At 44.0% G+C, this 102,324-nt stretch overlaps 3 protein-coding genes, 1 long non-coding RNA gene and 1 other non-coding gene across 5 annotated transcripts; 1 reads left to right on the top strand and 4 right to left on the bottom strand.

The window, feature by feature from the left end:
• Positions 1-10,345: 10,345 nt before the first annotated feature.
• IFT80 (intraflagellar transport 80) lies at positions 10,346-39,659 on the bottom strand. Its single transcript, XM_066556757.1, has 20 exons — positions 39,468-39,659; positions 38,267-38,341; positions 37,471-37,694; positions 34,862-34,972; positions 32,811-32,879; positions 29,382-29,491; positions 28,973-29,062; positions 26,616-26,753; positions 23,209-23,388; positions 21,062-21,180; positions 20,377-20,451; positions 19,665-19,828; positions 19,051-19,115; positions 18,496-18,631; positions 17,970-18,117; positions 17,385-17,556; positions 15,104-15,193; positions 14,826-14,998; positions 13,668-13,791; positions 10,346-11,401 (listed from the first exon to the last, which is right to left on the bottom strand). The coding sequence occupies exons 2-20, from the start codon at positions 38,299-38,301 to the stop codon at positions 11,288-11,290; spliced, it is 2,337 nt and encodes a 778-aa protein (XP_066412854.1). The 5' UTR covers positions 38,302-38,341; positions 39,468-39,659; the 3' UTR covers positions 10,346-11,287.
• Positions 39,660-41,876: 2,217 nt separating this feature from the next.
• On the top strand, positions 41,877-69,887 carry SMC4 (structural maintenance of chromosomes 4). The gene is made up of 24 exons (XM_066556633.1): positions 41,877-41,956; positions 42,555-42,750; positions 43,830-44,008; positions 44,539-44,730; positions 46,285-46,461; positions 56,398-56,562; positions 58,585-58,712; positions 58,929-59,069; positions 59,827-59,977; positions 60,932-61,096; positions 61,806-62,039; positions 62,604-62,789; positions 63,244-63,405; positions 63,542-63,767; positions 63,865-63,944; positions 64,517-64,669; positions 64,766-64,892; positions 65,514-65,703; positions 66,212-66,356; positions 66,947-67,120; positions 67,570-67,752; positions 68,250-68,482; positions 68,879-69,062; positions 69,586-69,887. Exons 2-24 carry the CDS (start codon positions 42,594-42,596, stop codon positions 69,772-69,774), a joined length of 3,921 nt encoding a protein of 1,306 aa, XP_066412730.1. The 5' UTR covers positions 41,877-41,956; positions 42,555-42,593; the 3' UTR covers positions 69,775-69,887.
• A 128-nt stretch (positions 69,888-70,015) lies between these two features.
• LOC136560809 (uncharacterized) lies at positions 70,016-71,383 on the bottom strand. Its single transcript, XR_010784204.1, has 2 exons — positions 71,331-71,383; positions 70,016-71,048 (listed from the first exon to the last, which is right to left on the bottom strand). It is a non-coding gene; the product is annotated as an uncharacterized lncRNA (long non-coding RNA).
• Positions 71,384-74,810: 3,427 nt separating this feature from the next.
• Positions 74,811-96,266, bottom strand: KPNA4 (karyopherin subunit alpha 4). The gene is made up of 17 exons (XM_066556383.1): positions 96,109-96,266; positions 88,209-88,253; positions 87,498-87,587; positions 87,381-87,410; positions 87,249-87,301; positions 86,419-86,514; positions 86,232-86,317; positions 84,482-84,568; positions 83,156-83,325; positions 83,027-83,071; positions 82,019-82,150; positions 81,704-81,832; positions 80,260-80,364; positions 79,219-79,290; positions 78,499-78,661; positions 77,691-77,785; positions 74,811-76,723 (listed from the first exon to the last, which is right to left on the bottom strand). The coding sequence occupies exons 1-17, from the start codon at positions 96,175-96,177 to the stop codon at positions 76,625-76,627; spliced, it is 1,566 nt and encodes a 521-aa protein (XP_066412480.1). The 5' UTR covers positions 96,178-96,266; the 3' UTR covers positions 74,811-76,624.
• Positions 81,121-81,386, bottom strand: LOC136560966 (small Cajal body-specific RNA 7). The gene has a single exon (XR_010784244.1). It is a non-coding gene; the product is annotated as a small Cajal body-specific RNA 7 (non-coding RNA).
• Positions 96,267-102,324: the final 6,058 nt, after the last annotated feature.

The following is a 102,324-nucleotide window of genomic DNA, read 5'->3' as shown; positions in this document are numbered from 1 at the left end:
CAACGTCTCCTTTGGGCTGAAAGAGCCAAAATTGTGTCCCTGCAGCTCCTGCTGCACAGAAATGGGGGCACAGCCTGGCTCTGGTGATCGTGCCAGGTGGCTTTGCTGGATATTCACTGATTTTACCCCATTCTGCTCCAGGTTGTGCCAGCCTGGAGCCCCAAACGGTGACAGGAATTGCAGGAGCCACCAAATGTTTTGTTGGAACTCCTGGAGCGGCACAGGGAGGGAGAAGGACGCTCGGGAGGATCAGAGCTCAGGGTGCTGGGCTCAGTCACTGCACAGTATTTATTATTTGCTATTTTTGGGGCTCAGTCACTGCAGAGTATTTATTGTTTACTATTTTTGGGGCTCAGTCACTGCAGAGTATTTATCATTTGCTGCTTTTTGGGCTCAGTCACTGTAGAGTATTTATCATTTGCTGCTTTTTGGGCTCAGTCACTGCAGAGTGTTCAGCATTTGCTGGTTTTGGGGCTCAGTCGTTGCACAGTATTTATTATTTACTATTTTTGGGGCTCAGTTGTTGCACAGTATTTATCATTTGCTGGTTTTGGGGCTCAGTCGCTGCAGAGTGTTCACCATTTGCTGGTTTTGGGGCTCAGTCACTGCAGAGTGTTCATCATTTGCTGGTTTTGGGGCTCAGTCACTGCAGAGTATTTATCATTTGCTGGTTTTGGGGCTCAGTCACTCAGAGTGTTCATCATTTGCTGGTTTTGGGGCTCAGTCACTCAGAGTGTTCACCATTTGCTGGTTTTGGGGCTCAGTCACTCAGAGTGTTCACCATTTGCTGGTTTTGGTGGATTTGTGTGGAGCAGGAGGCTCTGAGGCCATCACCCACCCCCAGCCCCTTCTCCCCCTGTGCCTCAGCATCCCCCCAGCCTGGGGAGCTCCAGAGCCACCCCTGAGTGTCCCCAGCAGCATTTCCCCGATTTCCACCCCAATTTTCAGGGTTTAAACGTCACTGAGTGAACAAACCGACCCAGCCGAGCAGGAAGCCGGGGCTGGACACGGCCAATCTGCTCCTGGGGCTCTCAGGAGCCACCCACCCCATTTTCCAGCAGGGAACATTTCCCTTCTCCAGCCATCCCACCCGTGTGTGCTGCCCAGGAGGGACCCAGCACCCCCAGGGCCTGGGCTGGATCCAGGAGGGGCCATTCCAGAGCTTTTCCCTGTTTTCCACGCCGCCCCCGGGGCTGACACGGTTGTTTGAGGAGAGTAAAAATAGCGGGGTCAAAGCTCTGCTGCCCCCTCAGCATCCTCATCCTCCCTCCTGGCATCTGCATCTTTCCCTGAGGATCTTCCCTGTGGAGCACACAGCAGCCCTGGCCTGCCTCACTCCTGGAAAAACAGCTGGAAGGCTTTTCTCAAATTTTATTTTCCTCCATTTTCTCCCTTTTTTCCCCCATTTTTTAGCAGCCTCCTGCCTGGGAGATGCCCTGGGCAGCCTCAGCTGGGGGTGTTGGATTTTCCCCCCTGGGAAAAGTCTCTGGCTGCACAGGGAATCCAGGGAATTCAGGCTGCCCTGGACAAACTGGGGTGGGAAACGCTGAGTTTGGTAAAAATGAAATCTCCCCAGAAGGAAGAGGGGAGCGAGAGGGAAATGGGAAAAGGTTTGGTGCTCACTCCTTGCCCTGGGACCCCAAAAAACCGGGATCCCTGGAATTCCTGGGATGTGCAGGACAGCAGGGAGCAGCTAGGGTGACATCCATAAAAACTGGGATTTCCTGGAGGAATGGCAGGGAAGCAGCTGGGATGCAGCCAAGAAAACTGGGATCACCTGGAATTCCTGGGATGTGTGGCACAGCAGGGAAGCAGCTGGGATTCACCCAGGGGTCATCTGAAATTCCATTCTGGTGGAATGGAAAGCAATTGGGATGCAGCCAGGGCGACCTCCAGGAAAACTGGGAGCACCTGGAATTCCCGGTGGACTGGCAGGGAAGCAGCCAGGGTTACCTCTAGGAAAATGTGGATCACCTGGAATTGCCAGAGGAGTGGCTGGGAAGCAGCTGGGATCACCAGGAATTCCTGGGATCACCTGGAATTGCCGGCATCACCGGGAATTCCCGGAGAAGTGGCCGGGAAGCAGCTGGGATGCAGCCAGGCAAACTGGGATCACCTGGAATTGCCAGGACGACCTGGAATTGCCGGCATCACCGGGAATTCCCGGAGGAAGGGCCGGGAAGCAGGTGGGATGCAGGCAGGCAAACTGGGATCACCTGGAATTTGCTGGAGGAGTGGCCGTGAAGCAGCCGGGATCAACTGGAATTTCCGGGATCACTTGGAATTGCCGGGATCACTTGGAATTCCCGGGCCGGGAATCACCAGCCGGGATCACCTGGCATTGCCGGGATCACCGGGAATTCCCAGAGGAGTGGCCGGGAAGCAGGCGGGACGCAGCCAGGTAAACTGGGATCACCTGGAATTGCCGGGACCACCTGGAATTGCCGGGATCACCTGGAATTGCCGGGATCACCTGGAATTGCCGGAGGAAGGGCCGGGAAGCAGGCGGGATGCAGGCAGGCAAACTGGGATCACCTGGAATTGCCGGGACCACCTGGAATTGCCGGGATCACCTGGAATTTGCCGGGATCACCTGGCATTCCCGGAGGGATTCCCGGAGAACCATCGGGGCTGCATCCCCCGAGCGCTGATGCGGCCGGGCTGTGTCGCCCCGGGCCTTTCCCCTCCCGCAGCTCGGGATGCTCCAGGGCGGGCGGGGCGGGCTCGTCCCGCCGGGAATTGCTGCTCCTGACTCATGGGAGCCGCGTGGGAGCGCGGCAGGGCTGGGAAAGGACCCGCTGCTAAATTTAACCGCGGGGAGAGGCACGAGGCCGAGCTCCGGGGCCCGGCTGGGAATCAGAGCGAGGTGAAATCACGGCAGCCTCTGCAGAACCAGAAACTAACGGGGAAAATGCTGCTCCTGGAAAACACAGAGGATTTCGGCATGGAAAAAGGTTTTGGTGATTCCAGACCGACCCGGGGATGCTTCCATCTGAATCGCCTTTAGCGCCTTTTAGGGTATTTCAGTGGTTCTGGGTCCAGCCCTGTGTGAACACTCAGGGGTTCCTTATGGATGGTGCGGGATCAAGGCTTCATCCTGGAATCACTTTTAGGGGTTAAGATCATTTGGTTCCAAGGGAAAACAGCAAATCATCCCTTATAGGGAGAGATGCTCTTTATTTGTAACTCTAAAAGCCACAGCCAAAGTCATTGCATGAGTGGGAGCCTTCCCATGGAGTCAAGGGATTAAAATCCCAATTATGAGGAATTATTGCAAAGGGAAAACCAGTCTAAGCCAACCTTTCTAATGCTTCTCTGCAGCAGGAGGAGGACAGAAGAATATTTGAAGTGTCACACATGAGCTGGAAGCCTAAAAACTCACTGATATCAATATCATTGCTCTAATATTTCCATCTTTTATTTATTAGAGAAAATTGTGTTAAATAAATGAATATTTCATACATAAAATACAGAAATCAGTACAGAATAGATAGCAATGAATGAATTTTATTTATGTCTTCGATCTGACTGATTTATTACAGAAAACACATTCCATTTCTGGAGGGCACCCAAACTTATTAACAGCCTGGGAAGGAATCAGGGCTGTCCGGGAGGGTTTCAGCCTCTCTCTCTCACTTTCCCTGGGTTTTAAACAGTCCAACAGCAAATATTTGCTGGCAGAGGAGATTTCTGAGCTGTGAGGTAATGGCTGGTGGAGTTTTTTACATTTGCAGAGTCATCTCCTCGGTTTTGGGCCTTATTGCAGTTACAGATGTGCCTGAGAAGGGGAAGGCACTGGAGCTCAGCTCTGGGGTTTGGTTCCAGCAGCTCAGAGCTGCCCCTGAGCCCTGCTCCCATTCCTGCTGCTGGATGGGCTTCCTTGGGAGCTGCCCTGGGAGCTTTGACAGGAATATGAAGAATGTTTTGTTCTATTCAGAAGGATTTAAGGATTATTTTGGCCTTGGAGGAGGTTCCCATCAGGCTGTGTTTGATTTTCATGGGATCCTGGAATGGTTTGGGTGGGAAGGGGCCTTGAAGCTCATCCCATTCCACCCTGCCATGGGCAGGGACAGCTCCCACCATCCCAGGGTGTTCCAAGCTGGCCTTGGACACTTCCAGGGATGTGGCAGCCACGGGTTTCCTGTCCAGCCTCCAGTGCAGCAGCCATTTGCTCCATAATGCCTGTAAAAGCCTCAATCATCCCAAGGTTTGTGTCTCTCAGATACTGAAATATCATGGAAGCTGAGAGTGCTGGACTTGTTCCTACTAGCGCCCAAAACTGTGCTTCCCTCCACCAATCCACGGGATTTTTCCAGCTACCAAACACAAACCTCAGGTCATCCTGGCGTTTTCCCCTGAGCAGTTTTCCCATATTTGAGGGAAAAACACACCAAGGGAAATTCAGATGTGAAGCATCTCCGTGCAAAGGGCATTTCATGGAGCAGCTTCCCACGGGGGAGAGTCTGGAGCTCCCAGGGACAATGACACCATCCATTGGCCATTGTGCTGTGTCAGCACTTTGGCACCACCCGAGAGGTCTGCAAGTCGAGCCTTAATGATCTGCTGCTCCAAAGGGATCGATGGATTCCTGCAGGGGTCATTTGCAGGATCAATAGTTGTCCATCCCCTGCAAATCTGGAGAAAATCAGCTTGAGAGCTCCTTCCCAGAAACAGCGCGGCAGCTCCGGGTCCTGCCTGGCTCCAGGGAGCCTCAGAGTGGGTTTCCTGCAGGTTTTGGGATGGGGGAGGCAGGATGTGGCCACCCCTGAGGAGTTCATTCCTGCCCACAGCTCCTGCTCCTGCCCTGTGCTCTGCTGTGCTTGGGGACAGAGAAATTCCAGCTTGGATGGAGCTGGGAGCGACCTGCTCTAGTGGAGGGTGTCCCTGCCCATGGAATCCTGGTGGAATCAAAGATCCCTGCCTGCCACCACTCTCCCACTCTCCACAGATTCCCAAAATGAGGCGGCTGCTCCTGCCCAAATCCCCCAAAGCCACAGAGGGTGCAGCCCCTCCATCCACAGCCACCCCAGGACGAATCCTCTGGGCCTGGTTCCTCCTGGGCCTGTATTCCTGCATTTTCCTGAGGCACCTGGGGCTGCTGCAGAGCACAGCTGCACGCCAGGGCTGGAATTTTTATCCTTTCTTGTGCCCTGCTCACTCCATCCACAGTTTTCCCTGTGTGGCGGCACAGGGAGCTGCTCCGAGCCCCTGCTGCAGGCTGAGCAGCAAAGCCCAGCTCACAGCACACAGGCCCAGCCCAAACGCTGCCTTTAACGAGCTATCAACGAGCTATCAACAGGCTTTAATATTTCATGGGGCTCGGGGGGAGCCCCAGCAGAGCAGAGACGCTGTTAAAAGGCTGAGCTCTATTAACAGCCAGGCAGGTTGCACCAGGCGCCTGCTGTTTATTCCCAATTTGCCTCCCAAACACCCCCTCAGTTCTTGCCAGCTCTGCAGGGAATGTGGCCCCTGGAGCTGCTGCTGGAGCTCCTCAGAGCATCCCAGATCCTGGCAGGGATGAGCCCCCAGAGCAAAGCCACCCCTGTGTGAGGCAGCAGCTCCCAAAGCTGTGGGGCTGCACCCACTGCTGGCACCTCCTGCCCTCCCCTCCCAGCCCCTGCCCCTTCTGCAGGGAGAAATGTCCCCAAAATGAGGACACGGATGCGGAATGAACCCCTGAAATTCAGAAAGAAACAGCGATTTCTCCTGCTTTGCCAGAAGCCCAGCACCACCAGCTCCTCCTTCCTCCAACTCCGTATCACAGCTGAGAATTTTTGCCCTCATTTTTTCCCCTGAGCCCCCCAAAATGTGTCACAAACACAATCATCCAAAAGTGGGGGTGACAGCAGGGGATGGCCTGCAGCTATCAGCGGTGACATCACCGCCAGGAGGGTAAACAGGACAAAGGAAACAAATTCACCCCACGTGAGGCTCACGTAGGTGGGTCAGCAGCTGCCCATCAGATCTGGCAGGGTCACCCCAGAGGAAGCCGAGCAGAAAAGGTCTGGTCAGTTCTTGCCATGTTACTCACTTCGATGTTAGTCAGTTTTTCCATGATGAGAGCTCCCTGGCCTCTCCCTTTTGCTGGAGTTTTGCAATTAGGATGAAGGTAATCAGCAAAGCACAGAGAGGAGGGGCTGTGCTCATTGGGGTGGGTTGGGACACCACTGGGTGACACAGGGACCTGTGAAAGTTTAGTGGCAGGAAGAGAACCCGACAAAAATGAAGAAAGAAGGGCTCACTGTGCCTGCCCAGGTACCAGGGCCCCGGTCTGTCAGTGCCTGCTCTGACCCTGCTGCTGCCTCCCTTCTTGAGCTGCAAAATCCATGCTGGGCCCTGCACCCTGGGTTGCTCCTGGCTCAGGTGTCCCTTACCCTGATGTCCTTGGGTTCTGCTCATCCCTGCGCCCTTGGGTTTATCCCACAAGCTCAGGCACTGCTCATCCCCGTATCCTGAGGTGCCCCACGTCCCTGCATCCTTGGCTCATCCCTGCGTGCTCAGCTCCACCCTCCCATCCTTGGGCACCGCTCATCCCCACATCCTCGGGTTCCCGTGTCCCCCTGTCCCGGTGTCCTCATGCACAGCCTGTCCCTGTCCCCCGGGCTCGGCTCAGCCGTGACTCTGGCGGGGCCATCCCGCCGCTGCCCCGGGGCTGATCCGCGCCTGGCGTTGTGCCCCGGCCCCATTAGGCGGAGCAGGGCGGCCAAATGGCCCCATCAATATTTGATGCGGCCCGAGCCCATGGCGGGGCGCGGATAAAGCGCGGCGCTGCGGGCGCGGGGCGCGCAGCGGGGATGGCGGGCGGCCGCTGCGGCCGGGGCGGCTGTGCCGGGCCGGGGGCGGCTCCGGGGCCGGCGGCGGGGCCGCCGTGGGTGCCGCGGGCGCGGAGGCTGGCGCGGAGGCTGGCGGCGCTGCTGGTGCTGCTGGCGCTGCTGGCCGCGGGCTGCGCGCTCCGCCGCCGCGCCTGCCCCGCGCCCCGCCGGCCGCGCCCCGCAACGCGCCGGGAGCCGCCGGGAGCCGCCCCGGCCTCCGCGGGCACCGCCGCCAGCCCGGGACCCCACACGGGCCTGGAGCTGCCGCACCTGCCCAGCTACGAGGAGGTGAAGCACCTGCCCAGCTACGAGGAGGCGCAGCGCTGCCCGCCCGAGGAACGGGGCGCGGCCGCGGGGATGCGGGGCTGAGCGGCCCGGGGGACCTGCGGGGTGGATCATCCTCATCCTCATCCTCATCCTCATCCTCATCCTCATCCTCATCCTCATCCTCATCCTCATCCTCATCCTCATCCTCATCCTCATCCTCCGGACCCGCGGAGGGACAGCGGACAGCCCCAGGTGCCGCAGGAGGGATGCCCGGGTAGGATCCAGCAGCGTTCTCTGGTGGGACGGGGAGGAGCACCGGGAATGCTCCACAGCGCAGGGTGACCTCTGGACACCTGGATCTGCCAAGGGACCGGCCAGGGACCTCGGGGGTTCCCGGGAATGCTCCACACCTGCTGGACACCTGGATCTGCAAAGGGACACTGGGGGTTCCCGGGAATGTTCTGCACCTCCTGGACACCTGGATCTGCCAAGGGACACTGGGGGTTCCCGGGAATGCTCCACACTGCTGACACCTGGATCTGCCAAGGGACACTGGGGGTTCCCGGGAATGCTCCGCACCTGCTGGCACCCGGCTCTGCCAAGGGACCTGCGGGATTCCTGAGGACACGGAGGAGCGGGACACGCTGCCCGGAGCCGCTGGGACAGCCCGCAGGACACCAGGGCGCCTCACAGGGACACGGCACAGCGGGAAGGGAGGAAGGTGACTTGGGGACATCAGCTCCATCGCAAGGACACGGAGCGATGGGAAGCCCTGGCTGCGGTTTCGTTCAGCATTCCCCGCTGCCCTCAGCCCGGCTCGCGTTCCCTGGGAATTTTGGGATGGCTCGGCTGTGGGATTTTGCTCTGTGGACACGACTGGGTGACGCTGACCCCCACGGGTGCCAGAGGGAGCTTTTGGGACAGCAGGACCAGGCTGTGCCCCTGGCCGGGGCAGCAGGGGAAGGAGGGAACCCCTCCAGAACCTGCAAATGAAATATCAGCACCTCCTGCTCACTGCGGGGAGCTGGGAGCCCTCGTGCCCCAAGGGAAATGAGTGCCACAGCTCCCAGGGAATTCAATGTCACAGCTCCCAGGGCAATGAGTGCCACAGCTCCCAGGGCAATGAGTGCCACAGCTCCCAGGGAATTCAATGTCACAGCTCCCAGGGAAATGATGGTCACAGCTCCCAGGGCAATGAGTGCCACAGCTGCTGCCACAGCTGGCAGCTCCTCCATGACCCTGAATGCTTCCTGCAGCACCAGCCCAGCTCAGCCCGGCTCTCTGACAGGAACTGCTCAGTGCCCAAAGCTTGCATTAAATACTTTTTATTTTCCTGTCCTAGCCTGACTTTATCACTCAGAGCTGGGGATGTGCTCAGTGCAGGAGCAGCAGCCACGAGCGCCTTTCCCCTTTCCTTTCCCTTTCCCCTTTCCTTTCCCTTTCCCCTTTTCCCTTTCCCCTTTCTTTTCCCTTTCCCCTTCCCTTCCCTTCCCTTCCCTTCCCTTTTTTTTCCAGGTGTCTCTAATGGCAAAGCAAACCTGCATAAATAAACCCATTTATTTAAAATACAGATTAGATTTTCAGAACTGCAGGGCTCCAACTAGCACAGTCATTTATTCTCATAAAGTAAAATAATTCTGGCAGACCCTTCATAAAAACCCCAGAAATGATGGAATATTTTATTGTTTTGTACAACCAAGCTCTGTGCAGACTCGTCCCTCTCTTTCCCTGAAGGTACCAGCCCATCCTGCTTCCCCAAACTTTTACAGGAGGGCAAAAGCATCTGAACTAAAATGAAAAAGGTTAAATTCCAGTATTGGAAATTTTATAGCACAAAGCAAGCCCTGATTGGTTTGGAGCAATAAAAATAAACATTGGAAATCGAGATTCTCACATGGGATCAATTCATAAAAACCTTTTTTCTCCCTGGCTCTTCCCCATCCCCTGCAGAGTAAAATCTCTGTCAATCTTATCTCTGTTATTACCAAAATAAAGAAATGGAGGTCTTAAAATGTTTAATTAAAAACATGTAAAAACCACTATAAAAACCATATATATAATACAAAAATAGTAAATTGCTTTTCTCCAACCTCCCCCCCAGCTGTAGGTGACACAAGCTTTATATTTCTAGAAATACCTATTCATATTTCAGAATTAAATTTTAGAAAGCTTCAAGCTTTTCCATAGCTGTTCATTTATAATTTATAATTGTGACTACTCTGAAGTGAATCAGGCAACAATCACCAGTTTTTCTGCAGGAAATAGTTCCACATAATCTGTAAAATCAAATTTTCATGTCAGATGATTCAAACCTTCCTCCTGCTCCAGTCCCAAAGGGTAAAATCCCACAGCCAAATCCAGATCACAAAGTTTTATTGTCTTAAAAACCAGACAACAAAAGCTATTTTTAATTTTCCCTCTGAAATATTCCAAATATGGAGTAGGTTTTTAAACACCCACCTGAGCTTTTACTTTTGCTTCACTTGAGGGATTTATTTTTCACCTAAAGAGGCATTTTTCAACCTCCCCTTTTATAATCAGAGAGGTTTTACTGTGCCCAAGGATAAATGAAGTGAATGAACTCAATCCATCACAGCAGCACCTAAACCACTCAATTTTAATCATGCTAATTATTCTCTGTTTCTTAGATTGGTTTATGATGGTTTAAATCAAGCTGTGAGCAATTAAATTTGAGGTATTTATTTTTAAAAGATGTTTTTAAAATAATTTCTTGTTCTGGGCAATGATGTAACCAAAATGTACCTGAAACATCTGGATCCTTCGGCTCTTTATTTTTGCTTGATACTGAAATAACTGAAAACAGGTAAAAATACAACGCAAGACTTTGGAAACCTCAGAAAATTCAGCTCCAAATTGCCCTGGCAGGGATGGATGGCGTTTCCCTTGGAATTACAATCTCTGAAATCCCTGCCACAACCCCAGAAAAGCCACAGAGGAACATTTGCTCCTGAGAATATCCTGAAATTCAGGTTCCACACCCAGCTCATAACTGCATTTAGAACCTGGGAATAAAAGTGCTTTTCCCAAATATTTTGCTTTGCTTTCTAGTTAACACCAGGACGCTCAGGACTGGATGTGTGTGATAAAAAATGGAATTAAACACTTCTCCCATCCCCTCCAAATGGAATTAGAACACCCCAAATATTCTTTCTTTAGCACTCAGTTGAGATCCCCACACGCAGCAGCTCTCAGGTACATTAAAAATGATACCTTAAAATTGATACCTTAAAAATACCTGAAAAATCTCCACTTTGATTTGGTTTTATTAAGAAATCGATGAACTGTGCAAGAAAGGGGTGACACAATGATTTACAAATTTGCTGTATGTACAGATATTTTACATTTTGCTGGTAACATTTGAAAGATACATAATAAACCTTGTCAGTGATGAATAAACTGGTGATGTATTTATAACATGAAGAGAATGCAGCCAGCTTTGGGTGTGGAACAAAAGTGTATCTTGATGAAATAGCATAAATTCAAAAAATATTTACAAATCAAGTGCTTTGGGCAGAAAAAATACAGGAAATAGTAACTTATTTTAAATATTCTTGTCAATTTTACACATCAGATGCTACAAATGCCGTTTGTTACTTCCAACAACCCTGAAAGCACATTCCAAAGTATTCTAAACAAAAAAAAATTCCTTTTACTGCTACAATTACTTTTACTGTTTTGCTCAGTGACAAACCTGAGTTGCTGAAATGATCTGAAATCATCTATTAAATAACTCACTAACAAATATGTATTCCCACAACTGTGAGGGAAATATTTGTACTCAAGCTCCTTTTTTTTTTGCATTTTCAGCACTTCCAGTTTGCTCAATTTGTTTTGGGGCAATTGAAACAAGTCTGGAGAGGTCCCTGAGGTTGCAAACTTGGGGCTTAAATTGGGATTTCAGTAGAGGCAACCCAGGTTAAAGAATATGAATGGCAATAAAAGTTTGAAAACACTAAGAGAGGAACTGTAAATTCCCTTTTTTTCTCATTTATGTAGCCAGCACTGGCACCAGAATACAAACCCAGCTCAAAATGAAAGGAAATAATTAATCCTGTGTGTCACCCAAGGATTCAAACCCACAGAAATTCCCACTCCTGTGTCCCACAAAATGTTTGCTGTGGTTTTTTTTTCCCAACAAAGCAGCAGCAAAGGTTGAAGCAGCACTTTGAAGGTGCCCAAACTGTGAATTATTGCTGCACAGTCACACTGCTCCTGCCTGCAGCGCTGGCTGCTGCTCGTTCTCTCTCTTTAGCAATTTCCATCTCGATTTTGGCTTTGATTTTATTCCAATCCACTTCCAGCTGCAAGAAGAGAAAAATGAAACACAAAGGGCTCAACATCAGAGAGAGCAAGGTCAGTTATTCCATTTAAAAATGCAATTTTCAGGTGTTGGGTACCCGAACTCACGGAAGCTCTGAAGGCACAGCTGAGTTCCAACTGAGCTTCACCTTTAAAACAAACACAGCCTGAGCTATTTTAATAAATCTCATTGTGCCTGGAAATGAAACCAATAAAACAAAAATAACCTGCTTCTAATTCAGTATCATGACAGCAGTGTCCTGCTACTGAAAACTCAGCCCTGCATCCTTAATTGAGAGTGCTGTCTCCTCCAAGGGCTGATAGGATATTAAAGCAGTTATCTGCTCCAGCAGCCACCAGGTTCCTGCCTGCAACTGCCCCTCTGCATCAAGAAATGGCTCAGTTCCAACCCTGGCGTTTCTCCAGCTGCAGAGAACTGGCATTTTCTGCCTGTGTTTGAGTCAGTGAAACCCCAGGCAATACACAAAGTGCGATACCCCAGCAGAAATGGGGGTAGAGAACTTGTTTCTAATGAAAAATGAAAAATGCATCATGGTGCGTTTGATGGCCATAAAAACACATCCAAAAATGTCACTGTGCAGCTCAGTTTATTGCTGGAGAATCAACACTGGCAAAGGTGGGATGGGAGAAGAATTTCAAGGGCTGCACAGGGAATTTTCCTCTGGAATTAAGCAATGGAATAACAGGAGAGATTCTCCAAGAGGGAAGGTGAAATTAAACAATTTCACAGCCACATTCTCAGGTGAAAATAGAATAATAACACCTCAGTTCTGGAGGCATTGACTGGGCCCAGGACCCTCAGGGTATGTGTGAGTTACTGAGAACCTGATATGTAAAATAAGCACAATTTTAGATCCTGCCTGCCTGCAGAAAAGAGAGGGGGAAAACTCCTTATTTAAGCCTGAAGAGGTTTTAGGTTGTGAGAGGGAAAGTGAGACCCTTTTTTATCCCTGAGAAGGAACAGCAGCACAAAATCTTGCTTTTCTTTTCAATTTCTTTCTGATTTTGCTTTATGAGTCTGACAGCAAAATTTAATTACAGCTTAAAATTCACATTATGTGGATCCCTCCTATTCACAGATCCAGCAAAGACCTCCAGCACCTGGATGTGGAAAAGGACTTTTTCCATCCAGAAATCTCCTGAGTGACAAATTCAAATTTCAAGAAAACCTCCAAATTTCCAAATACAATTTTAGAAAGGTTCAAAATCTCCAATTTTCAAGACCGAGTAAGCTGAAGAATCACCCTGCTTACACCTTGTCACTGCCAAGGTGGAGTTCCTCAGGATTCCTGATGGAATCTACAGCCTCCTCCAGGAGTTTTAGAAAATCAGGATTATCTCCAATGTCCATCAGAAGCATCAGGGAATTTCTGGGGTTTTTGCTCTGTAAGGGGTTTTACAGAGCACACAGAGCTGGGAAAGATGCAGGATAAAAATGCCTGGAATCTGTGCTTTATTTTCCAGGTAAATTACTGTGGAATGGTTCATTAGGGGATGATTTAGTTTAGGAAATGAGACTCCCTAAAGTGCTAAAAGCTAATGCCTTCCATTAGAAATCCAGCTTTATTCCAAGTGCCCATGGAAGGACCCCAGCCCAGGGGTCCCCTGACCCTTCAGCTGCAGGGGAGAAAAGGACTCCACACAAAGGAAAGGTTTTTTGGGATCATTTCTCCCTCAGAATGCTGAGGAATCAGGAGGGGAAAAGCAGGAAGGACAGGAGGGAATTGTGCCTCTCCTGTGTGGAAATATTCCAGCAGAATCCAAGATGCAGCTGCTGAATTTCAGGAGGTGCCCTCGGCCCTCAGGATGTGTGAATTACTAATAAATGGATTTCCTCGTGATGCAAAGGGTTTCCAATAAATGTATATTGAATTGTTGATGGTATTTGAAATCAGAATGGTTTGCAGTTCATAAATATGCAGATTCCTTCAAAGCTTGTTACTGCTTCTATCCATAAAATGCCACAAAAAACGTTGGAAATATTTGAGACACTCATTGAGCCGTGGTGAAGTTTAACTCCCTGTTTATAGAAAACAACTGTGCCTTCACTTGTGTGATCCCTACCAGATATTGCATGTATATTGTGAATCTTCAAATGAAACCCATGCCCAGCTACTCCTGGCCAATGTTAGGCCAAAACCTGTAAAAATTCCACATTTATGGAATTCCACATTTGAGCCACAGAAGGAAAAGTGAGGTGCAAACCCACCCCACCCTGAAGCAGGGACAACCCTGAGGGACACTCACCCCTTCTGCATATTGCAGAAACCTTTGGTTGGTTTCTTTTTTCCCAAAATCCTCCAAGAATTTCTGTCTGTAAGCCAGGACCGTGTCCACGTGCGTCCTGTGCTTCACTGCCAGCTCCAGGGCTCTGCAAAAGAGCAGCAAAGGGCTGGGGCAATGCTCTGGCACCACCACAATCACCCAGAAGCTCTGAGGGTGAGGGCAGAAATGCCAAATCCAACCCCACAGCAGCATCAGGAGGTTCAAAGTAGCCAGTGATGGAAAATCCCAAAAATTATTCCCACTGACAGCCTCATCACATCATTAACTTGAGCCCAGGAGGCTTTTTATTTCAGGGAAATGCAGAATATTTCAGAGTTTAGCATGAAAATAATAATGTTTAATAACTTTTTTCTAGTCAGAAATAGGTTGTGAACACTCATAATACACATTCATGATACATTCTATATAATATTTATAAATATTGTATAGGTGGCAAAGGTCAGACACTGGATTAATTTGATTACTCACACTTGGTTTCTTCTCAATGGCTTAAGAACCCTGAGATTTGGCCTACAGAGAGTTTTTAGATGATAGAATAAAGGAATATTCTTTTCCTAATATCCAGCTCAAACCTCCCCTGACACAGCTTCATAACAAAACAAAATCACAGATTTGTGAGGGAAAATCAACCTTTTGCCTGAATATATCAATATAACAGCAGAGAAATTAGGAGTAAACAACTCAGAGGATTCTGTCAGAAAACGTGGGGGTTTTGTTTAAATGAGAAATTCCTCCTTTGTTTTCTCAGTCTTAATTCATATTTTCTCCACCTCCACAATGCTGGGAGTCTGGGTAGCCACAATTTTATTTTTAGCAGCAAGACATTTCCAAGCAGCCCAAATTCCACAGCCAGTCTGGGGCATCACTGAGGGCTCCTCTGTGCTAGCGGGGATGACAAAGCAAAATGTTATTTCAAAATGTTTCCAGGAACATTTTGGGCTTTTATCACCAAATATTTGTATTTTCCAAATACAAAAATGCTGGGGGTTTTTTTTGGCTATGATTTAATTAGCTTTGTTTTGAAGTCGTGGGCGATTAAAAGATAAGAAATGAGTCAGCAATAAAACAACTGATGGAAACAATTAGGAAAACGTTATTTTGATGGCAAACAACTCCTACCTTTCCCAGTTGTAAAGGTTGATGTTGATTTGGATGGCTTGGTAAACCAGGCCAGCCTGCAGCAGCAGGGTCTCAGCCTCCTGGCAGCTGCCACTGAAGAGCAGCAGGTGAGCCAGCCTGGACTCCTTGGAGGGCAGCTCCTTGATGGAATTGATGTACTGCACCTTGTCAATCTGCCACCAGGGGACACAAGGACGTTCCTTCATTCATTTATTCATTTATTCACTCACCAGCCTGGCTCTGCAGGGATTTCACTGGGATCTGATTCCTTTTCTTACCTCGCCGATGGCTGCGTAGGCGATTTCAGCCGTGCTCATGTCCTTGTGGGCCACTGCCATGGCAGCCAAACAAGCCCACAGGGTCTGGTCCTGAAATTCGAAATAAAAACAACTTGGAAACCTTCAAATGTTCATTATCCTGCTGCAAACGACTCCTCAAAGCACCTACACAAGGCTTAAAAATTATGTGTAATATTCCATTTCTCTGTGTGTCATTTATGGCACTGTGCTCTAAAGTCTCTCATTAGGAAATTATTATTTCTCAGAACCAGGAATTAGAAAAACTTCATGGCAATAATAATATTACTCTTTTTTATTATTATTTTATTTATAACTTTAAATTATATATTTATAGTTTATTTATTTATTTATACATTTATAAACAAAATTCATATGTTTTATCTATTTTATTTCTTTTCTACATTTATAATTATATACATTGCTTTTTTTACTCTTTTATTATTGTTATTATTATTATTATTATTATTATTATTATTATTATTATTATTATTATTATTATTATTATTATTATTATTATTATAGTATATTTATTGTTTCTGTGAGGGTTTTTGGGGCATTTTACACAACCTTGAGGAAATCCCATGAGCTCAGAATTTAGGAAGACCCCAAATGACATTTTGATGGATTTTCAAGTGACAACATGATGACAAAGACACCGTAATAAACCACATTTTAATACAGCTTAAGCTACAACATCTAAAACTCTATTCAGACAGGAAGAATGTAACTTTGGACTGGCTGGTCCAGGAATTAAGGAGAATTTTGTTGAGTGTGTTCAGTAACAAATCTGGAAATAAAGACTTTGCACTGCGAAGGTTTTAGAAGGATCACTCTTGATTGAAATCAGAATGAGCAGCTGCACTGAGGGTGTTCTAAACACATTCCCATATTTCCCAAGTGACTTTTCCATCAGGAAAAACCCTCATGCAGTAAGCCCAGAATCTGGGAAAATTAAGATTGTTCAGAGAATCAAATGCTCCTAAAATCTTTGTCACATTCTTTTCTCATTTCCCTTTTATTTAGAAAATCAGGTGATAAAATGCTGAAAGCTCAGCCTGAAATTATCTAGGAGATAAAATTAACTTTTAGATGGTTCCAGGTTGTTTCTTGCTGCTTTTTCTCCCCTCAAAAAAAATATCTATTTCGTTATTCCTGATTGGAAATACTTTCTTCTCTCTACCTGGACTGCCAGAATCAAAATATCCTGACTTGGATGCTTAAATCAGGTGATGTGGACACTGCAAATAAAGGTTCTGTTACAATTTATTCTACTTATGCAACCCAAAATATCTGGATGTGCATTTATTTAATAATTGGTAACACAAATATCTGAAATACACATTTAAGGTACTAAGCTTTTCTAGAAATAAATGGGAAGGAAGGTTTGAAGGGATTTTGTTGTTTTATAAACTACCACACTCACCTCATCTGTTGCTGTTGTCTAAATAAATACAAAAGAAAGCAATGGAAAAGGAAAAAAATAAAAAGAAGTGAAACAGAATACGGAAATTAACAGGTAATTGTGGAAATGTCACTTTTCATTGGTTATATTAGGGCTCAGACCTTAAAGTTTAAGATCTTATAGGTCTAAGGTTATATTAAGGCTCAGACTTTAAAGTTAAAGGTTGGTTGCATTAAGGCCCAGACCTTAAGTTTAAAAACTTTGAAAAAATTTAAGTTTAGAACCGAATTCTGTGAGCACCTGTGTTCAATCCAGCTGGATTCTGGTGTGGCTAAAAATAAGAATGATTATTTATCATGGAACTTATGGAATGATGATGTCCTGGAATTAAGGAAACCACCTCATTTTCCACGAGTGACAAAAACGAGCGACAAAACAGGCTGGAAACGAGCTGTACCATTTGACATGGAGAGATCACTATTGAAGAACACCCAAAACCATGAAAATGGTGGGGAATATTGCCAAAAAATCAGGTTTGTGCTGTACCTTGACAAACCTGCAGAGCCGGAGCCCGTCCTGCCAGCGGGAGGAGCGGGCTGGAGATAAGCTGTACCATTTGACATGGAGAGATCACTACTGAAGAACATCCAAAAGCATGAAAATGGCTGTGAATATTGCCAAAAAATCGGGTTTGTGCTGTACCTTGACAAACCTGCAGAGCCGGAGCCCGTCCTGCCAGCGGGAGGAGCGGGCTGGAGATAAGCTGTACCATTTGATATGGAGAGATCACTATTGAAGAACATCCAAAAGCATGAAAATGGTGGGGAATATTGCCAAAAAATCAGGTTTGTGTTGTACCTTGACAAACCTGCAGAGCCGGAGCCCGTCCTGCCAGCGGGAGGAGCTGACGTGGCCGTGGAGGATGGCGGGGTACGGGGAGATGTGCAGGTGCACCAGGGACCCGTCCGCCCTCCTGATGGTCACCTGGTTCCCCACAAAACTCACGATCTGAGGGCTCTTGCTGAACTCACTGCACTCAGAAAGGAAAATAAGTCAGTGTTTTGTTGTTTTTACAAGAAAAGGATTTAAGATCCATTCTTTGTGATGTGGTGTTTTGCTATTTTTAATTGCCGGCGTCATCGGAACAAATCTTTTCTGGGTTTTTTTTTTTTTTACAAAACCTGAGGTAAAATTTTATGAGAAAAAACTCAAATTTTGCTTTTACCTCAAGACGCTGCTCTGCTTTCCAACCCTGCATCATCATTTCAACCCCAAACTTTATAATTTTCCTCATAAACCCCTTTTCCCTCATTTCCCAAGCAAGAAACAGGAGAATTTTACAAGCTGCAAGGCCAGCTTTTACTTCTCCCGAGCACAGTTCATTAAGAAACGAGGGGAATAGTTAAAATAAAGAATGTATTTGGGTGAAAAAGGGTTTCTTACCTGGCATCTTTTTCGTAGAGGGTTTTTGGGAGAAGGTCTTTATCCACGTAGACGGCGTTGGGGTAATACCAGACGGTGAACCTGGAATCCTGAATCCCACAGAGGATGTTGCAGCCGTCGTTCCAGGCCAAGCTCTGCGCCATTGTCCCTTCATTTACAGACCACAAATAATGATAATAAACGAATAAACAGACAAAGGAAGAAATAAGGTATTTCCAGGAGAAACTTCAAAATAAAGGGAATTGTAACAGGGTGGTTATTCAGCATTTTTGGTTGCTTTTCTAAGGTTTTAACCTCCAAATTTGTGGCATTTTAAAAGTCGCTTTTTAGGGAAATGATAGAAAAATCAACAGAATTTAGATAAAATTTACTGAAATTGTTTCTACCTCTATCATATAAAAGCCAAAGCTTTTTTTTTCCAAGTTCAATTTCGCTATTAATTAAGAAAAATATTGTCTCTTGTATTAAAATATAAATTTATTTCCCTCCCAGCATCTTCCCAAAGACCAATTTGAATTTTTCTCACCTATTTTGACAATCTTCTGCTCTTTCCCAAACCTTTTCACTGAGGTGATGAAAAGATCTCTGTTCTTATCAATAAAAGCTATTTTTCTCTCACTTGTCAGTCCTTTCTGGTCCAATGCAATCTCCACAATCTCTGTCTGGAAAGATAAAAGAGAATCTCTGATTTTTATTTTGGAGATTTTATATTTGGACATTCAAATTGATTTTTTTTTCCCTAAAAACAAGGCAAAAAATTCTTGGATGAACTGGGTAGGAAAAACATTTTGTGTGTGATTTCTCTGTGGAATAAATCATTCCATGGGGTTAAAATAAAGATTATTTTAAAGTCCTTTCCAACCCAACCCATTCCATGATTCTGTGACTTTATAAACTGAATTTCACAAAGATTAAAACAGCTCTGAAGACAACACAAAGCAATAAAAGTCAGCTGAAAAGCTCCTTTCTATTAAGATTTTAAATCCTTTAATGCGCTTTTAGTGCCTTTATTGAGGAAAACCATTAGTGATTCTTAATTTCTGAGGGAAATAAAATAAAGACATTAAAGCTTTCACTTTACCTTGTGGGTCAGAGGTTTTCCATCACCCAGTGGCTTCCCAGATAAAGCTTCAAAGATGTAGATAACTGAAGAAAAATCATGATATACTTTATTAATAAAAGCAGAAGTTCTTAATGGATTTTTCCAGGGATTCCATTCTTTTCTGAGTGTAGTTTAGTGCAAGTGGATAAAATATTCCGTGTGAGTTTTACCAGAGATTTTCACACGGTGGTGAAAAAAAAATCTTAAAAAACCCTGAATTTTCACTTCCTACCCCTATTTTTCATTTCCTGTCTCAAATGGGGCTTTCCAGAAATGCCAGCAAATTGTGATAAATCTATATCATCATTTAAATCCATAATTTAAATAAATCCACATTTCCAGTAGCAGATTGACTCAGTCTTAACCCACAATTTCATCACTGGGAATGTTTAGAAAGAGAGAAAACTGAAAAATCCCATCAGGGAGTAAAATCTTATTCAATTATTTTCTGTCAACATTACATGTATCAATTGGAAATTCGGAGCCAAACCGTTCTCTTGAAGTTTTAAAATTAATTTTAAGCAAGGCCCATAACTTGAATTCATTTTTATAGTAAATAAATGTATTTTTCTGCTAAATAAAGCAGGATTTACCCCTCTCATCAGCCTTGTCCTTCACTGCCAGGGTGTCATTGCTCAGGGACACTGTCAGGGCATTTAAAATGTCTGTCCTCATGCCTGGGTATTTTGGAGAGGAAATCAATCTGCCTTCATAGGAATATAAATAAAGTCCTCCACCATCCACGAGAAGAAAATGCCTAAAAAAAAAAGAAAAAAAACCCCAACAACAAGGAAGTAAATCAGTAAATAATATAAAAAATAGTATTTTCAAGGTATTTTCCACAAGGGGACAGTCACCCTGCAACTGTTCTTCCAGCTTCCGTCATTGCTAAGATTTACATTTTCAAGATATTCTGGAAGTTCTGTATGGAAAAGTTTGGGTTTTTTTTAATGTATTATCTTTTTCCAAGAGAAATATTTATTATGGAAAATATTTATGATTTTACCTGGGTATTTTTTGTTTATTTCTGGTATTTCAATTTGAGCTTATTTTGTTAATTATATAAATATGTTAATATATATATATAATTAACAAAATATTATTATTTTAATTTAAAATATTATTTTAAAAATAATATTATTTTAATAATTATTAACATAATATTTTGTCAATTATATATATATATATAATTATAATAGATATAAAAAATAAATATATTTAATTTTATACCTACAATAAATAATTAAATTTATGGATTTAATCGTTACATTCTGTCCATAATGTGCATTTTAAGGAGTCAGGTACCTTTCTGCTTGGAGAATCAAACTCACAGTTCCTTCCTTCAGGTCAAAAATCAATGGAGTGTTCCAGTTCCTTGTCCTGCAAATATTAAAAATCAGCATTAAAATATATAAAAACATGTAACACTGCAAGGAAAAATGAGCAAAATTATGTTTATATGGATTATTTTATTCCTAAAATATTTTAAAAATATTTCTGACTCTTTTACAGTGATCTGCATTAGCGTTCACTGAGCAGATATTCCATTGGATATTTCAATTAATTTAAAATAAATTAAAAATAAATTTAAAATAAATTAATGCTTGTGCTTCCAATGAAGTTTCTGCCACTCTTTTCCAAACAATCTGAGGAAGAGGAATTGGTTTTATTCATGAAAACCAATAATCCATATAAATTATGTTTCTATGGATTATTTTATTCCTAAAATATTTTTAAAATATTTCTGACTCTTTTACAATGATCTCCATTAGCGTTCACTGAGCAGATATTCCACTGAATATTTCAATTAATTTAAAATAAATTTTAAAAAAATTAAAAATAAATTAATGCAAAATTAATTTAAAAAATTAAAAATAAATGAATGCAAAATAAATTTTTAAAAAATTAAAAATAAACTAATGCTTGTGCTTCCAATGAAGTTTCTGCCACTTTTCCAAACAAAGTGAGGAAGAGGAATTGCTTTGCTCACGAGAACACATAGCACTGCAGGGAAGTGGAGACCACCAAATATCCATAATTCAGGGAGGCTTTAATGACCCTGTCCCGGAATTCCAACAAATCCACGGCGTCGTTGATGACGTTGTGCACCTGAGCACAGGGGGAGAAACAAAAGAGCAGAAATCCAAAGTCATGAAGGAAATATTCCTGCTGAGAAAATAATTTGAGATGGAGGAGCGTTTAAACTCTGAATATTGTTTTGATAAATTTGTTGGATATATTGAAGTAGATAAGGTATAAATATGGTGATAATTAATATATATATAAGTTTATTTTAAACAAATTTTTATAATGGTGTAAGGTTTAGTTAATTAAATAGATAATTTAATTTTTTTTTATTATTATTTTGAGTTTGGTCATATTTTTAACCAGAGGGGGTCTGAAAAATTCCCATTTTAAGATTGTTCAGCTGTTGATAAATTGAGTATTTGAAATGAACACATCAATGTTTATTTCATTGTTCTTTAAATAAATTCAAAAGTGTGTTATTTAAATAAGCACTTCATCCAAACAATCCAGCAATTTCCAGGATTGGGATGAAGATGCTGCAGAGCTCTGGAATTTTTATGATTCCACAGCTGGAAGCACAGGAAATTCAGGAGACGGGCTGGGTGAGCAGCCTGTGGTTTTGTCATTCTGCTTAAAATTTGTTCAAGAAAACCAGAATTTGCCTCAAATTAACAGAGATTTTTCAGCTCAGAGATTTTAGGGAGCTAAAAATCCATGGGGGGCCTTAAACAAAAAAAGTTTCCTGTTTTTTGGTGGGGTTTGGGGTTTTTTTTGAAGATGTCACCGTTCTGAGGGTGGTAACTTCCTTCTGGTGTTCTCCATTATGCACCAACTGCAAAACATGGACTGAGCTCAATTATTCCAAGAGCCTGGAAACTATTTCCAAGGATATGTTAATTGCTGTGCCCACCCCAGCATCACTAATTAACTTTGCCATTGTAATACTCAGGAAGAAAAATCCATCTGCAAGTTTTTGGGTAGGATTTTGTAGGATTTTCCTACATAATAGATAGGAATAAAATCACTGGAAAGGAATGAAAATTAAAAATGAGTCAGGGTTAGCTACACTTCCTCACTCTTTGCATATTCCAAAAGAGAATTCAAATCCCATGGAGAGCATTCCCAAGTGCATCTGGAACGAGTCGATGTCTGGGAATGAGGGGAAAAATTGGGAATTTTGAGCCGATTTGTGCTGTGTGTTCCCAGACACTGACTCACAGCACCCACCCACGGCCCCAACCCCAAATCCAGCCCTGCTGCTGCTCCAACTCTTCCCAATTCCAAACCCAGCATGAAAATGAAAAAAAAAAAAAACCTTTGAAGGGTCTCAGTAGGAATTTAGGAACTCGATGCTGAAAAGCCCCAAATGTGTAATTTGGAAAATGTGGAAGGATGGAAATCTTGATTATCCCAGAGAACAAACCTTGTGAGTCAATGTCTGGGAACACAAATTCAACCCCAAATTCCCATTTTGCATTAAAACAAGCTCTGTGATGGGGCTGCCCAGCTCTGAGGGGATTTTACCTTCATGGTTCTTCTCTTAATTAAAGTGATTTGGAAGTGGATTTTACCTTCATGGTTCTCTTAATTAAGGTGATTTGGAAGCGGATTTTACCTTCATGGTTCTCTTAATGAAGGTGATTTGGAAGTGGATTTTACCTTCATGGTTCCCTTAATGAAGGTGATGTGGAAGTGGATTTTACCTTCATGGTTCTCTTAATGAAGGTGATTTGGAAGTGGATTTTACCTTCATGGTTCTCTTAATGAAGGTAACTTGGAAGTGGATTTTACCTTCATGGTTTTTCTCTTAATTAAAGTGATTTGGAAGTGGATTTTACCTTCATGGTTCTCTTAACGAAGGTGATTTGGAAGTGGATTTTACCTTCATGGTTCTCTTAATGAAGGTAACTTGGAAGTGGATTTTACCTTCATGGTTCTCTTAATTAAGGTAATTTGGAAGTGGATTTTACCTTCATGGTTCTTCCCTTAATTAAAGTGATTTGGAAGTGGATTTTACCTTCATGGTTCTCTTAATGAAGGTGATGTGGAAGTGGATTTTACCTTCATGGTTCTTCTCTTAATTAAGGTAATTTGGAAGTGGATTTTTACCTTCATGGTTCTTCTCTTAATTAAGGTGATGTGGAAGTTCTGCCACTCCCAGTGCTGCTCCACCACGTGGGCAAAGATGACCTGGCCATTCCCACAGGCTCCTGCCAGCTGGGTGCCATCGATGGACCAGGAAATGGCAAAAATGCTGCCTGTGTTGGGCTTCTCCAGGGCATAAGACCACTGGAAACAAGAAAAAAAATATAAATTTCAGGTACTTTGTACTTTTAGAAATGATTTCTTGTCAGAAATACGTTTGCAGGGTTGGGATTTTTCAAGCAGCGACAATAAATGAAGGTTTTTGTTGGGTTGGGATTGGATGTTTAAGTCAGAGCCTGGGAAATAAATAAAAGGAAAAGCAACAGGTAAAGCAGAAATTAAGAAGTCACAGTGCTGGAAGTACATCAGGTATCAGTTTTCTACTCATAATTTATTCCAAGTGTGTTCTCATTCATAAATCCAGGCAATCACTACAGAAAATTAAGGTGCTAAAGAAATAATTACATTTTCTCCACTCTCTTACTGTCCAAGTGAAGGATTAATTAAAAATTTCCTCCAGCAAATACCCTAATTCTTAATTCCCTCAGCCTTATCCATGAGACTCCTCTGAAGTTTAGATCCTTATTTAAAAAAATGTCAAATATTAGAATTTCCAGACCAAGATATTTTTAAAAATTTCCTGTATATCAGAAACACAAATCATCCTGAATCTCCAAAGAGCTGTTTCCCTGAAAATGGATAACAAATAAGAATTAAATAATCTTTTTAGGGAATTTTAGGAAGATATTCAAGCAGATTTTAAAACAAGAAGCAAATCTCAGTGATTTCCTCTTTATGTAACAGAATATTGTTAAGGAGTAGTAATAATGTAGGAGGATAAGGAGGAGTAATTTCGTAGTAATTGAAGAATTACCTGCATATCCAAATATATTGGAAATCTTACAGAGGAAATCAATAATAAAAATCATGTGATTGAAGTTAAATGTAAATATGGGATTGACTTTTGGGCACATGAAATTATCTCAAAAGAGGCACAGCAGAAGATGCAGAAATATATTCAACATTATTTAAATATAAATTGGATGCCCCTATTTACTAATTAAAATGATTCATTTGACCAGTGTTTCATTTTTACTGTTTTTTATCACTGATCCCTCTACACTCCCGAGGCCTTGGGAACACAACCATAAAAATTTATTTTATATATAAATACATCATTTCTTTTCACGATTTTTAATTGAAGAAACACGATTTAAATTTCTAACTTTGGTCTTTACCACGAAGCTGCCTGACATCCCAGGGAGGTGAGGAAAAAATGAGAATAAAGAGCACAGAGTGCAAGGATTTAATGGAATGATGCCCCAAAGTGAGCACACCCGCTGCAGAGGAGTTCCTGATAAACATTTATTGTCCTGAGGGCTCCCTGGGGAGCCCTTTGCAGGGCAGCTCCCCTACACCAGGCACAATAAAAGTGTCTGTGCTGAGCAGGAAAGGGCAGCCCTGCTTCCCTTCAGGCTCCATGGGAAGCCCTCCCTGAGTTCCCCCATCCCAGCCACTCCTCCAGGCAAGATTTACATCCAAAACCCCGAATCTGAGGAGAATAAAACCTGCTCAACACACAGAGCAGCTGGCAGCAGCTACGGCTCATCTGTGAGTAATAAACTCTTAATAAACTCAGGTATAAAATAATAAGAAAAAATGAACATAAAAAATAAATAATAAACTCAGGTATAAAATAATAAAAATTAAAATAAACAAATAAATAATAATAAAGTCCTAATAAACTCAGGTGAAATAATCTTAATTTTCTACAAGAAATAAACCTGTCTGCATTAAAGTTCCCAATGACCTGTTCAGTATTAATTGCTGATTAAAACATTGCTTTTTAGACTTAACAGTAAATTAAATGACAGATCTGTAGATATCAAAATTAATCATTTTTAAATCAGCAAATTGACACCTCGCACAAAACCCCTGCATTTGAGTACTTTTCCTTCTAGATAACTGTTAATTACAAATTTGTAATTAAATTCTGTTTGTACACTGTCAGTAAAAATCAGTGAAATTATAATCACTACAGAAGGAATAGGAAAATTCAGAGTTTATCCTTACACCTTTTCTCAAATAATCTTTAATTTTAACCTTATTACAACCTTATAACCTATTATTATAACCTTATACCTTTTCTCAAATAATCTTTAATTTTAACCTTATTACAACCTTATTATTATAACCTTATACCTTTTCTCAAATAATCTTTAATTTTAACCTTATTATTATAACCTTATACCTTTTCTCAAATAATCTTTAATTTTCACCTTATTATTATAATCTTATACTTTTTCTCAAATAATCTTTAATTTTAACCTTATTATTATAACCTTATACCTTTTCTCAAATAATCTTTAAAGGTTCCTCTTCATGAATTTCAAATATTTGAAATATTTTAAATTTAAACACACTCCAAATTCACGGGGAGGTGAACCACGATTGACTGAACACACCCAAAACACCTCAGCAATTTTTTCCCAAAAAGAGCAACAAACACAACAAGAAACCAGGACGACAAAAGTCCCAAATAATCAAAGTTTGCTGCAAAAAATCTGAGCAAGAATCTTCAGAACCACAGGAAAGACAAAGACAATGAAGACAATCTGTGCTCCCAATGAAGGGAGGTGAAACTGCATTAAATTGATTTTAATTGGAGACAAAGCTGCAAAAAACCCTATAAAAATAATGATTCAGGAGTAAACCTTCAAGGGAAAAAAGAAATGAAATAATAAAAGTGTTTAATATAATGTAATGTAATGTAATGTAATATAATGTAATGTAATGCAATGTAATATAATATAATATAATATAATATAATATAATATAATATAATATAATATAATATAATATAATATAATATAATATAATATAATAATAAATGGTTCTTCCACTTCCTTTTCTATCAGGTTATTGTTATACACTCCTTTTTTTGGTTAAAAATAGCAATTTATGATTAGTTCTGATCACAAGAGATGCATTTGAAATCTGTGGTTTTCAGGTAAAGAATTTCATGTCCCAAAAGGCAAAATATTATTAAAAATAAAATATTCTGGTCAGCAAAAAGGTGCTGGAAATCACAAGCATTTTTCCTAATAAAACACCCACCTGTACACTGATATCCTGAGGAATATTTGCTGTATTATCAATAAATCTGGACAATTTCCAGAGTTTTACTGTGGAGTTTTCTCTTTTAATATATTTAATAATTTTTTCCATATATATAAAATAAATCTGCTGAGTTTTACTCCAGAAAATAATTTTAAATAATTAAAAAAAATTTAAAAAAATTTAAATATTTAAAATATTTTATTATATTTATTTTTTAATCTATAGAAAATAATTAGCAGAGTTTCACTTACCCCAGTTTTATCACAGAGACGTAAAGTGTTGAAAGATCCCACAGCAAACAATTCTCCATCCAGAGCCCAGGCAATGGCAGTGATGGGATACTCATGGGGCTGGGAACTGTACAGGGCACGGCCAAAACTGTCCCAAACCTGCAGCAAAATTCCCATTTCCATCCATGCCCCACGCTTGGGGTGCACTGGCATTATTCCAGAAAAATAAATTCCCCTCATGTTTTAGTGCAATTTGAAAAATCACTGTATCACAGTTCATTTTTGGTTTATATATATATATTTTTTTTGGATTTTTGTTACTGCAGAAGTGTAATTTCCCCTCATGTTTTCAGGGTAACTTGAAAAAATCACCTGTATTATATATATATATATATATATATATATATATATATATATATATATATATATATATATATATATATATATATATATATATATATATATAATTATATTAAACTATATAAATAACATAGGTATTTAATATGTCTTGCTTTTGTTTTATATAGATATTTTTTGTATTGTTGTTACTCCAGAAATGTAATTTCCCCTCATGTTTTCAGTGTAATTTGAAAAATCACCTGTACGATATAGATATATATTCATATATATAAAGAATATATATATATTTTAATATACCTCTCCTTTTTGTTTTATATATATATTGTATTTTTCCTATTCTAGAAGTATCATTTTCCCTCATGTTTTACTGTAATTTGAAAAATCACCAGTATGATATAGATATATATTTATATATATAAAGAATATATATATATATTTTAATATACATCCCCCTTTTGTTTTATATATATATTTTGTATTTCTCCTATTCCAGAAGTATCATTTTCCCTCATGTTTTAGTGTAATTTGAAAAATCACCAGTATGATATAGATATATATTTATATATATAAAGAATATATATATATATTTTAATATACATCCCCCTTTTGTTTTATATATATATTTTGTATTTCTCCTATTCCAGAAGTATCATTTTCCCTCATGTTTTAGTGTAATTTGAAAAATCACCTGTATGATATAGATATATATTTATATATATAAAGAATATATATATATATATTTTAATATACATCCCCCTTTTGTTTTATATATATATTTTGTATTTCTCCTATTCCAGAAGTATCATTTTCCCTCATGTTTTAGTGTAATTTGAAAAATCACCTATATTACAGTTCAGTTTTGGTTTATTTATATTTCTGGTATTTTTCTTACTGCAGAAGTGTAATTTCCCCTCATGTTTCCAGCATAACTTTAAAAAATCACCTGTGACAGATATATTGGTATTATATATATTAATTATATATATATATATTTTAATATATATCTCACTTTTGTTTATATATATGTATTTTGTATTTATCATTTTAGAACTATCATTTTCCCTCATGATGAAGTGTAACTGGGAAAATCTCCTAAATTATTCCTCACTTATATTTTATAAATACACTTGTTGTACTTTTATTATTCCAGAAGTATAATTTTCCCCCATGACATAGAAATTTTAGAAATAATTGCCCAAGTTCATTAAGTGGAACTGTATATAAAAATATATCTATATAAATATAAATAAATATACCTATGTATATATAAATTTTAATTAGTATTGGTTTATTTAATGCAACAGATTGCTTTTTGCCATGGTAAATGTCACATAATTCTGGATAAAATATTTTGTATAAAATATTTTGCACCCCTGAGTTTTATTTCCTGTAAATTGCCCAAAGTCTATAAAAGAACCTGCAAATTTCCAAAAGCAGAGATTTTTTCAAATGGAAATCAATTCACAAAATGTAACAAGTTCTTGGATTTTAAACATTTCTTAATTGTACATTTTCTATCACAGCCATTACACAATTAAATGACAGAACCAACACATGATACATTTAAAAATCAGTTTTTATTTAAGGGAAGATACTCAAAAGGTGCTTTGTATTTTGGATGCAGATTATACGATTATATTTCCTGCATCCAAATATATTTAAATATATTTTAAAATTTACTGAGGGATTCATTAATGTCCCTGTAGTAGAAACCAGCAGTTTTATCTCCTCTAATTTGGTATCTCAGCTTCTATTGATTGAAATAATCACTTCTATATTTGTACATATTTTTCTTTTTGTTTCGCCCCCATTTTACCATTTTTTATCCTGCTGTATTTAAAAAAGATTTGTGATTTTATCTTACTACAACAGAGTGAGGTGTATTTATAAATAACACAATTTCTTCTTGAAAAGTGAAAGATTTCTCATTTCATTTTGGGCTTCCAGGGTAAAATCCCAGCATTTCAGGCTATCTAATAAGATTTTGGGCATGGAGTTAAAATGGAAGCAGAGCCCACCTTGTATCTGCAATCTTCCCCTGCAGAGAGGATCAGATCATTCACTGAATTCCAGTCGGTTTTCAAAATCAGGCCATCGTGGGCTTTCCACTGAAAGGGAAAAAAATCAACTCCACAATTCTGACAACTCCTATTTTCAATATTCATCACTTGTTGGACTTGATGATCCTGGAGGTTGTTTCCAAATTTAACAATTTTATGATTTAGCAGAAAAAGAAATTAAATAAAGCCTGAACGAGGCAGAATCAAAGCACAAAAATCTGCATTAAAATCCTTCATCTAAAAACCCATTAAAATTTTGAATCCAAAAATTAAAATTCAACAGCTGCTTTTTAGCAAAAGGCAAAAGGCTTCTGTATCTTGATTTCTGTGAATAAACCTTCTTAATTAATCAGATTATTGATGGTACCTGCAGAACTTTGGCATTTGGCTGGAGGGGTTTAATAATCAGCTGCTGCCCTGAGGTGTAGAGAACTTTGTCAGAGTCAGGGGCCCAGGACACTGAGTACACTGGAGTTCCTGTGGGCAAGGAAAAGAGACCCTATTTTTAACATCTATTTTATATATAATAATAAAAATAAATAATATTGATGGTAGGATACAGCAGAGCATAATAAATAAAATACATAATTACGTATAAAATATTAAATAAAAATTTACATTTAAGTACATAAAATATAATACATAATGACTGCATAAAATAGATTTGTATTACATAAATATCTATGTAGATAACACTGTATTATATAAATGTACATTACACATTTCTCAAGCTTCTTTACCTATTGCCATTTACACATCAACAATTCCTAAAACTTTTACAAGTGAAAGGTTTAAAGTGCAGCAAAGTCCAGAACAAGTCCAGGCCAGTAACAGGAAATAGCTGCATTTTATATCTATATTCAGATTTTATCCTCTGATGCAATTGAGTCCCAACTGTCACTCCAGAAATACAGAAAATCAAAATAATACTCACCAAGAGACATCAGAAAATCACAGAAAATCAAAATAATACTCACCAAGAGACATCAGAAAATCAATCTTTTCACCCCAAATTACGAGGCTGGACACAAAAATGGATGGAAAAAGTTTTGTGTTGCACCTAAATTGTTCTTTTTTAGATTTTTGGGTACCATAATTAGGAGAGATTTTTGTTTTGCTGCACAAACATCCCATTCACAAGTAACTTCCAAAATAAATTGCAATAAATCCAACTGGCCACAGGCTGGACAGAGTTTTCCCAATTAACTGAAACTTTCTTAGACTGAAACTCTCAGAATTTTGTATCTGGAATAAAGCTGTCTGTTCCCTTTTAAAATCATGTTCCAGTTTTCAAATTAGATTTTTTGAAAACAGAATAAAGGAAAAATTACATGGAAAAACATCCAAGGAAAAAAAGAAGAATTTAAAAAAGTCAGACTTGCCAACCATGCAAATATTTTCCATATTATTTGACAAGATTTGTCTCTGAAGAAAAATCAAAGGACTTTGCTACTTGATTCCTTGAAATAAAACTAAGAAAGTTAAGCAAAAAGCTTCTTCAAGTATTAAACTCAGCAACTGAATTAAAATTGTTCAAATAAACCGTTTTACATGTAACTTTATGGTAATAAAAAACCCCAAAAGGCTTAAAAATGCTTTTACAGGGTAAAATCCCCAGTGACAATTTTGGCATATTAAAATCTATCTCCAAAAACGACTCAGGAATATTTTGATGAGATTTAGATAATTAAGTGATTGAGCTGCCATAAAACCATCCTGTATGTCCCCACTGCTCCCTGTGCAAAAAGCTGATTTTATTATGGTTAAACTCCATTTGAGCTCCCAAATATTCACCCTCCAAATTGAGACCTGGTGCCGTTGCTCCTGAAGATTTCTGTAGTTCATAGATTTTCTTTCAGGGAATTTTATTCCTTAAAAATCCAGAATTATGGCAGACTTTTTTAACTTGTCAACCATCAGAGCAGACAAGTCCCAGAAACACAACATATATTAAATAAATGTGGCTCTGGCTGTTTTCCTTCTGGCAATTCCTGGTGAAAATGCCATAAATTCTGTCCCCAGCTGGAGGAGAAATTCTAAATAAACTCTTTTTTTTTTTTTTTGTCCTTTCCTAATGCTGATCTAACAATCAGAAGAGTTTTCTATTTAAACCAAATGTTTGCCTTTTTTATGATGGCTGAGGACTTAACCACAATTTCCAGGGCTTAACAGCAGGAGCTGAGTTAACTCATTTCCTCCTGCACTTAACAAGGACTGCCTTGGGAAAATGCTGCCAACACCCTGGAAAACCCAGAGGAGCAGCCTCACTGCAGGAGAAACGAGAATATTCTGGGAAAAAAGGAGGCAAAAAGGCAGAAAATTGGGATTTGAGGAAGGAAGGTCTGGCTTATCCCACAGCACGCTTGGTACTGGCAAGAGTTTGTGTGGGATTTTGGATTGTCACAGGAGGAGAAACATCCATTTAAATAATTTTACATCTTGGGAGGGTGTTTCCAAAAGGATGGAGGTATCAGGAGTGAATTCCTCCCTGGGAGGGCTGGGATGGAACTCCCAGAGCAGCTGTGGCTGCCCCTGGATCCCTGGAAATGTCCAGGAAAGGTTTGGGACACAGGGAGGAGTCCCTGCCATGGAGGGGATGGGATTTAAGGTCCTTCCAACCCAAACCATTCCAGGATTCCATGATAACCTTGTGGGTTCCCTAAGAAATTCATGGAAATCCATTTCCTCATCAAAATGGATCAGTGGAAGCCCAAATCCAACATTTCAGTGTGAGGAGAAGGAGGAACAAAAGGAAGAATTGAAGGGAATCTAAGGAGGAACAAAGGGCAAAGACAGAACAGGCACGTGGATCATCATCCCAAAATACAGCCTGAAAATCCATTTCTAACACAAAGAGTGGAATGAGGCAAAGGAATGTTGGCAGTGGGGATTTTTTCAGTTCTTATTATAATAAAGGAAGGGGAAAATTGGTTGAACATGATGCAGCCTTCCTGCAGAATCCTGCCCTGGCCCCAGGTATGGCCATGCTTACATCAGCAGCTGTGGGGTTCTGACTCTGAAGTTAAAGATTTTACACTGAAAACACAAACACAAGGTGACAGTTACCCATGGGGCCTCAATGTGCTTTTGTACTGCACCAGAAACTCACAGAAACCCATGAAAATTCATGTTTCAAACAACAGGGTCAAATTTCCTTGAGATGCTTTTGCAAACCCCAAATAAGCAAAATAATGCATAAGAAACCTGACAACATAAACTGAGAAATGTTAAAGAATATGTGCTTCAGTTTGAATATTTTTTTTTTAATTTTTAATTTTTTTTAAAATTCAGTTAGTTTATCTTTTTACCTGACAAACATTGCACAAGCACATGAACTTCCTTAAAAGAACTGAAATGCATTTTCTATTCACTGCTGTGGTTAAAGTGCCTTCCCCAGGTTGAAAGCATTCAGATCATTTGTTTCAGCCAGAGATAAGGGCCTGACATTTAACCCAAGCCCAGGTGCATGTGGTTTCTTCAAAAATGTCACAAGGTCACAAGGGCTCCATCTATGAAGTCTGAAAAACAAAATTTAGCTGAGGATCTTCACTGAAATGGCACCAAACCCTCAGCGTGGGATGAGACTGCTGCCTAAAAATATTGCAGCACTTTGAATTTGAGAAATGAAATACTTGTAAAAAATCTTATTGAAATACAACTCTGATTTACATTTAATTAAGGCTTTAACACCCTTGAACAAACCATCGCTGCCATGTTCAGGGTCTGTGTTATTGAAATATATTTCAGAATAACCCAAATGAACAAGTTCTGATGGAGCTCTGAGCAAAGAACTCACCTTGCTGAGCCAAGGTGGATCTCAGCATTCCACTTTTAGACCAGATTTTCACTTGGCCATCTTCCCCAACTGCAAATGAGCACAGAAATCAGCAAATGCCATGCAGTATTCACACTAATAAATGTATTTGAAGTCAACCCAGCTTTTCTTACAGGTGAATTCCTTTTGTTTAGTCTCCCAAACATGCAATAAGGAAGTATAGGAAGGGAAAAGATTTCAGATGGTTCTTTTGTTATGATCAGAAATCCTCCTCTCCTGAAAACCCCTGAACTCTTTTCTGAAGCTGGTCCTAGCAAGGGAAAATCCATCATTATCTAAGCATCCCAAATTCTGTATTTTTGATTCCTTCAATGGCCCAGAAGCTGCTTAGAGGAGTCTGAGAAGGCCCGGGGGGGGAGAAGAAGCAGATTTGATGGATTTAACTGGAGATTTCACTGAGAAATGGGGCAAGTGAAGATAACTCTGTTTGGACGGCTTCAATTTTCTACCATAACTGTGTGTTACCAAATAACTCAGTTTGTTTGTTGAAGAATTCATTGCTAAACACTACCCAGCACACTTAGGGCTGTTTTAACAGCACACAATTCCTGCTGTGGTGTAATTTTTAAAATGCACTGGGCCTTCAGTTTAGGCTTCCCAGAAGAAATTAATGGATTCTTCCATTCAAATATAATTTATTTACCACATTTCAGGTTTTTATATTTGGCCAATGTTGTTTGAAATGTTTTAAAAATGTTTTTAAAAAACCCACTCAAAATTAAAAATCTTATTTGTGCACATTCGATGCTGTTGAAATATAACCAGAAAAATATTTGCAGTGGTGCAGTAGCAATGATTTATTTAGTCTTCCTCCAAGTACAGCTGTGGTATAAGAGGAGTTGACCTCCTCAGAATAAACTGGAAGTGGTGATGAATTCCCACACTCCCCAAAAAGTGTCAGTGTCATGCAGTCTCATAAAAAAAAAAAAAGGGATTCAAAAGACAATTTTGACTTTGTCTTTGGAGAAGTTCCTGAGGCAAAGCTGCCTTTAAAAAGAACAATCTTTCCATCCCTCTGGGATTTCAGAGGAACAGGCTGGACAGAGTTCCTTGAAGCAGCATTTCAGAGGCTGGAAACGAGCAGATCCAAAATGCTCTTCAGTTCTTGTGGCCTGGGCTGGAACCTGGCCAGAGGAATCAGCTGTGCTCCATCAGCAGGAGGCTGACAGCACCAGCAAGCCCAGCAAGGAGCCCAGCACAGGCAACTGCAGCAGCTCCCCTAAAAGCCAGCCAGAATCTGGGACAAAAACTGCCAAAACCAACACATTAATAAAAGATTTGGGACAAAAAACGGTGTAGAAATGAAGAAATTGTGGGCTCACTCCTCTAGCATTAATATAAACGGGCTGTAGGTGATAATTACTGATAATTAAGGAATAAAGCACAGGAATATTCAAGATCAATGAGCCTTTTTGGCTAAAAAACTCCAAATGTGCAGGGATATAAATGTACCAACTTAGCAACTTTTTCTTGCATCAGATAGAAGAGAAAGAAATCAAATATTCTCCTTTCTGAAGTTCAGAACAGCCACAAAACCATCTAAGCACTCTGATATTAAAACATTTACTTTCAATTGGATTGGGTGGCTTAAATGAAAAAAGAGAAATATTTTTACTAGATATATTATATTAATATAATATTATTAATTATTTTATTAATATTATATTAAATATTATATTATTCATATATAATATATAGTATATAGTATATAGTATATAATATATAATATATAATATATATAATATATCATATATTATATTATATATATTATATAATATATAATATATAATTATATCATATTAATATTATATTATATTATTATATTATTATATTATTAATATATTCTATTAATTAAAATGGACAACACTAAGCTAAACTACATTAATAATAGTGCAAAATGAACTCCTAGTAAACAAGGTGATAACAACCTCTGTGATAAATAAGACCAAAAAAAAATAAAGTACATTATTATTCAAGTTTTCAAAGCACTCCATTAAGTTAGGAATGCTCACCTGTAACCAGGGCTGTTCCCTCATAATTCCACCTTCCTGCAAGGACAGCTCCACAATGGGCTTCTACACTTTTCTCCACTCTTCCTAGCTTGGAAATCAAGTGGAATTTCCCTAAAAAAAAAAGAAAAAAAAGATACAGTGTATAGAATTTACAGAATTACGTAATCATTATTATATTATGAATGCCATTGTATATTATTACAGCGGTGCTGGTGCCTCCTGTGGAAAGCACACAGAGAAACCAAGAGAGCAGCAGTACAGAGAGCACATCCAGGTGTTTTTCACAGCTCACACCAGAGCTGCTCCTGCTCCCATGCTGGAGCTGGGATGCAATTCCACAGCAGCCAACCCCCAAGTTTGTAATGACTTCAACAGAAGGATCAGGAAGTTTTTCTTCCCAAATAAGGGATGATGCTGCTTCAATCCAGGAAGATCAAATTTAAACTGGAGCAAAGAGCAGACAATGGAGAGCTTGGAAAAATAAGCAGCCCAGTAATTGAAATGAAGTACTTTAAAATCCGATTATTTTTAGTATTATTTGATCTAAGATGCCAGACTGAACCACCTCAAGGGAGCTCCTGAGTGACCAGAGCTTTTGGCACAATCATCCAGCCAAAGCTCTGCCAGTGCAAGATTTCCAAGGAAAAGACTTCTAACAATGATAAAAAACTATGGTTTGCATAAATCAGTTTATTTGAACAGATCATTTCAAATTCCATGGAATCCCAAACTGGTTTGGCTTGAGAGGGACCTGAAATCCCAATGGGCAGGGACACCTTCCACAGACCAGGCTGCTCCAAACCCCCTGCAACACTTCCAGGGTCTTCATTTAATGCATTCCACTATTTTGTAATTATAAAATAAAATTTATCTCATGGATGTATCACTTATTGTATAGAACACCTCTCAGGTCTGAGATTTTCATCTTTCATGTGGAAGCAAAAGCTGGATTTAGAGGAATTCAACGTTAATTTCTCCAAGTCAATTGCCAAAATGGCCTTTTCTGCTTTTACATTAAAAACAACTTTTATTTTCTGAAAAATATATGTTTTCTTTTCTGTGCCTTTTCCCATGCAGTGCCTTTGCTCCACCTGTATCCAAGACCTTTTTCATTGGAGAATCCTTGAACCCAATCTCCCAGGAGCAGGAATATTCCCGTGCCATCACCTCCAGGACTCAGCATCGAGTGGCTGAGCTCTTCAGAGCCATCACTTTTTTCAGGATATGCAGAATTCCATGGGATTTTAGATCTTGAAATAGCTCCCACTGATCCAAGCAGAACCCCTGAATATTTCTGGGAGCAATTCTTCAGCTCATGAGAGACAAATGAAATTCCAGTGGAGGCTCGAGCAGCTGGGAAGGAACTGAAGGATTTGGTGAAGTCAATGTATCAGGAAAATGGGCAATGTCAAAGTATCAGATAAAATCCTGTTAAAATCCAGGGAAAACTCCATTATTTTTCTGATCTTTTGCAGCCTCTCCCACTCCACAAGCTCCTACTACTCTCACAAGGCCCCTTCCAAAGAGGGAAACAGAGGAAATTGTAGCTGAGCAGGGAAGAACATGGTTACATGTAAAAGCAGGATCAACTTTCCAGAATTCCTCTGGAAAAAATGTGATCATCACTTAAAACTGTATCCTAATCCCTCTGCAGAACAGTGGAGATCAAGTTTTCAGGGAGAGCACCTTTACTTCTGCAACTTCTTGGCTTTTCCAGCAGGGGAATTCACAATTGCTGCCAGTCAAATGCTTTTTCTATGGCATTCCCATGGGGAGGTTTCTCCATTTCCATGGATTTCTGTTCAACTGAGGCAATAGAGTTGAATAAATTACAACTTATTACACAAAAAAAAAAGAGAAAATTTTAGCCAAATGCCTGGTGTAGGTAGAAGAGATTCAGCTTAATCTCTGGTCCTTTATTTTTCTTCAGGACTGAAGACAGAACTGTCATCTACCTGAAAATGACTCCCCAGTTTTGAAGGAATTTCCAGTGGGAGACTCCCAGCCTATCCAAACACAGAATATAAAACATGTATGTTTTGTTCATTAACTTCCATGGGCTCTTAAATGCTGACCTAATATAAAATTGTCAATAAAAAAAGAAAAAAGAAGTCGAATCACTTATGATTTGTCCTGAATTTGAAGGTTACAGCTAAAAATACTCTTCATTTTTGTTAAAAAATAGCAGCAAGACCAATGTCAGTAGGAAATAAAAAACCAATATCCCCCAAGAGATTCATTTCAGAAGAAGACCCAAGGGGACTAAATTTACATTTGCTCTGATTTCAAACATCTGCAGTTCAACTAGGAATTCATGCAAGCCTGTAAAGCCATTATGCTGCTTTTCCCTTGGATTCAGCAACTTTGCAGGAATCCTTATCACAGAGGGGACTTGGCTGGTGCAGGAAAATTGCAGGAGTTAAGCTGGGGCAGGAAAACTCATCTTTTTGGGGAGAAGGGGAAAAATCCCAAGCAATCCTCAAAGCTTCTTGCTCCTCAAACACTGCCTTGTATTTGACTGACACGAGCACTCAAGGGTACGAAACAACCAACATTTGAAATATATTATTTTAAAATGCTATTATTAGAACTATTTGAAGTTGCCTTACCATCAGAGCTGGTCAGAACAAAGCTCTCAGCCTGGGATTGCCTCTTGCCCCCGGTGCCTCTGGGAAAGCAGTGCAGATCCAGGGGATAAACGTCACCCGGCAGCTGCAGCACGCGCGTGCTCTCGCTGCTCACGGGGTTCCATTTCATGACCTGCTGGTCATCGCTGCAGGAGAACAGCTCATCAGCTGCTGTCCAGCCCACACAGCTCACCAAGCCCTTATGTGAGATTCAGTTAAGGAATCTGGAGAGTTTAAGCACTAAAAAGAATCAAATATCCCATCTCAGCTCTTCAGGACTGAAGGGGACAATACAGGAAGGTTATTCTGGTAACACTGTGTGGAACGCTTAATCCAAAAAAAAAAAATAAATCTTCATTCTTCATTTTTTTGCTCTTATGTGCCAAGAAGAGCTGGTAAAAATTCAGTCCAAAATGAAAATATTTCATAAAAATAAAATTCTTATCATGATGTAAAGTTATGGAAACATGGCCAAAATGTTGGGTTAGTGAAGGGTCTTAGTGCAAAACACAGTGCAAAACATCCAACTTTCATTCAAAAGTGTTGGCTTATTCACAGCACATCATACACATCATATATAAGTGTTCAGTGTCTCTTAAAATATTGTCCTTAAAGGCTGCAGTCAATGACAAGGGGAACAAAGGAAAAACAGGAAAAAAAGCCATCTGCAATTTACTAATATTTTACTGAAACTTCAACAACAAAAAAATATTTTCTGGAAGAGGCTATTCAGAATGAACATGATGTTCCATGCTTTTTTCTGTGACAAAGGATATGTTTTGGCTCCTTTAAAAGGGAAGTCTTCAGTCTCATCTCAGTTGTTCAGATGGAGCATTAAAACCATGTGTTATAACTGTAATAAAAGAAAACAAATACATATATAAGCATGCATAATTAACATAATATATATGCATACACAAGCAGCCAAAATTCAAGAGGAGGACACTAACACTAACATTAAAAGTTCTGAAGTAATATTACAACTGGGGGAAAATAAGCACCAAGAAATACCTGAGTTTAAAGAGAATTCTGTTTTCACATTATCCAACTGAATATGGACAACTTGAAGAAAAAATGATGCTGTGAACAGTGAATCCTTAAGGCTGGAAAAGACCTTTAAGATCCAGCCTAAAACATCAAGAGGTCGGAGCACTGGAGATCCCCTGTGCTGACACACAGCCAGGAAGGGAAAACGTGGTATTTTCCTTTCCAAGCCCAGAACTTTATTGTAATTTTTAAAGCACTTTAATGGCTCTGTATGTGCTGCTGAAAGGCTGAACGCCACCCTGGGCCATCCACAGATACATCCATCACTGCCAGCCCACGTATTCCCTCCGTCCCAAGGAAGGCAGCAGGAGTTTTAGGAGACATGTGGCAATAAGCAGGAATTCTAAGCAGGAATTCTAAGCAGGAATTCTAAGCAGGAATTCTGGGGACTCGGAGAAGCCGAAGAGCCTGGCGCCTCCTCCCTTTCCCATGCGGAGCCGCTGGCCCGGAGATGAGGATCAGGAACGGCGGAGGAGAGCGGGATGGGGGCAGCGCAGGGAAGGAATGCCAGAGGGAAGGAAAACTAGCGGGCGGGCTAGGGAAAGCAAGGGGAAGGGATGGGGGCAGAGCAGGAAAGGGAAGGAATGCCACAGCAGGATGGAGGGAATGCCGAGAAGGAAAAGCAGGGGCGGAACGCGGGGCACGGAGAAGGAGACACCAAACCCTCGGGGCAGCCTCGGCCAGCACCGCCCGCGCCAACACCCGCAGTTCCCCCCGTTTGCAGCTTTCCAAGATGCAATTACCCAACCCCTCCTGAGGGTCGGGGCTTCCCCCGCCCTGCCCTCAGCTGTCCCCCGGAGCTCTCCCGCCCCTCCATCCGCCCGTCCCACGCCCAGCCGGGGGTCACGGCTCCCGACCCTCTCGCCCACCGCGGCGGTGACTCAGCCGAGGGGAGGGGGCCGGCGGCCGCCGCCTACCCAGCGCGCCTTTACCTGCGCGGGCAGCGGGAGGCAGCGGCAGAGCGGCGGCCGGAGCCCGCTCCCGGCGGAGCCCGCGCCCACGGGAACCCGGGGCGATCCCGCCACCAGCTCCCGGAATGATCCCGCTCCCGGAGGATCTTGCTCCTGGCCGATGCCGGGATGATCCCGCCTCCCCGTCCCGCTCCCGTCGCCTCAGGAGCGGCGGCTCCCGCTCCCCCCGCCGCCAAGCGCCGCCGTCGCTATGGCGACTTCTCGCGAGACCGCATCCTCTTCATCCTCCTCCTCCGCCACCTCACGGCTCCCCCCCGGCCCCCCCAAGGTGCCACGGCGCCGCCTGTTAATTAATTAAACCCGCTTCAAAATCGCCGCGCTCTCACCATTTGAAAAAAATTTTTTGACTTGTAAAAATTTTTAATTTTTTTTATTAATTTTAAACCAGCGCGCGTCGCCCAGCAACCAAGCGCCGCCCACTGACCTATTTCTAAAATTAAAATTTACCCTTTTCTCCGCCGGCACGGCCGCCAGGCTGTGTTACCTCGCCGCCCTCACCCCCTAATGTCTCCCACCCCTCCGTCTCTGCCCAGAAAAAGCCGCTCCCGGCGGATTATCTGGGCGCTTTCCCCTCCCTGCTGTAACGAACACAAGATGGCGGGCGGGGGCGGCGGTGCCGTTCAAACCCGCGGGCCCGGCCCCTCCCGTCCCAGCCTGCCCCGCGCTTTTCTAACGAATTTCGGTTCGAGTTCGCCGTTTCGGCGCCATTTTCGAGTGTGGAAGCCGCCGAGCTTCTACAGCAGCCGGAGCCGCCCGCGCTGCCGCCGCCTCGCCGGGGCACGGAGCCGCCGGGACGAGCAGGTACGAGCTCGGCGGGAGGAAGCGATGGCGGTTCGCCTCAGGGCCGTGGGCTGGGGGGGCTTCGCGGCGGAGGAGGTGCCCTCAGGAGGCTGCCCCGGGCAGGGGGTGCTGAGGGGACGGTGCTGATGGCGAAAACGGAGGTGCTGGGAGAGTTGAGGGGAGACAAGGGATGCTGAGGTGGAGATTAAGAGTTTTGAGGGGAAGGTGCTAAGGGCGAGACAAATGATGTTGAAGGGAAGGCGCTGAGGGGAAAGGCTCGGGGTGCTGAGGAGGAGGCGCTGAGGGGGAAGGCGGGAGCTGCCGAGGGGATGGCAGGAGGTGCTGGGGGACCGGCGGGTTCTGCCCCGCGCCCCATTTCCCCACTTCCCCCTGGGCCGGAGGGAGCAGAAGCGGCGGTAGCGCCTCTCCCTCCCCGGGCCGGGCTGCCCCGCTGAGGGTCCCCCTGAGGGCTCCGGGCACGGCGGCTCCGTCCCGGCTGCTGTTGGCACAGGGCTCCGAGGAGCGGCTTCCCGAGGGGCTGTGCAGCCCAAGGGCTCCCGCCGTGCCCTGAGGGAGCCCCGCGGACCGGAGGACGGGAAAGTTCAGGGCCGCGTTTGGGTAGCGGAGAGACCCGACTTTAATCTGCTTAGAGAGGGACCCTTCTATCCCTGGCTCTGCCTGCTGCTTTGATGCTTGAAGGGTGAGAGAAAAATCCCAAGAAAGCTCTTAACGATTGGCCATTCGCTTAAAGGAGCTGGACTCGATGATCCCCGTGGGTCCTTTCCAGCTCGGAATATTCTGGGATTCTGTGACTTGGAAAGAGGGTGACAAGGGTGCAGTCTGGCTCCTCAGGCTTTGAAAAAGCCCCAGATTTGTCACTGACAGGGCTTGTGGCTATCAGATTTAATCGGCTGTTAATAAGGAAGCTTTTCTGTCCGTCTCCGGCTCTTTTTCCGCCGTCCCCGTGAGGGAAGCGGCGCTTGGCAGGAGTGATGCTTTTACCGAACACCTTCGAGCTGGCTCGGGGGAGGGGCTGGGCACGAATTTGTTAAATTTGTTAGAGACGATGTGGCAGCTGATTTATCGCGATTTAAAAGCTGAGGTCAAGTAGTTCGGCTTGTTCATGCTGGTGAAGTGTCCGGAGGGGGGGGGAAGGGTTGGGAAGGTAAATAGGTCTATATTGCACAATTCTGTTGGAGTGGAGCAGTTCGGGGGGGGAAAAATAAAAAAAAGTGCTTTGAGAGGCTGTAATTGTCCGCGACAGCCATTGCGGAACAGTTCCGAACGGGGGTATAGACTGAAATTGCCTGGAAATGAGTTGTGTCTCTCATTTCCCCCCTCCCCCATTGTCCCAAATGAAGGACTCTCATGAGAGTGTGGGCTGGGGGTAGGTCTGAAAACGTCAAATGATTGGCACCAATTGTGAGATGACTTTCTAACCACGTCAGTTTTTTATCTTGTGAGAAGTAAACTTTCTCATGTCTGTTTTTCTGCGAACTCGCTTCGCCACTTGCTGCGATTTCAACTCTTTGGGGGGAGAGTTTTGCTCCTTTTCTTCTCATCGGGTGCTTTCTCTTCACCCGTTTGGGGAGCTGTGCTCGAGTGCCAGCTGATGGCTTTTGTAATGCTCGTCCTTGCTCAGATCACTTTAACATCCCGGCTAGATGAAGGTATTTCGTTTTTGCTTTCTCTCTGAAATGCTGAACGCTGGCAGGAGGGGTTGTGTTGTGTTTTGCGAGCAGAGTGTGTCGATTTAAATAATTTAAGAGTCAAATCTTTGCTATAATCACTCAGGGCTTTTGTTTCTCTATCTGTTTATCAATCTCTCTCTAGCCATACAAATATTTAGCACGGATTATTGAAAGCAAAAGGAGTGTCAGGTCTGAAATATAACGAGTTCCTCCAGGAGAATAGGGACATGTGGCTCCTGGGCTTGTTATTCCATGTGTCTTTAACTCTTTTGCCCCCAGCACCAGGGTGGCTTTCAGGGAGCAGAGTCACTGCCCTAACATGTCCCCACGAGCTGGCAGCAGGTAGATCCGTGCCGTTAAAACAGATTAGGTTCAGCCCCTCGATTGGGGGGTGATGTATCTTAAAATCTATCGTTATGAAGCTAACCTCGATATTTTGTTTCAAATTTGGATTTTTGTCTTCTAAATGCCTCGGGTCTTAAGTTTCTAAATGAGTCGAGCATCTGGGCAGAGGTGTAGGTGATTTGCTGGGCTGTAGCTCGGTGCTGAGATCACGGGCTTCTCTTGTTTGTGTTAGCAAAGGAGATAGAGCCCTTCAGTTGTTTGATTGCTTGGAATGGAAGGGGAGCAGCCAACAGGGACCGTGCCAGGCAAGAGCACCAAAACCTCCAGTGCAGCCCGTGGGAAGGGCAGGGAGCCCTTGGAGGAGTCCTCCATGGCCATGGAAGTGGAAAACGAAGGCACCAGGGAGCCTGAGCAGGAACGTCCCCAAGGTAGGTCTGGGCTGCCTGTGCTGCTGCTCCCTGAGCCTCCTCAGCAGCAACTTGGATTTCCAAACCCTTCCCGAAGGGATTTGCTCTTTTCCCTTCTACAAAGCAGCACTTTGGCAATTTCCAAGTGCTTCTAAAATGGTCAAAAGAGCCCGCAAAGAGTTAAAGGGTTTGGCCCAGTCCAAGTGCAAAAGCCATTTGTAGACTTTCTCCTAATAAAGCCTATTTCGGAGCTCTGATCTGCAACATTCTACTGAAGGTTGTGGTACAACAGCAGGATTTTTCAAATTTATAGGCAGCCAATGGTATGGGATTCCTTGGAATGGAATAAATGTCAAGTTTATTTACTTAACTCTTAAAATGATTTGACTTTCTTTTTCATGAAGCTGTGTAATTTCTCGAGTTCCTTGAGTTGAGCTTTCACAGCAAAAAAAATCTGCAAAACCCAGCAGCTGTGTAACACTTTAGGGAGCCAGATGTGCAGTTGTTCAAGGCAGGTATTTGACAAATACATTGAAATGGGTGGCAAAAACTGCTGCTCGTTGGAAGGAGGAATTGCTGGTGCCTGGGGAAAAGCTGCTCTGCTGATATCCAGGGGGCCAGTTTGTTTTCGTAACAAACTTCCTGTCTTTGCAGAGCAGCCGTGCTGTCATTGCAGCTTTCAGAGCCTCGTGAGAGATCCCCAAATCTTGCACAGTGACTCTGAAATGTGGCTTTGCACTTATTCATTAGAAAGGCTTTGCCTGCTTCAGATTTGCAGATTTATTGTGATGGTTGGAGCTGCTGGAATTGCAGGGGGCCTGTTAAAGTATGTTGGAATAAGAATTACATAATGAAAGAACAAACCCAGCGATGGGACATCTTAAGTAGCTCTTAAAAAACATTTTGTTTGTGGAGAGAAGAATTTTAATTCCACTCAGCTCATATTAATAACTACAGGCCAAAATGTAGTTTGGTTCGGACAGAAATGATGTTTGCTTTTTTGGTTCAGCATTTTAAAAGGTGTCAAATCACTGAGAGCTTACCATTGGTTTTTTTCTTTTTTTTTTTTTTATCTTTCTGTTTGTTTGGATGGGTTTTAGCAGCCTCAGATGAGGTGGTGGATAATCGAAGTTTAGAAGAGATTTTGGGTAGCATCCCTCCTCCCCCACCTCCAGCAATGACCAGTGAACCTGGTGCTCCTCGCCTCATGATCACCCACATTGTAAACCAGAACTTCAAATCCTATGCAGGGGAGAAAACTCTGGGACCTTTTCACAAGGTATCTTTCTTTTTCCTGAAGTACTTTTGAACCGAAGGTAAGACTTCACTGGGTGCTATTATTCCTTCCTGCATTTTCTTCATCTAAGCTGACCTCAAAATAACTGAAAAAATATTTAAGGTTTAGAAATATTTTGATAGTAATATTCTAAATTAAGTAGAGAAAACACTGAAGTGCAACTTTGCAATGCTGTGCAATTTTAATTTGTCAGCACAGCTTAGAAAAGCTCTCTTTTCTCTTGATTTCGTTTGCTGGGGAACTTTTAGGGCCGTGTTTGAAGCAAGAGAATATTTTTTTGTGCCCACAAGAGACTTACGTGGCTGAGCGTGAAACTTTGCAAAGTGCAGGGCTCTGGGTGAAGCGGTGCAGCTGGGAAAGCTGAGCTCAGCTCTGGGGCTTTTATTCCCTTCTACCTTGGCAGCCAAAGCTCAGCTCTCAGACACTCGCAGGCACGAGGAAGAATCGTGCTTGAAATGGGTGCAGGATTTCTTTGCCTTTGAAGATGACTTTTCCCCAACCCTTCTCTGCAGCGTTTCTCGTGCATTATTGGGCCAAACGGCAGCGGCAAATCCAACATCATCGATTCCCTGCTGTTTGTGTTTGGCTATCGAGCCCAAAAAATCCGATCCAAAAAGCTCTCGGTGCTGATCCACAACTCTGATGAGCACAAGGACATCCCCAGCTGCTCTGTGGAAGTTCACTTCCAAAAGATCACTGACAAGGTGGGTTTGATCCCAGCTTTTTCCCTTAAGGAGCTGCACAACTTTTCAGATTTGCTTATTTTCCTTGGAGCTGGGGAAAACTTCCTAGCATGATTAGTTTACCTTTGGGATATAAACCATCAGTGTTAATTAACTTGAAAAATCCTCTGGTGAGTAGGGCAGCTCTTAAAATCTTAGTCAAGATTCTTTAATTTGTTTAATTAAAAGATTCTTTCATTTGCAGGACTAATATGTGGTAGATTTCTGTTTGAAAACAATTTAGCAACTTTTAATCATCATTTTAACAAGAACTCGTTTTAATTTGTAATCTTGTTTACCTCAAGTAAATAAAATTTATTTCTGCAATTAAAAGAATTCATGGAAATTTATAAATCTATATTTGGACATATTAGATATTCTTAAATGTATAACACAATATATGTAGTGTATAACACAAATATATGCATTAAGAAATAAAAGCTATTTAAGAAAAACTTTTCAAACCAATTTGAAATTATTTTAGGTTATTTAAATTTAGAAAAATACATAATGAATCTGGAACTTATTTACACTTTATGTACTGCAAATATGCCTGTAATTTTATAACTGATTTCTCAGCAAAAGTTCTGGAGCCCACATTTTACCACTAAAATTTTTTGAAGCTGATATTTTGTTAGAATGAAATAGAAAGTGTTAGCAAATTAAAAAAATATTTCTTTTGCTTGCTGCTTTGTGTATTGATAAAAACTTTAGCATTTTTTGTTGATTTATTGCAATTGTGGTACAAACAATTTATTTCTCCTAATTTAAATTGCTTTTTTGTGCACACATTCAAACTTTTAAATTTAGGGTCAACCAAAAAAGGGGGAAGTGTACATTGAAATTCCAAAAATGGCGTTAATAAAGTGGAGCATTTACAGCCTTTTTTAGGACCTGTTTGAAAAGACACTTATTTTTTTTCTTTTTGTGTTTATAATACCCAGATTAAAAAATTCATCTATTTAAATTTTTAAACTTTTTTTTTTTTTTGTCTTTGTGTGAACATCCAGAAGCTGAGTTGGATTTCAAACCAGAGAGCAATTTGAGAGCTCTTGGGGGTTAATTTGGGTGAATTTTAACTTCTGGAAGCCTGGCAGCAGCTTGATTCTGGCTGGTAAAAGGGAAGGTGAATGGAAGCTGTCTTTTGAAGCTGCTGCTCTCCCATTTGCCCCATCTTTAACTTTTTTTTGCCTTTTTTACCTGGTGCAGCTGCTGTGGAGCTGGGAGCGCAGGGAGCTCTGCAGGGACACGCAGCCCTGCAGCCCGGCCATGCACAGGCAATTCCTGCCCCTCTCAGGGCCAAAGGCACCTCAGGAACACAGCTCAGGGCTTTTCTGTTCACTTCTCCAAGGGGTTTTTTGTTGTTGTTTTTCTCTCTTTTCAAGAAATGCAATTTTAAGACAGCTCCCACTTCTACAACTCAAGAGTCCATGCTAAAAACACGCCATGACGAAACTGATCTGGTTAATTGTGAAATAGGAGGTGAATTCCCATCCACAGTAATTGTTCCTCTGGCTTTGTGTTTCCCCAAAGCAGGAAGGAGATGATTACGAAGTCATTCCTGACAGCAAATTCTGTGTCTCTAGAACTGCCTATAGAGACAATTCCTCCACCTACTACATCAATGGCAAGAAAAAGACATTCAGAGATGTTGGGGTGCTCCTCCGAAGCCACGGGATTGACCTGGATCACAACAGGTTCTTAATTCTCCAGGTTGGTGTGTGAGTAACAAACACCCATTTGAAAGTTGCATTTCCAGGTAAAATTCTAAAAAATGCAGCTTTGAAAAGCTGCCTTGGAGGCCTTGAAGTGCTGTAGCAGCACATCATGGTTTGCATGCTCTGCTCAGGGTGCAAATCATTATCTGCTGCTGCAGGAATTGAAGGCTCAGGAGCACAGGGATCCCTGGCCCTTTCTCCAGGAGGGGATTTTGTGCTCGCTCCGCCCTAGCAGCACGTAAATATTGGAGTGTCAGAGAAAGCTTCAACCCCAATATTCTTGTGCTGCTTCAGCGTGGCAGAGCCTCAGCACCTGGGGCTTCAGCTCTGAACTGCAGCAGGGCTGACTGAAAGCTGCATTCTCCAACTGCTTCAGCTGCTGTGCTCCCACAGCCACAGCTCTGCTGAGACACCAGGCTGGGAAATGGATTGGGCAGGAAAAATCCCCCGAATGTGTTTGTTGTTTGCCAGCTCCAGAAATGTTTTTAACCAACCTTCATAACTCATTACAGTTCAAAACTAATTACAGTTCACAGCCCACACTGTAAAATGAATCACAATTTGTCAATATTAGATCATTTATATTCATGTTTGACCTTCACATTCTGAGGCTTGCTTGCATCTCTTTGCTGTTTTAAAGTCAGGCTAAAGGGAACAACTTTATTTTTTTTTTTCCTAGTTTTTAAATTATGAGAATTTTGCTATGTGCCAGCCAATTAAAATGTAAATTAAGCTACAAGTATTTAAATATTAATTCTATTAAATAACTATTTCTGCCATTACCTGTAATTACTACCAAGTCCCAAATCAACTCTGGCCTAGAAACCAGTGATCAGTGGGAGCTTCCCAAGGTCTGAAATGTTTAATAGAGTTTATTTTAGGCTGGATTCTGTCAAAGGAGCTTCCAGTTCCCCTCTAAAAAACCAAAATATTTCAAGAACTTGTAGCTGGGTGGCTGTGCTTGCTTCACTTCCTCCAGGCTTTCTGTGCAGGCCTTTTTTACAGCTACACCCACAAAAAGAGGATATCTCTGTTTGCAAGTCTCCATGCCAATTAATGATTTCCTCCAACACTTCATTCCTGTGTTTTCTGCTTCAAGATGGAGCGAGAAGCACCTCCAAGAAAACAACTTGGAGTAAACACATCCTTTTTTTAATAAATACAATTGTTCTGCAGTCTCATTTGGCCAGAATTTCCAGCAGGGAGAAGTGGAAAGTGCAGGATGGAGCAGGGTGGGAATGCTGGCCCAGAGACCCCAGAGCTCAGTGAGAGAGCACTGGCAGCAGGGGAGGGCAACATCTGGAAGAGAATATGGAAAGCTTCATTTATTTTATATTTTTTTTTCCCCAAAATGGAGTTGGTTTTCTCCTCCCACAAATTGTGTGAATGAGGGGAACATCCCTTTTATTCCTAAAAGCTGGAATTTCAGGTTTTCCACCCTCCAAAGGGAAATCAAGGGAAGTACAGCAAGAATTGACCATAAACCAGAGCTCTCCCACCACAGTTTTCATATTTCATCACACCAGGCTTTGTCTCACAAGCTGCACTGAGATTTTCTGCCTTTTTTAGCATCTCTGACAGGGCAGGGCCTTTCCCTTTGCCTTTTGAAAGTGAAATCCACTGATCTGACTGTACAAAATTCAGTGTTTCCACTTGGGAAATGTGGCAATACTTTCCACACAATGACAGCACAGCTTCAACCCCCAAATCCTAACATTTAGAGTCAGAAGTTAAAATAATTTAGAGTTAGAAGTTAAAATAATTTAGAGTTAGAAGTTAAAATAATTTAGAGTTAGAAGTTAAAATAATTTAGAGTTAGAAGTTAAAATAATTTAGAGTTAGAAGTTAAAATAATTTAGAGTTAGAAGTTAAAATAATTTAGAGTTAGAAGGAAATAAAACCATCTAAGGCTGTGGATTGTTATCACAGGAATTGCATTTTTCCCCCTAATATTTTTCAAATAATTTAAAATTGAAGGGATAAGTAACAGGTTGATTTGGCTTTTACTTTTTTTTTTGGTTTTTAGCAGCAAAACTAAGAGTTTAATTAAACTCAATTTAACCAAGTCTTTATCATTTAAAATCAATTATAAATATCTGATTTTTGACTATACCAATAGGGTGTAATTAAAATATTTCATTTGTATTCTGGATTTTGGGAAAAAATATGAATGAAGGATTCTCAAGAGTGGTTTGGGTGTGTGACAGAACATTTGCTGTCACTACTAATGAAAAAGTTGTAGGAGAACATGTCCCACATGTAGTACCAACACCTTCAGAGCTTTGATTTTATCTTGCTCACATAATTGCCATTACTCAATGGAAAATATTTGCTTTTTAGAAGGCTGCTTCAGGGGTTTTTTTGCTTCCTTTTCCCCCTTTCACCCCCTATTTTGCAGTGGTTTTCTGCTGATTTTGGTGCTTTTTAAGGTAAAATTTGAAAGCTGAGTTTTGATAGAGGTGTTTCTGCTGATGCCAAACTGAAAATATTCAAATCAAACTGCTGCTGACTTCTGTGAATAAAATCACAAAAAAAGCCCAAAAACCACCTGTGGGAAACCAGAAAATGTGAGAGTAATTGAGTAATTCTAGCAAAGTTACAAATTCTGTGCCTGAGCTTGCAAATGGAGAGAAATCTGGTTCCAGTGGGATGTTGCCAGCAGAGAACAGGAGGAGTTTGTCACTTCTGGGACCCTGAACTCCAACACTCCATGCTTTTAATCCATTTCCCTTTAGTGCTTTCACTGCTTCAGGAATAGAGAATTATTTGGCATTATTCTAATAATTATCATTTCAAGCAATCACAAATATGTTGCATTTTTAATGAGCTTGCCACAGCCTAAAACTGCAGCAGGCAAAGCTGCACCTTGTCACTCCAAAAAGGAGATTTTGGGGGAAAACCTGGCACCTTGCTGCTGCTTTGCTGTGCTCCTCACCTTGGAGAGGAACAAATCCATCCATCAATCAATGAATGAGCTTTGGCTGGAGGCCTTGCAGGGCCCCAGGGCCTTTGTGCTGCTCGCTGCAGTGACCCCGAGGGGCTCTGACATCCCAGCCTCTGGTGCTGTCCCCTGAGCACAGGGAGGCAATGGGAGCCCTGGGCTGCAGGGGGAGCGTTTGGGACCTGTGGCCACCCCTGGCATGGGCAGGGGGAGGAGCAGAGTCCCCAAAAAGGGGGGGAAAGCCAAGTGGAGCTGCCCAGGTAACCCCCTCTGCATTCATGGCAACAAACTTGGACATTTATTTCAACTTAGTTCACAATCTTATGAACAAATTCCAATTGTTTTAAGTCCATTTTGTCCTAATTATACAGTGATTTTTAGTAGAATATATTTGATAAACTTAATTTAAATATTCTCCTGTCATCTTAGGTCTAAACAACTGCAGGGGTTTTATTTGGTGCATTTTCCAACTGGTTTTATTTTGTATTTTGGAGCTCAGTTTTATCCTGTGGCAAGATGAGGCTGCCAGGAAGGAAATTCTGTCAGGTTTTTCACCTGCTCCCGTGTGGAAACAATGTGGGAGCCACTTCCAGGGGAATGGGGAGGAAATGAGGGAGAGATTTTCTTCTTCTTTGAGATAAAGCAGAAATTCCCAGTTGTTGAGGTCTGTGCTCCTGATGGGACACTGGGGCTATGAATTGGGCTATAAATGGGATTATAAATGGGGTTATAAATGGGATTAATACATAGCTGTGCTGCCAGCATGGGGGGTGAAGAGATGGTTGTTCCTGTAGGAAATCCTGCAGAAAAACATGGGAAATGGCAGGAGAAAAGAAGTGAAAACTGAATATTTTCTTTAGGACACCCCAATAACAAATCAAATGTTCCTGACTTCAATTCCAAAGTGATTCTGGATTTGCACTCACTTTGTGCTCTGATATTAAACACAGCAATGTCCTTAAAACTTGGGAACTTTCCAGAATGCAGAATTGGAGGTTTGTGCACACAACTGAAAGCTGTGTAAAGGCTCAGTCTGAGGTTTTCCTCATCTCTGGCCACTGGTGACACTGCAGATTTTCAGAAGTGTTTTTATTTTGGATTTGATTTGATTTCCCCCTGAGTTTTCCTGGAAAGGAGGTTCTGGTGCTTTTTTTTCCCCCTATATATTCACCATGTGGTAAAATTGAAGTGCAAAAATGAGACAGGACAGCAAACATTAAATAACAGCAACAATAACATGGAATTACAAGGGAAAAAAAATCTCAAAACAATCTGTTGGAACTTCCCAGAGCTGTGTTACAGCAGAGGGATAATGAGGGAATTATGGGAATATTTGCTCTCTCCATCCATATTCCAAAATCCATGTGTGCAGAATTGCTCAATTCGTGGGCAAAGCTTTGTGGGATGAGCTAAAATTAATAAATAAATTGGAGATGCAGAAATGTAGGATTGATTTCTGCCATTCTTTATTGTACTCTTGCTTAAAAATGAGAGCTACCATTACCCAAAGCCAAGTGTGGGCACATAAAGAAAAATTAAAAATGGAAATCTGGGAGAGAGGGTGAAAACAGTGGAAGCTGCAGACAGAGGAAAGGAGACACTTCTCTCATTTTGCTGCCTAAAGGCTTTTTGAAGAGAAAAATGCACTTTTGGTGCCTGGCTATCAAGAAATTGAGGGCACAAACCAGGCAGGAAGTAAAAATGCAGCGAGAAAAGCAAATTCCACAAGACCCAGGCTGCTTTTCCTCGGACTGTTCCTCACCCTGGCTGCTGCTGCACCTCCAGGCTGTGTCCCACAGGTGGAACTGGGGCTGCAGGAGCCCAAAGCTGAGCTCAGGAGCAGGAGCTCTGTGCCAGTGCTGGTTCCAATGGGTAAAGAGCAAAGGAAATGCAGGAGTTGGGCTTGGGATTGCTCTCTTTGAAATCCCTAGATAAATTAAACAGTTTCTAACAAACAGTGCAGGTGTTGTCATGGGATTTCTCCTTTGCACAAATCCTCTGTCCCTCTGCCTTTGCTCCTGGTGATGCTGAGCAGTTTTCAGCTCCTGGAGAAGCTCTTGCAAAATCTCTTTTTATCTCCATTTGCTTCATGTTTGAGAGAAGTGAAACATTGCTGTGCTCTGGAAAACAGAGTCAAACAGAACTTGGCTTTTCTTAAGAAATGTTTGTCCTGTGCTGGGTCACTTTTGTCTCAATTCCATGGTAAAAAGCTCAGAAAATGATAGAAATTGGGGTGTAATTTGAATTAAATGGTTTTTTTACATGTGGACAAACAAATAGCAGATTTTAGCTCTGGCTGCTCTAATCCTGCACAAAAGTGCAAATCAAGGTGGTTTTTACACTGCTTACATTAAATTTTAATCACTCATGTATTTATAGCACTATTTTATCCCAAATACCCCTTAATCTTGTGCTGCTTGATAAATTCAATTATGTGCCAATCACTGCATTCAGATATTAATTCCACTTCATTCATGTCATACCACAAAATTGCAAAAGAATTGATGGAATACTTGCTTTAGAAAGCAAAGGGTACATATTGAGAAGTTGCAATACCAAGGTATGATTATTGTTAAATATTAATTTCCAGGACAGTTGGAATTCTGCTGGAACAGCTGTCATGGTTGGATTACAGTGAAGTTTGCTGAGACTCAAAGATTTTGGTCTCAATAAGAAAACTCCCTTTTATGGGGGTTCAAAAAGCCTTGAAAGCTTTGCTCTTATAAAAATATGCTGCTGCTGCTAGAGTGAAATTACTAAAATATTCTTCTGAATTTCAAAAAATGGTCTTAAAAATCCTAAATATTCCTAAAAATACCAAATCTCATAGTCACAGTTGTGTCACATAAAATTTTCTGGCAGTTTAATGGGATTTTGAAATCAATTTCTGTTCTTTTGAAATCAATTTCTGTTCTTTTGAAATCAATTTCTGTTCTTTTGAAATCAATTTAAGTATTTTGCCCTGTCCCCAGCCAGGGAGGGTTTTCCTGCTCCATGGTGTTGCATTTTCCAGGAAATACTTTCTCTAAAGCCATTTCTTCTGAGCACAGCTGGGATTTTCACTTCAGTCAGATGTCACATTTCTCCATCTCTGATCAGTGGTGGAGAGTTCCCTTAAAAAGTCACAAAAACAACCCAAACCTCAAGCAGCACAAGAGCACCACAAAATTCCCCTCAGAAACCACCCCAAGTGCCCTGAGCTCCAGGGTGCATTCCCAGCTCCTGAATTCCAGGCTATCCCAGGGCTCTCAGCTGTTCAAAGCTGTTCAAAGCCAGCAGAAACTGAGACTGCAGAATGCTGGGAAGGGTCCTGTTTATACCCCCTTGGTGCCAGAATCACCTGTGGGGCACTGACAGAGCTCTGGGCATGCTGCAGTGACAGTCTGGGCACAAGCCAGGCCTTCCCAAAGCTTTATCCCAAATACTCAGGGATGGGGAGAGCAAGCAATCCTCAAGAACAACCAACACCTTCCTAGGCTGTGCAGGGACAGCTCAGCCTGCCTGGGAGGGGCTGGATGGGATCCTGGGGAGCAATTCCTGCCTGGGATGGGATCCTGGGGAGCAATTCCTGCCTGGGATGGGATCCTGGGGAGCAATTCCTGCCTGGGAGGGGATCCTGGGGAGCAATTCCTGCCTGGAAGGGGATCCTGGGGAGCAATTCCTGCCTGGGATGGGATCCTGGGGAGCAATTCCTGCCTGGGGGCAGGGCTGGGATGGGACTCCCAGTGGCTGCCCCTGGAGTGTCCAAGGCACCCTGGATAGTGATAAGTGCTCCTTAAGGCCCCTTCCACCCCAAAAAGTGGGGTTTGCTCTTCATGAAGAGTTCTCAGCCTGCTGTCAGTAATTTTTCAATGCCAGGGCCTTTTTGCCATCCCTGTCTCCCCCACAGCAGAATTTTGGGATGGGTTGTGGTGGCTGGATCCCAAAGCTGCCTCATTCCCATTGAGCACTGTCCCAGCACCCCACAGTCCCAGTCCCACCTCTGGGGCTGGGATCCCTGCTGGGGTCAGCACTTTGTGCCACAGCTTTGGGGAACAGGAGCCAGTCCCACAGGGAATGTTCTGGAACACAGCACATGGCAGTTACCTCTGTAGGCTCTTGTTTCTGGACCACAACTGCAGGAAAAGCCTCATGAGTAGGTGAAACCTTCCCTTTACCAGGCAGTTAGAAAACCCTGTTAAAAGCTCCACTCCATGTGTGCCAGAAGAGCTCAGGTCAGAGCTGTGCTAGAGGCTCAGCTGTGTTCCTGCTTTTAGAGAATACAGGGGTTGTGGGCAAATGCAGAATTTTAAACCAATGCTGGAACGTGCTGCTGATGTTGCCAGTCCTGAAACTTCTTTTAAACTTGTCCTCTTTACTTAGATACAATAGAAAATTAAATTCTTAAATTGAGGAAGTCTCTTAAACATCACAGCTGTAAATTATTTAGCTGTGCAAAGAAACACAGGTTGCAAATTGCAGGAATTTATTCCTCATGCTTTTCACCAGAGCAGCCAGTTCCAGCTGAGGAGGGCTCTTCCCTTATTTTACAGCCTGCTCTGTCCTGCTTTGCCCCAGGGCTCAGCTGATGCCTCGGGGATGTTTCCCCAGAGGAGGTGCTGCTGTAGGATCCCCATGGGTGTTCCTGGCAATTCTGTGGAGCTGAACTGCTGGGATGTGTGTGCCTGCTGCAGAGCTGGGGCTGGCCCCGTGGATCCATGGGGATGGGGAAGGCTCCACATGCTGCAGAAGCTGGGATTGTGTTTGTAATTCCATGCAGAGCTCTTGCACTGAGTGCAGAACCTTCCCACGGGGCTTGGTGGGAATGGAAATGTGGAATCCTGGTGTGGTTTGGGTGGGAAAGGACCTTACACCCCATCCAGTGCCAGCCCTGCCATGGCAGGGACACCTCCCACTGTCCCAGGGGCTCCAGCCCCAGTGTCCAGCCTGGCCTGGGGCACTGCCAGGGATCCAGGGCAGCCCCAGCTGTGCCAGGGCCTGCCCACCCTGCCAGGAACAATTCCCCATCTCCCACCATCCCTGCCCTCTGGGTGTTCCCTCCCTCCCTCCCTTGGGAACAGCCTCTCCATCTTCCCTGCAGCTCCCTCAGGCACTGCAAGGTCTCAGTTCAGGCACCCTGGAGCTTCTCCAGCCCAAATCCAAGGCTGGGCTGTCCCAGGAATTCCTTGCCCCTGTGCAGGTTTGCTTGGTCCCCGTTGGCATCGCCCATGGCTGGCTCTTGACATCCATTTTGATTGTGTGAGCAGAGCCTCATTTCCTGCCTGTTGTAGCCACTGCTCCCTGTCCTGGCTCCCTGGGCCACGGCAGAGCAGCAGAGGGCAGCGATGGCAGAGTGCAGGGGCTCTGCTGCAGCCTGGGCACAGCTGCAGCGCCGGTTCTGGGCAGCTCTGAGCCCCTGCCCTCCCTGCTCCTCAGTGTCTGCCTGCCCCGCCTTGCTTTCACTTTCACCACCAGGGCAGCTCTACAGTCACCCAGAGCAAGGAGCTTCGGGGCTTTTAAATTCACTGCTCAAATAAGGCATCGAGCAATGAGCACTGGTAATCAGTTAGGAAACACATAAATGGAGTTTTAGCAGTTGTAAAATCTGTTTGCTCTGTTAATCATTGGCAAGAAGAGCAGGTACAACCTTTTCACTCTCCTTTATCAAGTCAAGGAAACTTTGAATTTCTTTTCTGGAAAAATATATTTTAATTTTTTCTTTTTGTTTCTTAAATCTGGGCTGAACTAAACAGATTTCTTTATATATTAACTGAATAGTATATATATTAAATAATACTTCATACTCTTATTATTTAATTAATAATTTCTAAATACACTTGTTTTTGCCTTCAATAAGAAAATAATTCAAGAACTCACATAGAGAAACCCCACAACTGCACCATCATCTTTCTTAGAGGTGGTTAATTGTATTTAGCCAAAGAATAGAAATTTGATTAATTCCTTGCTTGTCCATAATTGCCATTTTCCCCTGTTAAATCCAAGGTGGGTTTGTGCTTTCCAGCACTGAACACCAGGGCTGTGAAGCCAGTGTAGAAACCTCTCAGTGCTGACCAGCTTGACTGAGTTCCATCTTGCTGGGATTGTTTCCTGGTGGATGGAATCAGAGGAAATGCTGCAATGCCAGCGGGAGAAAGGCTGCTGACAATCAGAGGCTCTGGGAGGCTGCACAGATCCTCCCCAAGGGCTCACAGGCAGTTCTGGGGACAGAATCCACACCTTGGTGGCAAGGGAGCAAACTGGGGCTTTACACAATCCAGCAGCAGTTATCCACAAATTGAGTGTTCTGCTTTTTGAGATGTGCAACAAATAAAAATGAGAGTTTTTGGGTTTTCAGTAACACAAACTGTCCTTGTCACTGGCTCTGTTTAATCCTTTCTAAATCTTCTTTCTGAAAATTGAAATTCTTTTTAATACCACCTAAATTAGTTGAAATTAACATGATACATAAAGGGAAATGACACAAAGGAACCCTCATCCCAAAGAATCCTTTTCTTTCTCCACCAAGGAAGCCTCAATTTAATTAATTCCAATTCCAATTGATCCAGCAGCCAGGATTTTATGGACTTTGTGTTTCTAAAGAGACCCTTCAGGGATTTCAATCCTGATTGAACTCTCTTGCCAAGGACCTGCTTTATTCTCTTCTTCTCTTTTTAGGTTGTGGAAACACATTTTGAATCTTTAGAGAATGAAGCAACGGTCAGACCTGAAAGGTGGCTCCACTTCACCTTGGAGAGAAAATTTCTCTTTATTCTGATCTTTGTTTTCCCAAATAAATGTGAAGATTGGACTTGATCTTGGAGACCTTTTCCAACCTTAATTATTTTGTGATATTCCAGTTTGAATAATTTTAATCGCTGCCTTATTTTATTCTTTTCTTGTAACATCTCATACTCATTCCATAGATTTTTTTTTCAGAATACTTTCCCCATCCCAAAAAAACCCAAAAACCAACAAACTAAGAAAAGACCCACCAAACTTTTGTTTCCCAAGGGGGAGGTGGAGCAGATTGCCATGATGAAGCCCAAGGGGCAGACGGAGCACGACGAGGGGATGCTGGAGTACCTGGAGGATCTGATCGGATCCGCGCGGCTCAAGGAGCCCATCCACACCCTGTGCCGCCGGGTGGAGCTGCTCAACGAGCAGCGCGGCGAGAAGGTGAGAGAGGGAGCGGTGCTGGGGTGGGACATGGGCCCTGGGAGCGGTGCTGGGGTGGGACATGGGCCCTGGGAGCGGTGCTGGGGTGGGACATGGGCCCTGGGAGCGGTGCTGGGGTGGGACATGGGCCCTGGGAGCGGTGCTGGGGTGGGACATGGGCCCTGGGAGCGGTGCTGGGGTGGGACCGGCCCTGGGTATGGAACCGACCCTGGGTATGGAACCGACCCTGGGAGCGGCCGCTGGGGTGGGACCGCAACCCTAGGAAAGGAACCGACCCTGGGAGTGGCTGCTGGGGTGGGACCGGCCCTGGGAGCGGCCGCTGGGGTGGGACCGGCCCTGGGTATGGAACCGACCCTGGGAGCGGCTGCTGGGTATGGAACCAACCCTGGGTATGGAACCGACCCTGGGAGCGGCTGCTGGGGTGGGACCGGCCCTGGGTATGGAACCGACCCTGGGTATGGAACCGACCCTGGGAGCGGCCGCTGGGGTGGGACAGCAACCCTGGGTATGGAACCGACCCTGGGAGCGGCTGCTGGGGTGGGACCGGCCCTGGGAGCGGCTGCTGGGGGTGGAACATCAACCCTAGGAGCAGAACCGACCCTGGGAGTGGCTGCTGAGATGGATCAGCAACCCTGGGAGCGGCCGCTGGGGTGGGACAGCCACCCTCGGAAAGGAACCGACCCTGGGAGCGGCCGCTGGGGTGGGACCGGCCCTGGGAGCGGCCGCTGGGGGTGGAACATCAACCCTGGAGCGGCTGCTGGGGTGGAACCGATCCTGGGAGCAGCCAGTGAGGGAGCCTGGAGAAAAGGAGACTCAGGGGTGCCCCCATCGCTCTCACAGCTCCTGAAAGGTGCCTGTGCTCAGCTGGGGTTGGGCTCTTTCTCCAGCAGCACTGACACAGCCAGAGCACACAGCCTCGAGCTGCACCGAGGGAAATACAGGCTGGATAGCAGGGAAATGTTTTTACAGAAAGGGTGAGAAAGTTCTGGAATGGCTGCCCAGGGAGGTGCTGGAGTCCCCATCCCTGGGGGTGTTTAACAAAGCCTGGATGTGGCACTGGGGGCCAGGGTTTGGTTGAGCTGTTGGGGCTGGGGTGGACTCGATGGTCTTGAAGGTCTCTTCCAACCCAGTGACTCTGGGAACTCCTGGGACGTCCCAAACAAATCACAGCATTTCTGCACACAGCCCTGTGGGGAACTCAAAATACACAGAATTACTGCTGATGCCTCAGGTTTGAGCTTTTCTGTGTTTCCCATTCTGTGCTGCTTTAGTGTGCGGGTCTGGGCTTCACATGAGGGGATGCTGAGCTCTGTGCACAGAGCAGGGAGACAAAACAATTCCTGCTCCAGCTGGGCACCAAGGACAAATGATCCAAATCTCAGCCCAAGAGCACAAACCCCGTGGGCTGGAGAGAGAAAAACAAGCAGGGTGGGACTGCAGGGGCTAAAGCTGGAATGGGACAATGAACTGCAAGGTGCAAATGGAGCAGAACTGATCCCAGGCAGAGACCCCGGGAGCGCTCGTGCATTTTGGGGCCATTTTGGTTCATCTTGGGTGCAGCCCTGGCTGGGCTCTGGTGCTGCCCAAGGTGCATCCATGGAGGAGATCCTTGGAATGAATCCCTGCTCTATTCTGGAGCTCTGTTCTAGGGCAGCCTTCTCAAGGCATCACTGCTACCCTTAAAAATCATACTTTTGTAGCCTTTTATTGGTGTATTGAGTGCTAAAAGGACTAAGCTCTAAATAAAATCAGTTTGTTTTCCTTGATGTGTCCATGGCAAATCCTGTAGCAGACTTGTTTTAAAAACAAACATCCATCACCTCTAGGTGTAGGAATTAAATTAAAACTGGCCAGTCAGAAGGCTGAGATAAAGGAAATCACCATAAAATTGCCTTGCAGAGGTAATTCCTGGTACCATTTTTCTGGAAGATCCATGTCCTACAAAGGGTTTGGAGTTTTCTCCTCATGGTTTCCTCCTGTAGTGCTGGCCCTGCCTCATCTCTGCCCCTCTGTTTTCTCCAGTTAAATCGAGTTAAACTGGTGGAGAAAGAAAAAGATGCCTTGGAAGAGGACAAGAATAAAGCCATTGAGTTCCTTTGCTTGGAAAACCAAATATTTAAGGAAAAGAATCAGATGTGTCAATATTACATGTAAGTAATTCTCAGGGTTTGGGTTGGCTTTTATGTGGTGGGGCTGCTGTTAAACTTTGCTTCAGTGTCTCTAATTAGAAATATTTTCCATTTCTAACTCCAAATTGTTATTAATTTTTGATATTTTACGTAATTCTGTTGTTACACTGAGAATCAGAACTAGAGATTCATTGTGGAGATGGAGAAAAGTGAGGATTTATTGTTTTATTTTCCTAGCCATGACTTAAAGAAACGAATCAATGACCTGGAAATGCAGAAGGAGAAAATTAATGAAGAAACTAAAAGTATTAATGAGAAAAGCAGTAAACTTGCAGAGGAAACAAAAATCAAGAATAAAGCTTTGAAAGAACTTGAAAAGTGAGTACTTTAGGGATGTGCAGGACTGTGTTTTACATGTTTCCCACCAAAAAATTAAATTATCTGATGACCAGAGTCACTTCTGGTACATCTAAATACACAAAGAAGCATTTAAATTAAATGCACAAAAATAAATTAAATGCACAAAAATAAATTAAATGCACAAAAATGAATTAAATGCACAAAACTAAATTAAAGCAAATTCACAGAGGTTTGATTTGGTTCTGGATAAGGTACACAATTACAATAAGGAAATGTCTGATCTTTTTAATAGATTTAAAATATTTCTTTATATTGGCTGTACAAAAAAAGAATTAGTAAATGCTTTTTATATTTACAACCCTAATGCTTAGGGACACGAATTTGGGGATTTTTCCCTGGTTTCCTCATGAATCATTTATGCATAAATTGTGTTTCTTAAAATTGCTTTGCCTGAGTGCTGATTCCTAATCCAGCTGCAATATTGACCTGCTCATCCTCAGGGAATACTGGGGAGAGATGAGAATTATTAATTCTGGCCATTAAAAAATGAAAATTTTTGAAAAGATGTTGAATATTGCTTGGGTAGTTGATCTTTTTCTGATGGAACATCGTTTTCCCAGGGAAAATACTGGGAATATAGGGAATATTGGATGTTGTTAATCACAAAACCTGAGTAATATCAGCTTAAATTCTCCATGTTGACTTATTAAAGCAACCTTAATAAGCCTTGTTTTTATACTATATGAAATCATTATTTTTTCTTTTTTTCCTCCAGGAAATGCAATAAAATTACAAAGTTCATAGAGGAAAATAAAGAAAAATTCACCCAGTTGGATTTGCAGGATGTGAAAGTGAGGGAGAAACTCAAACATGCCAAGAGCAAGGCTAAAAAACTGGAGAAGCAGCTTCAAAAGGACAAGGAAAAGGTAGGGGCTTGGATCAGCTGGATTGGCTTGGAAAAGTGCAATAAATTGTGGAGAAAATGGGAAGGGCACAAAGAAGGTGGAAAATGGGGCTGGAATTGTTTAATTAGATATTTTTTTATTGTTTAATTAGATATTTTAAACCATTCCATCAGCCCGGGGTTCTGTTTGCTCATCACCCGCTGCAGCGATGACTCCATGAGTGGAGTTGCTTCATGGAGCTGTGTCACCCCCTCGGTCACTGGCAGCTCTGGGGCTGCCTTTGGATGCAGGAGGGATTCAGGAATTGCTGCCCAGGGGCAGGCAGAGCGTCCGGCTGTCTGTCTGTCTGTCCCTGCCCGGACACGCGTACGGTGGTTCTGGGGCGGCCCGCGCTTCAAAGGACGAGTCTGGACTCTTCAGTTTCTCGCTCTTCAGATTGTTTATTGTTTCTTACCTACAGAATTTTCTGTCTGCCCAGCAGAGGTCTGACCTGCAAGGCAGCCAAGGGCATTCTGACCACCCAGGGGCGGTCGTGTCTTTTTATACTAAAATCTACATATATCATATTTACCTTTATTTCCCAATACCTTTCACCCACGTTAGCAAGTGCACCTTCACCATGGACCAATCCCCAAGTGCCAACATCACCACAGAAAATGGATGACAAGAAGAAGAAGAAAGAAGAAGGACGAGACATGCCCTGATCCCTCCATCTTGTCTCCATAACCCCCCTGTACCAAAAGCCCTAAAATCTATATTTCACCCTGTAATTATATCTTTTTTGCACCACTCACTCCCACGTGACTCTCACGTCCTCACACAGGTGTCACCTCCTTAGAAGGATCGAAGTCAAGCCACCAGACGCTCCTGGCAACATTGCAGGATTTCTGTAAAATCCTCTGGGTAACTCTGGACATCCGGAGCGATGTGCTGAGTTCCCACAGCAGAGGAGGCTCAGAGCCCTTTCCTGTGCAGGTGGAGGAGCTGAAGAACGTCCCCTCCACGAGCGCCAAGGCCATCGAGGACGCCACGGCCAAGAAGGAGCTGCTGGCAAAGGCCAAGGACAAGGAGGAGGCCAAGCTCAGGCAGGTCCTGGCCAGCCTGCAGGAGGAGACCAAGGGAATCCAGAAGGAAAAAGAGGTTTGGACAGGCAGGAATCACCCACCTGCTGTGACTTCCCCCTTCTGAAGGAAACCAGCAGCAGGCACTCGTAAAATGCCATTTCTTGACAATTCCACTGTTCCTCGTGGTAGTTCAGAGGAGCCTCGGTGGGAAATTCAACTTAAATTAATAATTACAGCTAAAGCCTTGGCTGCTTTTTGAGTGCTCAAACATCACCAAGTAGCTCATTCACAGATTGAATATAAATAATACACTTTGATTTGCTGCCACCAAAACATTTCAGCCAGTGGTGTTGCTTAAATAAATAAAGATATTCTGGAATGATCTGTTCCCAGCCTTTCCCACACTGTCTGTGAATTAATGAGCAACTACTTTAACATTTGGTTATTGGTGGTCTTGTTCAGTGCCTGCAGGCTGGAAATTTATCCTGTAAATTTACAGGGCTATTTTCTGTCCTTGAAAAGGTGGATTCTCCATGGATTTGAGCTGTAATTTAGCTCAATGTGTAGGGCTCCTCCCACCTTTTGAGAAAACCATCCAAAGCTTGTTTGGAAATGCTCTGTGATAACTCCCTGACATTTTTCATAATTAGGAAAAGCCTCATTAATGAAGCCCCAGCCTTTCATGTTGATTAATGAAGAAATGCTGCTTCTCCCAGAGAGCAGAGGTGTTTCCTGTCCTGTGTCCTGTTCCTGTGCCCAGCTGAGCTGTGCCTGTGTGCCTGCAGGGCAAGGAGAAGGAGCTGATGGAGTTCAGCAAGGAGGTGACTGAGAGCCGCTCCAGCATGGAGATAGCACAGGCGGAGCTGGAGCTCTACCTGAGCAAGTACAACTCTGCCCTGGCCCAGCTCAGCCAGGCCCAGGAGGCCCTGGACAGCACCTCCAGCACCCTGACGGAAAGGAAAGCTGCCATCAAAGACATCGCTGGCAAATTACCCCAGGCTGAGCAGCAGCTCAAGGAGGTGAGACTTGACTTTCCCATTTCATTTTGAGTCACACAAACCAAAGGCTCACTCTTCTCTTTGGAATAATCATGGGGAAAATAAACCATGACCCATCTCCTCTAAAACATCCCTGAAAAGCTGCTTTCTAATACTCACTTTGCTGGTGGAGCAAATACTGGATTTCAGACTTAATTTGTGAAGCCAATGTTGACTTAACTTAAATTCTACATATCCTTGCAAAGGAACAGATTTAATTTGACACTGAGATGTGGCTGCACTCCTGAGCCTTCCTCAGGCTGCTGAGGCCCTGGCACAGGTGCCCAGAGCAGCTGTGGCTGCCCCTGGATCCCTGGCAGTGCCCAGGGCCAGGCTGGACAGGGCTGGAGCAGCCTGGCACAATGGAAGGTGTCCCTGCCACCCAGGGGTGGCACTGGGGGAGTTTGCATGTCCCTCCCAACCCAGACCATTCTTTGAATTTCATTTCCTGCTCCTCAATCATTCCCCAAAGAACAAAGCCATGCATTGAAGGCTCCCTGAATCCAGTCGATTTTGGGAGGCTGAGCCAATGTCTTTGACCCCCAGAAAGAGAATGCTCTGGAGAAGCTGGGAAGAGAGGAATCCGGGGCCAAGGATCTCATGCGAAACCTGCGCCGAAAAGTAGAGGAAGCCAAAAGTTCTTTGGCACAGAGTCGCAGCCGAGGAAAAGTGCTTGAGGCTCTGCTCCAGCAGAAGAAATGTGGGAACATCCCTGGCCTCTATGGAAGGCTGGTAAGTGCTAGAAGGCTGTTACAGTTCTAGTGTTGAACTTGGGAGGAGCTGAGTGGTGTTCCTGGGATGAAGTGTGGGATGCCTCACTTGCCTGGCATCAGGAGCTTGGAGAGGGATCCCTGACTTCCCTGGCATTAGGAATTTGGAAAGCAGAGCTGTAAATCCTGTGGACTTGCTGTAAAATCAAACATTTTTCATTGCTTTCCAAGCAGTGTTGGTTTAAAGTTCTGAACATTCAGAACCGAGCTCTTCATTCCTGGTGCACATCAGTGTAATTGTAAAAGTGCTGGGTTTGTATTCTGCCGGTTTTTGTCCAAGGAGAATTATCTCTGCTTCAGAAGAATCAGTTTATTCCGATTTTAAGAAGTGCATTGATGGATTTCCTGGGACACAACTCAAAGAGCAGCTCAGGTGCCAGCTAATGAGTGTTTGCCCCTCGTCCCTCCATCCTCAGGGAGACCTGGGAGCCATCGATGACAAGTACGACGTGGCCATTTCCTCCTCGTGTGGAGCCTTGGATCACATTGTTGTGGACACCATTGACACTGCCCAGGCCTGTGTGAACTTCCTGAAGGCTGGAGGGATTGGAGTTGCCACCTTTATAGCCCTGGACAAGGTGAGAAAACAAATCATTTTACTCTTAATTGCAGTCTAATCACATTTCTTTTAAAGCCTTAACATGCCATAGAATAAGAGGATGACCTCAGCATTTATCCCAAAGGCTGATTCCTTGATTTCCTCTGTGGGTGTAGATGGCTGTGTGGGAAAAGAAAACACAGAAAATCCCAACTCCAGAGAACGTGCCACGGCTCTTTGACCTGGTGAAGGTGGAGGACCCCAAGGTTCGCCTGGCCTTCTACTTCGCTCTCAGGGACACTCTGGTGGCCAAAAACCTGGAAGAAGCCACCAGAATAGCATTCCAAAAGGAGAAAAGGTGGAGGGTGGTGACCCTGCAAGGACAAATCATCGAGGTGTCAGGTACTGCAGCTCCAGCTGGAGCTCCATTGGAAGCACTTCGTGGGTGATACCGCAGCCCAAGGAGCTCTCTGAGCTTTTTTTCTCCCTTTTTCTGTAGGAACCATGACTGGTGGGGGAGGAAAAGTCATGAAGGGCAGAATGGGCTCCTCAGTCGTGATGGATATCTCAGAAGAAGAGGTGAGTACATCATGGAAATGGAATTCCAGCAGAATTCCTTCGTTTGGACACACATGTGCCTTTCAAAGCACCATGAGCAGGAGCGGTCTGGGATGGAAGAGAATTATTCATGTTTACAAAGCCAAAATTCCCAGTGGTAGCAGAGGTTAGAATGCTTTGAAGTGCATCAGGGGTAAAAGGGTTGTCACTGGCAGGGGCTGCCAGGGAGGTTTGGAGTCCCCATCAGTGCTCTGGGTTGGGGACAATGGTCCTGGAGGGCTTTTCCAGCCTCAGGGGTTCTGTGTTTGTTCATTATTGAATTCAGTCTCACAGTGCTCCCGTTGGTAGCTTGGACACCATTTTGGCAGAGCAGGATAGAGTTTCCTTTTCCTTCTGAATTCCATTTAGGTTTTAATCTGGAGCTGCTCCTCTTGTTTCTCACTGGCACAGCCGATGTTCCCCGCACTCAGACTCCCCGAGCTGAAGTTTTTACTCCACTTTCTCCTGTGTTTTAAGAGTTACTGAGCACAGGGATGAGCCATGGCTTGGTTTGTCATGGTGACATCAGTAAATAATGCTCTCACTGTGTGTAGATCAGCAAGATGGAATCCCAGCTGCACAGGGATTGCAAAAGAGCCGCGCTGTGCGAGGAGGAGAAATCGCAGCTTGAGGAAGCCATAAGGAAACTGCAGCAGGAGATCCGGGAGATGAGGAACACCTCCGAGAAATACACAGCGAGCATCCAGGTGAGAGCCCCGAGCACTGCCCAGCCCCAGCCAGCCCTGGCTGCTCTCAGGGACTTGCCAGGGACAGATCCCAGCCCCGTGTTGTGTTCTCTGCAGGGATTTTCTGAGCAAGAAATTGATCTCAAAAATCAAATCAAGGAACTCAAAGCCAACGTCGCTGCTGCTGCTCCAGACAAAACCAAACAGAAGGAGTTGGAAAAAGTCCTTGATGGTTATAAAAAAGGTACATTTTGTGGAGGGGGGATTTGAGATAAAAGATGTAGTAATCTCTTTTAGCAATAGAGGAACGAATGGGTTTGGGTTTGTGCTTCAGTTCCCTGTCATGGTTTGGGACCTCGTTTTTCTAAAGTGCTTCTAGAGATCAGAAAGTAAAACCCCTTTTCTTTGTAATTGCTCAAGTTCATGTTTTAGCCAAGCTAAAGTAAACATGAATTTCAGTATTTTGTTTCTTTGCTTAGATTTTTGTGGTTGTATCACACATTCATAGGGAAACTTAGTTTAATTAGGGGTAAGAATTCTTAATAAGGAGGCAATGATATAAAAGGCAAGTGAAGGTTTTTGCCAGGCTCTAACCAGGCGCTGCCATGAGTCTTTAAAATAAATCCCTGTATTATGTGTGGGAACACATCCCTTTTGTGCAGTGATGCTGTTCAGCAGGGGCAGGAGCCTCACATTCACACCAGCTCCTGGGAAATGCTGGTGGCCAGTTCTTAAAAATTTACCTTTGGAGCATCTTCCTATTAATGAAATGCAAAGAATGAGCTTGGAGTAAGTTGTAATGCAGCACCTCATGTATTGAAGCACATTAAGTAATGTCAGGAGCTGACTCCCTTCTCTCACCCAGATTATGAGCGTGTGGCTGAGAAGGCCAGGAAGATGGAGGAGGAGGTGAAGCGGCTGCACCAGCTCATCATGGACACCAACAACCAGAAACTGAAGGCTCAGCAGGACAAAATTGATAAGATTGACAAGGAAATGGATGAATGTTCCTCAGCCATCACCAAGGCCCAGGTGGCAGCCAAGACTGCAGACAGGTACAGCACAGGGAGCCTCGGGCTGGAGCTGCACTCACTCAGGCTCTGTGCTACCTGGGGCTCAGGGAGGGAAGGGGAAGTCAGATCCTGTAGTTTCTAATAGTTTGAAAGTCACATTGAATCAGCATTTCTCTAGTATTTGCCTGAATCATTTCTTTAATATTGCCTAAACTGCAATATTCAGGACAACATCCAAAATAGCACTCGACTGGATGTGCTGGAGCAGTTCAAATCTGAAGGGGCTGATTTTATCAGGAGCTCTGTCAGGAAATAGAATGGGATCTATTTTTTCTGGGAGCTCACTGCTCCATAGAGATTCCAAACCCTGCAAGAAGAAACGAAGTCACTTAGTGAGGTCTGGCTGCTGAGGAAGACAACTTTGTTTTCCTTGGATCCCTCTGGAGTGGGGGAGCTGCTGCCTAAAGCAGCACGTGCTCCTTGTTGCCAGTGAGATTGTGCTCCTGGGTTATTTTCTGTGAGGTGCACAAAGCTCCCTGTCCCTGGGCAGGAACCTGAAGAAATCCGAGGAGGCTCTGCAGCGCACGGAGAAGGAGATGGAAGAAAACGAGAAGGAAATGAAGAACTTGACAGCAGAGATGACAACGCTGGAGGACAAAGCCACCGAGGTGATGAACGAGTGCAAGCAGGCTGAGGTGAGTCCTGGAAGCACTCTGGGCTCCAGGGAATCAGGGATTTCCTCCTCTGTTAAATCCTCCCTGTGTCCCACTGCTGTCCCATTCTCTCTGCAGAGCAGCCAGGCTGTGGCAATGCTGTATTTTCATTTTTTATACTCACCTGGAAATTTATCCTGACCCAGCTTAGGAAAAAACTTACACCAGGTCTCCCCAAACAAATTGCTGCGTTTAAAGGTTGCTTAAACATAAAACTTTTCCAGTTATGTGGAATTTTAATTTCCCATCTAGATTTCTGTGAGAGAGGGAAAACCAGGATGGCTGAAATGCTCTTAAATAAATCTAAGATTTGATGTCTTTCTCTAATTAGCTAAAAATGAGTGTAGGACCTGTTTGATCCAGATCTGGAATGAAAATACAAACTGCAGCATTTTCTCAGTCACTCCACAATTCAAGGATCAGTTATAAATCTAAGAATATTTATTTGTTTCCATCCACAGCCATGAGTAAATTAAGTGAAAACAGACTTTTCACCCAAAAAAGGAGCAGCATTTTTGTAGGTGATTGTGATTAATGCCCTTTTGGGGGGTATTTGCCATTTTTCTATTCAGGAGGCTTTGCCAGCAGTGCAGGAGGAGCAGAAGAATTTACTCCAGGAGATGAAAACGATTCGGGATGCTGAACATGCCCTTCAAAGTGAAGCTCTGAGCATCAAGCTGAAGATTGAACAAATTGACAGCCACATTTCCACCCACCAGGGAAAGGTTAAATACTGGCAGAAAGAGGTAGGAAATGCTTTTGTTCCAAAAACTTAAATCAGGGAATTGTGGAACGGTTTGGGTTGGGAGGGACCTTAAAGCTCATCCAGATGTACCCTCAGGGACACCTTCCAGTATCCCAGGTTGCTCCAGGTGCTGTCCTGCCCTGGGCACTTCGGTGATCCAGGGGCAGCCACAGCTTCTCTGTGCATCTCAGAGCATGAACTCATTAATACCCCCATAGAAAACACAGGACTGGGAGAAAATTCCTCTTCAGATGCTTATTGCTGTGTAGGCAGGAGCAGGATAATAGCATAAAGGGAATTTATTCTCCTTTTCACTTCCTATTTTAAAGAGACTTGTGGGAAGAATGGTGGAGCTTTGGAGATTAGAAACTGCCTTGTACTAACCCCGAAGAAACTCCTGTCAGAAGCAGCTGCAGGTGTGTGTTAAACTCAGCAGGGCTGTGTTCGCAGATCTCCAAGCTGTCCCTGCACGCCATCGAGGGCGAGGCCCCCGAGCAGCTGCGGGCGCTGAGCGAGGAGGAGCTGGAGGCGCTGCAGGAGCCGGACGCGCTCAGCAAGAGAATCGCGCTGCTGGAGGCACAGCGGCACCAGCTCCGCCCCAACCTGGGCGCCATCGCCGAGTACCGGAGCAAGGTACGGCCCTGCTCCCTTCCTCCTGCCGGAAACCTGGAATTTGCTGCTCTGCTGGTAGCAGCTCGTCCTTAGCCAAGGTCAAAGGAGTTTCGAGAGCTTCTTTTTGTTTCCCACACCATCAGTGTCGGGTGACAACGACTTCCTGGGTGATCTTGAAGTCTTTTCCAACCTAAGTAATTCCATGATTCTCCTGGGAATGTTTATTTAACAGAGTCAAGTCTCCCCTGCCAAGACAGACACCCAGTACCTGGATTTTTCCCTCCTCACATCAGTAATAGTGAACCATTCAGTAGATGAAGTATTTTTTATTTTGACACGGGTTTGGTTTTTTGTTTTCCCTCAGCAGCAGAGATGGGAAAAGAGAGACGGTTTGGGGGTTTTGTTTCAGGGCTGTTAGCCAGGCTGGGGGGAAGGAGTGTTCAAATGGAAGGGAAAGTGTTCAGGTTTAAATTGCAGCTGCTCTAAGGGCCCTTGGGTTTGGTTGTTCTCCCCTGCAGGAAGAGCTGTACCTGAAGCACGTGGAGGAACTGGACAACATCACCAGCGAGAGGGACAAATTCAGAGAGGCCTTTGAGCAGCTCAGGAAACAGAGGCTGAATGAATTCATGGCAGGATTTAATGTCATCACCAACAAGCTGAAGGAGAACTACCAGATGCTCACGCTGGGAGGGGATGCTGAGCTGGAGCTCGTGGACAGTCTGGATCCCTTCTCAGAGGGAATCATGTTCAGGTGTTCAAAATACTTTGTATGCCATTAGTTTTTAATCATCATAGTCCTTTTTTCAACCTGTTTTTAAAGTAAATGCTCACTGATCATCAGTGAAGCAAGAAGGGCTCAGTGTGGGCAAATAGTGCCAATGTGGGCAAATAGTGACAGAAAGCACAAGTTTTTAGCTCTCAGATTCATTTCTTTCTCCTGGAGAAATCAGGAGCTAAAGCAGTTGGAAAGCTTTGAACTCACTTCCCAGCACTTCTTAATTCCCAGGGCACTTCATTCTGCCTAGGGAAAGATGCAGGAATGCTCCTGGGGGTCAATCCATGAGCTGGGGCAGGCACAGCCCCTGGGGCCCAGCTGAGCTCAGGCAGGAGCAGCATTCCTGACAGCCCCGATCTTGCTCTGTTGCAGTGTCCGGCCCCCCAAGAAAAGCTGGAAGAAAATCTTCAACCTGTCAGGAGGAGAGAAGACCCTGAGCTCGCTGGCCCTGGTGTTTGCCCTGCACCACTACAAACCCACCCCCCTCTACTTCATGGACGAGATCGACGCCGCCCTGGACTTCAAGAACGTCTCCATCGTGGCATTTTACATCTACGTGAGTTCTTGTGGCCCAGCTTCCCAGCAGTGCCTCCTCCTCCAGAAGGGACACAGTGGCCACACGGCCACAGGCAATTAAAGCTCTGGGCTGCTGCAGTTGTACTGCTCCCCCTGGAGCACACAGACTTGCCCCAAACCATCAGCTGCTGGCAGAGTACACAACTGTAGCTGGTACTGATGTTTCCATGGACCCAAGCTTGTGATTTCCCAAGGTTCCTTGGATTTACACTTCCATGTCATTCCCATCAGTGTCTTTGATCTATATCCTAATTAGTAGCAATTACTTTTTTCCATGCCTTTCAAACTTCTGCCCTCAAACCCCTTACACATCTCCAGTTCAGGTAATTAAACATTCAGAGTTATTATAAACTGACAAAGATGAGGGGCAGCTACTTCAGATTAGGGAAGCACTTGGGAGTTCCCTGCCTGCAGCTGCAGTTTTAAACGTGGCTTTGTGTGCCACAGAGCACAGAGGGGATTTTGGGAATGCTGGGCACTAACACCAATCCCTTCTGTTTCAGGAGCAAACCAAAAACGCCCAGTTCATCATCATCAGCCTGCGCAACAACATGTTTGAGATTGCAGACAGATTAATTGGGATCTATAAAACCCAGAACACCACCAAAAGTGTGGCCACCAACCCCAAAATCCTGGCTGTGAAAGGACTGGAGGAACTTGGTCTCCCTGCATGCAATGTAGCTGAGAGATAGGAAGGAAGCAACTTCCAGCCCCATGGCTGCTGTTTGTTTTTGTCTGATCTCATTTTGTATCATAGACTTGGTTTTATAAATTCTAAATAAATATTTTAAAATTTGATCTTGTTCATATAAACCCAGCATCGATAAATTGCAGTTTTTGAATGTCATGTAAAAATTGAAGAAAGGGAGATGTAAATTGATGAAAAGAGAGCATGCATCAGGTTGGGCGGGGGCAGCACCAAAGACACAGCAATTTAAGGAATCAGTGTAATTTACTCTAATGCAAAACTGCCAAGAGTTATGGGAGAAGCTCAGAACTGCACCTGATCTCTGGCAGGGAATTGCAGCAGGGGAAGCTCAGCAGTGTCCCTGATCTCTGGCAGGGAATTCCAGCAGGGATGTTAACTGTGAATTCCCCAGCTGTGGATCAAGGCAAAGCTCACCTCTCCTCACCTGGAGTGGATCAGGACTTGAGTACAGAGGAAATCCATACAATACAGAAAAGGAAGGGTACAGAAACAGAACAAGTGCAGAGCTTTAACAATCTATCTTTTAAGTAAAAATTGAAAAGCATGCTGGATTGCTGTGTGAGGTTTTCAATCGAACTGAAGTGGTCAGGAAGGATTGTCCTGCACAGCTTTAGGGGCGGGCCAGAGGAGTGGCACAGCTCCTGCACTCTGGGCTGCAGGTGGGTGCAGGAATCCTGACAAATGCACAGCAGGAATTGCAGAGATGTGCCCGAGCAGCTGGGATGGTGCCAGCTGAGAGTTGCTCGTGCCACAAGGACACAAGTGAAATCAGGGTCAGCAGAGGAGCCTGTGGCTCAGCAGCAGCAGCCCGAGTGCAGATGCTGCTCTTTGAGTTTGTGAGCCAGGTGCAGCCTTGGGCTGTGGCTCCTGGGCACCTGCCCGATCTCAGCTGCAGACCACGTCTCCTGCAGCACCTTCTCCATCCCAGCATGGATCTGCACAGGTTCAGGTGCAGCCACAGCTGAGCTCGTTCATCTTCTCCAGGAGAAGCAGCAGGGACTCCTCCTTCTGAAAGCTGAGTGCAGCTCCTTGAGCCCTCACTCTCTTCCAGCTTCAGTTTTTCCACCTCCTCCATGAGGGGATCGTATTTCTCTGAAATGCGGCTGTTGAGTTCTTTCTTGTGCTCCAGGGTACCACCAAGTTCCTTAAAATGCTGCAGCACAAAGTAAAAGGTGGAAACTGGCAGCAGCACGGAGGAAATGTTCATTGACTGATCCATTTCCACCTGCAGGCTGGATTGAGCAGACGGGAAACAGACTGGGAACACAACAGAAAGCACAAAGAAAACACCACAGAGTTCAGCAGAGAATAAACAAGTTTTCCAGGGGAAAAAAAAAAAGCAGGAAGCTGGGAAATGCTTGGTTTATCTGCCACAGCAGCCATCAGTGTGTAAGTGGATAAATAAAACTCCTTTATGGCACAATCCCACCCCATTCTCCTGTGAGGAATTCAAAAGGTGAATGTGGCATTGGGAAGTGGCTGTGACAGCCCATTCCAAGGGCAAAGCCCCCTGCGAGTCACGGGGAAAGGGATCCACACCTGAACCCTGCGAGTCACAGCGACAGCAAGGAGCTGAAATAGGAGAAAAGCGGCCCCGACCCCGCGGTGTCCCGGGAGGGCGGAGCTCACCGGGCCGGGACCCTCAGCACCCGCCTGGGCCCTCCCGGCAGCTCCGCCCGGCGATGGAGCCGCTCCGGGCTCCTCTGCTGGGCGATGGAGCCGCTCCGGGGAGCTCCGCCCGGCGATGGAGCCGCTCCGTGCCCCTCCTCGCCACGATAGAGCCACTCCGGGCTCCTCTGCTGGGCGATGGAGCCGCTCCGGGGAGCTCCGTTCGGCGATGGAGCCGCTCTCGCTGCCCCGCTCACGGCCGTGGTCCTCAAACGGCAATGGCGGGAGCGGGGGCGGGAACGGGCGGAGCTGAGGGAGGGGATGGAGCCGAGGGCAGGGCCTGACCCGCGGGGTCCCTCCCTCGGCCCGCCGGAGCGCGGCTTGTGGCGCTGCCATGGCGGAGCTCAGCGAGGAGGGTCCCTCGGGCCAGCGGCAGGAATCGCTGCGGGGCTCAGGGGGTGGAACAGCGGAGCCGACCCCGCTCCGGGGCAGGAGGGGATGGAAGAGCGGAGCTGACCCCGCTCCGGAGCGGGAGGGACACGGAGGGGGTGGAAGAGCAGAGCTGACCCCGCTCCGGGGCTCAGGGGGTGGAAGAGCGGAGCTGACCCCGCTCCGGGGCAGGAGGGGATGGAAGAGCGGAGCCGACCCCGCTCCGGGGCAGGAGGGACGCGGAGCCGGAGCCGCGCGTTCATCCCCGCTCTGTGTCCGGCACCTCAACCTCTTCCCTCTCCACAACCCGCGGAGAAATTCACCCTGAAGGTGGAAAACGGAACCGCGACTTGCGCCAGCTGCTGAGCACGGAAATTGAAATTGTTTCGTCTTTCCTTTGAAGCTCATTCATCTGCCTTGGCTGCCGAAGACACCTGAGGGGGTTTTAGGACACAGGGCAGGGCTGGGTGGGATTTTGGGAAGGAATTCTGCCCTGGGAGGGTGGGCAGGCCCAGAGAAGCACCCAGTGAAGGCTTTTCTCATATTCCACATTATTCTCTATTCATTTACAGTTCACTGAAGTTACTCTCAGCTGTTACAAAGTACATTTGAAAGAGAAATAAAACTCACTTAATGTTGTGATGTAAATAATAATGCACCGTCATTCCAAACTTACTTAATCATGTCTTAAAACTACTGTGTAGAGAATATTGTACAAATATCTGGGAAACAGCAAGAATTACGTTTCAAATAATAAAAATCCTCAAGCTCTAATCACAAATTACCCAACATATCAGGAAAACATTAAGGGGAAAACTACAGGAGCAGAAAATAAGGGAGCTTTTGACAATAATTCACAATAGTAAGGGTTAGAGCATCTGTTGGTCTTCATCTCTTGGATGTACCTAAATTCAGGATTCAAGAAGCAGCAGCATTTCAAGTGCAAACTGGCACTCCAGGAATTCAATCAGAGATCAAACCCATGGTCTGTACTGCTGAGAGGAACTCTGACCCTCACCCACCCTTCCAGCAAATTACAAAACTCCTGCAACACATTTACCAATAATTGGCATTTCAAGTTTCCCAAAATTGGGCCTTTTCTAGTAAGAGCAGCTTTTAGTGCTTTATAGAAATTTAAAATTGAAAGTATTGACATTTTAATGACAACTTAAGGAAAAGTCTTCCTCAGCTCTGAGGCACACTAAAGCAGCAGGGTAAATACAGGATTTACAATGGATTCACTGGCAAAAATGGGAATTATTGGATGGAAATGAAGGTTCCAGCCACTTTCTGTGGACAATGCAGCACCATTCATTTCCCAGGGCTTTCTGTGCCCCCCGTTTCACTGGAGCAGTAGCTACAATTTCCCCCGAGGAGTTTGTAAACTTGACACGTTTGCAGCTACTAAGTTTCCTCTGACAATATTTGATCCAGATGCAGAATTCCTCTAATTGCTTCCAGCCCCAGGAGCAGCTCCCCTGCCAGAGCTTGGTGACACGCAGAGCTGAGGAAACATTTATGGGTAAAAGTGGCAAAAAGTCTGACTGTTAATCTGCAGCCATCCTAAAGTTGTGAAGTGACTCTGCCAGGGTTTCACTCGCCTTGAAATCCTTTTAATTTGTTATTCTCTGACTGTTCTGGGCAGAAATGAGGATTTTGACCAACCTGTCCCACTCCCAAAGCAGAAAATTCCCAACTTACTGGGAAGGAAAATGGGATGAGCTCTGTCCAGGGAATGCTGAAAAGAACCAGGGAAAATTCCACTTCCAGCAGAGGAAGGAGCAGCTTCTCTCAAGAAACCCCTTTCTTCCTCTCTTATTCTTCTTATAAGCTTATTCTTCTCAGATCCTAGAATTCCAGGGTAGCCAATCGATTTTTTTTTCCTTAAAATAAAAATTCCTTATTTTCCTTTATTCATATTTCCTATTTTCCTATTATTCCTTTATTTCCTTAAAATAAAAAATCCTACCTGGCACAGCTGATTTGTGGATTCATTTTTGTCCTTTTAATATTATAAATCTTTTTCTATTTGCTATGCTAAACTCGGATGAAAAGATAATTTTCTATTCCAAAATTCAGGATATTTCTAATATATAGAACATATAAATTTGGATACAACACCCAAACTCAGTGATCAGAGGCAATTCCCAAATTAGTTCTTGTTTGTGTCCCGAGATTCCCCAACAAATCCCCCTTTCCCCCACAATGGAATCAGCGGCATCGCCTCAAAATGCAAATTTGGGGAAAAAGGCATCGCCCAAAGCGGCTCCCGGAGCTCCGCTGGTGCCACCCTGTGGATATTCGGGAATATTTCACATTCCCCTATTTTGGTGCAATAACGGTGACAGGAGCTGCTGTGAAGCAGGGGAAGAGAATTTCCTTGTTAAAAACTCACCCAAAAGCCCCAAATCCACCAAAAAAAGGGAAAAAACGAGAGCAGCGCCAGCTCCAGGGCATTTTCTGGAGTTACCTTATACCCAGGAAGTGCCCAAAGGAAATTTTTTGGCATTAAATGCAGAGCTTTGGGGATATTTTAGAAAAACAGAAGTTGCCACAAAGATCTGTTCTCTTCCTACCAACAAGAAAGGTTTGGAAAACAATTTTTTCCATTTTCTGTGGAACATCCCTCACAAAGGTGTCTGAGGGTGAAAATTATGATTTACTGGGTAGAATTTTCCTTGGAACATTGCAACTTCCATAAAAAGCATTTCATTTCCCTCCTCCATGCATTCCCTACGTTTTCCATGAAAACAGCCCTGATTTATTCAGTGAATATACAGAGGTAACTAAAACTGAAATAAAATTGCTATTTTCTTAACATTTACAGCAAAATAACTCCATGCTTCCAACCTGCAACAGGCAAACATTTAACAGGTAAAAACCTCAACCCAGAGCCTTTAAAAGTCACTTTCTTCACATAATCTCTGTGTTTCATGCTGAAAAACGTGAATATTCTATCAAGAAAGAGGCAGAGCAGCAGGGTTGCAAGTTTTAATGTTTATTTCCCCAAGACAGCCTAGCCTGCACTCTACTTGGATAAATTCACAAGCTAGATTTCCGCTGCTTCTAGTTTTAAACTTTTAACCATGTTTCTGATGACAAGGAATGCTGCAAAAATACTCTAGTCCAACAAAGAGTTATGATCACAAAATAATCTTTATCCATTCTACAGTGTTTCAGAATTACCAGCTGATTTGAAAACACAAGGTAGATATAGATGCTAATGGTGGCTAACCTGGGATGTTTTATTATAGCAAACTGTTGTTCATGCAACACTTGTGCTCAAAGGGGAAGGCACAGCATTTCCTACAATGAGCCACCTTATCAAGAGTTCAGTTTGTACAAATTTGTAACATCACCTTGAATTTAGTGTGCACGACCTCAAAACTGAGGCATTCCTCCAATTATAAAAACACTTGCATCCTTTTTGTGCAAGTTTTAAAAATACAAAGTTTTTTTGTTTTTTTTTCCTCTCTAAAGTGGCTCAAAATAGATTGTTCATGGCTGCCTACATCTAAGATAAAAAGAGTCTAAAACAATTGGATTAGGCATATTAAAGGTGTTCAAACCATGACTTGATTTGTACATCTATTCACACCTCTTTTTTTCGCTCTTTATTCAGCAGTACATATGCACCAAATTTCATTTTTAGACGTTTCCATATCATTTTCATAGAAAACAAAGTTTGAAAACAAGTAACATTGAAACACAGCACGGTATCCTACCACAACAGAAACATTTTGGTTACAGGACTCAACGAAATCTAAAAATGAACTATGCTGGAGATTACCACATGCAAAGGTCTTCGTGTTATCTTTGAAAATGAAAAGGATGAGCTTTTATTACCACATTTTTACTGCTTTCTACTATTATGGCAACTTGTGTACTGCAACACAGTCTAGTTTGAAGGGAAATGGATGATTTTCTTTTTTTTTTTTGGTTGGTTTTTTTCCATGCAAAAATCTACAAATTAGTTTTGATGATATGGAAAAGCTTTTCATAACATCAAACATTCATCTGGTGCAAATGCACAGGGAAGCCTTCCTGAAATTCTGACTTTACAAACAACTAAGAAGCTGTAACAGGAAAAAAGAAATTAAAAAGAACTGAAAGAAAAAAAAGAAGAAGAGGGAAAAAAAAATTAAAATAAAACAAAACAAAACAAAAAAAAAAATAGAGGAAAACACAGGCTGCAGGAGTAAACCAGAGTCTGCTGCTAAACCGGTCTCGGTGTGTCCAGTGTAAGTCGACACTTGTGAACTCATTGGATGATTTCAGGTTTCTCAGCCCCCGGAGGCGACTCAAGCTCGCACGCTCACAGACACATCACAGGCACGCCTCTGCCGCCGGGCCAGGGCTGCAGACACTCACCCACGCTGCCATTCCATCCACACCCACACGGGGCTGCAGAGCAAGGCCTGCGCTGCTCTCCCTGCGCTCTGCGCATCCCGGCTCCGGTGCTGTCGAGGCTGATGATGAGAGAACGCGGCCCCGCTGCTCGGGAGGCCGGGGTTCCTTCTCAGGCACTGGAGATCTGTGACCTGGAGCCCTTTTTCTTTGAACAATCTAAAGAAGCATTCAGTGTGAAGTTTGTCATTACATTTTGCCACTCATTCTCACTCGCACCCACTCGCCATCTTGACTTCATTTGGGCTTTTCTGTGATTCCAAATGAAATCTTCACATTTACTTTCCCGATTTAATGCAGCAGCGGATCCCATGAGCCAAGATTGATGGATCAAACCTTTTTTTTTTTTATTCAGTGCTGCATTGTACCTAAACTTCCAAAATACCACTCTAAAACTGGAACCCTTCTGCTGGTACATTGGCAGATGAATTGAAACCAAATGTTCCGCCTTGGATCGCTTCTGGAACAAGGCTTGGATCTTCATCAATCTGGAATGCAACGGGGACATGGTGAGCAGGGACACAACAGAACCTCCCCACACAGGAGCTGGACAATCCCAAAGCAGCTCCCTCCTCACCTCCCTGCATCCAGCCCTGCCATCCCTCCCCTCACTGAGTGAGAGCACTAAAATGAAGTGATTTAAACCCAAATGTTTTAGCTTGTATTGGTCAGGGAGTGCCACATGGCACCCCAAGGCCTCTTGTTGATACCATTTTCTCTCCTGGAAAACCTTCTGGCAGTACCAGAAACTGTCTCAAGTTCTTAGGAGAAGAGCAGCACCACCAAGCCAAGGAAGGACTAAGCCCAAACTGACGTTGGATTAAATTCCAAGTCCAGCTATAAATGCCAAAGTTGAGTTGCTAAACAAGACTTGGCTCTTGCAGCTCACATCAAAGTGAAATCCAGCACAAAAAACCTTTCCAAGTGCAAAGGGGCCATGAATGCAGCTGAGCCCATTTCTGGCCATTTCTGCAGGGCTCGAGGCAGCAGGAAACCCTCCCTGCATGGCACAGACTGCCAGGGCTGCCCTTGCCCTCTGCCATGAACCTCCTGACTGGGAATGCACACAAATCAACCCTGCCTTGGATTTATGGTCCCTTCTGAAACGGGAACAAGGCTCCTGATCAGCACATTCCACCCCTGGCATTACTCAAATATTCCAGCTCTGGCTCTTAAGCAGCAGCCTCAGCCCTGGAGGAGCTTCATCAACTGGGAAATGTCAAACTGAGAGCTCAGGGAACTATTCACAGCCTGGGATTTTAATCCCTAGAGATGAGCCTTAAATTAGGCATCAGATCTTCTTTAGATGCCTCCTCAGCAGCAATGGCAGGAGGTGCAGGAGGTTCACACAAGGGCTCAAAGTCTCCCTGAGCCCAGCCCTGGGGCTGCTGCCTCTGCCTGCAGCAGATGTGGAAACGAAAAGCACGAGCAGCCTGCAGGGAGCTGCACACTCACATCATCTGAGGAGAAGAACTGGTCAATGATCTCATAAGCCAGTTTGTAGATGTCTTCATTTTCATGGTTTTGTAGCTGTTCAATTTTCTCCAGGCCTGCAACCAACACACAAGAGAGCTCAGAACACCAAATTCAGGCCAAATAACTTCCAACAAAGAAATTAAAAAGTACATTGGGAATAGTTATGAATGATCTGGTTATGAATAAAGTGCTGTTACACCCACCTGGCATATTTAGATATATTTTATACATATAAACACTGAAGTTCAGTACATAGATTTGTTATTTTAAGGATTATTCTACTCCATGTTAACAAATCCCACAGTTTTTCACCTGTGCCCAAGTTTAATATCACTGTTCTTTCATCTCTGAAAAGTTTCAGTCAACTTAAACCACACAGAACATGGAGAAAGTCTCAAAACCATGAGGAAATTAAAGTTATTACATTTTCACAACCACTGGATGTAGAATTATTTATTCCAAGTTCACCTGGACATGACTTGTACATGATTAAGTTAAGCACCTCACCCCCACATTGACTAATTTAGTTCCTGTTAATTAGACTAATTTGTCTAATATAAACTGTTACAAAATCAGCACCTCATGAACTTTACTGCCATTATCCTGCTCCCCCACATTTCATTTGATCATGAATTTAGGAAAAGCTGTGGATATTCACCTGATAGGCATGAAAAAGGTGCTTTAAACCAGGTTTGCTTAAAATATCTGTGCCAGCAATAAACCCAGCACCAGCAGGATGCCAAAGCAGCAACCCCTGGAGAAGTCATGAACCCCTTGCTCCTCCTACCTCCACACTCTTCTATAAGGTTGGCTATGGTTTCTGCTTCCTCTTCAGCCATTTTTAATATATTACTTAGTCCATCCAGAACCACCTGCACAACTTGTGCATCTTTTACTGTCAGCAAGTTGCAGAAGGGAGGAATTACATTTTGTTGAATTAAGTAAGCCACCTGAGGGGGGGGAAGCCAAGAGTTACAGCAGGAACGTGGCAGCAGCACAGGCAAACCCAAGGAGTCAAAGGCACCCACCCAGCCCAGAGCACCTGCAGGGGCCACCCCAGGAACCCCTCCTGGGAAACATTTGGGTGCTAAACTGCAAATAATTGGAGATCTACAACACCCCAGGAGCAAATACTGTGAATTTGTCTGTGTCAGATAAGGAGTTTCAGCCTCACCTCTGAAGAGTGACAGCACCACCCCAACCCTGCCACAAATCTCCTACTCTGGGCCTACAAGGGACTGGTGTATCCCCTACTCATGGGTTACTGCCCTTTTAATGGTCACATCCTTGTGGTGGTGGGCAAAAGGTACAAAGAAATGCGGAATGCTTGAGAATCCCATCAGAGCCTGACTGAAATCATCAGGGATGCTCTGACCTCAGGCCACCCCAACACAAGGGGAGGTCACTCTTAAATCCCATGAGGAGAAGGGAAAGCACTGAACAGAGAAGGGACAGAGACATCCACAACCCCAGCACAGGAAATGAAGTTTCCCAAAGCTGCACTCACCTGGTCTTTTCTCCCACTGATTGTTAAGTTGCTTATTGCCCAAGCAGCTTCCTTCTGAGTCCCAAAATCCCCCTGGAAGCACAAGCAGAGACACAACAGTCATTGCAGGGCTTGTGTCAGGCAGGATTCCCACAAATCTGCGTTTGTTACAGTCCCCTCTGCAAGGAGTCACTGTAGCAGCTCCGTGTGAGGTAACAAATGAATCCTGTCCTGAGTATCTGTGCGTCCATCCCTCCTACAGCCGGGGGAAAGGGGGGAAAAGGGGGGAAAAGGGGGGAAAAAAAGGGGGGAGGAAAAGGGGGGAGGAAAAGGGGGGAGGAAAAGGGGGGAGGAAAAGGGGGGAGGAAAAGGGGGGAGGAAAAGGGGGGAGGAAAAGGGGGGAGGAAAAGGGGGGAGGAAAAGGGGGGAGGAAAAGGGGGGAGGAAAAGGGGGGAGGAAAAGGGGGGAGGAAAAGGGGGGAGGAAAAGGGGGGAGGAAAAGGGGGGAGGAAAAGGGGGGAGGAAAAGGGGGGAGGAAAAGGGGGGAGGAAAAGGGGGGAGGAAAAGGGGGGAGGAAAAGGGGGGAGGAAAAGGGGGGAGGAAAAGGGGGGAGGAAAAGGGGGGAGGAAAAGGGGGGAGGAAAAGGGGGAAGGAAAAGGGGGGGAAAGGGGGGGAAAGGGAAAGTTGTTTACAGCAAGGCAAAGAGGAGCTGCAGCCCTGCACTCTGCAGCCCTTATCAGCAGCTGGCACATCTGCAGCTGAGCCCATGGCAGCTCTGATAAGGCCCTGCACGCTGCAGCACCTCAGGGCTGGGGTTACATGGAAAAGTCTTCAATCTTTTCTCCCAGATCAATAAATTGGCATTTAGAGAGCTATCTGTGAGCAGCTCTGGGTTATTTGTTGTTTCCCTTAAGGAATTCCCAGATGCTTTTGCTGTTCCTTCCTTCTGCCACAGCAGATCCTTGGCAGCACAGAGTGGTTTGGGAAATCACTTTTTAAAAGACACCAGGAGCTGGAAAGCAAAGCAGGATTTGAAGCCCACCACCAATGCTTGGGATCTGACCTTATCTAGAAGATGGATTATCATTGGAACAAGGTTTGCATCTATTACTGCCTGAACTTGCTGCTGGTTTCCTGCAGTGATGTTAGATAGGAACCACACTGCTTCCTGCAAAATAAAACACCAGGAATTAACTCACAGAAGGATTCTCCATCCTTTATGTCCACTGCAACTGGCCAACCTTGAACACAACCAAGCACTGATCAGCTCGACTGGGCAGAGCTGAATTCTTGCTGAGACAAACCAAAGGGACAATCTCACCTCAGGAGGCTCCACAAGACTCCTCAGGCTGTTACCAGCTTCAACCAAATACTTCAAATTAAAAGGAGAAATTATTTGGAGACAGGAAATGCCAAATGAGCCCTTCTGACTGCTCCCAGCACTGCCAGTGAGCAGCTCTCAGTGGTGGCTGACAGAATCCTCACTCCACACATGACAGTTCTTGACCTCCTTCCCACTGACTCTCCTGAGCTTCAGGAGAACGCAGCGCTCTGAATTCAACTCTTGATTTTTAACAATGCTCTGAAGTTTGTGACCCTTTATGCTCATTCTGTCCACAAGCCCAGGACTCTCCTGCCAGGCAAAGCAAGAACAGATCTCTTCCCCAGCAGCCCCTCCCTGAGTTAAATTCCCAGCCCTCACCCCCCTTTTACAGTGGGAATCTCAACTTTAATCAACAAGTAACAGCTTCAAATACAATTTTAAGTATATTCAGAGTAGCAACCTTTTAAAATCCCACAGCTGATAGACTTCTCCCTTCCTAGAAATCCTCCACCATTCAATTCCCTTCTCAGCCTCCTGGAATAAGAACTTTTGAGCTGAGAATTTCCAAAGAAGTTCCAGCAGTGCTCAGCCCTGGCTCTCTGAGATCAGAGCACAGGATCACTGGTGACCCTGGAGACATTTGGGCTGCCTGGGGCTCTCCTGGTGGGCTTTCCTGGGGCTTTAATCACAGGCAGTGTTGCAGAGGGGCCCCGCGGTGCCCAACACGCCTCAGATGCACTCCTGGCTCAGCACTGCCATCAGTGCCCCCACGAGAGCCCCCACACAGCACACACAGCCCCCAGCCCTCCCCACACACACCCCCCATCATCCACACACACCCAACTGTCTCTGTGTCATCACCTCTGAGAGAGCCAGGGCAAGCCCCTAAGGGGACATTCCAGGTACGGAGAGCTCCTACACAAGTCAACAGCCAGACTGACAAGAGAAAGCTTTCATTTCCTACAAACACTGACATGCCTGTCCTTCCCTATGGACATTAGCTCAATTCCTTCCCTATGGATATTCATTTCCAGAAACAAAAAAATCAGTTTTTGCTGACATTTGCCACAAACTGGTGGAAGGAGTCCATTACTCACATCTTTATGGCACTACGCAATGTGGAAGCCCAGCTCAGCCAAGTGTAAAAGTTCTCCATCAGGTACAAACCTCTGGTGTTGCTCACCTTATTAATTTTTTCTTTGGGATGTGTCAGAAGTGCTGGGAAATGTGAGAGAGCCTCACAGTTGAGAACCACCTGTGTCTGCTCATCGGTGCCAGTGACGATGTTCCCCACAGCCCTCAGCGCAGCCGTCTGGAAACAAAACCAAAACCAAACCATTTCCTCTCTAAACACCCTCTGCAGCAGACAGAAAGGGTTTATATGCAAATGCTGCAGCACACAGGGAAAAAACAGATTTATTACATTTCAATGTGAGTTCTAGAAAGGAAGGGTTTTCTGACATCTTGGGGTCACCTGCTCTGTGTGAGCCAAACTCACCTGGACTTTGACTTCCTGGTGGCTGAGGAGAGGAACCAGGTGAGGGACAATGCCAGAGTCGATCACCATCTGGATCTGCTCATTGCCAGCGTCCGTCAGATAGGAGAGGGCCCAGACTGTGTCCACCAGGATCTGCCAGGACACAACAGCAGCTCTGGCAGCAGCACAGACACCGAGCCAAACCAGGGACAGTTGGGTGCACTGACAATAATCTGAGTTAATATCTGGGAGCATTCACATGCAGCAAAGCCAGTCTCAGCAGCAGGAAATGTCAATGTTTCAACTGACAGCTGGCAAAAATATTGAGTGAGTGCTGCTCCAGCTGACAGTTCTTGACTGGCTCACCAATACAGGAATTTCCAAAATTCTAATAAATTTAATTTCCCCTCCTTAGAGACAAGAAATTAAATCGCACAATTACTACAGGAATTGTAAAGTTAATACAGACATATTTTTTGCAGAGCACTGATGTCATTAACTCAGCTACAACTTCTTTATGAAGCAAAGAATTAATCATAAATTCTGATTTATGTTCAGACAAAAAGCTGACTCATTCCCTAATTTCAATGAAGTTTTGCTCATTTACTTCACTTTTAAATGACAATTTCATATTTAACACCTCAGAAGTTACAGCTAACCCTGACATTTGACATGTGCAGCAGACACTGGTTTTTCTTTCATTCACACTGATTTTCATTACAAATTAAAGTTCTAGGCAAAGAAATTCTGTATTTCTTTGTGAATGAATGCTCACAGAAATAAAAATAGAAAGCAGTTTCAGTCATAAGTGCAGGGAAAGTACATGCAAATAAACACTTGCAAAGACAGGAATACTAGGGGAAAAATGACTATTTAAAAATAACATCAGTATTTCAAAAGAAGCAGTTAACAGATATCCACAGCAGCTTGTCCCAATCAAAGGGAACACCCCAGATTTTCCCTTGATTTTACATTTCAGCTCCAAACCCAGAGCAGAAGCTGGAAGTGGCTCTGAGAGGGGTCACTCACATTCACATCCGTGTGGTGAATTAGAACACAGAGCGCTGGCAGGATCTGAGGGGGAAACAAACAGCGAGGTTACTCTGGAGGCAGGCAAAGCCCAGCCCAGCCCCGCAGAGCCCTCCCGCCCTGCAGCACCTCCTGGATGGTCTCCATGGGTGGAGGGGGGTCCTTGTGGCGGCACAGGTTCACCATCACCCAGGTGACGTTCCTGAGGAAGGTGATGGGGATGGAGGGGCTGATGAAGGACAGCAGGGGCTTCACTACTCCAAGGCTAATGACGTAATCTCTACACTGGGGTCCATCACCTGTGGGGCACAAGCAGGGCTTGGAACAGAAACAATCCCAGCACTTACAGATTTTAACAGCAAACATCTGTCTGGTTTAGAGATTTGTACTGTTAAAATTTAGAGATTTTACCAGAAAACGTCCCTGCATTTACAGATTTTAACAGCAAACATCCATCCCATTGCTTAGGATTTTAACAGCAAGCATCTGTCTTCTTTACAGATTTGTACTCTGTTAAAATTTGGAGATTTTACCAGAAACCATCCCAGCATTTACAGATTTTACCAGAAAACATCCCTGCATTTACAGATTTTACCAGAAAACGTCCCTGCATTTACAGATTTTATCAGAAAATATCCCTGCATTTACAGATTTTATCAGAAAATATCCCTGCATTTACAGATTTTATCAGAAAACATCCCAGCACTTACAGATTTTAACAGCAAACATCTGTCTTGTTTAGAGATTTGTACTGTTAAAATTTATAGAGATTTCACCAGAAAACGTCCCTGCATTTACAGATTTTAACAGAAAATATCTATCCCAGCATTTACAGATTTTACCAGAAAACATCTATCTTGTTTACATATTTGTACTCTGTTAAAATTTAGAGATTTTACCAGAAACCATCCCAGCATTTACAGATTTTAACAGAAAATATCCCATTGCTTACAGATTTTAACAGCAAACATCTATCCCATCATTTACAGATTTCTATTCTGTTAAAATTTAAGAGATTTTACCAGAAAACATCCCAGCATTTACAGATTTTACCAGGAAACATCCATCCCATCAATCACAGATTCTACCAGAAGACATTCTATCATTTACAGATTTTACCAAAAAACATCCATCCCATCATTTAGAGATTTCACCATCATTTACAGATTTACAGTGCTGGGTAAGGGAAAGGGGTGGCAGACAAACACCAGACCACCAAGAACTGTGAGAGCCCAAAATATTCCTGAAAATTCCTTGACAAAATTTCCAAACAATAATAAAACAGCCCCAGAAGCTGATGGTGGTAGGAGTTACAATATAATAATAATAATAATAATAATAATAATAATAATAATAATAATAATAATAATAATAATAATAATAATAATAATAATAATAATAATAATAATAATAATAATGCCCCCAGGGGGTGGTGCTGGCAGGAGGAAGACCCACCTATGATATTTCCTAAAGCCCACACTGCTTGCTCACAAACATTTTGATGAGGTGAATGCAGCAGTCTCAGGAAAAGCGGCACAGCATCTGAAAGGTACAAAAATAACCCAGGGAAATGGTTAAAAATGCATCCCTAAAGAGCAAAAACTCTCACATGAGACTTGATTTTCCTGTTACGAGCTGGTCAAAGCTTCACTAATTTCCCAGGTGATACTGAAATAAAACACTGCAATGATTCCTCCTTTGCTGCATATCCTTACAGAGCCTGCACTTGAGAATATTAAACCCCTGACATTTAATTTGTTTGCAAGCCTCCTCAAGTTCACTGAAGCTTGTCAGGGTCCAAATTTAGTTCCATTTATTGAATTCAGAAATTCTCTGCTAAGTTATGCAGCAGCCCCAAGTGCAAAGGAACAACAGAGACCAAACTCCAGGGAAGCAACTGGAGAATAAGCAGGAATGGAGTGGGAATTAAGGAGAGGGAATGTGGGAAGAGGGCAGGAAGGAAATCCACATTTACATAATTAATTCTGTTTTATTCTCCCCCAGCACTGAGGTGCCTGCTTACATAACAGCCCAGTCTGTAAGGAACCCAATTATTTCATAGATTTCAAGAGAAATTTGAAATTTTTAGTTAGATTTTTTTCTTAATGTAAATCATGTGTTTACCAGAGAAACAACTCATCAGCAGGATTCTTATTTCCTGCTAAATGAAGGTATTTACAGTGTCTGTATGCAAGGAGAAAAAACATCTCCAGCAAGCAGATTAATAAATTCTTATGGAAAAATTACAAAAAATCATTTTAAATTGAAATAAATAATAACTTAATATATCACAGCTATTAAATTGACTAACAGAGTGCAATAGAGACCTACAGAAATCACTGAAAAAGTGATCAAATAATTGATAAATTAGATTTAAAGTATTCTACATCAGGGGTGGGATAGATTATCTATTAATTAATAGATTTCCCAAAGAAAACTAAGGTTGCAACTGGGGAAGGAAGAGGATGGAGAAAAAGATAAAAGTACTACCAAAGGTACATCCTGTAAGAGTGAAAATCAAATTATATCAAAGTTCACAGGCTCTTAACACCAAGTTTGCAAAAACAGAAGCAACTGATCTTGCAGCCAACATAATTGTGGTGCATTTTTCTTCCTTAAATGTTAGGAAAAACTCATTTCACTGTATCTCTGATTCTTCAAGAAGCTCTGGTTCTCCACTCAATTAAAGCCCTGCCCACTTGGTTCTGATTTAGCAACAGAAGCTCTGCTCCAGGACATGCCTGGAGTCCAGAGCAAAGTTTGCTTTGCCTGGTAGCTCAGATTCCAGCCACAATTCCTTCCCACGTTTCACGTGCCCAGGCAGAGGAAGGACAGGAATTGTAATTCAACTTCATTTTGGAAGAGCTCAGTGTCAGGCACCCGCTGGCCTGTGAATATTCTCCTCTCTTCACAACAGGGAGCTTTTCAGAGGGCTTGTTTGGTTTTATTCCAAGTTTTTTGCAGTTTTTTTTCCCAAGTTTGAAAGCTGGAAGCCAGCAGGTATCAACTGTGCTAAGATATTCTGAGTTTCCAGCTGCTGCTCACCATTAGGAAACCCAAGTGGGTTTAAACCCTGGGTTAACGAAGGCAAAGCCAGGAGTGTGAGGTGAACACCTGGCACAGCTCCTTCGGGGCACTGACTGCCAAGCTGAGCCCAACCAGACCCCAGGTGTGGGTGGCAGCAGATCCCCCCTGCAGGACTCACTGGATTGAACTACAGCCTGGGTTTGCTCCGAGGTTCCAGAGGCGATGTTTGTCAGGGCCCACGCAGCTTCAAACTGCAAGGAAGGACTGCAGACAAGGAAAAAGCACCGGTGTTAGCACTCACATCTGGGGCACAGCAGCTCAACAGCAAGAACTGGGGCAGTAGTTGGAGTTCTGGCAGTACTCACTTGTCATCTCTTTCAAGACAGTGCACTAGGATGGGTAATATTCCTGATTTTATTAGGTCGTCGATGGGTGGGTTGCGGTCACTGGACAGCAGCTTCCTGCAGGAAAATGGACAAAAAACCAAATTACTGACAAATCCTGCCTGGAAAGGAGCAGGGAATTGTTCAATCCAAGCTTCCCCTCAAAAAAGGATCAGTGCTGTCACTGGAGCTGGGCAGGCAAGGCTCCCTGTGGTTGAGTTTGGGAATCTCCAGTGGAGTCCCAACAACCAAACTGCTCCTGCTGGGCTGGGAATTCCTTCCCAAGGGTTCCCCCCCTCCTCCCACAGACCCACAGGATTTGTTTCCTCCTCTTTAATTGAAAATAACCCCCCAAAGTGAAATTATTGAGCCACTGCTAAAGCAAAGCCATTCTATCCATTTCATTCCATGCTTTCTCCCCTCTGGAAGTTTATCAGCAGCCAGGAAAATAAAAGATGAGAGTTGTTCAGCTCCAACTCCTACAAAAGGAGACACTCAGCTCTTTCTGCACTCAAAGCCAAAGCTTTTACAGTCCTTTAAAGTGTGGATTTTGCTCTGTGAGAAGCATCAAGCTTGCACCAAAAGAAATGCAGGTATTTACATGTAAAGGAAATCCACACTACTTAAAAGGTCTGTGTATTCTGGTTTCTTTAAAGTTCTATTTTCCTTTTAAAAATCACTTCATTGATACAATTTCAATTAAGTTAGAACACATTTTCTGACATGAAGAGCATGATCAAATAAAAATAAAAATAAAAATAAAAATAAAAATAAAAATAAAATCAGGATATTTGAGGAAAGTGTGTTCTTACCTTGCTGCCTGCACAGCACTTAACTGAATACCCTGGTTGTCACTTGAAGCATTCTAAAAGAAGAGAAAATACATTTCTCACACATCTGTCATCCTGCCATGAAGAATATTCAAACAATGTAATAGTTTTTACCTGTACTATTGCCTCCAAAGAAGTGTTTTGCTGGAAAACAGAGACAAGAAGCAGTCAGAAATTCCAAATGTCTTTTAAGGATGCAAAAAGAAGAAATTATTGCAAGTTAACTCTTACCACTCTGAAGTCCCCATCAATATCAGAATCCTCACAGATATCTTCATGGGGAACATTCCTTCTCTTTAGGAGATGCTCATCTCTTTTGTTCTTCAAGAGAAAAATGGTGGAATTCCTTTAAAACTTGGATTTAGGGGGAGTGGGGGGTTCTGTCTCAAACAATCATAACCACACCACCACTGACACTGAAATGTTCCAAAACCAGTTGAAAAGCACTGCCCAGAGAAGCACAATTTGGGAATTCTTCCTAAAACATCCTGCATCCAACTTGTGCTGGACATTTCACGTGCACACCACCACCAACATTCCAGTTTATTTGTCATCATTTCTAACAGGACACACCAATTCCCACAGCTTTTCTGTTCAGCTCAGATGAAAAATAATTCCAGTTGTGATTCCTTTTTTCCAACAATTTCAGTTTTACCTTCACACTCTTCCACACTTAATTGTAAGGAAATATTTTTCTGCCTGCAGATGAGCAGGAACAGCTGATTTGCAAAGGAAAAACCAAATCTTTAAAAACCTCTAGGAGTGCAAGGAGTCGTCCCATAAACTCCTGGTTTTCAGGACAAAAGTTGTGGAACTCCCATAACTTCTGAACTTTTGAGTCTTTACTGAAAACTCTTCCATTTTATCAGAGTAACAACAAAGTAAAATCCCATTTGGTGAGAATAATTTTATAAAATAAAAGAATAATCGGGGTCGCCTCACCTTTCTCAACTCCACGACAACTTCATTTCTTTGTCTTCTCATAGTCTGAAAAACATAAAGATAAAAATCATCTGCATTTAGATAAATTTAAAAAGTTCTTGTACAACTATTTCAGTTCATGTATTTTAAACAAAACTTTTACACACAGGGTTTAATTTTCATTATAAAAGTAGAGATCCTGCAGGAAATGGAAATAACTACAATATTTCTGTTATTTCACACTAAAACATTCTCCTAAGTCTTCAAGTTGAGGAAAAAAGGAATTAGGAATGAAAGCATATTTTTCAAAGGGCAAGATGGAGAGGAGTTGTGCACAAAACAGGACCAAAAGCACTAAAAGGACCATGGCAATCCAACAGTAAAATAACTTTATAAAGGAGCTCATATTAAGAGACCTGCGAGTAAAGCTGAGTTCCAGAACTATTATTTATAAATTAGAACCTTTGACATTCCAAGAGCAGAATTTTTTGTCATTTTCTCTACAGCTGCCATTGACAGTGCTCAGGGTAAAACAACAATTGTAAATATACATAAATTGGTTTATTGCTGCTCGTGCTACTGCAGTGAAAACAGAAATAAATCAGGCTGGAGTGATTTTATTTGAACACTTTGAACTCTGCAGTGAATGAGAACAGCAAAATTCCAAACAATTCCATTTTTATTGTGACAAGCCCAGGGAAAGCTGGAAGTCCCTGGGAAAAGGAACCTCCTGAACAGCAAGGAGATCTGAAGATAAGCATTAAAAGCTCACTTTTAAAGCATTTTTCTTCCTCATTCTTATCAAAAAGAAGGTGCAGTTGATCAAATCCAATTTCAGCTGAGCACAACACTGCAGCTCCCCAGAGAAAAAGGGTAAGGAGAGGAAAAAGTGGCAAAGCAGGGCTGGTTCCTGCTGCTCTGGGGGCAGAGGGGAAAATCCAGGCTCCCCCAGGGAGAGCTTCCTGCTCTGCAAAGGGCAAAGTGCCAGGGGCAGCTGCAGCAGCCTGGGCCAGCCAGAACAGGGGAGCTGAGGCTTTTTCTTGTTGGAGTATTTGTTGTGGTCCCACTCAGTTGTGTCTGTGTCAGCAGCAGCTTTGCTGGGAGCAGCAGAGCCAGCGCTGGGAAGAGCCACCCTCTCCCAAAATCAGCATTCCAAGCCTAAGGGTGACTCTGGGGGGCAGTGCTGATTTTCTGCCCTGTGCTTTGGGAAGGTGGTAAAGGGAGTGGTGATGTCCCACAGCTGGGATCCCCCAGGGCAATGGATGCAGCTCTGGAGAGCAGAGGGAAGGCAGGAATCACTCCAGGGATGCTCCTCTGAGCTCCAGGAGAAGCTGAGGCACGGCTGGATCCCACCCAGCACTGCCAGGCTCTGCAAAGGTGCTGCAGCTTCCACCTGCCTTAGGGACTCCAGGCTCTCAAATGCTCAGGGGAGTTTCTCCAAACTCCACTGATCTGGCACATCCAAGATAATAATAATATAAATAATAATAATAATAAATAATGTGAGGAAAGCCTCTGATGATCAGATTGCAGAACTGCACCACGCCCCTGATGATCTCACAGGGCTTTAACAATTTCCCAAAGTACAGGCCAGCAAAATCAGCATTCCCACCCAAAATCTGCCTGGGAGAGGGGTGACTCTTCCAGACCCCAGGGCTGACACTGCTGCTCCCAGCAAAGCTGCTGCTGACACAGACACAATAGAGTGGGACCACAACAAATGTTACAATAAAAAAAAGCCTCAGATGTATCATTTAGAAAAGTCTGTATCATTTAGAAAATTCTTTCCTTAAAAATTCCTGCCTGCAGGTGATGGGACTGTAAAGGATCCTCTCCTGGGACAGGGAGGATGCTCTCCCTCCTGCCAGGAGCTGACAGGCCTGGCTGAATTCCTGCCTGCACACCTTGGAATCACAAAAGCCTCCACATGAAAGACAAGCCAGCACTGAAGTCACTCCTGAAGCACCATTTCCCAAAGCCTGCCCCCACCAAAATCACTCTGTGTACACAGAGTCTGTTGACTGAAGAGTTCCAGGTCAGCCTGGCACTGCTCATCCTCTGAGGAGGAGGAGGAGGAAGAGCACAACAAATGAGAGCTGAAGGCAGCTCTGCCACGGGATTCCCAGTGCCACCAGCCCAGCTAGAGAAGGAAGAGCCTGGAGAGAGTGAAATGCCAAGCAGAGCCCAGCTGGGCTCGTGCAGCTCACAGGGCAGAGATGAGGGGTGGTGGTGTCCTGGCACGTGGGGAGCGACTCCGTCTGCTCCGGGGGAGATCTGAGCCACGTGAATCAGCTCCCAGCACCACAGGAAACCCCTGGGACCAGACCAGCCCAGCTCAGAGGGGCCTGGCAAGGGCTCCAGCTGAGAAATGTGCCCCACTCTGCCAGGAATGCACGTGGCTCTCCCAGGCACTGGATCCTGTTTGTCATTTGCTACATCAAAAATCAAATGATCCGATCTATTTCTGTCGGCCTGCCATGGCCACCCCTCCATCCTCCTTTTTTCAATTATATTTAGCTTCAGATTTATCATAAGGGCTATTTCTGACCATTAGTCATGACTGAGCCCTTCAGCTTATCATTAAAATCTCCTGGTAGTGATGCCTGCAGGATCCTGGGACAGTCTGGGGGTTTTCAAGGAGCTGGGATGCACCAGCCCTGCCTAAAACACACGTGGAATGGGAGCCTGGAATGGGAGCCCTGGAATGGGAGCCCTGGAATGGGGAGCCCTGGAATGGGGAGCCTGGAATGGGGAACCCTGGAATGGGGAGCCCTGGAATGGGGAGCCCTGGAATGGGGAGCCCTGGAATGGGGAGCCCTGGAATGGGGAGCCCTGGAATGGGGAGCCCTGGAATGGGGAGCCCTGGAATGGGGAGCCCTGGAATGGGGACCCTGGAATGGGGAACCCTGGGAGACCCTGGAATGGGGGACCCTCGAATGGGGATCCCGGAATGGGAACCCTGGAATGGGGACCCTGGAATGGGAGCCTGGAATGGGGAGCCCTGGAATGGGGAGCCCCGGAATAGGGAGCCCTGGAATGGGGATCCCGGAATGGGAACCCTGGAATGGGAGCTTGGAACGGGGAACCCGGAATGGGGACCCTGGAATGGGGAGCCCTGGAATGGGAGCCTGGAATGGGGAGCCCTGGAATGGGGGACCCTGGAATGGGGATCCCAGAATGGGGACCCTGGAATGGGGATCCCGGAATGGGGACCCTGGAATGGGGAGCCCTGGAATGGGAACCCTGGAATGGGAACCCTGGAATGGGGACCCTGGAATGGGGATCCCGGAATGGGGACCCTGGAATGGGAACCCTGGAATGGGGACCCTGGAATGGGGATCCCGGAATGGGGAGCCCTGGAATGGGAACCCTGGAATGGGAACCCTGGAATGGGGAGCCCTGGAATGGGGAGCCCTGGAATGGGAACCCTGGAATGGGAACCCTGGAATGGGGAGCCTGGAATGGGAACCCTGGAATGGGGATCCCGGAATGGGGAGCCCTGGAATGGGAACCCTGGAATGGGGATCCCGGAATGGGGAGCCCTGGAATGGGAACCCTGGAATGGGGATCCCGGAATGGGGAGCCCTGGAATGGGAACCCTGGAATGGGGATCCCGGAATGGGAGCCCCTCCTGAAGGGATCAGGAGCTCAGCCTGTGCTCACTCCTGGCTGGGGTGGGGCTTTTTTGCTGTTCCAAAATGTTCCACTCAATGTCTCCACTTCCAGCAGGGAGCTCTGACAGCACAGGAGGAACTGTAGAACTCTGGCTCTGCTCTCATCCCAGGGAATGGTTTCCAGGGGCACATTGTTTCTGCTGGGGAACTGCAGAGTCAACAGTTATTGTAAATCAAAAATGAGCTGGTTGTGCCATCCTTCCTTCCTTCCTCCGTCCCAGGAAGTTGCTACCAGCACCAGTGTGGTCTGGGACTCCAAATAAAAACAAAGCACACCCCACAGGGAGTAGACAGCTGAAAACAGACTGGTTTTCCTCAGTTATAGTCAGTGATTCAGGCCCTCCTCCATCCATTACCCCCCTCCTATACAAATCCTATCTCAATTCCAAAGTGCAGCAATGAAATCTGCTCTGGAGACCACTGCTGAAAATGCTTTGGGATCATAAAGCCAACCCAAGATACCCCCAGAGGTCACATCTCAGCAACTTCAGAATGGAAATGGGAGTCTGAGCTCCAGATAAAAAATAAAAATCAATATGACATTACAAGTGCCACCAGGCCCATTTTTCCTGGAGAAGCTGTGCATGGCAGAGAAAATGCCTTAAACAAATATCTCAGTATCATTTCAAAGTGACAAGATGGATGAGCTTCACCACAGAACTCCAAGTCAGCTTAAAGGAGCCTATTTTTATCTCACTGAGTGAAATTCCTGCTCTCCTTCGGTTCTTCCATATTTAATCCCAAGCAGACTATTTTGTGTGGGATCCAGAAAGGGCTGAAAAGCTTCAAAGTACCTGCAATATTCAATATATCTCACACCACCACCCTTCCTTCACTCCCCTGGAGCTTCCTTGGTGTTCTCAAAAAATATTGGTATTTTTGAAGTCCACTGAATGATGCTGGCAGCTCTTAAAATCCTGACATTACTGATCTTCAAGCATCTTGATGCAATGGCTGCTCCAAAATTAGTTTTGAAGTGCTCTGCATCACAGAATTATCATCATTTCCCTTCATGCCTCTCTCAATTGCAGAGCAGGAATCTCTGTTTAACACCTCTCCTGTGCTGGCACTGTTCAAGCAATCCTTCATCTCCTGCCACACAGGTGAGGCAGGGCAGAAAACACTCAGCAGATTCTTCCAAGATTTCCAGAGAAATAAAATGCAGGAAATATTTTTTTTATTTCATTTCAAAAAAAAAAAAGCCTCTAAATGTCAGTCAGATTGCAGTGCTGCAGCAGGCAACAATCACCAAGAGGAAATGAAATGTTCAATCACCAGGTGAAAGAAAATGAAGCGAATAAAACAGCCCAAAACTCTGCAAACCTTCCCAAATCAAGATCCCTCAATGCAGGACTAAAAAGGCATTCTTTAAACTCAATTTGTCCATAACAATCTAGCACGGTCACAGTGATCAATTTGGACTTCTCTGGGCTCTGTACAGTGAAGATCTGGGGTTTAATTCCAAGATCTGTGGTACCACCATTAAAAACAAAGCTTGGGTGGGTGTCAGCACAGCCATCCCCACAAGAACCAGCAAAAACCAGCTCAGCCTTTCTCATCCAAGGGGAAAAAAAAAAAAAAGCCCAAGCAAAACCTGTTCCTCACTGAAGACAAGATGAAAAAAGTCACCTTATCCTGCTCCCTAATGCATCAGTATTTGCATAATTTAATACCAGAGCCCGGATAAACCCTTCTCCAAGTCAGGCTTTGGGGTTGGAGGTTAAAAACTGTGGCCACTTCTGCAGTTTGCAAGGCTCCTCTTGGTGCTGAACCAATTCTATTTTCCCCCCACAGCATTAAAATCTTGAAGACCCTAAAAAAAAACGTTGCAAGCACTGAAATCTTCAATTCCCCCCAGAGCTTCCTCAGCTCCAAATTACTGCTCTCCCTCTATTCCAAACTTTGTCACACCATGTGCTCCTTTGGGCAGGAGCAGAAAGCAGGGACAGGACAAGGATTTCCTGGAGATTCCTGCTCCCAGTGAATGCCTCAATTCCCAGTGTCACCAGCAATCCGGCATCTCCAAACGCATGGCAGCAATTATTTACAACGTGCCCGTGCAGGAAATGTTTGCCCAAGACTTGAGCATATGAGGGAATTTTGTCACACATCTGATGTAAAACAGGTGCTTGTGTTGGGGGTTGTTTTCTTTTTTCCCCCCCACTCTGTTTTCCAGGCCAGAATTTGTGGTTTTAGAAGCATACTGGGAGAAAGAAACCAAATATCCAAAAAGGTGAGTAAATGTTTTGTACTTTAGGGGATAAAATGTAGGAAATTCCCTGATTTTGGTCAGAAATGCAAGAACTTCCTGTGAATATGTAAAACCTGGAAGGCAAGGACAATGTGACAGGAACTGTAACTGTCAATGGACTGATGTGAGCACATGGAATTAAGAGATAACATTTGTAGGAAGTTTGCAATTCACAACATGGCAACCTTTCATAACCTCTAGAAATCTCTCCATTTGGCACCCACCAAAATTAGGGTGATTTCTCATTTCTCTAGGGGTAAAACTGTCATGGAAAATTTTTAAAAAACGATGGCTTTGTAAAAACAACCCAGGGCCAACGAGAATTTCAGCGCAGATCAAAAGGGGGAGGAGTGAAGGAGATAAAGATCAAATGTTGGCTTCCTCTGCCAGATAAATACACAACTTTGAGCCCAAGCAGCCCTGCAAGCTGGATTTTGGAGGCTGGCTGGGAGTGGGCACCAGCAGCTCCCCCAGCCTGTGTGATGTGTAAGCACTTAGTGAGCAGCAGGGACAGCCAGAGCCTGAGCTATTGTATGAAAAATAGCCCTGCTATAACCGTGGTTATTTTAGGGAGCAGGCATGTGCTCCAGGATTTGCTGGATAAATGTCACTCTCTAAAATTTAACACGGCCCAGCAGTGCGTTTGGGCTGTGGAAAAAGGCATTTCAGTGCTGCAGCAAATAAAACAAAATGACTGAAGAGCTTCTGACACACTCCCACGTGGTGTTACCTGCGTGTCCATCTTGAACCTTCCCTACTTCAGCCCTTTCCCCCTACAGTGCTGCACCAAAGCACCTGAATTCCAGCCTGTGTCTGCTCAGGAATCCCATTTTTCACTGCAATGGCACATTCTGTGTGCAGTCCCGAAGATGCCTTCCTATAACTGCCTATTCAGTGGTCACAAAAATTTATATTAAAATAAATTAGTATCTAAGGCAAGGGGTTACCTCACAACCCTGCCAGCAAACAGAGCAATTAATTATTCCCACTCCCAATATTTTTGCCAAAAGTTTGGACATAACTGAGTAATAAACTGTTTTATCAATCTCACTGGACAGGTTAAAAAGCCAGGTGTTACAGACTTCTGGGAAACTTGGCTGATGTTTAAATTAATACAGGGAACATAAAGGAGTTTTTTACTTTTGAAACATTGTAATGTCTTCACATATAAGACTGGAATATTATGGAAAACACGAGGGACACTTTGAGGCCAGTAAAAAGCAGCCACGAGAACACCAAAATTCTTGTCGAGAACCCTGAGCAGACAATTTTAAGCTCCAACGAGCACTCCTGGCTGAGTGCTCTAAGGTGAGCATTGACACCTAGTTTTAAAATTCGACGATTTCCTAAGGAAACCTCAAGTTAATTATGTATCCTGCTGTGTTTAGGAAGCACCTTCGCAGCTCAAATAATTGAGCCACCAAAAAGTTCAGGGGCTCTGTGCTACGAGCCAAAACGGCTTCTCAACTATCTGAGCAGAAAACAAGAAATATTTAAAAAAAAAAAAAAAGAGAGAGAGAGAGATAGAAAGTGTTTTTAAAAAATAATCTTGCTATGAAAGTTAGGGCGTTATTTATTTCATTAAGTATCCTGGAGACACGAAGAACACCCAACCGGGCCCTAATCCTGACTCAGGCTTTTAGGGGCCGCTCGGAGAGATCGTTCCTGCAGCAATTCCGCCGAGCGCACGCCGCACCGGGACCGCTGGGCCAGGGCCGGGCCGAGCCCCGGCGGGCGCGGCCGCCCGGGAGGAGCCGCGGCCGCTGCCGGGCCCGAGGGGCCGCGGAGCCCCGGAGCGACCCGGGCGGGCCCGGCCGCTGCCCCTCGCCGGGAGCCCCCGGGCCCGGGCCCGGCCGCGCCCGGCCCGCAGCGCGGCCTCGGCGGCTCCTTCCTCCCTCCCTGCCCGGCCTGCCCTCCCTCCCCGCCCGGCAGCGCCGCTCCCGCCTCCCCGCGGCTCAGGGCGGGCTGGGCCGCGGCCGGGCCCCGCCGCGCTCACCTCCAGGTCGCGGCCTTTGTTCTTGAAGTTCTTGAGGCGCTGGTTGTCCAGCTTCTCGTTGTCGGCCATGGCGGGGGCGGCCAGGGAGGAGCGCGGCCCCTCCGCCTCCGCCCGGGCCCGAGCGCGCCGGGGGCCCGGCGGGCCCGCTCTCGGCCTCGGCGAGCCGGGAAGGGCCGGGGCGAGGGGGCGCCGCTGCGGGGCCGGGTGTGGGGGCCCGGAGCGGGGCCGGGCGCGGTGCGGCGGGCAGGAGCGGGGCCCGGAGCGGGCGGTTCGGAGCGGGCCCGGGCCGGTCCCGGCGGCCCGAACGCGCCGGTGCCGCCGAGCGGGGGAAGGGACGGGGCGAGCGAGGCTGGGAGGGGGGAGCGGGGCCAGCCTCGCTCTGGGCGCCGCCGCCCATTGGCTGCGCCCCGCGCGCCCCGCGGCCAATGGCGACGGGGAGGGAGAGGGCGGGAGCGCTGACGCAGCGCGGGCGCGGGGAGGGAAGGAGGGGCCGCCTCAGCGCCGCCGCCATCTTGGGCGCTGAGGGGCTGAGGGGAGGGGCGGCGGGACGGGCGCTCCCCGCGCCTGCGCTGCTGCCGGGAAGGGACCAAAGTTAGTATTTTAATCCTTCCCCCAGCTGCGCTTTCCCTTGTCTCCGCTCGTGAAGCCGGCAGTTAACAGTTTAATCCTCCCGCTCGCTACACTTGGCATTCACTTCCCTCACGGAGCTGAAAGTTGACCCCTGAATCGCTCTCTCCCCTCCACCTTACATTCAGTCCCTTCATAGAGCCGAAAGTTAATAGTTTAATCCTTCTCCTCAATAAAGTTTGCATTTGCCACTATTATGGAGTCAAAAATTAAGTTTAATCCTTCCCCTCATTACACTTTGCATTTATTGCATCATGGAGCCGAAAATTACACTTCAGTCTTTCCCCACACTCAGCATTCACTAAGAATAATCCCCCTTCCTCTCAGTCTTCCAGAATTTTAGCAAAAACAACAACAACAAAAAAGCTGCTACAGAAACTTTAAATTCTTAATGAAATAAGATAAACAGTATTGAAAGCAATAGAGAGATACACTTGCAGAGCAGAGGGGATGGTAATTTTGTTCCTACTTCTGAAATTTCACCTGGAAAATAATGCCTTTGTGCCATTGCTAGAAGAATTCTCTAGGATATGTAAATAAATAAATAAATAAATAAATAAATAAATAAATAAATAAATAAATAAATATAAACATACTGCCCTCATCCTGCCTGTAGTCTCTACTTATTTTTAATGATTGGAAACGAACTCTGTGAAGTCTTCATTGTTGATAGAGCTCATTATCATTTTCCAGGATACTCGCTGAGAAAAGTTAAAGTTGTGACAGGAGATGCTTTTCCCAAGTGTGAAAATGAAGCCACCAAGTCCCTCAGAGACTGAGGAAAGAGAACTTGGTTTTGCTCCCGGGGAAAACACAATGATTTTTCACACTATGTGTGTTCTATCTCTGGATGTTTCCCAGAGAATGAGGTTTGGCTCTAGATAGTTCTCCAAAAAAACCCCAAAAGTGACAGAGGCTGAGTCACCGCAGCCCCATCTGCTGCATAAACGTAGCAGCGATGTCACAGCAATATGAGGAAGGTAAATGAGTCAGGGCTAATTAGTGCTGGTGGTATTCCATCCAGGCATGGCTTGTCTCAGTATCTAAAGCATTTTCTCCAAACCTGGTGGAGGACAGCAGCCCTTTCACATCCCAGTCTGCATGGACAAAAATGACATTTTCTAGATACAGCTATTGACTTTTGAAAATGTAATGCGGATTCTCTATGTAGTAATGCTGTAGAAGACTACACAGAGATAAAAAATTTTTTAAAAATTAGTATCTTTAGTTAGTGCTCTGTTTCATTTACAGGCTGAGCTAGTCAGGATTGTTCACCCTAGAGAAGAGAAGGCTCTGAGGAGATCTTAGAACCCCTTCCAGAGCCTAAAGGGGCTCCAGGAGAGCTGGAGAAGGACAAGGGATGGAGGGATAGGACAGGGAATGGCTTTGAACTGCAAGGGCGTAGGTTTAGATGAGATATTAGGCAGAAATTCTCTGATGAATAATGAAATTGGACTCTGGTACTGCATGTTCCATTCCTGCCCAGTGCTCAGAACTAGTCAGAACTTGATGGTAAAAAATAGCCCCTGTGTCAGACCCAGCCTGGAATTTTATGAACGGAAAGAAAACCCTTTTATTCCATCAGTGCCCTTTTCATCAGCACCTTTCCCATGTCTTTGTTACCCCAGCCATGCTCATCCCACTGCTCGGTGTGGTCAGGGGAGGATGGAGTGGGAAAGGCAGCACATCCTGGCCTGACTCAGAGCCCAAAGCAGGGCCAGTGACCTCGCAGGGAAACCATCCCTCTGCTGCCCTTCCTTCCCTCTGTGCTGCTGGAAAAGGACGGACCAGGTCAGGGGCTGAGCAACAGCCCCGATCCTGTATGAGTAACCACCTGAAAAGAACTGAGAATCACCCTGCAGAGTCTTCCTCCACATCCAGCCCTGCCCAAAAATCACCTTGCTGCACCACCTCGCTGCTTTTACCATATATATATTGGGAAAAAATGTAAAATATATACAATTTATTTATTTATATTAGTATTTACTAATATTTATTAGTAAAAATATGTAAAATATAAAAAACTTATCTACTTATATTAGTATTTACTAATATTTATTAGTAAAAATATGTTAAATATAAAAAACTTATCTACTTATATTAGTACTTACTAATATTTATTAGTAAAAATATGTAAAATATAAAAAACTTATTTACTTATATTAGTATTTACTAATATTTTTTAGTAAAAATATGTCAAATATAAAAAACTTATTTACTTATATTAGTATTTACTAATATTTATTGATAAAATATGTTAAATATATAAAATTTATTTATTTATATTAGTATTTACTAATATTTATTGGTAAATATGTAAAATATAAAAAATTTACTTATATGAGCATTTACTAATATTTATTAGCAAAATATATAAAATATATAAACTGTATTAACTTCTATTAGTATTTACTAATATTTTTTAGTAAAAATATGTCAAATATATAAAATTTCTTTACCAACACCCCGTTTCCTTTCTGTGTAACTCCATATAATAATATCCAATACATGCTTTGCTCTTGCTGAGTTATGAAGGAAGACAATCCTTCAGTGGTCTTCTGGTCTGGTATCATCCAAAGAATAATTTAGATTGTGATTTTCTTGTAGACATAATCAGAGATGAATCAAGTGCATTTTATGTAACTGTAATCTAATTCAGCTGCTTGGCTCTCAGAGGAACAATGACATTATTTCTGTTTGATTTTACCTCAGGTCCACAGTGCAGAAACCCTCAGAAGACCAATTTTGAAGGATAGACCAGTTCCCCTCTGCATCCTCAATCCTGTGTCACTGGGCTCTCTTGAAAAAAAACCCAAACAAACAATTGGATATTTTGATTCTGAATGAGTTTTTTTTTATTAAATCAGGTTTTTTTTACAGTTTTTTTACTGAAGGTGCCTACAACATAATAAATTATGCATAAAACACAAATTTTCGTGGTATGGTGCCGTTCAGACTTCATGTGATGCTACACAACAAAGCTCTGCTTCTTTGTTATTTTTTGCATATTTTTTTAGCTTGGAACATAATAATGCAAATGTAAAGGTGGGAATTAGGCTCTGCTCACCTTCCTATCCTTCAAGCAACAGATAGATTTGTTTTACTAAGAGTTTACATTTTGTTTACAAGTCACAATTTGTGAATTTTGCACCTCATTATGCAATTAGAAAATGTTTAATTCTCAGCTTGTCTTAAACACTTCTTTTGAGTAATAATTTGAATTGATCTGAATGCTTTTACTAATGTATTAGTATAAATATGTATAAAATGGATGAAATTTATTTACTAAATGTACACTTAGGTGAAAGGAGCTCCTGCAAATGGGTTTTCATGGCCCTATCTCCCTCCTATAAGGAACAAAATGTTATGTAAAGCTGCAAAGATTTGTGTTGCACACAGAAAAACACCCATTAATCCCAGGGTTTATCCAAATGGAATAGCTGGTATTAACAAAGAAGCAGCCCACTGCTGGGAGGATATTTTATAATAATCTTTCAGCTGGTGTGTTCAGACAGGTTTGAAGGGGATTTTTGATGGGAGTTGGCTGAAGTGCTTTGGATGAGAGGAGGAATCCAAGGTTTGGCCCACGGACACTTGGGCAGCTCTGCTGTCTCCAGGCTGGGCTCACACTCACTCAGGGAGGGACGTTTTTATTGCAGAGCTGTAGAGCTCCTGTGTGTGCTTCCCCTTGCGTTTGCTCATTTAGAACCACTGGTTACACTGCATTCTGCTTTTTTTTTTTCTATTTCGAAAAAAAGAAGTATTTCCACTTTGAGAAAAGTACTATTCAGTTGGGCTGGTACTTAAAAACTCACTTTTAAAAATCAGCTTCTTAAAGTGATGGACTGAAAAATCATCTTCACATGTTTGCAGTATGACAGGATTCGATGCCTTTCCCTTTCTAACCCTTCAGTTGTGGCACACAAATCCTGGGGCTGCTCTGGCCCCTCTCAGACCAAGGGCCTGCTGTGGCATTTTTCCTACAACTCAGCCCATAAATGTTCACTTTTTCATGTGCTGAATCAGAGCTTTTGCAGACAGATTTGTAGGTCATGACGTGACCATGGGCAAAAATGTTCCTTGGTACAGAGCTGGAGTAGATCCCAAAAATCCATCAGCTGCAAATGGCCCAAGAGAAGAAGAGGAATCAATCCTCAATCAGCAGAGTGTGGAGCTGCACTTCCCTGCCAGTGTCCAGCTGCTTTGCCTTTCCAGCACAATTTCCTATTAAAGGAAAGGGAAAAAATTCAGTTGAGATAAAAAGTGAAGAAATGGTTACTGAGATGAGCCATGACAAGTTGCCCTGGAAGATCCAGGGATGTGTTTTTTTTCCATGTTAAAACAAATCCTTGTAGCATTGCTGCTGGTGGGACAGGGACAAAAAATGCTTCCGTCTCTGGTTTGGGGTGAGTTCAATAATATTTCTAAAAGGAAAGGAAAACTTCTGATCTGCTGGAGCTCCAATATTCTGGATCCTGTTCCACTTGACTGCAGGAGGGGAATTTGCTTTTCCATCCTCAATTCCTCAGGTTTCCAAAAGGAAGGCTGATCATTGGAGCTGTATTTGAAAACTCAATCTACACAAATGCTCAGATAATTAAATGGTGGTAGGTGTTAGGTGATGTGGTTCATGTTGCACACAGAAACACTGATAGGATCATGAAAACAGAGACATTTTGGGGAGCATCTCAGGTTTAAACTTTTATTTCTGGCTGTTAACACTTGCAGGGAGCAGAGTTTAGCTCATAAAACAGCACCAAACCCAAGATGCAACAAAAATGTAAATGTCCAGATGCAGATTGCTATTGTCAGTGCTGTGTCTCGGGCTCATTTTGAAAGGAAACTCGAATACATGGCTGAATAAAGAATTTTGAAAGGCTCAGGGCTTGGTATTGAGCAGAGAAATGAAAATAGCCCAAGTTTGCATCTCTCTTTGTTCCTCTGTAATGGAGAAAATGAGTGCTCTGAGCAGCAGCACTAACGAGGCCCATTCTCCCAAGGCTCGGGACTGAGATTTCCTTGATTTTCTGGTGGCTGATAAATGGTAATATTTCTGTTCAGCTTTTCTTTTGAGGGGGAAGAATGGGCACATAATTTTCCTGAATTACGCAGCATTTCAGCAGCTTCAGGAATCTGTGCCTCTGTCAGATCCCTGAGATCAACCCTTCCTTTGAATGCTCATTATTCATCTTTAGCTTCAAATCTCACTTCAGTTATGAACTGCTAACCAGGGCTCTTCCAAATCACAACCAACTTGGGAAAAATGGGAATTCCCACTTAGGAATCTGCTTGCTTGGCCAGTTTGGGCATCACTCATTGTTGGGAATTTTCAGTGCCACAAAGTGAAACTTCATCTTAATGAATGATGCAAACAAATGTGGGCTTTACCTAATTAACAGCAATATATTTATATGTATATTTATATGTATATTTATATGTATATTTATATTTATATGTATATTTATATGTATATTTATATGTATATTTATATTTATATTTATATTTATATTTATATTTATATTTATATTTATATTTATATTTATATTTATATTTATATTTATATTTATATTTATATTTATTTAACAAATT

This window comes from Molothrus aeneus, chromosome 10 (assembly GCF_037042795.1).
Source record: "Molothrus aeneus isolate 106 chromosome 10, BPBGC_Maene_1.0, whole genome shotgun sequence".
In the NCBI taxonomy this organism is placed as follows: Eukaryota; Metazoa; Chordata; class Aves; order Passeriformes; family Icteridae; genus Molothrus; species Molothrus aeneus.
The sequence above is the reverse complement of the archived record's forward strand: the minus strand, read 5'-3'. Positions and strand labels throughout refer to the sequence as shown.

Excerpts from the sequence above, each read along its gene's own strand:
- IFT80 (XM_066556757.1), bottom strand. The coding sequence starts at position 38,301 with ATGAGACTGAAGACTTCCCTTTTAAAGGAGCCAAA. Across the intron at positions 20,452-21,061 it reads CTGCAGTGCTATGTGTTCTC|GACAAGGAACTGGAACACTC; the intron begins GTGAGCAAAGCA and ends TAATATTTGCAG. Across the intron at positions 11,402-13,667 it reads TTCTGCAATATGCAGAAGGG|CTGGAAGTGGATTGGAATAA; the intron begins GTGAGTGTCCCT and ends CTCTTCTTGCAG.
- SMC4 (XM_066556633.1), top strand. The coding sequence starts at position 42,594 with ATGGAAGGGGAGCAGCCAACAGGGACCGTGCCAGGCAAGAGCACCAAA. Across the intron at positions 46,462-56,397 it reads ACAGGTTCTTAATTCTCCAG|GGGGAGGTGGAGCAGATTGC; the intron begins GTTGGTGTGTGA and ends TTGTTTCCCAAG. Across the intron at positions 67,121-67,569 it reads TTAAATACTGGCAGAAAGAG|ATCTCCAAGCTGTCCCTGCA; the intron begins GTAGGAAATGCT and ends CTGTGTTCGCAG.
- KPNA4 (XM_066556383.1), bottom strand. The coding sequence starts at position 96,177 with ATGGCCGACAACGAGAAGCTGGACAACCAGCGCCTCAAGAACTTCAAG. Across the intron at positions 83,326-84,481 it reads GGCTTTAGGAAATATCATAG|GTGATGGACCCCAGTGTAGA; the intron begins GTGGGTCTTCCT and ends TGTGCCCCACAG. Across the intron at positions 77,786-78,498 it reads CCTTATAGAAGAGTGTGGAG|GCCTGGAGAAAATTGAACAG; the intron begins GTAGGAGGAGCA and ends TGTTGGTTGCAG.